The 115,468-nt window shown below is 39.4% G+C and overlaps 4 protein-coding genes and 2 pseudogenes across 4 annotated transcripts; 1 reads left to right on the forward strand and 5 right to left on the reverse strand.

Annotated features, from left to right (window-relative positions):
- The window catches only part of LOC119486536, an 11,501-nt pseudogene extending 10,010 nt beyond the window's left edge, over positions 1-1,491 (reverse strand).
- Positions 1,492-4,236: 2,745 nt separating this feature from the next.
- Positions 4,237-17,055, reverse strand: LOC119486537 (annotated as a pseudogene).
- A 5,292-nt stretch (positions 17,056-22,347) lies between these two features.
- Positions 22,348-33,520, reverse strand: LOC119486460 (myosin heavy chain, fast skeletal muscle-like). The gene is made up of 39 exons (XM_037766595.1): positions 33,299-33,520; positions 33,080-33,223; positions 32,827-32,983; positions 32,708-32,735; positions 32,520-32,619; positions 32,322-32,414; positions 32,168-32,231; positions 31,988-32,086; positions 31,792-31,895; positions 31,543-31,681; positions 31,312-31,430; positions 30,875-31,024; positions 30,605-30,775; positions 30,216-30,516; positions 30,018-30,082; positions 29,830-29,917; positions 29,600-29,717; positions 29,393-29,516; positions 28,073-28,209; positions 27,734-27,989; positions 27,407-27,649; positions 27,145-27,321; positions 26,918-27,063; positions 26,737-26,827; positions 26,248-26,637; positions 26,010-26,136; positions 25,802-25,920; positions 25,520-25,716; positions 25,036-25,219; positions 24,763-24,928; positions 24,524-24,648; positions 24,110-24,418; positions 23,813-24,016; positions 23,582-23,707; positions 23,323-23,493; positions 23,123-23,227; positions 22,919-23,014; positions 22,667-22,798; positions 22,348-22,449 (listed from the first exon to the last, which is right to left on the reverse strand). The coding sequence occupies exons 1-39, from the start codon at positions 33,503-33,505 to the stop codon at positions 22,429-22,431; spliced, it is 5,793 nt and encodes a 1,930-aa protein (XP_037622523.1). The 5' UTR covers positions 33,506-33,520; the 3' UTR covers positions 22,348-22,428.
- A 4,055-nt stretch (positions 33,521-37,575) lies between these two features.
- On the reverse strand, positions 37,576-47,828 carry LOC119486461 (myosin heavy chain, fast skeletal muscle-like). Its single transcript, XM_037766597.1, has 39 exons — positions 47,622-47,828; positions 47,391-47,534; positions 47,138-47,294; positions 47,019-47,046; positions 46,831-46,930; positions 46,634-46,726; positions 46,480-46,543; positions 46,300-46,398; positions 46,103-46,206; positions 45,842-45,980; positions 45,612-45,730; positions 45,175-45,324; positions 44,905-45,075; positions 44,516-44,816; positions 44,318-44,382; positions 44,150-44,237; positions 43,920-44,037; positions 43,712-43,835; positions 43,293-43,429; positions 42,954-43,209; positions 42,627-42,869; positions 42,366-42,542; positions 42,139-42,284; positions 41,960-42,050; positions 41,471-41,860; positions 41,253-41,379; positions 41,045-41,163; positions 40,762-40,958; positions 40,278-40,461; positions 40,005-40,170; positions 39,757-39,881; positions 39,338-39,646; positions 39,041-39,244; positions 38,810-38,935; positions 38,551-38,721; positions 38,354-38,458; positions 38,148-38,243; positions 37,895-38,026; positions 37,576-37,677 (listed from the first exon to the last, which is right to left on the reverse strand). Exons 1-39 carry the CDS (start codon positions 47,826-47,828, stop codon positions 37,657-37,659), a joined length of 5,793 nt encoding a protein of 1,930 aa, XP_037622525.1. The 3' UTR covers positions 37,576-37,656.
- A 4,281-nt stretch (positions 47,829-52,109) lies between these two features.
- LOC119486462 (myosin heavy chain, fast skeletal muscle-like) lies at positions 52,110-62,691 on the reverse strand. Its single transcript, XM_037766598.1, has 39 exons — positions 62,485-62,691; positions 62,254-62,397; positions 61,999-62,155; positions 61,880-61,907; positions 61,692-61,791; positions 61,495-61,587; positions 61,341-61,404; positions 61,161-61,259; positions 60,965-61,068; positions 60,716-60,854; positions 60,484-60,602; positions 60,047-60,196; positions 59,777-59,947; positions 59,388-59,688; positions 59,190-59,254; positions 59,002-59,089; positions 58,772-58,889; positions 58,564-58,687; positions 57,809-57,945; positions 57,463-57,718; positions 57,136-57,378; positions 56,875-57,051; positions 56,648-56,793; positions 56,467-56,557; positions 55,978-56,367; positions 55,760-55,886; positions 55,552-55,670; positions 55,270-55,466; positions 54,787-54,970; positions 54,515-54,680; positions 54,269-54,393; positions 53,850-54,158; positions 53,553-53,756; positions 53,322-53,447; positions 53,063-53,233; positions 52,871-52,975; positions 52,677-52,772; positions 52,425-52,556; positions 52,110-52,212 (listed from the first exon to the last, which is right to left on the reverse strand). Exons 1-39 carry the CDS (start codon positions 62,689-62,691, stop codon positions 52,192-52,194), a joined length of 5,793 nt encoding a protein of 1,930 aa, XP_037622526.1. The 3' UTR covers positions 52,110-52,191.
- A 5,033-nt stretch (positions 62,692-67,724) lies between these two features.
- Positions 67,725-112,788, forward strand: nlrc5 (NLR family, CARD domain containing 5). Its single transcript, XM_037766594.1, is given in 56 exon segments — positions 67,725-67,896; positions 69,152-69,507; positions 71,523-71,609; positions 74,444-74,629; positions 74,910-75,064; positions 77,116-77,247; positions 79,702-79,824; positions 79,826-80,018; positions 81,815-82,286; positions 82,792-82,954; positions 85,013-85,143; positions 86,566-86,797; positions 86,897-87,138; positions 88,797-88,880; positions 89,087-89,170; positions 89,290-89,373; positions 89,849-89,938; positions 90,189-90,239; positions 90,352-90,381; positions 90,661-90,744; positions 91,161-91,244; positions 91,505-91,594; positions 91,891-91,962; positions 92,896-92,979; positions 93,938-94,021; positions 94,407-94,496; positions 94,759-94,806; positions 94,906-94,935; positions 95,046-95,129; positions 95,220-95,303; positions 95,560-95,649; positions 95,804-95,863; positions 96,593-96,676; positions 96,796-96,879; positions 97,160-97,249; positions 97,410-97,475; positions 98,439-98,522; positions 98,965-99,048; positions 99,354-99,443; positions 100,226-100,285; positions 100,590-100,637; positions 101,100-101,183; positions 101,279-101,362; positions 101,450-101,533; positions 101,707-101,781; positions 103,127-103,210; positions 103,375-103,458; positions 104,148-104,243; positions 104,337-104,420; positions 107,104-107,187; positions 107,498-107,581; positions 107,680-107,763; positions 107,885-107,962; positions 109,565-109,648; positions 109,983-110,066; positions 110,876-112,788. Coding segments are annotated over 55 exon segments (5,808 nt in total). The 5' UTR covers positions 67,725-67,896; positions 69,152-69,167; the 3' UTR covers positions 110,958-112,788.
- Positions 112,789-115,468: the final 2,680 nt, after the last annotated feature.

Genomic DNA, 115,468 nt, shown 5'->3' on the forward strand with positions numbered 1-115,468 from the left:
ATCTGTTGAATCCAAAACAAAGGAATTAACTATGTTTTCACTGCAACAGAAACCTCATAGTGACTAAATTCTACATTGTTATAGTCATGACTTACCAGTCGCCATGAACTGATAAGCGTTGTCAGAGACAGAGAAGATGTGGGGTGGAGCCTCCATACGCTTCTTGCCTCTATAGGCAGCTACACATTCAGAGTCGTACACTGGGAGCCACTTGTAGGGGTTACAGTGGCACAGAACAACCCAGAGTAGGTCTGAAAGTGATCATAGATATTCACCTAGTTAACTTATGTTTCCTACCAGTATAGACCATTTTCAATAGCTGTCTTTTCTCATAAAGCAGATTGTCTTACGTAGATCATCCATGCTGCATAACGCTCTTTGAGGTTATACAGCACAGAGGCTTCATTGAGATGGGTCATCATGGCCATGTCCTCAATCTTGTCATACTTTGGAGGGTTCATTGGAGAGACGTCAGCTTCTTTGAACTACCTTTTCCTGTAACACAACATTTGTCACAATGAGAACTGATCATATTGAATACCCAATTGACTCTGACTTTACTGATACCAACCTCCTGAAGTGTCATGGACTTTGACGGTGACTTTGTCACCATCTTTCTTGAGGATCGTTCCCTTCAAGTACAGCTCCTTGACATCAGCCACGTAGCAGGCACTCTTGGCATCAAATGGCAGAGTTTGAGCCTCAAGCCTCTCCTTCTCTGGTTTACGAAGGAAAATGGCAGCCTTGCCATATTGGGCCATCTCCGCGTCCGTACTCATGGTGCCGGCTGATGTCTGTAAGATAATTGTCCTTACCTGACCACCTCTCTGTCAACTGTATTCACTGATTCTGTTCAAAACAGGTTTTGTTGTTTGTTTGTAATTTAAAAAGGAACTGCCAACATTATACCAATGTTTTAAGGGCATGTTATTAAACAGCATTCTCTAAATTCTGCTGAATAGTAAACATATCCATACTGAATCCATGTCTGTGTATCGTTACTGTACAGGTGGGCTTCAACTTTACTCAAAGTCCTTTTCAGACTTAGATTTTACTGAGAATAAATACTAACATATTGTTGTGTTTTGTCAAAATGTTTGGATGAATAACTCTAGACATGCAATGAATGAGACAAATTTACATAAGTAGTAAACGCTTCTAAAGAAAAGTTAAACATTTGAAAGTTGTCCTTACCTGACCACCTCTATGTCAACAGTATTCACCAATCCTGTTCAAAACAGGTTTTATTGTTATTGAGTAGGTGTAAAACAAGTTTTACTCAACAAATGATTCTATTAACATAACTTATTTCTTTAATGAAGAACAAATTAAAATGGTCTCAAGATTAAAAGCATAAAGTCTTACCACAAGCAGGAACTCAGGTCTTCAGTGGCACACACGGTTGTGTTCTCAAGTAGCCTTTATATTGAATCAGGTTTTGATGACACAGTAGAAGTTAAATGTGGTATACACACCAAATGAGGTAGGGTAGCCTGGCAGGAATAAAACATTTTGGAATTGTATCAACTGATGTTTCAGGTTTCAGTTATTATGGCCAGGTCTTGATTTTTGCTTAATCATTACTTCAATTTAAGTTTATTTAAGGCTCTTGAACAACATTTATATAAGGTATACTAATTTAAAAATACATCAGTGTTCTATTTTCCTAAACTGTTTAAATTATAATACATATTTATTTTTTAAAAAGTAATTGTTTTTAAAAGTACAACTGTATAGTCATTTTTAATTTACAGAACCTTATTGTGATCATACAATTTAAACAAAATAATAAAGTATGTCATGAATGACTAAAGTAAGTATTTTTTATTTTACTACTAAGCGTGATTGAGTCTTTCAGTTTTGAATTCAGCATGAGCATAGTATTGTGACCAGTGACCATAGCACTAAACAATCCACAGCAAGAATAAGTAATGTAAAGAAACTATTACGAAAAAAAATAAACAATTAAAATAACAAAGATCCTTGAAATAGTATCAGTTAATCCCCTATCTAGGCTACTCCTCTTTATCTGATAGAAGAACAGTGATCTCAATGTGGAGGTTGAATATTCTCTGAACAGTTGATATATGCTTTCCTATTGAACACATAAAACTCCCTTTCTGACACTTTTGGTCACTTTTGGACTTTTCTAGCTGGATGCATTTTGATTAATGGCCAAAAGTAAACCCTCAAGCTGTGCTGGGATGCCAGAATTCATTTAACTGTCTCATTCAAAAGTGTTAGCCTCCGAAAGAAAGATTCTAAGCAAGAACTTATCTTGAATTAAGCCACCTATGCATTTATGCCCATGCAGCATTTCAATTTTGGAATTACAATGACAATAGTGAAACCCATTTTTCCCTTCTCCTCAAACAGTTTCTCCAACCTCATGAAGTATCTAAGTGCTCTCAGACATTCTTGATATTGAAGTCTCTGGAATGTCTTGGCTGTTATCTCAATTGCCTGTGCTTGGGACCTATTTATATTTGCACATTGGGGGCATGGTTACTAGTTTTCCAGACCTCAAATGTTACAGATGGTTACATCAGGTATATATTGTTGGTCATTGTTGTCTTTAAAACAGCCCAAACCTGTACCTCAAAAAAAGTATGCAGCATTCTTCATGTTATAGCCAGCCATTCCAATAAAGACTAGAAAATTTCGCAAGAAATTTTGACCAGTGTGCCTGGTGCTGGGGGGATGGGTGGGGGCTAGGGGTGGTGTGTGTGTGGAGGGGGGGGGGGGCAGAATTCAGACTGTCTGTCCATAGTGAGGTCATCACTGTAGGCCCTTTCGCTGCGTGCGTCTGTCAGTGGTTGCCATGGTGATTGGGGGCCGTGAGGAGTGTTTAGTTTCCTGTTAACATACAGTAAGAGTTGAGGGTTTTTATTTTGAAAAGTAGGTGAATACCTAGTTCCTGTTATCATACAATGAGAGTTGGTGGGGCTTTTAATCACAGGTGTAATTGATCACATTAATTATGGCCCTGATCCATTGAAGCCCTGGTTTAGAGCATGCTGGCTCACTGAAATGGCGTGATACAGTAAATAGTGTGTGTGTGTGTGTGTGGGTGTGTTAGTCAGCCTGCTCTGATTGGCTAATGTGAATCAGCTGTCTAGCAGCAATCTGAAGTTGCCGTGGTGATTGGCCACTGCTGCAGTGGAGCAGTTTATAATAGGAGTTAACCAGAGACGTACATGTCATAAAAGTACTTCTACGACAGAAACCGTGACTCCTATCGCTTAGATTGTTCATGAGACCAGTTAGGAGTCTCTGATGAACAAATGGTGCGATATTTGGGTCTGTAGTTTCAAAAATGTGACCTCGACGGCAGTTTCGAAAAGTAGTAACTTTTTTCTCTGATCCAAAAAATTCTGTGAAATTTAATATGGGGCCCTATAGGGAGCGAAGCCTGCAGTTTGCTCTCACGTTCAGGCATGTGTCGCCAAATGTGTAAGTCCGACTGATTCCATAGCTACATGTTTGCGACCGGCACAAAAATACCTACGTTTTGATGTATTAATTATGTATGAGGAGTGGACGTTGTGGGCTACAGAGCAATTTGTTCGGAAAATTTTCAAAAGATTTCAAAGCTTTCCCGCACTCTAGCGATGATGTCACACACTCTAGCCCTTAACGACCCACGCAATACACACCCATTATAAAATCTGAAACGGTCTGAAAATTTCACAAAACGTAAACTGCGATTTCGTGAAAACTGTGCCAGCTATCAAAAAATTTCCATTTGGCCAAATAAAGTCCCAAGTCTCGTGACCCGTTTAAACTTTTAATCATGTTTCTACATTAAAGTATGGCAACTCTGTATGGCCCCAAAGAGGAGTATTTTTGAGCACTCTTCACGTCGATTTTCAATGCATTCCTATGGAGAAATAATCGCGCTATCGTGCGTTTTTCTCGGAAACCGCTGCGCGAATCTCTTAGTCAGGTCATAGCACTCGATTCCCGCTCATTCCGCACGTTTTGATGTATTTTTTGTACAGGTGCTGGCAACGCTGCGGGAGGAGTAGCGTGCTAAAAAACACACACGGAAGAAGTCAGAATAAGAAATAAACGCGTCGAATAATAGACCAGTGTGCTTTGCACAAGGCTTTGCCTTGTGCTTCTAGGCACACTGGAATTATAGAATTTTGTTTAGCTGTGTCACAAATGATCCAAATCTGAAATTTGCTCTCTTTCAGAGGACACGACTGGATCAAAATAACACAGACAATGCAATTTAGGATCAAAAATTAGTTTTATTGTGGTATATTTCACATCATATTGTATGATTAGAAACAGCCCATCAGATGAAGTGCTTTACTCAGCTGCCTCTTTTCCCTGTAAAAACATAAAACAATTAATACATACAGTGCATACAATATGTGCCTGCATACACATCATACTCTCTAAAAGCTTTTGTCTATCGTTAAGTTTATGAAGCTTAAGGGCCTGTTTGTAAGAATGAGAATGCTTGTTACAGCGACACCTGTGCCGCTAATTCAACGAAGTCAGAGTCGGGGCTCTCGCTTGCTCGCTCTAAATAGACATGAACGAGCATCGGTCAAAACAGTGAGGCGACACACGTCAGCTAAAAACCACAATATCACTCTATATTTCACCTGCTTTGCAGTAATGTTAGCTAACCAGACGAAGGTCTCTCCATGAATCATTGCTGATCCTAGTGTTGGCTTTTTCTGCTTCAGCCTCCCGACCGCGGTGGGAGGGAGACCTGGCACCCGGTCGGAGACGATAACGTTTGTCGCTGCGGAGCCCGTCATTTCCACAAGACACGGAAAAACCTCTGTTGGTCTGGAGGAGCTTCAGCATTTATTTCTGCACAAAACGTCCACTGTACATTCACTAGATATTCTCAGGCTACGAAGTCTTCTGCAGTGTGTAGTATGCGCGCATGAATGTGAGGTGGAGCGAGCTGAGTGAAGGCAAGCAGGCAGGCAGAGGAGCAGAGGAGCAAGAGTACAGCAGAGACTCCGGCCCTGGAGACCAAAAGCTACAGTCTCCCCTGCGTACTACGACCGCGGCCAACATTGTTTTGCAAGACGGGCTTCATTAGATATAACATTGCGGTTTTGTGCTTCTGTGTAGTTTGTGTTGGAGTCTTGCCTTAACAGCGTAGTCACAGCGCGAGCGCGCATATGCGAGAGTGCGCATATGCGAGCAATATGCGAGCAATATGCGAGCGCGCATGGGACACTAACTCGGTTGATTTATACGTGTAAGAAGTTACAAAGTCCTGCAAGTAGAGTCCTTTTAAAGGCTATAATGGTCATTTTTTTCAGCCATAACTAAAGCATTGTGTGACATAAGTTAGAGTAGAGGAATTTTGTTTGATTTAATTTTCATGAAGCGAAATTGTGTATATATTTACCTTGCCAGAGTCACGGCTCTTGGCTCTCAGCTTGTTGACCTGTGACTCTGCAATGTCAGCACGCTCCTCGGCCTCCTCCAGCTCATGCTGGACCTTCCTGCACTTGGACAGATGAGTGTTGGCCTGCTCCTCCTGAAAAAACACAGAGATTGACATTTGTTAATGTCCTAAAAGACAAAATGTCTGCTTTGTGTGAAATAAATCTGCCACATTATCAAGTTTTCAGTGATGAAAAGAAATAAGTTTTCCTTACCCGCCTCCTCAGACTGCCTCTTGTAGCCTTCACTTTGAGCTGCAACTTGTCAACCAGATCCTGCAGCCTGGTAACGTTTTCTTGTCCTCTTCAGTCTGTGGAAGTTTATTTTAAAGTAAATATAAAGTACATCTTGACATCTTTTTAGTAATAAGTTAAATCAACATAAGTTGATTTGTATGTTAACTTTAAAAGTGACTGTACCTGATAGGTGAGCTCCTTCACCCTCCTCTCATATTTGCGGACACCCTTGACAGCATCAGCTCCACGTCTCTGCTCAGCTTCAACCTCTGCCTCCAGCTCACGCACCTTTGAAAAAAAACAGAATATTCATAGAATATTTAGAATCCATATATTTTCCTACATTTGTTTGACTGCACAAATCTTAACATAGACCAATCTTACCCTAGACTCAGTTTTTGGAGCTGCTGTCTTGCCACCCTTCATGGCCAGGTTCTCAGCCTCATCCAGGCGGTGCTGTAGGTCCTTAACAGCGACCTCCAGGTTCTTCTTCATCCTCTCCAGGTGAGCGCTAGTATCCTGCTCCTTCTTCAGCTCCTCAGCCATCATAGCAGCCTAAAGGAGACAGCATAAAATACTAATGAGAAATATCTTGAAAAAACACATTGGAGTAGAAGTAAGACCAAATTGAATTTAAACCTACATCAGTGATGGCCTTCTTGGCCTTCTCCTCTGCATTTCTTGCTTCCTGAACAATGTCATCCACTTCACCCTGGACCTGGACCAGGTCAGACTCAAGCTTCTTCTTGGTGTTCAGAAGGCTTGTGTTCTAAAAGTTGAAAAAGATTTAGTCATTTAAATTTATCATGTGCCTCACATTATTTAGAATCTAATTCGATTTTTAATTATTGAAGAAATGATTGGGTTTGTTCACCTGAGAGTGCAGAAGTCCCAACACGCTCACTGGCGTCCACAAGCTCCTGCTCAGCGATCTTGCGGCTTCTCTCTGTCTGTTCCAGAGCAGCTCTAAGTTCCTCAATTTCAGCCAACATGAGACCGTTCCTGCGATCCACCATAGCAGCTTGTTCCTTGAAGTCTTCCTGGGCTCTGACAGCATCATCAAGATGCAGTTGTGCATCCTAGTGAAAACATTCCAGGAAAATATTCACATGAATGCCAAAATGTACCTGCACTGACCATAGTCTGTGCAACAACTGTGTGTCTTACAATACCTTCAGCTGTGCTTGAACATTCCTCAGCTGCTTCTGGGACTCAGCTGCCTGGCGATTGGCGTGGCTCAGCTGAATCTCCATCTCATTCAGGTCTCCCTCCATCTTCTTCTTGATTCTCAGGGCATCGTTCCTGCTCCTGACCCTCAGAATCCAGATTGCTCTGCATGGAGTCAATCACCCTCTGGCTGTTCCTCTTGAATCTGCTCCATCTCCTCATCTTTCTCTGCCAGCTTCCTGTCGCCCTCACCCTTAATCTGGTTGAGCTCCAGTTGGACACGCAGGATCTTAGACTCTTCGTGTTCCAGAGTTCCCTGATGATGTCAAAGAATGAAATATTCATATATGCCTTCAAACCTTTTATTGTACATTTGTCCATGATTTTTTTTTTTCATAAGATCTCCCTAGAATTTTTTTACCTCAGCCTCCTCAAGAGCTGTCTGGATCTCAGACTTCTCCGTCTCCACTGCTTCTTGGTCTTCTCCAGCTCATGGATGCTCTTGCCAGTCTCACCAATTTGTTCAGTCAGATCAGAGATCTCCTCTGCAGAGAGATACATGTGTTTGATATGATTAAGCCTTAAATGTAAAATGGAAGGGCGCCTGGCTTAGCTCAGTTGGTAGATCGGGCGCCCATGTGTGGCCAAGGCTCCGTCCTGACAGCGGTGGACCCGGGTTCGAATCCGGCCTGTGGAACCTTTCCGCATGTCATCTCTCTCTCTCCCCCTTTCCAAGACTCTATCCACTGTCCTATCAATAAAACAGCTTAAAAAATGCCCCAAAATAATAATTTAAAAAAAAAAGAAAAAGTAAAATAGAACACTTAATTCTACACACATGCGTCTAATACAATATTCGGTTACATAATATAAAACTCACGTTGCAGGTTCTTGTTTTCACGCTTCATGGTCTCCAGGTGATCCAGAGTTTCCTCATAAGAGTTCTTCATCTTGAACAGCTCAGTGCTGAGAGAACGAGCCTCCTTCTGTGCTCCTCAAGCTCTGCCTGACCCTCCTCGTACTTCTGTTCCACTCTGCCAACACCTTAATGTCACAATTAATAGAGTTCAGTTGGTTAGCAACATCAAGACAAATAAATATATCTCTGTCATTGTTTGTATGGCCTGGCCACACAAAGTAACAATGCTACCTTGTCAAAGTTTCTCTGCTTCTTGTCCAGGTTGGCAGCCAGAACTATTGGCCCTCTCCACATCAATCATGAGGTCCTCCACCTCACTCTGTAGCCTCTGTTTGGTTTTCTCAGAGAAAGCACACTTGGAATTCACTGCCTCAATCTGTTCCTCAGCCTCCTGAAGGCGCTGGGCCAGCTTTTTCCTGTTTGGAAAAGGTAAGATTTGTCTCTCAGTCAATTGTTAAAGTTACAAATACTTATTCCAGATATTGTTGCATATATTAAATACAAATAATTACATCTTTTTTAGAACCTAAATGAACATATGAAAGATGCTATATTCTAAATGTATGCCCCAAAATAATACACTGAACACATTTAAAATGATTGGATACCATTGTTTAAATGCAAGTATTGGACAAAAACAATGCAGTTGTCAGTTGAGTTATGCTAAAATGCTTCACTTCTGAATTGGCCATTTAATTGTTTGAATGTTACTCACTTGGATTCCTCAAGCTCCTCAGTGCGCTGGATAGCATCAGTTTCATACTTAGATCTCCACTGAGCCACCTCGCTGTTGGCCTTGGACATTCCACGCTGCAGTTCAGCTTTGGCCTCCTGCTCTTCCTCAAACTGCTCCCTCAGCAGATCACAGTCATGGCGAGCTGATTGCAGTCCATGGGCAAGAGCATTCCTTGGCCTGGTGTAAGGAAATATTATTGAATTCACAAAATGTCCTCATCCCAAACAAATAATACAAATACACACTTAGTTGTGGTTTCTTACCTTAACCTCCTCTTCAGTCGTTCTCTTCAGCTCCTCAATCTGCTGTGTGTAGGCCTGTTTGCCTCTGGTCAGCTGGGAGACGAGAGCTTCTTTCTCTTCAATTGACGGCCGAACTCACCTAGTGTGGAAGATGTCTCAATACATTAGTTATGTTTTGTCCTCTCAATAACCTACAAAACATTTCATTCATGGATAACTTGTAGATACCATTTTCTGTCAGGAGACGTGCTTTCTGTGCATTTGAGTCATTGAATTTGACGGACATTTTCATTCATTCTTGGTCTTCAGTTCGCTAAATTGGTCCTCAAGAGTACGGCACACTCTTTCAAGATTTCCCTAATGAGGAAAAAGACAAATGAGAACCGTGATCAGATTTTATTTATAATGTTATTACCTTATTTACAATTCTAATTTGTGTAGTAAAATAGCATGTAATGCATTGTGTACCTTTGCTTTAGCAACGTTCTCCATGTTGCTGGAGAGGGTCATCAATCTCCATCTTGTATTCACTCTTTTCCTTCTCAAGCTTCTGCTTGACACGCTGGAGGTTGTCAATCTGCTCTCCAGCTCAGCAACGCTGTCAGCCTGCTTCTTGCGAAGAGCAGCAGCAGTGGCTTCATGCTGCAGAGTGGATTCCTCAAGGTCACGACGGAGCTTCTGGACTCGCCTCCCGCTTCTTGTTCATCTCAATCTGAGCAGCAGTGGCACCACCGGCCTCCTCCAGCCTCTCACTGATCTCCTCAAGTTCCCTGGAGAGGTCAGCTCTCTGCTTCTCAACCTTGGCACGAGCAGCGCGCTCAGCCTCAATCTCCTCCTCCAGTTCCGCAATACGGGCCTGTTGAATGTAGATGTAGTGTCTTTCAGTAAACTTTCACTTTTAATACACAAAATAGGAAATGTATACAGTAATGTTTTGTGTAACACAATATGTCACCTGAAGCTCCTTGATCTTCTTCTGAAGCTGAGCACCCATTGACTGCTCATCTTCAATCTTGCTAAGGAGCTGACTGATTTCAAAGTCCTTCCTGTAGAGTGATAGTTAAAGTATAGAGTTCATGCAGTTGACCACAATTTTAAGAAAAATGATTGTTGTACAAATTAAAAAACTATATTACTTTTAAGTTTCTCATCAGACTGCTGCTTGTCATTTTCAAGATCCATGACGGATTCCTGGGCCAGTTTCAGATCACCCTCAAGCTTCCTCTTGGCTCTCTCAAGGTCCATACGCAGCTTCTTTTCTTGCTCCAGAGAACCTTCAAGCTGTACAAAATAATATGAGTTTTTAATTATCACATTCAAGAAGAAACTTGCTTTTCCAATTCAAATGTCCTTTCTAAAACTTACATCATCCACTTGCTGCTCAAGCTTGGTCCTTGGCCTTGGTCAGAGTATTGACTTGTCCTTCCTCAGCCTGCAGGTCATCAAGAGTCTGCTGATGAAGCCTCCTGAAGGGCTTTCTTTCTTTGTCAGCTTAGCAATGCTCTCATCCTGAGAGGCCATCTCCTCGGTCAGGTTCTTCACCTAAGTGTACCAAGAAAGTACGTGTCAATAAATGGTAATCACTATAATTGTACTTGATCTGATGGACTGATTATTAATTGCGAACCTTGTTCTCAGTGCATGTTTCTCCTTCTCCAGCTTTGGCCAAGGTAAGGCTCCAGGTCATCAATATCCTTCTTGAGCTCAGAGCATTCATCCTCCAGCTTTCTCTTCTTGGCAGTGAGCTCAGCATTGATTTCCTCTTCATCCTCCAGTCTCTCAGTTGTCTCTTTGAGTTTGGCCTCCATCTGGATCTTACTCTTGATAAGTCCCTCACATCTCTCCTCTAGCGTCTGACAGATTCTCTCCTTCCTAGTCCATTTTATGAAAATAGATGTTAGCACATTACATTGAAAAACGTGAAAAAAGCATAACTGCCTGTTGATGTGTATTTACAGATGCGACTTGCAGCTGCAGATCATTCTTCTCCTGCAGAATGGACACCATCTTCTCCTCCAGTTCCTTCTTCTTTGCCAGGGCAGTAGCCAAGTCAGTTTTCATCTTATCATAGTTCTCCTTCATATTTGCCAGCTCCTTCTCAGTTTCAGCACTCTTCAGCAGAGGCTTGATCTTGTAGTACACCTTCATCCATGGCCAGTGTTTCACATTCATGAATGAGCGGACATTGTACTGGATGGTATATATGGCTTCCCTGCAGAGAAGAGTAGCTGTTATGGACAATGTTGCTTGTCATCTTTCATATCATCATTCAGATTGAGCTGTTTTAAAACATGCCTCCTCTCTGTCATCTTCACATATTCCTTTCTCATGACGTAACCACGGCACAAAGCCTGAGTCATGGTGACCAGAGATGACAGTTTTTCATCCCTCATTTCTTCAAGGGTACCCAGCAGACCGGCCTTGAAGAACACCTGAACAAGACAAAAATTAAAAAATGAATGTAGGATGAACTCTGATAGCGAATACTTCACACCCTGTAAAAACAAACAAACAAACAAACAAACAAGGATCATTTTTCGTTTAGTACGCAAGCATATCGGAAGCCTTTTTCACTCATATGTAGATACACTATCATTGTTGCAGCTGTCTGCACCGGCTGTCTGCAGCTAAACTGCAGTTCACTGTGTAATGCTTCCTCTGAACAGAAAATTTCAGTCCTGCTGTGTGTTTAGTTTCCGTAAGCTCTGTTAGCTCTATTAGCCCTGTGAGCTGTTAGCTCTGCCAAACACACGGCAGGACTCTGCTGCCCACCAGCTTTACAGACATGCTAACTTTATGACAATCCTATGCAATTTTGGGCAAAAACCATGCAGTTTGTTGAATGTAGTATAAATCTGTTATTTTCGGTTATTCTAAAAATGATGTGTTTGAATATTTCTGCATACTGGGGTCCCTAAAACAGTCTTGGAATTGCATAAAGTTGGGTATCAATGTAAAGCTGAGACTCTTGTGGATCCAATGAGCCCAATTGTATTCATGTTTGATGATGTTAGTCCCATAGTAGCCATTTCATACAGTGAGACCATTTTCTTTAGTAATTTGACCTTACTGTTTAAAATGACTTGTGGTGACCTCTAGGATAATCACAGCCTCATGAAACTTTAAAACCAGACACGAGAGACCATAGGGCAGGTCAGTGTCTTAATGGTTTTCCTCGGTATATTGACAAGAAGGGGGTTTCTGAGCAGTTTCCAGAACAGAAGTGCTCGCCATCAAATCGCCAAAAAATGCAATTCTTGCAGACATCACCTAACGCCAAAGTTCTAAGATTTCTAAGATAAAATTTCACATTTATTTCATGTTTATTTCTGATTCATGATTGGAACAACTAGACACACAGTGCTGAGCTGCATCTGCAATTTATATTCAGGTTCCCAGCTTTCAGATGATTTACCACTATGTGACATATACTGCTGACCTGCTATCTTCCCCTAAAGACCCACTGTCCCCCGCACCCCCCCCAAAAAAAGACAAAGAAATGGTCTATTGTGGGTCTCAAAGGGTTAACCGAAAAACAATCAAACACACTGGACTGAATAACTTAACCTCCTTGGTAATTATTCTTCAGTAAAATAAGGAAATCAAGTGCTTACCTTGGTGTGTCCGAATTTGTACTCATCATGAGGAAGCATCAATTGACCCAAGCAGCTTCTCTGAAGCCTTCTTGTTGTCAATGAACTGTCCGTCAGGGATGACACTGGCATTCAGTACCTTGTAACCTTTTATGAGATAATTAATGGTCAGTGTGAGCATTTTATTTCAATAATCTGCATCAAAATGTTATTAAAATGTCCATTGATACCTCTGTTTGAAGTCAGCATAGATGATTCTGCTGGGGAAAACCTTTTCTGCAGATTCTGATACCCTCCAGCACACCGTTACACCTGAGCTGGTGGATAACCAGGAAGTTCTCCATGAGACCTGTAAAAAAGACATTTCATAACAACTTCTTTGAATAAATAGTCCTCAGTTGAAGCGGCCCCATTTTAAGTAAACCATACCAACAAAGTGTCGAGATTATGATCTCTATGTACCTGGAGTCTTGACTCATTGGGAATCAGGCAGCGCACAAAGTGAGGATGGGTGGCCCTCAAGTTAGTCATCAGCTTGCCCAAGTTCTCCTGTAGATGTAAAATGGTGACTTTTGTCATAAAATGCCACAATTGTGAACTTGACTGTAAACTGAGATATATAGGATAAATTTGCAAAGTTAAACCTTACCCTAAAACTGTGAAGACACAGTCTGCATAGAACCACCCTTCTTCTTGCCTCCCTTCTTGGAAGCCTCTGTTGATAATTTTAAGTAGACATGCTTTTTTAGAACAACACATCAAATTTATATGAACACATGCTACTGTTGAAACATTCAGTATCTATAACCTTAAAATATGTTTTAGTTTACTGTGGAAACTTTCATACCTCAACAACAGGAGGATACAGAACAGGCAGCAGTTTCACTGATGACTTCTGGTACAGCTGAATGACAGACTCATTCAGTGGATCCTTGTTCTTGTCCAGCCAGCCAGAGATATTGTAGTCCACGGTACCAGCATAGTGCACCAGGGAGAAGTGGCCCTCAACCTTGCCTTTGGCGGGCTTTGGCTTCTTCAAATGCTTTGTTTTTGCAAGATGCTGGTCATACAGCTTGTTCTTGAAGGATGTGTCTGTGGCCTTGGGGAACATGCACTCCTCTTCAAGGATGGAGAAGATACACATGGGCTTGAAAAAAGTTGGAACAAGTGTCATTAAGTGATACATTACATCAAATTAAGAACAATTACATATAATCACAAAAAGAAGTGATTACCTTTTCAATCAGCTCGATGCAGGCAGCCAAGTCCATGCCAAAGTCAATGAACTCCCAGATAATACCCTCCTTCTTGTACTCCTCTTGCTCCAGGACAAACATGGTGTGGTTGAAAAACTGTTGCAGTTTCTCATTGGTGAAGTTGATGCACAGCTGCTCCAGTGGTGTTGAACTGCGAGGAGACAATACTCAGTATAATCTCTTGTAGGCAATAAGAATGATTCTGTCATTGAAAGTATTGGCTGGTCAATTGTTGGAAATGAAGCTTACATCAAAGATTTCAAAGCCAGCGATATCCAGGGACACCGATGTAGAACTGCCTCGCCTGTTTAGTGTCCAACATCTGGTTGATACGGATGACCATCCACAAGAACATCTTCTCATAGATAGACTTGGCGAGGGCAGTCACTGAGTTATTCACCTAAATAAAAACAAGGATGTTATTTGATTGTCAGTCAATCATTTTGTAAAATAATGGATTACTAGTATTTTTAATTTGTGAGATAAATGAAACAAAAAATCCATCTAAGATGGTCCTTGACTTATTCTGCATTATGCATTTAGCGTTCAATGTGTAAAACTTATCGAAAATAGTAATAAATTGAACACTGACATTGCATTTCTTTGTTTCTAATAAATCCTACACTACCTTATTTTAGTAGAACTAACTAAATAGTAGGATATTGGATATTGATAATTTATGTTTACCTGAGGTACAGTTTGTCCCTTGGTGACATACTCATTTCCGACTTTCACTCTGGGATAGCACAGAGCCTTCAGCATGTCAGCCGAGTTCAGACCCAGCAAGTAAGCAACCTTGTCAGCCTCTGAAAATAATTCAGTGATTTCCATCATGATATGAACAGAAACAAGTATGATTAAACTTTTTTTACTGTTGTTCCCAAGCTATTCACTTTGAGCTGACATTAAATACTCACCCTCTGTGCCGTCTGGCTCAGCCTGCTCCTCACGCTGCTTCTGCTTGAACTTCATGCTACCATGGTGGAGGACAGCACCAGTATTCTTGTAGATGCTCGTCTTCTCTTCATTAGTGAAGCCCAGGATATCAATAGCATTCTGAGTACAAAAGATGTGTCCACACAAAACATAATCATTGTAGAAAATGCACTTTTGATGTTGTATTTAATGCAGAATATATTTAAATATTTTGAAGTGATGATCACTCACATCAGTGGCTTCCAGCTCAACTTTGTCATCAATGCTGGCCACAGTGATCTGACCCATGCTGCACATTGGGAAGTCGTAGGGGTTGGTTGTGATGAGTGCCAAATCTGGAAATCAAAAAAGGGTGAAAATGTTCATAACATTTTTTTCATATGAAAACTATAAGTATGTTAAACGTGCAAATTCTCAATCTGTTTACCAATCAGCTCCGGTATGTGGGCGGTCATCATCTGATAGAAGATGTGGTAGCCCCTCTCATCAGGAAGCTGGAATGACACTCTAGACTTCTCCAGCAGATCTAAAAATATTGTTCGTAAGTCACAGCTCGGTCAATTGTCAATTCCAGTCATTTGTATGTACTTTGAGGATTGTTACTTACATGTCTCAATATCAGCACTAGCCAGTTTGCCAGTTGCGCCGAAATGGATTCTGATGAATTTACCCTGTTTGGAACAAAGGGATGTTTAATGTCCCTCCACATAGGCAATCTTTAACAAGACCTCTCTCATTTGTAGAAATCATTTCATACTTACAAAACGAGAAGAGTTGTCATTCCTCACAGTTTTGGCGTTACCATAGGCCTCCAGCAGGGGATTGGCTGCAATAATCTGATCCTCCAGTGACCCCTATAATCCAGGTTTAGAATTTATTTTTGGTTAATGACTTTATTTTTCTCTGGAAAAAATATTCCTTAGGTAAAGATCCTTGAATTGTAATCATCAGTAACATACCTTTGAAGTGTCCCTCTTCTTGGCCCCCTCAACTGAGATTGTTGCAAAGTACTGGATGACACGCTTGGTGTTCACAGTCTTTCCAGCACCAGACTCTCCACTAGGTATGGACACAGATATATAAGTATTTGATCAAGATATTTGACTATGTTAAACACAGTCAACAAATGTAAATGTAACAAACTTACGTGATCAAGACAGACTGGTTCTCCCTATCTGTTGAATCCAAAACAAAGGAATTAACTATGTTTTACTGCAACAGAAACCTCATAGTGACAAATTCTACATTGTTATAGTCATGACTTACCAGTCGCCATGAACTGATAAGCGTTGTCAGAGACAGAGAAGATGTGGGGTGGAGCCTCCATACGCTTCTTGCCTCTATAGGCAGCTACACATTCAGCATCGTACACTGGGAGCCACTTGTAGGGGTTCACAGTGGCACAGAACAACCCAGAGTAGGTCTGAAAGTGATCATAGATATTCACCCGTTAACTATGTTTCCTACTAGTATAGCCATTTTCAATAGTTGTCTTTTCTCATAAAGCAGATTGTCTTACGTAGATCATCCATGCTGCATAACGCTCTTTGAGGTTATACAGCACAGAGGCTTCATTGAGATGGGTCATCATGGCCATGTCCTCAATCTTGTCATACTTTGGAGGGTTCATTGGAGAGACGTCAGCTTCTTTAACTGTCTTTTCCTGTAACACAATATTTGTCACAATGAGAACTGATCATATTGAAAACCCAGTTGACTCCGACTTTATGATACCAACCTCCTGAGTGGTAATGACTTTGACGGTGACTTTGTCACCATCTTTCTTGATGATCGTTCCCTTCAAGTACAGCTCCTTGGCATCGGCCACGTAGCAGGCACTTTTGGCATCAAATGGTGCAGTTTGAGCCTCAATCCTCTCCCTCTCTGGTTTACGAAGGTAAATGGCAGCCTTGCCATATTGGGCCATCTCCGCGTCCGTACTCATGGTGCCGGCTGATGTCTGTTAAATAATTTTAAAGGAACTGCCAACATTATACCAATGTTTTAAGGGCATGTAATTAAACAGCATTCTCTAAATTCTGCTCAATAGTAAACATATCCATACTGAATCCATGTCTGTGTATCGTTACTGTACAGGTGGGCTTCAACTTTACTCAAAGTCCTTTTCAGACTTAGATTTTACTGAGAATAAATACTAACATATTGTTGTGTTTTGTCAAAATGTTTGGATGAATAACTCTAGACATGCAATGAATGAGACAATTTTACATAAGTAGTAAACGCTTGTAAAGAAAAGTTAAACATTTGAAAGTTGTCCTTACCTGACCACCTCTATGTCAACAGTATTCACCAATCCTGTTCAAAACAGGTTTTATTGTTATTAAGTAGGTGTAAAAACAAGTTTTACTCAACAAATGATTCTATTAACATAACTTATTTCTTTAATGAAGAACAAATTAAAATGGTCTCAAGATTAAGAGCATAAAGTCTTACCACAAGGAGGAACTCAGGTCTTCAGTGGCACACACGGTTGTGTTCTCAAGTAGCCTTTATATTGAATCAGGTTTTGATGACACAGTAGAAGTTAATTATGGTATACATACCAAATGTGGTGGGGCTGGCAGGCAGGAAGAAAACGTAAGTTGAAATTGTATCAGCTGATGTTTCAGGTTTCAGTTATTATGGCCAAGTCTGTATTTTTGCTTAGTCATTACTTCAATTTAAAGTTTATTTAAGGCTCTTGAACAACATTTATATAAGGTATACTAATTTAAAAATACATCAGTGTTCTATTTTCCTAAACTGTTTAAATTATAATACATATTTATTTTTAAAAGTAATTGTTTTTAAAGTATAAGTTGTGTAATAATTTTTAATTTACAGAATCTTATTGTGATCGTACAATTTAAACAAAATAATATAAGTATGTCATGAATGACTAAAGTAATAATTTTTTTTTTACTAGTAAGCATGATAAAGTCTTTCAGTTTTGAATCAGCATGAGCATAGTATTGTGACCAGTGACCATAGCACTAAACAACCACAGCAAGAATCAGTAATGTAAAGAAACTATTATGAAAAAAATAAACAATTAATAATAATAATAATAATAAATTCAACTTATATAGCGCTTTTAAAGAACTCAAAGATGCTTTACATTATCGGGGGAAACGGTGTGAGACAAAGAGGAGACAGACGACACACACAGGCGCACTCTCATACATACACACGGACAAATGGGTACGGGGAGGGGGGGGGGCTAGCAGTAGGCAGAGGAGAAAAGATGGGTCTTGAGGCAGGACTGGAATAGGGTGAGGGAATCAGACTGTCTAATGCCTTGTGGGAGGGAGTTCCAAAGTTTGGGAGCTGCCCTTGAGAATGCTCTGTCCCCAAAGCTGCGAAGGTTGGACTTGGGGGTGGAACGTAGACCAGCTGAGGTGGATCTGAGGGACCGTTGGGGTTGGTAGGGGGAGAGGAGGTCAGAGAGGTCGGGGGGAGCAAGTTGGTGGAGGGCTTTGTAGGTGAGGGTCAGGATTTTGTAAGAGATCCGGTGGGAGACAGGGAGCCAGTGGAGGTCTTTGAGTACTGGGGTAATGTGATGCCAGGATTTGGTGTGGGTGAGGAGTCGGGCAGCTGCATTCTGGACCAGCTGGGGTTTATTGATGGAGGTGGTGCTGATGCCGTAGAGGAGAGAGTTGCAGTAATCAAGGCGGGAGGAGATGAAGGCGTGGATGAGCTTCTCGGCAGCGGGGGGTGTGAGTGAGGGTCGGATCTTTGCAATGTTGCGTAGGTGGTAGAAGGATATTTTGACAAGTTGGCGGATGTGGGGCTCAAGGGAGAGGGTGGGGTCAATTAAAATAACAAAGATCCTTGAAATAGTATCAGTTAATCCCCTATCTAGGCTACTCCTCTTTATCTGATAGAAGAACAGTGATCTCAGTGTGGAGGTTGAATATTCTCTGAGCAGTTGATATATGCTTTCCTATTGAACACATAAAACTCCCTTCTCTGACACTTTTGGTCACTTTTGGACTTTTCTAGCTGGATGCATTTGATTAATGCCAAAAGTAAACCCTCAAGCTGTGCTGGGATGCCAGTATTCATTGAACTGTCTTAATCAAAAGCGTTAGCCTCCAAAGAAAGATTTTAAGCAAGAACTTATCTTGAATTAAGCCACCTATGCATTTAATCCCATGCAACATTTCAATGTTGGAATTACAATGACAATACCCAAACCCATTTTTCCCTTCTCCTCAAACAGTTTCTCCAACCTCCTGAAGTATCTAAGTGCTCTCAGACATTCTTGATATTGAAGTCTCTGGAATGTTTTGGCTGTTATCTCAATTGCCTTTGCTTGGGACCTATTTATATTTGCACATTGGGGGCACGGTTACTAGTTTTCCAGACCTCAAATGTTACAGATGGTTACATCCGGTATATATTGTTGGTCATTGTTGTCTTTAAAACAGCCCAAACCTGTACCTCAAAAAAAAGTATGCAGCATTCTTCATGTTATAGCCAGCCATTCCAATAAAGATTATAGAATTTTGTTTAGCTGTGTCACAAATGATCCAAATCTGAAATTTGCTCTCTCTCGGAGGACACGACCAGATCAAAATAACACAAACACATTTGAAAAGAAAGATATTGATGGACGATTTGTTCTGGTCCGGGGGTATCTGCAAGGTGTTTTAGTCACTTTTCTGAATGTCTATGCTCCCCCAGGATCTGAATGGAAATTCTATAAATAAATCTTTGAATTGATAAGCTCTGAGGCCCAGGGCATCCTAATTTGCGGGGGGGAGGGAGGGAGGGGACTTTAATGTCAGACTTCACATGACCCTGGATACTTCGAAATCTTATTATTCAGAAGAAAAGAAAACTACCAAAAATATAAAATGAATGATGGGAGAGCTAGGACTCTCAGACATATGGAGGGATTTGAACCCGACAAAGAGGGACTATACCTTTTATTCTCATCCGTACTCTGTCTATTCCAGGCTTGACTATTTTCTTACATTTCAAAGAGATTTATTTTGGGTGATAAATTGCAATATTGGGACCATGGATTTCTCAGACCACGCCCCAATCTCTATGGATTTATTATTAGGTTCTGAAAAGAAGAGAACTATCTGGAGGTTAAACACAGTGATTCTAAATCAAATGATGCAGCAAATAAGGAAATATATTAAAGACTATTTTGAGGAAAATGACAACGGGGAAGTTTCCCCACCGATTCTTTGGGATGCTTGCAAGGCCGTTCTTAGGGGGAAAATTATAGGCTATTGCTCTAAATTGAAAAAGCAGAGAAAAGAAAAATTGGATCGGTTACAAAAAGAATTAAAAGAATTAGAGACTCTACATAAAAAGACACTGAATCAAAGAACAAAAATGGAAATACATAGGAAAAAGAACGAAATAAATGAAAACTTGTCAGACGATATTAAAAGAAAGCTGATTTTTTTAAAACAAAGATATTATGAAGCAGGAGGAAAATTGGCTAAATTACTCGCTTATAAATTAAAAAAGCAACAAGCAGAAAATGCAATTTATAAAATAAAGGATCCTACAACAAATTCCATACGCTGCAAAGTAGAGGATATACAACGATCATTTGAAACTTTTTATAAAAATGTATATACACAGCCCAAAATAGATGAAACGAAGATGGAAGCCTTTTTTTGACCTGATTAAACTACCAAAGGTGACAGATGAACAAAATGAGTGTCTCATTAGTGAAATTAAGGATCAAGAAATTAAAGAGGCAATATCAAATTTAAAACCTAATAAAGCACCAGGACCAGATGGTTTTCCTTCTGAGTGGTACAAGGAAATGAGAGATCTGCTGACCCCCAAAATGAAGAACACGTTTAACCATGTACTTAGGACTGGCATGACTCCTCCTTCTTGGAGAGAAGCTGTGATTTTTTGATACCAAAAGAGCGTAAAGATAAACTTGAATGTGGAAGTTATCGGCCGATAAGTGTACTGAATCAAGATTATAAGATCTTTACCTACAATTTCGCAAAGAGGTTAGGAAAAATCCTCCCCCAAATAATAAGTTTAGATCAGAGTTTTATTCAGCAAAGGCAGACTCACTCAGGATTAAAATATTACAGATATAAAATTGTTGGACCAAGATCATAAAATTTCTTTATTTGTGGATGACGTTTTAATTAACTTGTCGAACCCAGAGAGCTCAATTTTGAAATTAATGTCATTTTTGGAGGTTTTTAGTTCCATTTCAGGTTATAAATTGAATATTTTAAAGACCCAAATTTTAAGTTTCAAATACAAGCCTAGTCAGACCATAAATTCTAATTTCCAATTAAACTTGGATTTGGATCACATTAGATATCTAGGAGTAAACATCCCAAAAGACCTAACAAAATTGTATGCCTTAAATTTTAATCTGTTAAATCAGAAAATAAAAGAAGACATAAATAGATGGAATCTAATTCCAATATTAAGTTTTGAGTCAAGAATTGAGTCAGTAAAAATGAATATCTTGCCTAGGATATTATATTTGTTTCAGACTCTTCCAATTGAAATAACTGATAAACAATTCAACGAATGGGATAAATTGATTTCACGTTATATTTGGCAAGGGAAAAAACCAAGGATAAGATTTTACACTCTTCAATTGGCGAAGAATAAGGGAGGACTTGCACTCCCCTGCCTAAAAAATTATTATATATCCCAATATATAGCCCAATTGAGGACTTTGTATTGTTGGTGTAATCCTGATTACCAAGCGAGATGGAAAGAAATTGAAAGGAATATATCTGGGACAGTCCCAATTCAGGCACAGTTAGGGGACAAAAGTCTTATTAAAAATTTGATGGAAACAGGTAATAGATGGATTAATTTATCTTTGAAATTATGGTTAAATATCATCACTAAGAGTGGCTCACTTGAAGAGATAAAGATTCTGGTGCTCCCATGACCTTGATTTCACCCCAAATAAATTGGATGCAAGCTATAAGGGTTGGGCTACTCGAGGCCTCTCCTCATACTGTACCTTTTTCAACAAGGGGACATTGACTGATTTTCAGACATTGAAAAGACTATATGGGTTAAATAATAGTGACTTTTTTAGATTTCTTCAGGTACGCCATCACATAAATAGTTCTATGTTAGAGAGTCACAAGGCATCGAAAACAACCTATTGAACGTTTTTAGAAGTGCCTATAAAACAGATTCGAGGCTTAAAGTAATTTCAAGAATATATAGAGGACTTCAGGAGGCTGAAATAGCAAGCACACATGAAACAAAAATGGGAACGCGAAACTAATAGCTGCATTCTAGAAGAAGTTTGGTTACAATATTGTGAATTTCAATGGAAGATATTGAGCTCAACCTTAAGGAGAGCGTTTGGCTGGAAGACTGTTAGTAGATTTTTTATTACACCTGCTCAAAAGTCTCATCATTCAGGCTCTTCCAGCTGCTGGAGGAACTGTGGCTCCCAGGTAGCTAACCACTATCACCTGTTTTGGGCCAGTCCAAAAGTAAATTCTTTTTGGCGTAAGATTTACACAGAATTAGTTACCATATTTGGTACAAACATAGTCTTTAAGTGGGACGAACTCCTGTTTGGTCTTCTACTTTCAACATCTACAAATATAAAAAAAAAAATACTTATTTGGAATATTGAGTGTAGCTGCTAGAAAAGCAATAACTAAGAAATGGCTTAAACCAGATACCCCATAATTAGAGAACTGGTATGATGATATTTCAATTCATTGTAAAAAGTGGAAAAGTTGGTTCTCATCATATATGTTTATAATTAAGTATGTTTATGTAAATGTCAGAGTAAAACCAAATAAAGGAAAAGGAAAATGAAGAAAAACAAAAACAAAATAACACAGACAATGCAATTTAAGATCAAAAAATAGTTTTATTGTGGTACATTTCACATCATATTGTATGATTAGAAAGAACCCATCAAATGAAGTTCTTTACTCAGCTGCCTCTTTTCCCTGTAAAAACATAAAACAATAAATACATACAGTACATACAATATGTGCCTGCATACACATACTCTCTAAAGCTTTTGTTTATCGTTAATTTTATGAAGCTTAACGCTATAATGGTAATTTTTTTCAGTCATAACTAAAGTATTGTGTGATATAAATTAAAGTAAGAGGAATTTCGTTTGATTTAATTTTAATTAAGCTAAATTGTGTATATATTTACCTTGCCAGAGTCACGGCTCTTGGCTCTCAGCTTGTTGACCTGTGACTCTGCAATGTCAGCACGCTCCTCGGCCTCCTCCAGCTCATGCTGGACCTTCCTGCACTTGGACAGATGAGTGTTGGCCTGCTCCTCCTGAAAAAACACAGAGATTGACATTTTTAATGCCCTAAAAAACAAAAGGTCTGCTTTGTGTGAAATAAATCAGCCACATTATCAAGTTTTCAGTGATGAAAAGGAATAAGTTTTCCTTACCGCCTCCTCAGACTGCCTCTTGTAGGCCTTCACTTTGAGCTGCAACTTGTCAACCAGATCCTGCAGCCTGGTAACGTTTTTCTTGTCCTCTTCAGTCTGGAAGTTAATTTAAAAGTAAAATATAAAGTACATCTTGACATCTTTTTAGTAATAAGTTAAATCAACATAAGTTGATTTGTATGTTAACTTTAAAAGTGACTGTACCTGATAGGTGAGCTCCTTCACCCTCCTCTCATATTTGCGGACACCCTTGACAGCATCAGCTCCACGTCTCTGCTCAGCTTCAACCTCTGCCTCCAGCTCACGCACCTTTGAAAAAACAGAATATTCATAGAATATTTAGAATCCATATATTTTCCTACATTTGTTTGACTGCGCAAATCTTAACATAGACTCAATCTTACCCTAGACTCAAGTTTTTGGAGCTGCTTCTTGCCACCCTTCATGGCCAGGTTCTCAGCCTCATCCAGGCGGTGCTGTAGGTCCTTAACAGCGACCTCCAGGTTCTTCTTCATCCTCTCCAGGTGAGCGCTAGTATCCTGCTCCTTCTTCAGCTCCTCAGCCATCATAGCAGCCTAAAGGAGACAGCATAAAATACTAATGAGAAATATCTTGAAAAAACACATTGGAGTAGAAGTAAGACCAAATTGAATTTGAACCTACATCAGTGATGGCCTTCTTGGCCTTCTCCTCTGCATTTCTTGCTTCCTGAACAGTGTCATCCACTTCACCCTGGACCTGGACCAGGTCAGACTCAAGCTTCTTCTTGGTGTTCAGAAGGCTTGTGTTCTAAAAGTTGAAAAAGATTTAGTCATTTAATTTACCATGTGCCTCACATTATTTAGAATCTAATTCGATTTTTTAATTATTGAAGAAATGATTGGGATTGTTCACCTGAGAGTGCAGAAGTCCAACACGCTCACTGGCGTCCACAAGCTCCTGCTCAGCGATCTTGCGGCTTCTCTCTGTCTGTTCCAGAGCAGCTCTAAGTTCCTCAATTTCAGCCAACATGAGACCGTTCCTGCGATCCACCATAGCAGCTTGTTCCTTGAAGTCTTCCTGGGCTCTGACAGCATCATCAAGATGCAGTTGTGCATCCTAGTGAAAACATTCCAGGAAAATATTCACATGAATGCCAAAATGTACCTGCACTGACCATAGTCTGTGCAACAACTGTGTGTCTTACAATACCTTCAGCTGTGCTTGAACATTCCTCAGCTGCTTCTGGGACTCAGCTGCCTGGCGACTGGCGTGGCTCAGCTGAATCTCCATCTCATTCAGGTCTCCCTCCATCTTCTTCTTGATTCTCAGGGCATCGTTCCTGCTCCTGACCTCAGAATCCAGATTGCTCTGCATGGCGTCAATCACCCTCTGGCTGTTCCTCTTGATCTGCTCCATCTCCTCATCTTTCTCTGCCAGCTTCCTGTCCACCTCACCCTTAATCTGGTTGAGCTCCAGTTGGACACGCAGGATCTTAGACTCTTCGTGTTCCAGAGTTCCCTGATGATATCAAAGAATGAAATATTCATATATGCCTTCAAACCTTTTATTATACATTTGTCCATGATTTTTTTTTTCATAAGATCTCCCTAGAATTTTTTTTACCTCAGCCTCTTCAAGAGCTGTCTGGATCTCAGACTTCTCTGTCTCCACCTGCTTCTTGGACTTCTCCAGCTCATGGATGCTCTTGCCAGTCTCGCCAATTTGTTCAGTCAGATCTGAGATCTCCTCTGCAGAGAGATACATGTGTTTGATATCGTTAAGCCTTAAAATGTAAAATAGAAACACTTAATTCTACACACATGCGTCTAATACAATATTCGGTTACATAATATAAAACTCACGTTGCAGGTTCTTGTTTTCACGCTTCATGGTCTCCAGCTGATCCAGAGTTTCCTCATAAGAGTTCTTCATCTTGAACAGCTCAGTGCTGAGAGAACGAGCCTCCTTCTGTGCTCCCTCAAGCTCTGCCTGACCCTCCTCGTACTTCTGTTTCCACTCTGCCAACACCTTAATGTCACAATTAATAGAGTTCAGTTGGTTAGCAACATCAAGACAAATAAATATATCTCTGTCATTGTTTGTATGGCCTGGCCACACAAAGTAAACAATGCTACCTTGTCAAAGTTTCTCTGCTTCTTGTCCAGGTTGGCAGCCAGACCATTGGCCCTCTCCACATCAATCATGAGGTCCTCCACCTCACTCTGGAGCCTCTGTTTGGTTTTCTCAAGAGAAGCACACTTGGAATTCACTGCCTCAATCTGTTCCTCAGCCTCCTGAAGGCGCTGGGCCAGCTTTTTCCTGTTTGGAAAAGGTAAGATTTGTCTCTCAGTCAAATTGTTAAAGTTACAAATACTTATTCCAGATATGTTTGCATATATTAAATACAAATAATTACATCTTTTTTTGAACCTAAATGAACATATGAAAGATGCTATATTCTAAAATGTATGCCCCAAAATAATACACTGAACACATTTAAAATGATTGGATACCATTGTTTAAATGCAAATATTGACAAAAACAATGCAGTTGTCAGTTGAGTTATGCTAAAATGCTTCACTTCTGAACTGGCCATTTAATTGTTTGAATGTTACTCACTTGGATTCCTCAAGCTCCTCAGTGCGCTGGATAGCATCAGTTTCATACTTAGATCTCCACTGAGCCACCTCGCTGTTGGCCTTAGACATTCCACGCTGCAGTTCAGCTTTGGCCTCCTGCTCTTCCTCAAACTGCTCCCTCAGCAGATCACAGTCATGGCGAGCTGATTGCAGTCCATGGGCAAGAGCATTCTTGGCCTGGTGTAAGAAATATTATTGAATTCACAAAATGTCCTCATCCCAAACAAATAATACAAATACACACTTAGTTGTGGTTTCTTACCTTAACCTCCTCTTCAGTCGTTCTCTTCAGCTCCTCAATCTGCTGTGTGTAGGCCTGTTTGCCTCTGGTCAGCTGGGAGACGAGAGCTTCTTTCTCTTCAATTTGACGGCCGAACTCACCTAGTGTGGAAGATGTCTCAATACATTAGTTTATGTTTTGTCTCTCAATAACCTACAAAACATTTCATTCATGGATAACTTGTAGATACCATTTTCTGTCAGGAGACGTGCTTTCTGTGCATTTGAGTCATTGATTTGACGGACATTTTCATCATTCTTGGTCTTCAGTTCGCTAAATTGGTCCTCAAGAGTACGGCACATCTTTTCAAGATTTCCCTAATGAGGAAAAGACAAATGAGAACCGTGATCAGATTTTATTTATAATGTTAATTACCTTATTTACAATTCTAATTTGTGTATTAAAATAGCATGTAATGCATTGTGTACCTTTGCTTTAGCAACGTTCTCCATGTTGCTGGAGAGGTCATCAATCTCCATCTTGTATTCACTCTTTTCCTTCTCAAGCTTCTGCTTAACACGCTGGAGGTTGTCAATCTGCTCTCCCAGCTCAGCAACGCTGTCAGCCTGCTTCTTGCGAAGAGCAGCAGCAGTGGCTTCATGCTGCAGAGTGGATTCCTCAAGGTCACGACGGAGCTTCTGGAACTCAGCCTCACGCTTCTTGTTCATCTCAATCTGAGCAGCAGTGGCACCACCGGCCTCCTCCAGCCTCTCACTGATCTCCTCAAGTTCCCTGGAGAGGTCAGCTCTCTGCTTCTCAACCTTGGCACGAGCAGCGCGCTCAGCCTCAATCTCCTCCTCCAGTTCCTCAATACGAGCCTGTTGAATGTAGATGTGATGTCTTTCAGTAAACTTTCACTTTTAATACACAAAATAGGAAATGTATACAGTAATGTTTTGTGTAACACAATATGTCACCTGAAGCTCCTTGATCTTCTTCTGAAGCTGAGCACCCATTGACTGCTCATCTTCAATCTTGCTAAGGAGCTGACTGATTTCAAAGTCCTTCCTGTGAGAGTGATAGTTAAAGTATAGAGTTCATGCAGTTGACCACAATTTTAAAAGAATGATTGTTGTACAAATTAAAAAACTATATTACTTTTTAAGTTTCTCATCAGACTGCTGCTTGTCATTTTCAAGATCCATGACGGATTCCTGGGCCAGTTTCAGATCACCCTCAAGCTTCCTCTTGGCTCTCTCAAGGTCCATACGCAGCTTCTTTTCTTGCTCCAGAGAACCTTCAAGCTGTACAAATAATATGAGTTTTTAATTATCACATTCAAGAAGAAACTTGCTTTTCCAATTCAAATGTCTTTCTAAACGTACATCATCCACTTGCTGCTCAAGCTTGGTCTTGGCCTTGGTCAGAGTATTGACTTTGTCTTCCTCAGCCTGCAGGTCATCAAGAGTCTGCTGATGAGCCTCCTGAAGGGCTTTCTTTTCCTTTGTCAGCTTAGCAATGCTCTCATCCTGAGAGGCCATCTCCTCGGTCAGGTTCTTCACCTAAGTGTACCAAGAAAGTACGTGTCAATAAATGGTAATCACTATAATTGTACTTGATCTGATGGACTGATTATTAATTGCGAACCTTGTTCTCAGTGGCATGTTTCTCCTTCTCCACTTTGGCCAAGGTAAGCTCTAGGTCATCAATATCCTTCTTGAGCTCAGAGCATTCATCCTCCAGCTTTCTCTTCTTGGCAGTGAGCTCAGCATTGATTTCCTCTTCATCCTCCAGTCTCTCAGTTGTCTCTTTGAGTTTGGCCTCCATCTGGATCTTACTCTTTATAAGTCCCTCACATCTCTCCTCAGCGTCTGACAGATTCTCTCCTTCCTAATCCATTTTATGAAAATAGATGTTAGCACATTAACATTGAAAAACGTGAAAAAGCATAACTGCCTGTTGATGTGTACTTACAGATGCGACTTGCAGCTGCAGATCATTCTTCTCCTGCAGAATGGACACCATCTTCTCCTCCAGTTCCTTCTTCTTTGCCAGGGCAGCAGCCAAGTCAGTTTTCATCTTATCATAGTTCTCCTTCATATTTGCCAGCTCCTTCTCAGTTTCAGCACTCTTCAGCAGAGGCTTGATCTTGTAGTACACCTTCATCCATGGCCAGTGTTTCACATTCATGAATGAGCGGACATTGTACTGGATGGTATATATGGCTTCCCTGCAGAGAAGAAGTAGCTGTTATGGACAATGTTGCTTGTCATCTTTCATATCATCATTCAGATTGAGCTGTTTTAAACATGCCTCCTCTCTGTCATCTTCACATATTCCTTTCTCATGAGGTAACCACGGCACAAAGCCTGAGTCATGGTGACCAGAGATGACAGTTTTTCATCCCTCATTTCTTCAAGGGTACCCAGCAGACCGGCCTTGAAGAACACCTGAACAAACAAAAATTAAAAAATGAATGTAGGATGAACTCTGATAGCGAATACTTCACACCCTGTAAAACAAACAAACAAACAAACAAACAAACAAGGATCATTTTTCGTTTAGTACGCAAGCATATCGGAAGCCTTTTTCACTCATATGTAGATACACTATCATTTTGCAGCTGTCTGCACCGGCTGTCTGCAGCTAAACTGCAGTTCACTGTGTAATGCTTCCTCCGAACAGAAAATTTCAGTCCTGCTGTGTGTTTAGTTCCGTAAGCTCTGTTAGCTCTATTAGCCCTGTGAGCTGTTAGCTCTGCCAAACACACGGCAGGACTCTGCTGCCCACCAGCTTTACAGACATGCTAACTTTATGAAAATCCTATGCAATTTTGGGCAAAAACCATGCAGTTTGTTGAATGTAGTATAAATCTGTTATTTTCGGTTATTCTAAAAATGATGTGTTTGAATATTTCTGCATACTGGGGTCCCTAAACAGTCTTGGAATTGCATAAAGTTGGGTATCAATGTAAAGCTGAGACTCTTGTGGATCCAATGAGCCCAATTGTATTCATGTTTGATGATGTTAGTCCCCATAGTAGCCATTTCATACAGTGAGACCATTTTTTTTTAGTAATTTGACCTTACTGTTTAAAATGACTTGTGGTGACCTCTAGGATAATCACAGCCTCATGAAACTTTAAAACCAGACACTAGAGACCATAGGGCAGTCAGTGTCTTAATGGTTTTCCTAGGTATATTGACAATAAGGGGGTTTCTGAGCAGTTTCCAGAACAGAAGTGCTCGCCATCAAATCGCCAAAAAATGCAATTCTTGCAGACATCACCTAACGCCAAAGTTCTAAGATTTCTAAGATAAAATTTCACAATTTATTTTCATGTTTATTTCTGATTCATGATTGGAACAACTAGACACACAGTGCTGAGCTGCATCTGCAATTTATATTCAGGTTCCCAGCTTTCAGATGATTTACCACTATGTGACATATACTGCTGACCTGCTATCTTCCCCTAAAGACCCACTGTCCCCCGCACCCCCCCCAAAAAAAGACAAAAAATGGTCTATTGTGGGTCTCAAAGGGTTAACCGAAAAACAATCAAACACACTGGACTGAATAACTTAACCTCCTTGGTAATTATTCTTCAGTAAAATAAGGAAATCAAGTGCTTACCTTGGTGTGTCCGAATTTGTACTCATCATGAGGAACATCAATTGACCCAAGCAGCTTCTCTGAAGCCTTCTTGTTGTCAATGAACTGTCCGTCAGGGATGACACTGGCATTCAGTACCTTGTACCTTTTATGAGATAATTAATGGTCAGTGTGAGCATTTTATTTCAATAATCTGCATCAAAATGTTATTAAAATGTCCATTGATACCTCTGTTTGAAGTCAGCATAGATGATTCTGCTGGGGAAACCTTTTCTGCAGATTCTGATACCCTCCAGCACACCGTTACACCTGAGCTGGTGGATAACCAGGAAGTTCTCCATGAGACCTGTAAAAAAGACATTTCATAACAACTTCTTTGAATAAATAGTCTCAGTTGAAGCGGCCCCATTTTAAGTAAACCATACCAACAAAGTGTCGAGATTATGATCTCTATGTACCTGGAGTCTTTGACTCATTGGGAATCAGGCAGCGCACAAAGTGAGGATGGGTGGCCCTCAAGTTAGTCATCAGCTTGCCCAAGTTCTCCTGTAGATGTAAAATGGTGACTTTTGTCATAAAATGCCACAATTGTGAACTTGACTGTAAACTGAGATATATAGGATAAATTTGCAAAGTTAAACCTTACCCTAAACTGTGAAGACACAGTCTGCATAGAACCACCCTTCTTCTTGCCTCCCTTCTTGGAAGCCTCTGTTGATAATTTTAAGTAGACATGCTTTTTTAGAACAACACATCAAATTTATATGAACACATGCTACTGTTGAAAACATTCAGTATCTATAACCTTAAAATATGTTTTAGTTTACTGTGGAAACTTTCATACCCTCAACAACAGGAGGATACAGAACAGGCAGCAGTTTCACTGATGACTTCTGGTACAGCTGAATGACAGACTCATTCAGTGGATCCTTGTTCTTGTCCAGCCAGCCAGAGATATTGTAGTCCACGGTACCAGCATAGTGCACCAGGGAGAAGTGGCCCTCAACCTTGCCTTTGGCGGGCTTTGGCTTCTCAAATGCTTTGTTTTTGCCAAGATGCTGGTCATACAGCTTGTTCTTGAAGGATGTGTCTGTGGCCTTGGGGAACATGCACTCCTCTTCAAGGATGGAGAAGATACCCATGGGCTTGAAAAAAGTGGGAACAAGTGTCATTAAGTGATACATTACATCAAATTAAGAACAATTACATATAATCACAAAAAGAAGTGATTACCTTTTCAATCAGCTCGATGCAGGCAGCCAAGTCCATGCCAAAGTCAATGAACTCCCAGATAATACCCTCCTTCTTGTACTCCTCTTGCTCCAGGACAAACATGGTGTGGTTGAAAAACTGTTGCAGTTTCTCATTGGTGAAGTTGATGCACAGCTGCTCCAGTGTGTTGAACTGCGAGGAGACAAATACTCAGTATAATCTCTTGTAGGCAATAAGAATGATTCTGTCATTGAAAGTATTGGCTGGTCAATTGTTGGAAATGAAGCTTACATCAAAGATTTCAAAGCCAGCGATATCCAGGACACCGATGTAGAACTGCCTCGCCTGTTTAGTGTCCAACATCTGGTTGATACGGATGACCATCCACAAGAACATCTTCTCATAGATAGACTTGGCGAGGGCAGTCACTGAGTTATTCACCTAAATAAAAACAAGGATGTTATTTGATTGTCAGTCAATCATTTTGTAAAATAATGGATTACTAGTATTTTTAATTTGTGAGATAAATGAAACAAAAAATCCATCTAAGATGGTCCTTGACTTATTCTGCATTATGCATTTAGCGTTCAATGTGTAAAACTTATCGAAAATAGTAATAAATTGAACACTGACATTGCATTTCTTTGTTTCTAATAAATCCTACACTACCTTATTTTAGTAGAACTAACTAAATAGTAGGATATTGGATATTGATAATTTATGTTTACCTGAGGTACAGTCTGTCCCTTGGTGACATACTCATTTCCGACTTTCACTCTGGGATAGCACAGAGCCTTCAGCATGTCAGCCGAGTTCAGACCCAGCAAGTAAGCAACCTTGTCAGCCTCTGAAAATAGTTCAGTGATTTCCATCATGATATGAACAGAAACAAGTATGATTAAACTTTTTTTTACTGTTGTTCCCAAGCTATTCACTTTGAGCTGACATTAAATACTCACCCTCTGTGCCGTCTGGCTCAGCCTGCTCCTCACGCTGCTTCTGCTTGAACTTCATGCTACCATGGTGGAGGACAGCACCAGTATTCTTGTAGATGCTCGTCTTCTCTTCATTAGTGAAGCCCAGGATATCAATAGCATTCTGAATACAAAAGATGTGTCCACACAAAACATAATCATTGTAAAAATGCACTTTTAATGTTGCATTTAATGCAGAATATATTTAAATATTTTGAAGTGAAGATCACTCACATCAGTGGCTTCCAGCTCAACTTTGTCATCAATGCTGGCCACAGTGATCTGACCCATGCTGCACATTGGGAAGTCGTAGGGGTTGGTTGTGATGAGTGCCAAATCTGGAAATCAAAAAAGGGTGAAAATGTTCATAACATTTTTTTCATATGAAAACTATAAGTATGTTAAACGTGCAAATTCTCAACCTGTTTACCAATCAGCTCCGGTATGTGGGCGGTCATCATCTGATAGAAGATGTGGTAGCCCCTCTCATCAGGAAGCTGGAATGTCACTCTAGACTTCTCCAGCAGATCTAAAAATATTGTTCGTAAGTCACAGCTCGGTCAATTGTCAATTCCAGTCATTTGTATGTACTTTGAGGATTGTTACTTACATGTCTCAATATCAGCACTAGCCAGTTTGCCAGTTGCGCCGAAATGGATTCTGATGAATTTACCCTGTTTGGAACAAAGGGATGTTTAATGTCCCTCCACATAGGCAATCTTTAACAAGACCTCTCTCATTTGTAGAAATCATTTCATACTTACAAAACGAGAAGAGTTGTCATTCCTCACAGTTTTGGCGTTACCATAGGCCTCCAGCAGGGGATTGGCTGCAATAATCTGATCTTCCAGTGACCCCTATAATCCAGGTTTAGAATTTATTTTTGGTTAATGACTTTATTTTTCTCTGGAAAAAATATTCCTTAGGTAAAGATCCTTGAATTGTAATCATCAGTAACATACCTTTGAAGTGTCCCTCTTCTTGGCCCCCTCAACTGAGATTGTTGCAAAGTACTGGATGACACGCTTGGTGTTCACAGTCTTTCCAGCACCAGACTCTCCACTAGGTATGGACACAGATATATAAGTATTTGATCAAGATATTTGACTATGTTAAACACATTAAACAAATGTAAATGTAACAAACTTACGTGATCAAGACAGACTGGTTCTCCCTATCTGTTGAATCCAAAACAAAGGAATTAACTATGTTTTACTGCAACAGAAACCTCATAGTGACAAATTCTACATTGTTATAGTCATGACTTACCAGTCGCCATGAACTGATAAGCGTTGTCAGAGACAGAGAAGATGTGGGGTGGAGCCTCCATACGCTTCTTGCCTCTATAGGCAGCTACACATTCAGCATCGTACACTGGGAGCCACTTGTAGGGGTTCACAGTGGCACAGAACAACCCAGAGTAGGTCTGAAAGTGATCATAGATATTCACCCGTTAACTATGTTTCCTACTAGTATAGCCATTTTCAATAGTTGTCTTTTCTCATAAAGCAGATTGTCTTACGTAGATCATCCATGCTGCATAACGCTCTTTGAGGTTATACAGTACAGAGGCTTCATTGAGATGGGTCATCATGGCCATGTCCTCAATCTTGTCATACTTTGGAGGGTTCATTGGAGAGACGTCAGCTTCTTTAACTGTCTTTTCCTGTAACACAACATTTGTCACAATGAGAACTGATCATATTGAAAACCCAGTTGACTCCGACTTTATGATACCAACCTCCTGAGTGGTAATGACTTTGACGGTGACTTTGTCACCATCTTTCTTGATGATCGTTCCCTTCAAGTACAGCTCCTTGGCATCGGCCACGTAGCAGGCACTTTTGGCATCAAATGGTGCAGTTTGAGCCTCAATCCTCTCCTTCTCTGGTTTACGAAGGTAAATGGCAGCCTTGCCATATTGGGCCATCTCCGCATCCGTACTCATGGTGCCGGCTGATGTCTGTTAAATAATTTTAAAGGAACTGCCAACATTATACCAATGTTTTAAGGGCATGTAATTAAACAGCATTCTCTAAATTCTGCTGAATAGTAAACATATCCATACTGAATCCATGTCTGTGTATCGTTACTGTACAGGTGGGCTTCAACTTTACTCAAAGTCCTTTTCAGACTTAGATTTTACTGAGAATAAATACTAACATATTGTTGTGTTTTGTCAAAATGTTTGGATGAATAACTCTAGACATGCAATGAATGAGACAAATTTTACATAAGTAGTAAACGCTTGTAAAGAAAAGTTAAACATTTGAAAGTTGTCCTTACCTGACCACCTCTATGTCAACAGTATTCACCAATCCTGTTCAAAACAGGTTTTATTGTTATTAAGTAGGTGTAAAAACAAGTTTTACTCAACAAATGATTCTATTAACATAACTTATTTCTTTAATGAAGAACAAATTAAAATGGTCTCAAGATTAAGAGCATAAAGTCTTACCACAAGCAGGAACTCAGGTCTTCAGTGGCACACACGGTTGTGTTCTCAAGTAGCCTTTATATTGAATCAGGTTTTGATGACACAGTAGAAGTTAATTATGGTATACATACCATGTGTGGTGGGGCTGGCAGGCAGGAAGAAAATGTAAGTTGAAATTGTATCAGCTGATGTTTCAGGTTTCAGTTATTATGGCCAGGTCTGAATTTTTGCTTAGTCATTACTTCAATTTAAAGTTTTTTTAAGGCTCTTGAACAACATTTATATAAGGTATACTAATTTAAAAATACATCAGTGTTCTATTTTCCTAAACTTTTTAAATTATAATACATATTTATTTTTTAAAAGTAATTGTTTTTAAAGTATAAGTTGTGTAATAATTTTTAATTTACAGAACCTTATTGTGATCGTACAATTTAAACAAAATAATATAAGTATGTCATGAATGACTAAAGTAATAATTTTTTTTTTACTAGTAAGCATGATAAAGTCTTTCAGTTTTGATTCAGCATGAGCATAGTATTGTGACCAGTGACCATAGCACTAAACAACCACAGCAAGAATCAGTAATGTAAAGAAACTATTATGAAAAAAATAAACAATTAATAATAATAATAATAATAAATTCAACTTATATAGCGCTTTTAAAGAACTCAAAGATGCTTTACATTATCAGGGGAAACGGTGTGAGACAAAGAGGAGACAGACGACACACACAGGCGCACAACATAAATTGCAATATTGGGACCATGGATTTCTCAGACCACGCCCCAATCTCTATGGATTTATTATTAGGTTCTGAAAAGAAGAGAACTATCTGGAGGTTAAACACAGTGATTCTAAATCAAATGATGCAGCAAATAAGGAAATATATTAAAGACTATTTTGAGGAAAATGACAACGGGGAAGTTTCCCCACCGATTCTTTGGGATGCTTGCAAGGCCGTTCTTAGGGGGAAAATTATAGGCTATTGCTCTAAATTGAAAAAGCAGAGAAAAGAAAAATTGGATCGGTTACAAAAAGAATTAAAAGAATTAGAGAATCTACATAAAAAGACACTGAATCAAAGAACAAAAATGGAAATACATAGGAAAAAGAACGAAATAAATGAAAACTTGTCAGACGATATTAAAAGAAAGCTGATTTTTTTAAAACAAAGATATTATGAAGCAGGAGGAAAATTGGCTAAATTACTCGCTTATAAATTAAAAAAGCAACAAGCAGAAAATGCAATTTATAAAATAAAGGATCCTACAACAAATTCCATACGCTGCAAAGTAGAGGATATACAACGATCATTTGAAACTTTTTATAAAAATGTATATACACAGCCCAAAATAGATGAAACGAAGATGGAAGCCTTTTTTTGACCTGATTAAACTACCAAAGGTGACAGATGAACAAAATGAGTGTCTCATTAGTGAAATTAAGGATCAAGAAATTAAAGAGGCAATATCAAATTTAAAACCTAATAAAGCACCAGGACCAGATGGTTTTCCTTCTGAGTGGTACAAGGAAATGAGAGATCTGCTGACCCCCAAAATGAAGAACACGTTTAACCATGTACTTAGGACTGGCATGACTCCTCCTTCTTGGAGAGAAGCTGTGATTTTTTTGATACCAAAAGAGCGTAAAGATAAACTTGAATGTGGAAGTTATCGGCCGATAAGTGTACTGAATCAAGATTATAAGATCTTTACCTACAATTTCGCAAAGAGGTTAGGAAAAATCCTCCCCCAAATAATAAGTTTAGATCAGAGTTTTATTCAGCAAAGGCAGACTCACTCAGGATTAAAATATTACAGATATAAAATTGTTGGACCAAGATCATAAAATTTCTTTATTTGTGGATGACGTTTTAATTAACTTGTCGAACCCAGAGAGCTCAATTTTGAAATTAATGTCATTTTTGGAGGTTTTTAGTTCCATTTCAGGTTATAAATTGAATATTTTAAAGACCCAAATTTTAAGTTTCAAATACAAGCCTAGTCAGACCATAAATTCTAATTTCCAATTAAACTTGGATTTGGATCACATTAGATATCTAGGAGTAAACATCCCAAAAGACCTAACAAAATTGTATGCCTTAAATTTTAATCTGTTAAATCAGAAAATAAAAGAAGACATAAATAGATGGAATCTAATTCCAATATTAAGTTTTGAGTCAAGAATTGAGTCAGTAAAAATGAATATCTTGCCTAGGATATTATATTTGTTTCAGACTCTTCCAATTGAAATAACTGATAAACAATTCAACGAATGGGATAAATTGATTTCACGTTATATTTGGCAAGGGAAAAAACCAAGGATAAGATTTTACACTCTTCAATTGGCGAAGAATAAGGGAGGACTTGCACTCCCCTGCCTAAAAAATTATTATATATCCCAATATATAGCCCAATTGAGGACTTTGTATTGTTGGTGTAATCCTGATTACCAAGCGAGATGGAAAGAAATTGAAAGGAATATATCTGGGACAGTCCCAATTCAGGCACAGTTAGGGGACAAAAGTCTTATTAAAAATTTGATGGAAACAGGTAATAGATGGATTAATTTATCTTTGAAATTATGGTTAAATATCATCACTAAGAGTGGCTCACTTGAAGAGATAAAGATTCTGGTGCTCCCATGACCTTGATTTCACCCCAAATAAATTGGATGCAAGCTATAAGGGTTGGGCTACTCGAGGCCTCTCCTCATACTGTACCTTTTTCAACAAGGGGACATTGACTGATTTTCAGACATTGAAAAGACTATATGGGTTAAATAATAGTGACTTTTTTAGATTTCTTCAGGTACGCCATCACATAAATAGTTCTATGTTAGAGAGTCACAAGGCATCGAAAACAACCTATTGAACGTTTTTAGAAGTGCCTATAAAACAGATTCGAGGCTTAAAGTAATTTCAAGAATATATAGAGGACTTCAGGAGGCTGAAATAGCAAGCACACATGAAACAAAAATGGGAACGCGAAACTAATAGCTGCATTCTAGAAGAAGTTTGGTTACAATATTGTGAATTTCAATGGAAGATATTGAGCTCAACCTTAAGGAGAGCGTTTGGCTGGAAGACTGTTAGTAGATTTTTTATTACACCTGCTCAAAAGTCTCATCATTCAGGCTCTTCCAGCTGCTGGAGGAACTGTGGCTCCCAGGTAGCTAACCACTATCACCTGTTTTGGGCCAGTCCAAAAGTAAATTCTTTTTGGCGTAAGATTTACACAGAATTAGTTACCATATTTGGTACAAACATAGTCTTTAAGTGGGACGAACTCCTGTTTGGTCTTCTACTTTCAACATCTACAAATATAAAAAAAAAAATACTTATTTGGAATATTGAGTGTAGCTGCTAGAAAAGCAATAACTAAGAAATGGCTTAAACCAGATACCCCATAATTAGAGAACTGGTATGATGATATTTCAATTCATTGTAAAAAGTGGAAAAGTTGGTTCTCATCATATATGTTTATAATTAAGTATGTTTATGTAAATGTCAGAGTAAAACCAAATAAAGGAAAAGGAAAATGAAGAAAAACAAAAACAAAATAACACAGACAATGCAATTTAAGATCAAAAAATAGTTTTATTGTGGTACATTTCACATCATATTGTATGATTAGAAAGAACCCATCAAATGAAGTTCTTTACTCAGCTGCCTCTTTTCCCTGTAAAAACATAAAACAATAAATACATACAGTACATACAATATGTGCCTGCATACACATACTCTCTAAAGCTTTTGTTTATCGTTAATTTTATGAAGCTTAACGCTATAATGGTAATTTTTTTCAGTCATAACTAAAGTATTGTGTGATATAAATTAAAGTAAGAGGAATTTCGTTTGATTTAATTTTAATTAAGCTAAATTGTGTATATATTTACCTTGCCAGAGTCACGGCTCTTGGCTCTCAGCTTGTTGACCTGTGACTCTGCAATGTCAGCACGCTCCTCGGCCTCCTCCAGCTCATGCTGGACCTTCCTGCACTTGGACAGATGAGTGTTGGCCTGCTCCTCCTGAAAAAACACAGAGATTGACATTTGTTAATGTCCTAAAAGACAAAAGGTCTGCTTTGTGTGAAATAAATCTGCCACATTATCAAGTTTTCAGTGATGAAAAGAAATAAGTTTTCCTTACCGCCTCCTCAGACTGCCTCTTGTAGGCCTTCACTTTGAGCTGCAACTTGTCAACCAGATCCTGCAGCCTGGTAACGTTTTTCTTGTCCTCTTCAGTCTGTGGAAGTTTATTTTAAAGTAAAATATAAAGTACATCTTGACATCTTTTTAGTAATAAGTTAAATCAACATAAGTTGATTTGTATGTTAACTTTAAAAGTGACTGTACCTGATAGGTGAGCTCCTTCACCCTCCTCTCATATTTGCGGACACCCTTGACAGCATCAGCTCCACGTCTCTGCTCAGCTTCAACCTCTGACTCCAGCTCACGCACCTTTGAAAAAACAGAATATTCATAGAATATTTAGAATCCATATATTTTCCTACATTTGTTTGACTGCGCAAATCTTAACATAACTTTCTTACCCTAGACTCAAGTTTTTGGAGCTGCTTCTTGCCACCCTTCATGGCCAGGTTCTCAGCCTCATCCAGGCGGTGCTGTAGGTCCTTAACAGCGACCTCCAGGTTCTTCTTCATCCTCTCCAGGTGAGCGCTAGTATCCTGCTCCTTCTTCAGCTCCTCAGCCATCATAGCAGCCTAAAGGAGACAGCATAAAATACTAATGAGAAATATCTTGAAAAAACACATTGGAGTAGAAGTAAGACCAAATTTAATTTAAACCTACATCAGTGATGGCCTTCTTGGCCTTCTCCTCTGCATTTCTTGCTTCCTGAACAGTGTCATCCACTTCACCCTGGACCTGGACCAGGTCAGACTCAAGCTTCTTCTTGGTGTTCAGAAGGCTTGTGTTCTAAAAGTTGAAAAAGATTTAGTCATTTAATTTATCATGTGCCTCACGTTATTTAGAATCTCATTTGATTTTTTAATTATTGAAGAAATGATTGGGTTTGTTCACCTGAGAGTGCAGAAGTCCAACACGCTCACTGGCGTCCACAAGCTCCTGCTCAGCGATCTTGCGGCTTCTCTCTGTCTGTTCCAGAGCAGCTCTAAGTTCCTCAATTTCAGCCAACATGAGACCGTTCCTGCGATCCACCATAGCAGCTTGTTCCTTGAAGTCTTCCTGGGCTCTGACAGCATCATCAAGATGCAGTTGTGCATCCTAGTGAAAACATTCCAGGAAAATATTCACATGAATGCCAAAATGTACCTGCACTGACCATAGTCTGTGCAACAACTGTGTGTCTTACAGTACCTTCAGCTGTGCTTGCACATTCCTCAGCTGCTTCTGGGACTCAGCTGCCTGGCGATTGGCGTGGCTCAGCTGAATCTCCATCTCATTCAGGTCTCCCTCCATCTTCTTCTTGACTCTCAGGGCATCGTTCCTGCTCCTGACCTCAGAATCCAGATTGCTCTGCATGGAGTCAGTCACCCTCTGGCTGTTCCTCTTGATCTGCTCCATCTCCTCATCTTTCTCTGCCAGCTTCCTGTCCACCTCACCCTTAATCTGGTTGAGCTCCAGCTGTACACGCAGGATCTTAGACTCTTCGTGTTCCAGAGTTCCCTGATGATATCAAAGAATGAAATATTCATATCTGCCTTCAAACCTTTTATTGTACATTTGTCCATTATTTACTTTTTTTTTTCATAAGATCTCTCCAGAAAAAAATGTACCTCAGCCTCTTCAAGAGCTGTCTGGATCTCAGACTTCTCCGTCTCCACCTGCTTCTTGGACTTCTCCAGCTCATGGATGCTCTTGCCAGTCTCGCCAATCTGTTCAGTCAGATCTGAGATCTCCTCTGCAGAGAGATACATGTGTTTTATATTGTTAAGATGTTTAAATGTAAAATAGAAGTATTTAATTCTAACACATACACACATGTAATGAATACAATGTAACGGTTACATAATGTAAAACTCACGTTGCAGGTTCTTGTTTTCACGCTTCATGGTCTCCAGCTGATCCAGAGCTTCCTCATAAGAGTTCTTCATCTTGAACAGCTCAGTGCTGAGAGAACGAGACTCTTTCTGTGCTCCCTCAAGCTCCGCCTGACCCTCCTCGTACTTCTGTTTCCACTCTGCCAACACCTTAATGTCATAATTAATACAGTTCAGTTGGTTAGCAACATCAAGACAAATAAATATATCTATGTCATTGTTTGTATGGCCTGGCCACACAAAGTTAACAATGCTACCTTGTCAAAGTTCCTCTGCTTCTTGTCCAAGTTGGCAGCCAGACCATTGGCCCTCTCCACATCAATCATGAGGTCCTCCACCTCACTCTGGAGCCTCTGTTTGGTTTTCTCAAGAGAAGCACACTTGGAATTCACTGCCTCAATCTGTTCCTCAGCCTCCTGAAGGCGCTGGGCCAGCTTTTTCCTGTTTGGAAAAGGTAAGATTTGTCTCTCAGTCAAATTGTTAAAGTTACAAATACTTATTCCAGATATGTTTGCATATATTAAATACAAATAATTACATCTTTTTTTGAACCTAAATGAACATATGAAAGATGCTATATTCTAAAATGTATGCCCCAAAATAATACACTGAACACATTTAAAATGTTTGGATACCATTGTTTAAATGCAAGTATTGACAAAAACAATGCAGTTGTCAGTTGAGCTATGCTAAAATGCTTCACTTCTGAACTGGCCATTTAATTGTTTGAATGTTACTCACTTGGCTTCCTCAAGCTCCTCAGTGCGCTGGATGGCATCAGTTTCATACTTAGATCTCCACTGAGCCACCTCGCTGTTGGCCTTGGACATTCCACGCTGCAGTTCAGCCTTGGCCTCCTGCTCTTCCTCAAACTGCTCCCTCAGCAGATCACAGTCATGGCGAGCTGATTGCAGTCCATGGGCAAGAGCATTCTTGGCCTGGTGTAAGAAATATTATTGAATTCACAAAATGTCCTCATATCAAATAAATAATACCAATACACACTTACTAAATGGTTTCTTACCTTAACCTCCTCTTCAGTCGTTCTCTTCAGCTCCTCAATCTGCTGTGTGTAAGCCTGTTTGCCTCTGGTCAGCTGGGAGACGAGAGCTTCTTTCTCTTCAATTTGACGGCCGAACTCACCTAGTGTGGAAGATGTCTCAATACATTAGTTTATGTTACGTCTATCAATAACCTACAAAACATTTCATTCATGGATAACTTGTAGATACCATTTTCTGTCAGGAGACGTGCTTTCTGTGCACTCGTGTCATTGATTTGACGGACATTTTCATCATTCTTGGTCTTCAGTTCACTAAGTTGGTCCTCAAGAGTACGGCACATCTTTTCAAGATTTCCCTAATGAGGAAAAAAAAAAGAGATGAGATCAGAGATTACCTTATTTATTATTGTAATTTGTGTATAAAATAGCATGTAATGCATTGTGTACCTTTGCTTTAGCAACAGCCTCCATGTTGCTGGAGAGGTCATCAATCTCCATCTTGTATTCACTCTTTTCCTTCTCAAGCTTCTGCTTAACACGCTGGAGGTTGTCAATCTGCTCTCCCAGCTCAGCAACGCTGTCAGCCTGCTTCTTGCGAAGAGCAGCAGCAGTGGCTTCATGCTGCAGAGTGGATTCCTCAAGGTCACGACGGAGCTTCTGGAACTCAGCCTCCCGCTTCTTGTTCATCTCAATCTGAGCAGCAGTGGCACCACCGGCCTCCTCCAGCCTCTCACTGATCTCCTCAAGTTCCCTGGAGAGGTCAGCTCTCTGCTTCTCAACCTTGGCACGAGCAGCGCGCTCAGCCTCAATCTCCTCCTCCAGTTCCTCAATACGAGCCTGTTGAATGTAGATGTAACGTCTTTCAGTAAACTTTCACTTTTAATACACAAAATAGGAAATGTATACAGTAATGTTTTGTGTAACACAATATGTCACCTGAAGCTCCTTGATCTTCTTCTGAAGCTGAGCACCCATTGACTGCTCATCTTCAATCTTGCTAAGGAGCTGACTGACTTCAAAGTCCTTCCTGTGAGTGATAGATAAAGTATAAAGTTCATGCAGTTGACCACAATTTTAAAAGAATGGTTATTGTACAAATTAAAAAACTATATTACTTTTTAAGTTTCTCATCAGACTGCTGCTTGTCATTTTCAAGATCCATGACGGATTCCTGGGCCAGTTTCAGATCACCCTCAAGCTTCCTCTTGGCTCTCTCAAGGTCCATACGCAGCTTCTTCTCTTGCTCCAGAGAACCTTCAAGCTGTATAAATAATATGAGTTTTTAATTATCACATTCAAGAAGAAACTTGCTTTGCCAATCCAAGTGTCTTTGTAAACTTACATCATCCACTTGCTGCTCAAGCTTGGTCTTGGCCTTGGTCAGAGTGTTGACTTTGTCTTCCTCAGCCTGCAGGTCATCAAGAGTCTGTTGATGAGCCTCCTGAAGGGCTTTCTTTTCCTTGGTCAGCTTAGCAATGCTCTCATCCTGAGAGGCCATCTCCTCGGTCAGGTTCTTCACCTAAGTGTGCAAGAAAGTACTTGTCAATAAATGGTAATCATTATAATCGTACTTGATCTGATGGACTGATTATTAATTGCGAACCTTGTTCTCAGTGGCATGTTTCTCCTTCTCCACTTTGGCCAAGGTAAGCTCCAGGTCATCAATATCCTTCTTGAGCTCAGAGCATTCATCCTCCAGCTTTCTCTTCTTGGCAGTGAGCTCAGCATTGATTTCCTCTTCATCTTCCAGTCTCTCAGTTGTCTCTTTGAGTTTGGCCTCCAGCTGAATCTTACTCTTTATAAGTCCCTCACATCTCTCCTCAGCATCTGACAGATTCTCTCCTTCCTAGTCCATTTTATGAAAATAGATGTTACTACATCAACATTGAAAAACGTGAAAAAGCATAACTGCCTGTTGATGTGTACTTACAGATGCGACTTGCAGCTGCAGATCATTCTTCTCCTGCAGAAGGGACACCATCTTCTCCTCCAGTTCCTTCTTCTTGGCCAGGGCAGCAGCCAAGTCAACTTTCATCTTATCATAGTTCTCCTTCATATTTGCCAGCTCCTTCTCAGTTTCAGCAGTCTTCAGCAGAGGCTTGATCTTGTAGTACACCTTCATCCACGGCCAGTGTTTCACATTCATGAACGAGCGGACATTGTACTGGATGGTATATATGGCTTCCCTGCAAAGAAGAAGTAGCTGTTATGGACAATGTTGCTAGTCATTTTTCATATCATCATTCAGTTTGAGCTGTTTTAAACATGCCTCCTCTCTGTCATCTTCACATATTCCTTTCTCATGAGGTAACCGCGGACCAAAGCCTGAGTCATGGTGACCAGAGATGCCAGTTTTTCATCTCTCATCTCCTCAAGAGTACCCAGCAGACCGGCCTTGAAGAACACCTGAACAAAAAATAAATAAATAAATGTTGGATGAACTCAGATAGTGAATATTTTACACCCTATTAAACAATTTTCGCCAAGGTTCTATGCCAGATGCTAACTGATCTGCATCTATATCACTATATAACTAATCAATTGTTCCTTGGCACTTGGTGAGTTTTAGATATTGTGCCTTATTATAAACAGATATAATACATATATAACAGAAATACAATCTGTACTGAACAACTTAACCCCCTTGGTAATTATTCTTCAGCAAAATACGGAAAGCAAGGTGCTTACCTTGGTGTGTCCGAATTTGTACTCATCATGACAAACATCAATTGATCCAAGCAGCTTCTCTGAAGCCTTCTTGTTGTCAATGAACTGTCCCTCAGGGATGACACTGGCATTCAGTACCTTGTACCTTTTAATGAGAGAGTTAATGGTCAGTGTGAGGATTTTATTTCAATAATCTGCATCAAAATGTTATTAAAATGTCCATTGATACCTCTGTTTGAAGTCAGCATAGAGGATTCTGCTGGGGAAACCTTTTCTGCAGATTCTGATACCCTCCAGCACACCGTTACACCTGAGCTGGTGGATAACCAGGAAGTTCTCCATGAGACCTGTAAAAAAGACATTTCATAACAACTTCTTTGGATAAATAGTCTCAGTTGAAGCGGCCCCATTTTAAGTAAACCATACCAACAAAGTGTCGAGATTATGATCTCTATGTACCTGGAGTCTTTGACTCATTGGGAATCAGGCAGCGCACAAAGTGAGGATGGGTGGCCCTCAAGTTAGTCATCAGCTTGCCCAAGTTCTCCTGTAGATGTAAAAAGTCTTATCATGACATGTAACAATTTTGAGTTTGTGTATAAACTTGTTTGCCATGTTGAAGCTTACCCTAAACTGTGAAGACACAGTCTGCATAGAACCACCCTTCTTCTTGCCTCCCTTCTTGCCAGTCTCTGTTGATAATTTTAAGTAGACATGCTTTTTTAGAACAACACATCAAATTTATATGAACACATGCTACTGATGAAAACATTCAGTATCTATAACCTTAAAATGTGTTTTAGTTTACTGTGGAAACTTTCATACCCTCAACGACAGGAGGATACAGAATAGGCAGCAGTTTCACTGAGGACTTCTGGTACAGCTGAATGACAGACTCATTCAGTGGATCCTTGTTCTTGTCCAGCCAGCCAGTGATATTGTAGTCCACGGTACCAGCATAGTGCACCAGGGAGAAATGGCCCTCAACCTTGCCTTTGGCGGGCTTTGGCTTCTCAAATGCTTTGTTTTTGCCAAGATGCTGGTCATATAGCTTGTTCTTGAAGGATGTGTCTGTGGCCTTGGGGAACATGCACTCCTCTTCAAGGATGGAGAAGATACCCATGGGCTTGAAAAAAGTGGGAACAAGTGTCATTAAGTGATACATTACGTCAAATTAAGAACAATTACATATAATCACAAAAAGAAGTGATTACCTTTTCAATCAGCTCGATGCAGGCAGCCAAGTCCATGCCAAAGTCAATGAACTCCCAGATAATACCCTCCTTCTTGTACTCCTCTTGCTCCAGGACAAACATGGTGTGGTTGAAAAACTGTTGCAGTTTCTCATTGGTGAAGTTGATGCACAGCTGCTCCAGTGTGTTGAACTGCGAGGAGACAAATACTCAGTATAATCTCTTGTAGGCAATAAGAATGATTCTGTCATTGAAAGTATTGGCTGGTCAATTGTTGGAAATAAAGCTTACATCAAAGATTTCAAAGCCAGCGATATCCAGGACACCGATGTAGAACTGCCTCGCCTGTTTAGTGTCCAACATCTGGTTGATACGGATGACCATCCACAAGAACATCTTCTCATAGATAGACTTGGCGAGGGCAGGCACTGAGTTCATCACCTAAATAAAAACAAGGATGTTATTTGATTGTCAGTCAATCATTTTGTAAAATAATGGATTACTAGTATTTTTAATTTGTGAGATAAATGAAACAAAAAATCCATCTAAGATGGTCCTTGACTTATTCTGCATTATGCATTTAGCGTTCAATGTGTAAAACTCATTGAAAATAGTAATAAATTGAACACTGACATTGCATTTCTTTGTTTCTAATAAATCCTACACTACCTTATTTTAGTAGAACTAACTAAATAGTAGGATATTGGATATTGATAATTTATATTTACCTGAGGTACAGTCTGTCCCTTGGTGACATACTCATTTCCGACTTTCACTCTGGGATAGCACAGAGCCTTCAGCATGTCAGCCGAGTTCAGACCCAGCAAGTAAGCAACCTTGTCAGCCTCTGAAATAGTTCAGTGATTTCCATCATGATATGAACAGATACCAGTGGGATTAAGAATTCTATTATTGTCGTTCCCAAGCTATTCACTTTGAGCTGACATTAAATACTCACCCTCTGTGCCGTCTGGCTCAGCCTGCTCCTCACGCTGCTTCTGCTTGAACTTCATGCTACCATGGTGGAGGACAGCACCGGTCATCTTGTAGATGCTCGTCTTCTCTTCATTAGTGAAGCCCAGGATATCAATAGCATTCTGAGTACAAAAGATGTGTTCACAGAACATACTCACTTAGAAAAATACACTTAAAGGGGCAGTTTTGATGTTGCATTATTGCACAATATATATTTAAATATTTTGAAGTGAAGATCACTCACATCAGTGGCTTCCAGCTCAACCTTGTCATCAATGCTGGCCACAGTGATCTGACCCATGCTGCACATTGGGAAGTCGTAGGGGTTGGTTGTGATGAGTGCCAAATCTGGAGATCAATAAAGGGTGAAAATGTTCATAACATTTTTTTTCATATGAAAACTATAAGTATGTTAAACGTGCAAATTCTCAATCTGTTTACCAATCAGCTCCGGTATGTGGGCGGTCATCATCTGGTAGAAGATGTGGTAGCCCCTCTCAGCAGGAAGCTGGAATGTCACTCTAGACTTCTCCAGCAGATCTAAAAATATTGTTCGTAAGTCACAGCCCGGTCAATTGTCAATTCCAGTCATTTGTATGTACTTTGAGGATTGTTACTTACATGTCTCAATATCAGCACTAGACAGTTTGCCAGTTGTGCCGAAATGGATTCTGATGAATTTACCCTGTTTGGAACAAAGGGATGTTTAATGTCCCTCCACATGGACAATCTTTAACAAGACCTCTCTCATTTGTAGAAATCATTTCATACTTACAAAACGAGAAGAGTTGTCATTCCTCACAGTTTTGGCGTTACCATAGGCCTCCAGCAGGGGATTGGCTGCAATAATCTGATCCTCCAGTGACCCCTATAATCCAGGTTTAGAATTTATTTTTGGTTAATGACTTTATTTTTCTCTGGAAAAATATTCCTTAGGTAAAGATCCTTGAATTGTAATTATCAGTAACATACCTTTGAAGTGTCCCTCTTCTTGTCTCCACCAACTGAGATTGTTGCAAAGTACTGGATGACACGCTTGGTGTTCACAGTCTTTCCAGCACCAGACTCTCCACTAGGTATAGACACAGATATATAAGTATTTGGTCAAGATATTTGACTATGTTAAACACAGTCAACAAATGTAAATGTAACAAACTTACGTGATCAAGACAGACTGGTTCTCCCTATCTGTTAAATGAAAAACAAAGGAATTAACTGTGTTTTACTGCAACAGAAACCTCATAGTGATAAATTCTGCATTGTTATAGTCATGACTTACCAGTAAGCATGAACTGATAAGCGTTGTCAGAGACAGAGAAGATGTGGGGTGGAGCCTCCATACGCTTCTTGCCTCTATAGGCAGCTACACATTCAGCATCGTACACTGGGAGCCACTTGTAGGGGTTCACAGTGGCACAGAACAACCCAGAGTAGGTCTGAAAGTGATCATAGATATTCACCCGTTAACTATGTTTCCTACTAGTATAGCCATTTTCAATAGTTGTCTTTTCTCATAAAGCAGATTGTCTTACGTAGATCATCCATGCTGCATAACGCTCTTTGAGGTTATACAGCACAGAGGCTTCATTGAGATGGGTCATCATGGCCATGTCCTCAATCTTGTCATACTTTGGAGGGTTCATTGGAGAGACGTCATCTTCTTTAACTGTCTTTTCCTGTAACACAACATTTGTCACAGTGCGAACTGAAAACCCAGAAACTCATATTAAAAACCTAGATGACTCTGAGTTTATGATACCAACCTCCTCAGTGACATGGACTTTGACGGTGACTTTGCCACCATCTTTCTTGAGGATTGTTCCCTTCAAGTACAGCTCCTTGACATCGGCCACATAGCAGGCACTCTTGGCATCAAATGGTGCAGTTTGAGCCTCAAGTCTCTCCTTCTCTGGCTTGCGAAGGTAAATGGCAGCTTTGCCATAAATGGCCATCTCCGCGTCCGTACTCATGGTGGCAGTTTACTTCTGTGAGGTAATTATAAACAAGAGTAATCTTATTTATCTTTTTTTCAAACCAATGTCTTCAAGCAATTTGACAGAACACCATAGAATTACCAATTAACATATCCCTATCAAATTGAGTTCACATTAGCTCTTTAAAATGTATTTTCCAGCCTGAGTTGATAGTGATAACATTAACACTAACCTGAGATTTGACAAAATTTGATGAAACTTTGCAATTGAATGAAATGTTTCACATATACTATATACAAATTAAAGATAGTTGAAATATGTTCATACCTGACCCACTGTCTTTCAAAAGTCTGATATATTCCACAATCCTGTTGAGGACATATCATATATTTTCAATTATTGGTGAAGGTGTGAAAATAAAGATTTGTTCAAGAAGTATGTTAATGAATTCATATTTTAATCTATTTCCTCACATGATAAATACATTGAAAATCTCTAAAGAAAGTAGAAGATAAGCTTACCACAAGCTGAAATCCAGGCGTCTTCTACCACACACTGCTCTGTCCTGTTTGACTCCTTTTATTGAACCTGGCTTGCTTACGCTTCAAAGTTTAAATATGGACACATGCCAAATGTGGTGTGAACAAAAGGCATGCACTGTAACAGGTGGTAGGACATATATGTTATTTTGGATTTCAGACCAAAAGGTCAGTCTTCACACCCACAAAGTGGAGGGATGCACATAAAGTCGTTTCTTGCCCCTGACCATGTCCTAGTGATTAAAATTTAGTTTAGTCATGAAGATGGAACAGATATGCTTTCAATTTTAATCAATACAGATTTACAAAACTTTGGATTGATTTGCTCTTGAGAGGTGATAGCTTGAATTGTATGGTAGATAATAGATGAAGATTCCAAACTTACTTCGTTATAAAGATGAAGACGATGTGTAATTCTTTCAGCCAGAATGTAGGCGACCTAAATTAGATAGCAAATTTTATATGTGCAAACCTGAGCAACACATTCATTTATTTTTTTATATTGTAGCTCTACTCCACAGAAGCTGAAGGAGGGTCATCCATTATATGAAATCATTTTTGATTTTTCTTAAATGATAGTGGACCAACCAGGGCCAAATTGTTGTACTAAAATAGTTGTACTCTAAATAGAAAATGAAAGCAAAGAGTAACAATTGGTGTGAAAAAATGACAATACTATAACATGTACTAATCGAAAATAATCCACACATGTAGCAGTGGAATTTGCTGCAAGAATGCTTTGAGACATTGAGAACTGTGAGCGTTTATATATTTAGACATGTTTTTTTCTGGTTCTCAGGGTCGCCATTGGAATCCATTGCAGCTGCCATGTATCCAAATTGACTACAGCTGTCATTGTCCTAAGCAAATGAGTGAGATTTAAATGATTCAACGTCAACATTTAAGCCTACAGGTGGTGGGTATAGGGTGAGAGAGTCCAGTGATACTAGGCTGTGATTCCAGGACACCCAAAAATGTTTGGATATAGGGAGCATGTTAACTAGTTTCTTTCAGCACTAGTATTTTAAATGTTAGTGATGTTACTGTAGATCAGGATTTTTAGTTATTGTTTGTCTCTAAACTGTGTAAGGAATAAAAGTCACTTTTGCCACTTGATGGGAGGTTTAAAACAGCTCATTTTATGTGTGCTTTGCAAAAACGGTATTCATACTTGATGTTATAGCCACCTATTCTTTTGAGGAGTGTAGATTTTTGTATGTAAAGTTTATTTTTTTGTTTGTCATATTGCTCTGACATAAATTCAAATTTGTTTCTATGGGGAAACAATCTGGTGGAAATTACATAAAACAGTCATCTACTATAAGACCATCAAGTTATTAAAAACAGTCCTGGAGCCAGAACGGGCTTTTCAGTTGCCTTCTTTCTGTGTTCATTCATTTCAAGAATTTGGTACCTGTCGGTGAGGATTTCTCCAACTTTTCATGCCACTAAATTTTTTAGGTCTCATAATTGTCCTATACTCAGCGGTTCCAGATATGTCAAGTTTGTGAGTATAGTACAGTATTTTTCTATTCAATTTAATTCTCAAGAGCATGAAAGGGAGCTCTTACTGCTCCCTCATCATGCTCTTATAGGCCTTCACCTTGAGCTAACTACCAGATCCTGAGTCCGGTAAATTTTTTCTTCAGTTCGTGGTATGGCGTTTTAAATTAACATGTTTTAATGTTTTCAGTGATAACTAGGTTTGATATATTGATATATTTGATATATACTGCTCAAAAACTGCACAACCTCTCTCTGTCTATTTCAGAGGATCACTTAGATCTATGCCACCTGTTGACTGACTCTACTCATAGTGAGGGTTGTACTTGTGTGATGTGTGTTAATTCCATAATTCCACTAGTATCCTTAGTTAATGCAATTTAGTTGTAACAGGAAACAGATTTACAAAATAATGTATATGGAACACCATAGTTTGATTTCAAAGCAATAGTAATGCTATTGAAATGTAATGACTTAAAATAATCCACATGTACTTAATAAGAACTCAATTCAATATTTACTTAACGTGAAACTATTTCATCATGTAAGGAATTAGTGAAAATTTGTTATGCATACTTAACTTTAGTTATTGTAGAAAACATATTGCTCTAATACACATCATATTGTATAACAGTACTATAATTGCACTACATTGGTCCGAAGCATCTTAGTAGATGATTTCACCACAAACATGAGCTTCATAGGTCTTTTACCACACTCACAGACTTGGATTGGAGTCCTTGTGTTGAATGTGTTTTGCTTACAAAGCAGAAGTTAAATATGGGACACATGCCAAATATGGTTAGGTTGACAGCTGTTGCTAACATGAGTGACACTTGTTGCTAGTACATACATCTTATGTTTCAGGTTTCCGTTGGCAAAGGCACATCCTTGATTTGTGATAATCCCTATTTAAAATAGGTAACTTTAATCCATCTCACAGATTGTTTAATTTGTTAGATTAAAAAATACTAAATTGAGAAAAATGCTTCAAAATGAAATCAGTTGAGCAATACTGTTTACATTATGCCAATAGTTTCATAAGAAATAAATAATGAAAAAATATATAACTACTACTTGAGTTTAGGTGTAAGAGATATGCCGGTGCTATTCACACTCATATGTCAAGCTATTAACACTTCAACTAGCTGCAGACATAGCTTCAAGTCCAGTTTTGGCATGCAGTGCACTTTGAATGTCAACCTCATTCCAGTTGTTGAGCAATACAATTTTTAAATGTCACAGGCAATAGTGTTGAACTTGCAGTGTGAAATACACTGAAAATTTCCAATTTAAATTGTCACAGAATAAAGTCACAGGATTTTGTAATTTGCAATCTGAAAAAAAGGCTGTTAAGAATGATTTACATTCAGAAATTTTTAATTTACTTTGAAAATTAAGTCTACCTTATAATCAATCACATCACACTTTCAACCGTTCGATAATTATATTTGAATATATGTTTAAATGTGTGTGTGCACACTGTGTTTGAGGAGAGTCAGGACACCTCAAAACAGTTATAGAGCAGCTGACACAATGTCATATTTGATTTGCTCCTTAACCGTGTGATAAAGACATCAAGTCAGATCATTCAGTGCATGGCTTTGTGGCGTGCCTGATTTATATAAATGTTATTGTCATTGTATATGATATAACTAGTTTTCCTTCTGCCTATTTTATTCAATATTTATATAGTTGGATTTAATATGTAGTGACAACTTGTGTTGATTTTGTGAACAAATGTGGCTCACTGCTTTCTGGTCAGAGCCAATTATGAGTATACAAGTTGTGGTTCTAGGATACCAGAGTTTATTGTGCTGTCTCAGTCTTGCTTGAGGCCTCCAAAGATAGCTCACAAGTGAGAGCTCGTCTTGGATTAGGTAATTATTTGTATCTATTTTTGTGCCTGCTTTCCAGGTTAGGATTAAAGTGATTTAATTGACGCATTTTTTTTTTTCCCCTTGTTTCCTTGTTAGCTGCTCATACCACCTTCACCTCAGATGTTAAGGATATTTGTAGCCACTGGTTGGCTGAAAACGTTGTAATGTGTTACAGTGATCCCACCTCAAGCGGCTTTAACATTGTGTTATAAAACAGCCTATTTTATGTTTTACAAACAAAATTAGTCTGTAATAATTAACAACTGTAAAAATGTTAGTTATCGTTATAGCTTTTTTTTTTGACATGATTTTCAAGTCCAAAGAGAAAAGTGTTATTCAAATCTCACATCAACTACCTTTCACGAGAAACAAAGATGAAAGTATTACAGACATAATTTCAGATCAACAGCTTAACCTTTATTGTTTCAACATTATATCATATTATATGATTGAACACGGTGAAACTGTCAGTGGGCTTTACTCAGCTGCTTCTTTTCCCTGTGAAAAACATAAATGGTTTGTGTGAGTTTAAATAAACTTTAGGTGACAATAATTTTAATCAGTTAATTTTATAGAATTTAAACTTAACGCTTTGTAAGGTGAATATGATACTGCAAAGAATCTGCTCTAACATATTGACATATGCTGTATATATCATAGAATGATGATTGCTATTTTTGTTATTTTTCACTAAATTGACATATATTTACCTTGCCAGAGTCGCGACTTTTTGCTCTCAGCTTGTTGACCTGTGACTCTGCAATGTCAGCGCGCTCCTCGGCCTCTTCCAGCTCATGCTGGACCTTCCTGCACTTGGACAGATGAACGTTGGCCTGCTCCTCCTGGGATACAAGACAGAAAAATGTTTAAATGTTAAAAAAGATCCATTGGTCTACTGTGCATGAAATAACCATGACTTAGTATCAAGTCATCAGTGTTGAAAAGGAATATGTTTTCCTTACCGCCTCCTCAGACTGCCTCTTGTAGGCCTTCACTTTGAGCTGCAACTTGTCAACCAGATCCTGCAGCCTGGTAACATTTTTCTTGTCCTCCTCAGTCTGTAAAAGAGAATATAGATTTGCATGTTTAAATATTTGTAATGGTAAGTATATTAGATCATTTGTACTGTACATGTTAACTATCAAAGTGACTGTACCTGATAGGTGAGCTCTTTCACCCTCCTCTCATATTTGCGGACACCCTTAATTGCATCTGCTCCACGTCTCTGCTCAGCCTCAACCTCTGTCTCCAGCTCACGCACCTTTGAAAAACAATAAGACAATTAATAAGTATCCATATTTTTAGATGTGATTCTTCAGATGTGCAAATCTTAACATAACTTTCTTACCCTAGACTCAAGTTTCTGGAGCTGCTTCTTGCCACCCTTCATGGCCAGGTTCTCAGCCTCATCCAGGCGGTGCTGCAGGTCCTTAACAGCGACCTCTAGGTTCTTCTTCATCCTCTCCAGGTGAGCGCTAGTATCCTGCTCCTTCTTCAGCTCCTCAGCCATCATAGCAGCCTAAAGGAGACAGCATAAAATACTAATGAGAAATATCTTGAAAAAACACATTGGAGTAGAAGTAAGACCAAATTTAATTTAAACCTACATCAGTGATGGCCTTCTTGGCCTTCTCCTCTGCATTTCTTGCTTCCTGAACAGTGTCATCCACTTCACCCTGGACCTGGACCAGGTCAGACTCAAGCTTCTTCTTGGTGTTCAGAAGGCTTGTGTTCTAAAAGTTGAAAAAGATTTAGTCATTTAATTTATCATGTGCCTCACGTTATTTAGAATCTAATTCGATTTTTTAATTATTGAAGAAATGATTAGGTTTGTTCACCTGAGAGTGCAGAAGTCCAACACGCTCACTGGCGTCCACAAGCTCCTGCTCAGCGATCTTGCGGCTTCTCTCTGTCTGTTCCAGAGCAGCTCTAAGTTCCTCAATTTCAGCCACCATGAGACCGTTCCTGCGATCCACCATAGCAGCTTGTTCCTTGAAGTCTTCCTGGGCTCTGACAGCATCATCAAGATGCAGTTGTGCATCCTAGTGAAAACATTCCAGGAAAATATTCACATGAATGCCAAAATGTACCTGCACTGACCATAGTCTGTGCAACAACTGTATGTCTTACAATACCTTCAGCTGTGCTTGCACATTCCTCAGCTGCTTCTGGGACTCAGCTGCCTGGCGATTGGCGTGGCTCAGCTGAATCTCCATCTCATTCAGGTCTCCCTCCATCTTCTTCTTGACTCTCAGGGCATCGTTCCTGCTCCTGACCTCAGAATCCAGATTGCTCTGCATGGAGTCAGTCACCCTCTGGCTGTTCCTCTTGATCTGCTCCATCTCCTCATCTTTCTCTGCCAGCTTCCTGTCCACCTCACCCTTAATCTGGTTGAGCTCCAGTTGGACACGCAGGATCTTAGACTCTTCGTGTTCCAGAGTTCCCTGATGATATCAAAGAATAAAATATTCATATATGCCTTCAAACCTTTTATTGTACATTTGTCCATGATTTACTTTTTTTTTTCATAAGATCTCTCCAGAAAAAAATGTACCTCAGCCTCTTCAAGAGCTGTCTGGATCTCAGACTTCTCCGTCTCCACCTGCTTCTTGGACTTCTCCAGCTCATGGATGCTCTTGCCAGTCTCGCCAATCTGTTCAGTCAGATCTGAGATCTCCTCTGCAGAGAGATACATGTGTTTGATATTGTTAAGATGTTAAAATGTAAAATAGAAGTATTTAATTCTAACATATCCACACGTGTTGAATACAATGTAACTGTTACATAATGTAAAACTCACGTTGCAAGTTCTTGTTTTCACGCTTCATGGTCTCCAGCTGGTCCAGAGCTTCCTCATAAGAGTTCTTCATCTTGAACAGCTCAGTGCTAAGAGAACGAGCCTCCTTCTGTGCTCCCTCAAGCTCTGCCTGACCCTCCTCGTACTTCTGTTTCCACTCTGCCAACACCTTAATGTCATAATTAATACAGTTCAGTTGGTTAGCAACATCAAGACAAATAAATATATCTATATCATGTTTGTATGGCCTGGCCACACAAAGTAAACAATGCTACCTTGTCAAAGTTCCTCTGCTTCTTGTCCAAGTTGGCAGCCATACCATTGGCCCTCTCCACATCAATCATGAGGTCCTCCACTTCACTCTGGAGCCTCTGTTTGGTTTTCTCAAGAGAAGCACACTTGGAATTCACTGCCTCAATCTGTTCCTCAGCCTCCTGAAGGCGCTGGGCCAGCTTTTTCCTGTTTGGAAAAGGTAAGATTTGTCTCTCAGTCAAATTGTTAAAGTTACAAATACTTATTCCAGATATGTTTGCATATATTAAATACAAATAATTACATCTTTTTTAGAACCTAAATGAACATATGAAAGATGCTATATTCTAAAATGTATGCCCCAAAATAATACACTGAACACATTTAAATGTTTGGATACCATTGTTTAAATGCAAGTATTGACAAAAACAATGCAGTTGTCAGTTGAGCTATGCTAAAATGCTTCACTTCTGAACTGGCCATTTAATTGTTTGAATGTTACTCACTTGGATTCCTCAAGCTCCTCAGTGCGCTGGATAGCATCAGTTTCATACTTAGTTCTCCACTGAGCCACCTCGCTGTTGGCCTTGGACATTCCACGCTGCAGTTCAGCCTTGGCCTCCTGCTCTTCCTCAAACTGCTCCCTCAGCAGATCACAGTCATGGCGAGCTGATTGCAGTCCATGGGCAAGAGCATTCTTGGCCTGGTGTAAGAAATATTATTGAATTCACAAAATGTCCTCATCCCAAACAAATAATACAAATACACACTTAGTTGTGGTTTCTTACCTTAACCTCCTCTTCAGTCTGTCTCTTCAGCTCCTCAATCTGCTGTGTGTAGGCCTGTTTGCCTCTGGTCAGCTGGGAGACGAGAGCTTCTTTCTCTTCAATTTGACGGCCGAACTCACCTAGTGTGGAAGATGTCACAATACATTAGTTTGTGTTACGTCTCTCAATAACCTACAAAACATTTCATTCATTGATAACATGTAGATACCATTTTCTGTTAGGAGACGTGCTTTCTGTGCACTCGTGTCATTGATTTGACGGACATTTTCATCATTCTTGGTCTTCAGTTCACTAAGTTGGTCCTCAAGAGTACGGCACATCTTTTCAAGATTTCCCTAATGAGGAAAAAGAAAAGAGATGAGATAAGTGATTACCTTATTTATTATTGTAATTTGTGTATAAAATAGCATGTAATGCATTGTGTACCTTTGCTTTAGCAACAGCCTCCATGTTGCTGGAGAGGTCATCAATCTCCATCTTGTATTCACTCTTTTCCTTCTCAAGCTTCTGCTTAACACGCTGGAGGTTGTCAATCTGCTCTCCCAGCTCAGCAACGCTGTCAGCCTGCTTCTTGCGAAGAGCAGCAGCAGTGGCTTCATGCTGCAGAGTGGATTCCTCAAGGTCACGACGGAGCTTCTGGAACTCAGCCTCCCGCTTCTTGTTCATCTCAATCTGAGCAGCAGTGGCACCACCGGCCTCCTCCAGCCTCTCACTGATCTCCTCAAGTTCCCTGGAGAGGTCAGCTCTCTGCTTCTCAACCTTGGCACGAGCAGCGCGCTCAGCCTCAATCTCCTCCTCCAGTTCCTCAATACGAGCCTGTTGAATGTAGATGTAACGTCTTTCAGTAAACTTTCACTTTTAATACACAAAATAGGAAATGTATACAGTAATGTTTTGTGTAACACAATATGTCACCTGAAGCTCCTTGATCTTCTTCTGAAGCTGAGCACCCATTGACTGCTCATCTTCAATCTTGCTGAGGAACTGACTGATTTCAAAGTCCTTCCTGTGAGAGTGATAGATAAAGTATAGAGTTCATGCTGTTGACCACAACTTTAAAAGAATGATTGTTGTACAAATTAAAAAACTATATTACTTTTTAAGTTTCTCATCAGACTGCTGCTTGTCATTTTCAAGATCCATGACGGATTCCTGGGACAGTTTCAGATCACCCTCAAGCTTCCTCTTGGCTCTCTCAAGGTCCATACGCAGCTTCTTCTCTTGCTCCAGAGAACCTTCAAGCTGTACAAATAATATGAGTTTTTAATTATCACATTCAAGAAGAAACTTGCTTTTCCAATCCAAGTGTCTTTGTAAACTTACATCATCCACTTGCTGCTCAAGCTTGGTCTTGGCCTTGGTCAGAGTATTGACTTTGTCTTCCTCAGCCTGCAGGTCATCAAGAGTCTGCTGATGAGCCTCCTGAAGGGCTTTCTTTTCCTTGGTCAGCTTAGCAATGCTCTCATCCTGAGAGGCCATTTCCTCGGTCAGGTTCTTCACCTAAGTGTGCAAGAAAGTACTTGTCAATAAATGGTAATCACTATAATCGTACTTGATCTGATGGACTGATTATTATTTACGAACCTTGTTCTCAGTGGCATGTTTCTCCTTCTCCACTTTGGCCAAGGTAAGCTCCAGGTCATCAATATCCTTCTTGAGCTCAGAGCATTCATCCTCCAGCTTTCTCTTCTTGGCAGTGAGCTCAGCATTGATTTCCTCTTCATCCTCCAGTCTCTCAGTTGTCTCTTTGAGTTTGGCCTCCATCTGGATCTTACTCTTGATAAGTCCCTCACATCTCTCCTCAGCGTCTGACAGATTCTCTCCTTCCTAGTCCATTTAATGAAAATATATGTTACCACATCAACATTGAAAAACGCTGAAAAGCACAACTGCCTGTTGATGTGTACTTACAGATGCGACTTGCAGCTGCAGATCATTCTTCTCCTGCAGAAGGGACACCATCTTCTCCTCCAGTTCCTTCTTCTTTGCCAGGGCAGTAGCCAAGTCAGTTTTCATCTTATCATAGTTCTCCTTCATATTTGCCAGCTCCTTCTCAGTTTCAGCAGTCTTCAGCAGAGGCTTGATCTTGTAGTACACCTTCATCCATGGCCAGTGTTTCACATTCATGAACGAGCGGACATTGTACTGGATAGTATATACGGCATCCCTGTGTAAAAGAAGTTGCTGTTAGGGGCAAAGTAATATTCATTATTCATCCCATGACTGTGCAAGTCAAAATGTACTGTTTTCAACATGCCTGGTCGCCGTCATTTTCACAAACTCCTTTCTCATGAGGTAAGCACGGCACAAAGCCTGAGTCATGGTGACCAGAGACGCCAGTTTTTCATCTCTCATCTCCTCAAGAGTACCCAGCAGACCAGCCTTGAAGAACACCTGAACAAAGAGAAAATATAAATTTAATGTGTGTCTGCACTATACACTGTACTAAACATTAAATTAGAAAGGATTTAGGGAACAATTACTCCGCACAATCATCTAAATGTCTTATATTATTAAGAACATTTTTTTTATTGCATCAGGATCAGGATATGTGTCAAAATACTGTAGACAGTGAAAGACACTGATAAATGGCTGATGACATCTGTGCTTTTTGAAGGAAACTTCAGTCCTGCGTTTGCACTTTTAGTAATGCTAATTTTGTCAAATTTTAAGTGAGTCAGACTCATGATAACCAAGTTATAGTCATTTAAATGGCCATTCAGTTTAATTATAATTCTGAAGCATCACCTTAGACAGGATGCCGTCAAGTTTTAAAGGATCACTTGGTGTACAAGGCAAAATGTAAACTGCCCCAACAATGTCCACATGGTGGCGCAATTTCTCTATTTTTATCCCTTTACTCCTTCCTTGGCCCATGACCAAATTTCCCATCACAATCATTTAAATTGGGTAAAAACTTCTTGAGATACTCTTCCATCTAACAGTCTTAAAAATGGACTGACTATCCTTAGTAAGTACTCTTAAGTATATGAATGCAATCAAGGTGCTTACCTTGGTGTGTCCGAATTTGTACTCGTCATGAGGAACATCAATTGACCCAAGCAGCTTCTCTGAAGCCTTCTTGTTGTCAATGAACTGTCCGTCAGGGATGACACTGGCATTCAGTACCTTGTACCTTTTTATGAGATAATTAATGGTCAGTGTGAGCATTTTATTTCAATAATCTGCATCAAATTGTTATTAAAATGTTCATTGATACCTCTGTTTGAAGTCAGCATAGATGATTCTGCTGGGGAAACCTTTTCTGCAGATTCTGATACCCTCCAGCACACCGTTACACCTGAGCTGGTGGATAACCAGGAAGTTCTCCATGAGACCTGTAAAAAAGACATTTCATAACAACTTCTTTGAATAAATAGTCTCAGTTGAAGCGGCCCCATTTTAAGTAAACCATACCAACAAAGTGTCGAGATTATGATCTCTATGTACCTGGAGTCTTTGACTCATTGGGAATCAGGCAGCGCACAAAGTGAGGATGGGTGGCCCTCAAGTTAGTCATCAGCTTGCCCAAGTTCTCCTGTAGATGTAAAATGGTGACTTTTGTCATAAAATGCCACAATTGTGAACTTGACTGTAAACTGAGATATATAGGATAGATTTGCAAAGTTAAACCTTACCCTAAACTGTGACGACACAGTCTGCATAGAACCACCCTTCTTCTTGCCTCCCTTCTTGGAAGCCTCTGTTGATAATTTTAAGTAGACAAGCTTTTTTAGAACAACACATCAAATTTATATGAACACATGCTACTGTTGAAAACATTCAGTATCTATAACCTTAAAATGTGTTTTAGTTTACTGTGGAAACTTTCATACCCTCAACAACAGGAGGATACAGAACAGGCAGCAGTTTCACTGAGGACTTCTGGTACAGCTGAATGACAGACTCATTCAGTGGATCCTTGTTCTTGTCCAGCCAGCCAGTGATATTGTAGTCCACGGTACCAGCATAGTGCACCATGGAGAAGTGGCCCTCAACCTTGCCTTTGGAGGGCTTTGGCTTCTCAAATGCTTTGTTTTTGCCAAGATGCTGGTCATACAGCTTGTTCTTGAAGGATGAGTCTGTGGCCTTGGGGAACATGCACTCCTCTTCAAGGATGGAGAAGATACCCATGGGCTTGAAAAAAGTGGGAACAAGTGTCATTGAGTGATACATTACGTCAAATTAAGAACAATTACATATAATCACAAAAAGAAGTGATTACCTTTTCAATCAGCTCGATGCAGGCAGCCAAGTCCATGCCAAAGTCAATGAACTCCCAGATAATACCCTCCTTCTTGTACTCCTCTTGCTCCAGGACAAACATGGTGTGGTTGAAAAACTGTTGCAGTTTCTCATTGGTGAAGTTGATGCACAGCTGCTCCAGTGTGTTGAACTGCGAGGGGACAAATAATCAGTATAATCTCTTGAAGGCAATAAGAATGGTTCTGTCATGGAAAGTATTGGCTGGTCAATTGTTGGAAATGAAGCTTACATCAAAGATTTCAAAGCCAGCGATATCCAGGACACCGATGTAGAACTGCCTCGCCTGTTTAGTGTCCAACATCTGGTTGATACGGATGACCATCCACAAGAACATCCTCTCATAGATAGACTTGGCGAGGGCAGGCACTGAGTTCATCACCTAAATAAAAACAAGGATGTTATTTGATTGTCAGTCAATCATTTTGTAAAATAATGGATTACTAGTATTTTTAATTTGTGAGATAAATGAAACAAAAAATCCATCTAAGATGGTCCTTGACTTATTCTGCATTATGCATTTAGCGTTCAATGTGTAAAACTTATCGAAAATAGTAATAAATTGAACACTGACATTGCATTTCTTTGTTTCTAATAAATCCTACACTACCTTATTTTAGTAGAACTAACTAAATAGTAGGATATTGGATATTGATAATTTATGTTTACCTGAGGTACAGTTTGTCCCTTGGTGACATACTCATTTCCGACTTTCACTCTGGGATAGCACAGAGCCTTCAGCATGTCAGCCGAGTTCAGACCCAGCAAGTAAGCAACCTTGTCAGCCTCTGAAAATAGTTCAGTGATTTCCATCATGATATGAACAGAAACAAGTATGATTAAACTTTTTTTTTACTGTTGTTCCCAAGCTATTCACTTTGAGCTGACATTAAATACTCACCCTCTGTGCCGTCTGGCTCAGCCTGCTCCTCACGCTGCTTCTGCTTGAACTTCATGCTACCATGGTGGAGGACAGCACCAGTATTCTTGTAGATGCTCAGCTTCTCTTCATTAGTGAAGCCCAGGATATCAATAGCATTCTGAATACAAAAGATGTGTCACCACAAAACATAATCATTGTAAAAATGCACTTTTAATGTTGCATTTAATGCAGAATATATTTAAATATTTTGAAGTGAAGATCACTCACATCAGTGGCTTCCAGCTCAACTTTGTCATCAATGCTGGCCACAGTGATCTGACCCATGCTGCACATTGGGAAGTCGTAGGGGTTGGTTGTGATGAGTGCCAAATCTGGAAATCAAAAAAGGGTGAAAATGTTCATAACATTTTTTTCATATGATAACTATAAGTATGTTAAACGTGCAAATTCTCAATCTGTTTACCAATCAGCTCCGGTATGTGGGCAGTCATCATCTGATAGAAGATGTGGTAGCCCCTCTCATCAGGAAGCTGGAATGTCACTCTAGACTTCTCCAGCAGATCTAAAAATGTTATTCGTAAGTCACAGCCCAGTCAATTGTCAATTCCAGTCATTTGTATGTACTTTGAGGATTGTTACTTACATGTCTCAATATCAGCACTAGCCAGTTTGCCAGTTGCGCCGAAATGGATTCTGATGAATTTACCCTGTTTGGAACAAAGGGATGTTTAATGTCCCTCCACATAGGCAATCTTTAACAAGACCTCTCTCATTTGTAGAAATCATTTCATACTTACAAAACGAGAAGAGTTGTCATTCCTCACAGTTTTGGCGTTACCATAGGCCTCCAGCAGGGGATTGGCTGCAATAATCTGATCCTCCAGTGACCCCTATAATCCAGGTTTAGAATTTATTTTTGGTTAATGACTTTATTTTTCTCTGGAAAAATATTCCTTAGGTAAAGATCCTTGAATTGTAATCATCAGTAACATACCTTTGAAGTGTCCCTCTTCTTGCCCCCCTCAACTGAGATTGTTGCAAAGTACTGGATGACACGCTTGGTGTTCACAGTCTTTCCAGCACCAGACTCTCCACTAGGTATGGACACAGATATATAAGTATTTGATCAAGATATTTGACTATGTTAAACACAGTCAACAAATGTAAATGTAACAAACTTACGTGATCAAGACAGACTGGTTCTCCCTATCTGTTGAATCCAAAACAAAGGAATTAACTATGTTTTACTGCAACAGAAACCTCATAGTGACAAATTCTACATTGTTATAGTCATGACTTACCAGTCGCCATGAACTGATAAGCGTTGTCAGAGACAGAGAAGATGTGGGGTGGAGCCTCCATACGCTTCTTGCCTCTATAGGCAGATACACATTCAGCATCGTACACTGGGAGCCACTTGTAGGGGTTCACAGTGGCACAGAACAACCCAGAGTAGGTCTGAAAGTGATCATAGATATTCAATAGTTACTTCTATGTTTCCTACCAGTATAACCATTTTCAATAGTTGTCTTTTCTCATAAAGCAGATTGTCTTACGTAGATCATCCATGCTGCATAACGCTCTTTGAGGTTATACAGCACAGAGGCTTCATTGAGATGGGTCATCATGGCCATGTCCTCAATCTTGTCATACTTTGGAGGGTTCATTGGAGAGACGTCATCTTCTTTAACTGTCCTTTCCTGTAACACAACATTTGTCACAATGCGAACTGAAAACCCAGAAACTCATATTAAAAACCTAGATGACTCTGAGTTTATGATACCAACCTCCTCAGTGGTAAGGACTTTGACGGTGACTTTGCCACCATCTTTCTTGATGATTGTTGCCTTCACGTACAGCTCCTTGACATCGGCCACGTAGCAGGCACTCTTGGCATCAAATGGGGCATTTTGAGCCTCAATTCTCTCCTTCTCTGGTTTACGAAGGTAAATGGCAGCTTTGCCGTATTGGGCCATCTCGGCGTCCGTACTCATGGTGCCGGCTTATGTCTGTGTAGCAAGTCAAACAATAGCAATCTTAGAATGACCTTTTCTGTCCATTTCATTGAACAGTATCTAAGTACCTGGTATTGTACTAAATAATTAAAGTGGCAGTAGGCAGTATGTTTTTGGCATCACTGGGCAAAAATTCCATAATAACCTTTCAGCATATTGTAATTCAAGTGTTCTGAGAGAAAACTAGACTTCTGCACCTCATCACTGCTCTGTTTTGAGGCTTTAGAAAATCTAGCCCGTGAAGGGAGACTTTGGCCAATCACAGGTCATTTCAGAGAGAGAGCGTTCCTATTGGCTGTGCTCCGGTCATGCGACCGGAACTTGGCGTTCCTTCACCAGATTTCACAATTGCGGCACAAACTTTCTCATTTTACAGCTAAACCGTTCACTACAAGATGATTCTGAAAAACATTTGAGGCGAGAAATAGGCATTAACGTAACATTATATTGATTCATATTTGATCAGCGCTGCCTAGTTTGAGCGTTTGGTCGGAGTTTGCGAGTGACTGACAGCCGGCTCTCATAGACATTAGTTGGACAGCAGATCTCAGATCAGCTCTTACTGGTGGTTTTCCTCCGGTCTGTGAAATCTTGCAGATGCCGTTAGGAGCACCGGAGGACACAGAGGCACATGATTTTTTTCAGGTTACCTGTTTCATGTACTACTGTCACGATATAGCGACCGTTTCATAAAAATAACTTTTAAATCTTTAAACTTTTTTAATCTCGCATACTTCAGCTTTAATATATCCACACCAAAATAATGTTTTTGTATCATTACAAGTGGCCTTAAGCTTAGTTAAAGCCTTTCAGACCGACAGACTGTTTGTCTATACTGCAATTTCATTATGTCTCTCTATTCTGTACACACAACATGTATTGCATGTCTGTTCGTTTAGGGAGTGAGATCTATCCTCAGTCGCTCTTCCTGAATTTTCTTCCATTTTTTCCATGTTAAAGGGGTCCGAATCGAGGGTCTAAGGAATCCGTCCTATGTCGTATGCTGTACAGATTGTAAAGCCTCTTGAGTCAAATTTGTGATTTGTGATATTGGGTTATAAAAATAAAATTGACATGACTAATTGTTCTTACAATTAACAGCAGTCATTATTTGAGTTTTGTCCAAATTGGATGCACCTGAGGTCACTGACTATACACACAAATACTTATACACATGCTAAAAAACATAATCAATGATAAAAGTTGTACATACCTTACTCCTCCCCTTTGTGAAAAGAATGTTGTATTCCACAAACCTATTGAAAACATTACAGTATGTGTTAGTCAGTGCAGGAAACAACCAAAAATAAATTGTAAAAATATAACTTGCGCCTACACATACTATATTGTAAAGTTACGTGAAAAATATAAATTTCAATTTGTGTCAGAGGAAAGCACAGAGTGAATTGAATATTAATAGATACATTTACTCTTACATGACACTATATTTTGTAAATTATTTTAAAAAATAAGGAATACATCTAAATGGCACAATGCATAACAGCAGACACCACCTCACCACAAGTAGGCACTCCACTGGTCTTCCACCACACTGTCTGAGGCTGTCCTTGGACCCCTTATATTTGGTCTGGTTTGCTTACAAAGCAAAGGTTCAAGTAGACTAATGTGCCAAATATGGTGAGGATGACAGTTGAGTCTTGAAGCATTTGAAATATTTTGGTGGTACTAAATTTGGAAGAATCCCTACTTGAGTAAGCGATTTTTGAGTTCTTCTTTTGAAACATATACAGTTGTATGTACATATACTATAAGCAGTAGATGGAACAATGGTTTCAAATAAAAATGATTACACCCAACAGAAAGCTGTGGTGTTCTCATTCACATCTTAAGGTATAAACACCTTTCAGATGTTTGATGATTGATAATTGGTGATGACAGAATATTCTTTAATTTGAGATTATGTTATGAAATTTATATGAAATTTATATTATGAATCTGAAATTTGAAAGCTGACGGTGATGTTACTCTTAATTAACCAAGCTAATGGCAAAAATAACTCTAACATTGCTCATACACAACCCATACACAAACGTTTAGTATAGCAGGCATCCCAAGGAAGCATACTGGGCTCCAACTTTTCTTTTATTCGGAATAATCAGAATCATGCTTTTGATGTGATAAAAAAATATTATTCTGATTATTCAGAAGATTAGATTATTATGGTGATATTTATTGTGCACATGTAAACTTACAGAGATATGACTCATCTTTTTAATCACTAAGTATGCAAAAAAGAATAATTGGATGTAATTATCTGTTTAAATTACACATTTAATATTGTCTTCTAAACTATCACGATTTCATAAGAATGTAACTGTCTCCTCAAATGTAAATTCCAAGCTCTGTGATGTGTTCTTAGAGGAGATTCAGTCTATAGAGTGAGTTTGATTCAGTGGTCCAAGTGAGCCAGTTGTCAGACAACTTGGGATGTAATGAGGAACACATGCTATGTCTCTGTGAGCCACATTTGTTAGGGGCCCTCTGTCATACTCCATCATGTAAGTTGAGTAGTTTAAAAGTTGCTGTGTTGAGGTGAAAGAAGTGGGCATGTCATCAAAGAGTGGGAGGGTGCAAAGCTCGCCCTGGATTGGTTGACTGTATATTGATTAAGCAAGAGAATGTTTTGACTAAAACGGAACACTGGTCTAAATATTAGGAGACATAAGTATTAAAAGAAAAAAATGTTGCCATGACGTTGCTTTGAGATTTGCTGTGGATGTCACAAAATGTCTTTTATTGGTGTATTGATATCTACCCGAGCTATGTCAGGCGAGAGAAAAACAAATAATTAAGTGAAATAGTTATGTCACATCAAGTGTGAGTGAAAAAACATCACGCCTCTAAATGTTTTGCCAGCCAGAGATGCTGCATTGAGAAAATCAACACATTAACTTATTGTCTATGTGTGAATATAAATGAGTATTTCATGTTCAGGTAACGGTTTGCATGCAGTCGCAGTGAGCATGCAGCTGATTGATGGCTCACAGCAAAGCCCTCCCACTCCGGGGTTTACCTCACTTGGTCAGATGCTAGAGCCATGCTATTTAGGCTACTTTGAAATAAGTTCAAAGCTACTTTTTTGTTTTCCTATTCATTTATGCTCACCAAAGATGATAATTACTTGATTGAATTCTGAATTGCTTGACTGAGATCATGACTGCATTCAAACTAGAAGTGAATTTTTGATAAAACCCAGTCTCATCTGACAAAATTAGCTAATTAATTCATTAAAAATCTGTGGTGACTCCTAGTGGTGTCCAATTAAGGGAGGGTGTGGCAAAATAGATTGTCATTATCTGCTCATTTTGTACGACAGTCTACCTGCATTGAGAGCATATTCATAAATCATTTTTTTTCATAAATGTCTGTGTTGATGTTCTTTTTAAAACATGTTTTATATAGGCTGACATGCCAGCTCAATGTAATTAGATAGGTGTTATGTTGGAGCACTGAGAAGGATGCAAGGTGATAGGTCGTGTGGCGTGGGTGGGGGTGGGATTTTTGAGGCACCAGAAGGTTGTTGAAGCTTCTGTAAAAAACAAGTCTGCTCACTAGTTACCAAAGTGAGATGCTGTAGCATAGTGTAGAAACACTTTGACCTCTCATGGTATAATCTATTTGTGTCTAAAAAAAAGAGGATAAAAGGGACTGCAGCTCACCAAGGGTAGAGAGGTAATGATGAGCAGATAGATGGGGCATCTTGTTTGACCTAGACTTGAATTGTGGTGATCCATTTCTGCGGTGGAACAAATCAGATCATAGGATGTGTTAATAAGGGTGGATGAAACGCAAACTGCATATAGCACACATAGATTAAGTGTGTCCTTTACTTCCTGCAATGGATCCTGATTGGAATGGTGCTCTTAACAACGCAAGGGCACATGGCAGACTGCCAGCATTGGCTTTTTGCACCTAGCCGCTATGAATTAATGTAATCGGCTACTTGTAGTACTGTATATTAAACCTTTCAGATACAGGACGTATCTCACACACATCCCTCAGTCACTCACTGGCCCATCTGCCCCCTAACCATCATTATACGGTAAGAATCATACTGTATCACATCTGAGCCTTTGTGCCTTCTGTGAAACTTTGGTGTACCGTGACTTTTTCTTGCGTACCGGCACTTCTCACAAGCTGCCATACTCTTTTCTGCCCTCTCCATATCAGCTTTTCTGAGAGATTCATAATCATATGACACAGCACCAGCGTTTTTTTGCGCTGCCCCTCATAAGCCGTATGAATATAAACAATGTGTAAACAATGTGGAGAGAAACTGTAATTAATCGATACAATACGTCCTTCGCATCCCTTTTGTAAAATAACGAATAAACTTTGTCATAACTTTTTTTTTAGTTGTGAACAACTATAATATATTAATGGAACATTATTTAAAAGTTTTATGAATCTGCTCTTTTGATTTACAGAGTATAATTTTACAGGGCTAACATTTCCGGAAGAATGTGCATACGAAGTGATATGTGTAAATAATAAAATAATTATTCAACTATGGCAAGTTTTGTCTTAGAGCTTTTTTTTTAGTTATCTATAGTAACAATAGTGGTCCAAAATTATGTAAAATTGCATAATTAAAAAAAATAAAAAATCTCCTAGTATCTTTTATTCACTGTAGATATTCAGAATGTGTCTCTCTATCCTGCTGCATAACATGTAGGAGCATCCTGACTGAGACATGGCCCCTAAAACCTGAATGAATAGCTCACACACCTCAGCTCTGCATGCATACCTGCTCGTGTGGCTGGCTGGTGTTGATTCCATGCTGTAGCCGTCCTATAATATATCATAGCAATACTATAGGCAACAATAACACGGAAGCACTTTAAGTATTAACACTATGAGTAAGCAAACACACCACCTCAACCCTATAATGTTTCAGTTGGAATATTACAGTCTTAGAAAATGCATAACCCAAGTATAATAATAATAATAATAAATAAATAAAATACTTTTATCTCCCACTTCAAGCACTGGTTTCGTAATTGAAGTCTCCTTTAATTCATCCTGTAATTATTTGAATCGCAGGCTGCAGCGTGAAAACGAAACCAAATCTATGTTGGTTACACAGCTGCCTTCGGTTTCGTTTTATAATAACAGATACCCACCCTAGCTGCAGAGAGATGCAGTCTACGACAACAGTTCATGGTGAGTGCTTATTTTATTTATCACGAGTATATTAGCTAATAACTTTTAAACTAATAGGAAATCCACTGCTTAGTGCCCATTTGCTGTATGTCCGCAGGGCTGCAGATAAAAGACTTTATCTACACACACTGCTCGTTACCTCAGATGACCTCGGCTAATTCAGGACAGGAAAGCGGATATCAGGAGTAAAAAAGAAACAAAACTTTCCGATTCATTTAGATTAAGTTACACTGAAGTCATCAACCCCCTTTAATGGCCGTCCAAAGCAAAAGTAGTGAAGTATATTACCCGTAATAATGGAAAGTTAACGAGATACATGTAAAACCAACCAGAGCACGTGTGTGTGAAACGTTTCAGACTGTTATAAATGAAATAAAAGCATGTCCATTAACTCATTGGAAAAAGGCAAAATATAGGCTATTAATGAGGTTCCATCAATAAATTAGCAACTATGAAGTAATGGAAGAGAGGTGCATGCATATGATATGGTCTAGTTTACTCCCATGCATCCACTTTGCAAACTATGGCTTTGTGAGTGTGATGATAATGATGTTGGTTGTCATTATAGGTTCATAGTCATCTGAGGTGTAAGTGCACTGTAAACAATTGCTGTTAATTTACAGCAGGATTTCAACAGCATTAACCTGTTATTGTTAAAAACAGTGCTTTATTGTTAATAAGAAAAGAAAATCTGTTAAATTACGCTCATAGGCTGTTTTTTAACTGAACTATAATGCATTCTTAAAAAACAAGTCTATTCATCTAGGCAAAAAAATAATGTTTATTAAAATTAAAATACAACCTAAATAGTGCATTAAAACAAATCAGTAAGATCATGTAAAAGAAAGGTGAAAAACAGCTATATAATGTATCTTTAAACAGTAAATTAACTGTAAAATACTGTGAAATTAATAAAAAAAACAACAGTATTTTTCATTAACAGTACAAAGCTGTAAATTTCAGCGACAGTATAATAATGTTAATTTTACAGTAACATAAAGGCAACCCTGCTGCAAGTTCTTTACTGTTATTTTACTGGGAAATTCTTAACAGTGTGTGTGAAGTATTTATGTTTACATTTCCCTGACTAATTGGAACAATAAGAAAATATAGGTGGCTATACCCATTAGTTTAAATAGGTGATATTTAGTTTTGTTGCATGTTTTTCCTCAGTCAGAGCCGTCTTTGAGGTGTAAGATTGTGAATGCATTTATATATGTGTGCTTGTGTTCATGTTTGCTTGTTTGTTTTTCAGCTGATGGAGTCTGACCATGGATGAGGAGGTTGACCCTGACGACGAAAATGTGAACTCCGTCTTGGCTCAGGAATCCTCAGAACTGCTCCACATCCTTAGCGGTCAGTCACCCGCAGTCATAATGAAGTTGTGCCAAATGATGCCCAGTGATGCCGGGTGGAACGCCAACATGGCCCCCGGTAGCTCCTCTGCAGCAGCAGCAGCAGAAACAGAACACATCGAAGCCATGTTGGAGTACTTCAGGGTGGCCAACGCTGCAGAGTGCCGCAACTTCCTGGAGAGCATGTGTCTTTTGTGTGAGAACATCCCCATGCGCCTGGAGTCGAGGCTCATGTCAGTGGCTGGATATGCAAGTAGTGAGTATAAAATGATGCTATGAATGTTAACAAGCGAGGCTAGTCCTGGGCTAGAAGGTTCATGCTGATGCTTCGGTGGTCAAGAGGCCTACAGTATGCGCAGTCGTTTTAACAAGTCATTAAAGTTAATGTTAAGACACAAGATGGGAATTATATAAAATAAAATTGAATCTGTAGAAAGAGTAATTTAACAAAAATGACACAGGACATGAACTGCGACTGCACTTCTCTCTGTGGGTTGAAAAGGAAGTGTGTCATGGAAAGCACCATGCAACCCTGCAGTATTTCACCAGTGCTGCATTTTGACTCCTTTACCCACAACAAAGAAAATAAGAGCCTAATCAGTATAAAATGTATGTGTAACCAGTTTCAATGGAACAAATTGGCCTATTCGGTTTACTTTTGAAATATTTACACTCTATCTGTGGATGGTCGCTCATTTGAGTTGAATCAGGTGATCCGATATTTGGTATATTTTTTTAAACATTGTGGTTACCACAGCTTGCCAACCACCTACTGTTTCATAACTGTAGAGCTCTGATTAAACTGTGACTTCAGCACGGTACTGAAGCACAAACGGTTGATTGCTGAATCGGGCACACAGTATATGCAGGGCTTAACTGTCAAGAGTCCATTTTCTCACTGTGGAGCATAGCAATATGATGTGGCGTGATCACGTACATACTTTTGTTGGTTCGTCAGTGAAATTGATTTTATTTGATTATTATTTGGAAAGGAAAACTTGTGGCTTGTGTGTTTGTTATCAGTGTTGAATCACCCCTTGATTCCATCCATTCAATATTTTTGATGATCGAAACGTTTTAGTTTTTGCATTACATAGTAGATTAAATTATTATATTATAATTGTTTTCAGTTTCTTGCACTGAAAATCATATAGAGTACCTGCAACCTTTGCAGGTGGGGGTTTTCCTCTTATTTTCGGTCCCTATTTACATGTCATTTGCCATAAAGCCATAGATGCTCTGCATTTTGTTCTGTTTACCGCTTGGAGTGGAATAATGAATAATTTGTGATGGTCTTTCATGGTCTTTGTGCTGGCCTGGGTAACAGTATGACTTTCTGTTTGACTGCTCAGTTGATGCCATAAAGTCTCCAGCCACAGTGTCTCTAAGAGATACAGCTAGTTAACGCTTGTTAATGTCTGTCTGTGGGAGTGGGAGACAATATACATGCATGATTTTGTGTGTGTGTGCATGTATGTATGTGTGCAGATAGGATTACACATTTTGTTTGTGTCTGGCTGCACTGGCTTGCATAGGTACATATACAGTCTGCAGGTGTCTTCCATAGATTTGGTGTTTTTTATACTATCCAATGTACGCTAACTTCTTTTGCAACAACAAATTGGTCAAAACTTAAACAGGAATTAAAATTCCAGTATATAATGTATATGCTATATAAACATAGAAATTACTTTAATAGATTGGCTCCGTTGTCACCGGTATCCGATCCAGCTATTCAAATCAGTATCAACCTGATATCCGATCCGGTGGCTGTATTGGTGCATCCCTACTGTTGTGTATTTGCATATTGAGCAAATCCAAAGCAGCTCTCAAAATAAAACGTGGCTTACCTGGAAGATAACACATATTAAATAAAATGTAAGGGAATTGTTCTAATGGTCTGTTGTTAGGTGAAAGGTATTTCTTTACTGCTGTTTTGTTATCTTTATTTTGTTTATAGTAAAGTGCCCCACAGCAGATATAGCCTTATTGACAAATGTAAGAGGAAAAGTGAAAGTAAGAGGCAACTGTGGTGCAACAATCAGCATATCTTCAGTAAATCTTATGACTTCTGTTTCGCTTTGGGAATCCCCGGCCTTTCCTTTGTTTCTTTTTTTTTTTTTCATATCTAGATAATTAAGACACTAAAAGTGAGTAATGCAAAATTGTTGCAGTGCACTTGATAGCATTAGTCTTTCTGGATATTTTCTAGTATTCCCCGGTATTTTTTTAATCTACTGTATGGTTTGTATTTGTTTTTCTGCACTGTAGATGTTTGTGAACATTCAGGTCCCAGTGTTACGGATGGGAAGTCGTCATCGCCGCCTTCAGAGCAGCTCATCAAACGGCCACGGATTGGTAGAACATACATACAGTACACACAGCGCTTCCATCTTGTTGCATTGCAGCTACAAACTATCCTGACAAATGACCATTCACTGGTTAAAATCCATGTATTTATTAAGAGAACTGGATACAGAGTGCTGCTATGTCCAACTGGCAATTGCAGTACTGTAATAATAAGAAAATCTCTGTGCGAAAAAGCATTTTCCTCAACCAAAGTGTGTCCTTTAAAGGAACATTGTGTAACATTTCGAGGGATCTATTAGCAGAAATGGAATATAATATTCATAACGATGTTTTCATTAGTGTGTCACCTGAAACTAAGAATTGTTGTGTTTTTGTTAGCTTAGAATGAGCCCTTCATATCTACATAGGGAGCAGGTCCTCTTCACGGATTCGCCATGTTTCTTTGCCATGTTTCTACAGTAGCCCAGAACGGACAAACCAAACACTGTCTCTAGAGAGAGCCTTTCAAGTTTTTACATTACCTGAAGGCCACCGTAGTTCCGTGGTACCGCCAGCGCCGTCTGACTTTGTTAAAAAGTAAAATAAAATTGGTGTATGTATGCGCTGGGTGAGCAACTCTCATCAGAACGACTGGGCTCCATCTTAAAAAAACATTGTATCCACTTCTCATAATACATCTGACCTAAAACATACAGACATAAAGCACTTGCTGTTCTTTGACAGAGTTATTAGTTAGTTTTGCTTGCTACCAACATCAAGACATAATCGTAAATGTCGTAGTAAAAAAGCGAAAGGAATGAGATGTTTCCATTCCACAGTAGTGTGTTAATTGAGGGAGTAAACTAGGCATCTTAACTATGTCACTTTTACTGAGTATCATATTACCAGGCTCCACCAGTTCTCATGTTCCAATGTGCCAAACCAAAAAAAGCTTACTTGAATTACCAAGAGCCACCTCCCTCTGCAAGAGCTGCAAAAGCCAAGCAGCTGATTTAGTTTTTTGTAGTTTGTGAGTATTTTGGATTCCACGAGTCATTTCATTCAGCAGACACACACAGGCCTTTTCAAACCAAATAATCTGCTTTCTTGTACTGTGACTTTTTTAAATATTGTATTTTGAATGTTGAGTGTTCTACAATAACTTTGTGTGTTGACATATGAACAGGAAGTTTTCTGTTGAAACTTTAATTAAATATAAAGTAGTAAGGAACCATCTGGCCCTGTGGGTTGCGGCATATTAATAATAGGGCTGCTGTTCATTTGTGTGTTGCAACTTTGCACCTCCTCAAGAAGAATGGGCCTCATTCACCAACCGTTCTTAAGAGGAAATTACTTCTTAAAACCCACTTACACAATTTTCAAGAATATTCTGACGTTCACTGATGCTTTCTTATTTGGGATTTGTTCTTAGGTAAGAACAGAATCTATGCTCAAGAGCACACCTAAGCACATTTGAGTACTGACATGTTTGTGCAAAATAATTAGTTGTTGCATTTTCTTCAATTAGTTGTGTAATATTATAGGATTTAGATTACTATATTTTTTTATTATTTATGATATTTTTTAGTATTTATTTTTATTATTTTAAAAAGCATTATGGTATTTTAAAATAAATAAACACTAAAGTAACACTTCAATTCACATCAATTATGTTAATTGCAAACCATCCAATAATTAGTGATTGATCATGCTATTTATAGGCCCAAAGTACTGTGATCTATTTCCGCAATGGCATATTTACTGCTGCTGCAAGATGTTGAAGATTGTGTCCTGAGGAGAGAACACATCCTACTGCAGAAGTACCTCCACTTATGAACTAGATATTTTTTTAGGGCTGTCAATCGATTAAAATAGTTAATTACGGTTAATCACAAATTAATCACAAATATTTTATCTGTTCAAAATGTAAGAAGGGAGATGACTATATATTTATTATTGGAAATCATTTACCAACATAAAACAATGGCAGATATTGTTCAGAAACCCTCACAGGTACTGCATTTAGCATAAAAAATATGCTCAAATCATAACATGGCAAACTGCAGCCCAACAGGCAACAACAGCTGTCAGTGTGTCAGTGTGCTGACTTGACTATGACTTGCCCCAAACTGCATGTGATTATCATAAAGTGGCCATGTCTGTAAAGGGGAGAGTCGTGCGTGCCCATAGAACCCATTTTCATTCACATATCTTGAGGTCAAAGGTCAAGGGACCCCTTTGAAATTGGCCATGCAAGTTTTTCCTCGCCAAAATTTAGCATAAGTTTGCAGCAATGTTTTACCTCCTTAGCGACAAGCTAGTATGCCATACTTACACACCAATGGATTCCTTAGGTTTTCTAGTTTCATGTGATGCCAGTATCTTCACTCAATCTAAAAATCGCAAGTTGCGTTATTGAGTTAAAGAAATTAGTGGCTTTAAAACCAATTTGCGTTAACACGTTATTATTGCGTTTACTTTGACAACCCTAATTTTATTTTGCGTTTGGAGTCCGGTGCTCCACCCTCTTTAAACTTCTTTTCGGGCATTCTTGATTTAATTCTCTCAACTTTTCTTTTCAATTTCTGTGTGTGCACACGGCTCTGCAGTCTCACTCACTTTTACATGGATTGACGGGGCATTTACCTATGCTAATTAGGATCAACTGGTATGCGCTTTCAATTTATGAGGCCTTTTGGATTCATCATTATAAGAACATAGGTGCGAACAATTCTGCGATTTAAGAACATGTAATGAATCTGACGTAGACTTTTCTTAGGACCTTTCTCAAAAACAAATTTAAGGAAGACCTAAGGAAAATATTGGTGAATGAGACCCTCATTGTTTCTCCGCAGAGAAACTGCCCTCTACAAATAATGTGTTATAATGTTTTCTACTCACAGATCACTGGGAGCAGTACATTGCTGCAGTGATGCATTTATTGCAGAGGAGGTGGGAGCGACTCAGTGAGCGCCTGGTGAGGGAGGTCCAGCTGGAGAATGTGTGGGTCAGCCCAAGAACGGCAAACAGAGGCAAGGACAGACCTGATCAAACCCCCGGATCAGCAGAGAAAGGGGGCAAAACACCAGGTTAGCATGACTTCCTCTTCCTCCTATCAAGAATCTGCTGAATTTACTTGGAAATCTAATCTTCATTCAAGTTGAAATATTTCAAAATATACTTCAATGTGGTACATTCAGGTGCAAAAAAACTGACATTGCAAAGGTGAAAAAAAGAAAACACTCAACCTAGAAAGAAATGCGTCTCTTATGATGCGGCTTGGTTACGCAGACACAACACAATCCTACTCATGCATACAGTAGTTAAAGTCTGCTCTACAATAACTAAACATTTTGTCACCAAACTCAGATCCTGATGGGGATTATGGGTCTCTGGAGTCCAGAGTGACATTGGAGAACTTCCTCCAGGGATGTGCAGGGAAGGTGACAGTTCTCGTTGGCCAGGCTGGATCAGGAAAAACCCTGCTGATGTCTTGTTTAGGACAGCAGTGGGCACATGGACTAGTAAGTTTACATTTTTCTCATCATTCAATAGTTTTTTAAAATACATATTTTCATGATTATCTGGGATATTCTGTGTCATTCTGTTGGATTGGTGTCAGGGTTGATTAAATTAAGAAAAGGCGAAGAATCAGCTACTCAGAAACAATAGAGGGGTTTTCTACAAATTTTCTAAAATGTTCTAAAAAGTTTCATACGTCTCTAATCTATAAGGATCTGCATGTTTTTATTGGTGCAATCCAACAGTCAGGTAACACATCTGGCCAGCACAAACAAATACTTAGCAGCTACCAGTTCTGCAGCAAGGGGAACTCCACCAATTAGCACATCAGTGTCTGTTTACAGGTCTTGGGGAGTATGTGTGAAAAACGTTGTATAAATCCTTTTGTGGCTCCAGAGGGAGTGAAGGGGTGTGAAGACCAATACATTGCCTGTCAAGTGATGTCAATGGCATCTAAAGGCTGTTTAAATCCCGTCCAAACCTTTTCATCAAAGAAAAAACACATCTAAAGGTTCCCTGTGGAGATAGGTTTTGATCAAACTTAACCGAATTTATGCATTTAAATGTAAGCTCACGTCAGGCTAAGGCTAAAGCTCTATTAATTTGAGATCAGAGATATTCAATATTTGTTGTCTTGGATCAGGGTCAGGATAAAAAAAACGGATGTTATGATATTAATACCCACATCGCAACGTGACCCCCGAACACTTCAGCAGAGCCAGATCTACGTACCGGCATTCCAGGCAGATGCCTATGGCCTCCTTGTCACTAGGGGGCCCAGAGAGAGCGATATTGAACATCAACTGCCTACATAATGAAAATATTTTAAAATATACATTATTATAAATTATTAAATGTAGGCTACATTAAAAATGTTTGCGGAATAAAAATATAACATATGCAGGCTATATGAAGGCAACGGACGGACTTATATGTAATCGGTAGATGCCACAATTTATCTAAATCTATTTGTTCCTCAAACGTTTCATAATGCAAGCTACTGCTACTCTCCAGTGTCTCCACTTTGCAGCATGTAACAACAACATAAACTATCGTATACAAATCAAAGAATATATTTAGCCCATTAATCAGGGCGCTGTCATAAGAATGTAGCACTATCAGAGCGCCAAGTATTTTGTAAATTTATGAACGATTATATGTCCAAATCAGCAGGGGGAGGCGTGTAGAAACAGCTGTTACAGTATGTTGTGAGCTACTGCTGGCAGGCAGCTGCGAGCAGGAGTTGTTCTTGTTTACACTGTAACATAGGATGGCTCTGCATTACATATTCAACTGTAGGCAGTCGTTTTTACTCACAGCTACAGTATTTTTCAGCTATGATTTTGATTGTCATTGCTTGTTTGTGCTTGTTGGCATAAAGGTATTTTATGCATCTAATTTGTTCATTCTAAATTCACAGAATGAATTGTGGTTGCGTTGTTATATAACGCTAAACATTTAGTAACATGCATTTTAATTATATGGCATACAGTATTAGCCCGGGATCATTGAATCTCATTTTCTGTCGTAGTATTGTTTATTTGTTGCGTCAAAATTCATTAGCACCTGCTATAAACAATCCAGCCCCTCTGTAGCTCCATCAATCACAATTTTCGGTGCCGCTGATAATGTGGCAGTTTAAAGGTAATTTTTTTTTTTTTTACCAAAAATCAAAATGTGCATGTAGGGTAATCTACCCATTTAATCCAGCTCTGATTGGGCAGCTCGCCTCATGCAGAGATGAGGAGCGGGCTGCAGAGGTCTGGTAAATTCACTCCTTTCTAACTCCACACCCCCAGATTTTTTTAATTTTCAAACATGTAGATGTCAGCCCCAATCAGTTTTGCGCAGCCCCTTCTGGAGCCACAAAAGGCTTTATACAACTTTTTTTTAACATACCCATTAGTACTCCACAAGATAAACTGTAAACAGAGTTTGATGTGTAAAATTGGTGGAGTTTCCCTTAAATTGTTCCTTCTCTGCTTGGTTCATTCTCTCATTTTGTATTTATTTTATCCTCTCTTTCCATCCCCTTCTCTCTCGTATGATCAAGGGCCCTATCCCTTCATCTTACCTGTTTGTCCTGCTAGAGTTTCGTCAGCTCAATGAACTGTCCCGCCCTCTCTCCCTGTCTGAGCTGCTATTTGGACACTACCTCCCTCTGAAGGGGGGCGACGAAGAAAAGGTATGCAAGTAACAGTGCTAGAACAGTGCCTTCATAAATCAGGACTTTTCTGATGTTAAATTTGTAGCATAACAGCTACAGCAGTCCTGTACTGACTGCTCTCAGGTTCATTGGCAGGTCACAAGGCGCTGCATTCATAAAGCTGAGTAGTGCCAAGAGTTGGTCCTGTTTGTAAAATTCATGAATTTCTAAAAATGTCCACTTGAAATCAAAATGAAACTAGAAGGGTACTTGGAGAGTTTCCCTAAGTGAAAAAATAATGTGTGTACCCGCCCCGTGATTCAGATCCACTCCAAAATTTAATTTATTAATGAATGAATGTAATTTTTTGTCCATGGCCCATGCTACACCCTTTCATCAAGTTTCATGAAAATCAGGCAAGCATTTTTTCTGTAAACCTGCTGACAAACAGACAAACAAACAAACCGAACCGAAAACATAACCTCCTTGGCAAAAGGAATAAAACTTCTTATGAAGGAAAGAACTGTATTGTTCCGTAAGCAGAGGAGAAAATGGCCCAATCCCAATGTCCACACTCACAAACTCAAAGACGTGCGGAGGTGCGTTCCTGCAAAGTCACTGAGGGTTTAGGGCTGTCCCACTGTCAAATCATCAAGTCCTTGAGGGCTTTCTCGCAGACATTTTGAGCCCTTCATTAACACTCTCCATAAGTCCGCATTTCTGCAGACTTTGCCAGAGGGAATTACCCACAATTCATGGCGTTGTGACATTAAACACAGGGTTACCACGGTTACCAGGGGAAGCCCGGAGGTGTAAAAAAAAAAAGGATAATTAAGGAGGACGGCACATGGGTGTTCAGCCAGGCATATTTAAATTTACACAGAAATATTAAAGGGACTGTTTGTAAGAATCAGAAATTGGTTGCAACAGCGACACCTGTGGCCGCTAAGTCAATGAAAGTCAGTGTCCGGTTGCTTGCGCTCGCCCGTCTGCACGCACTGCCTGAATGTGAGCGAGCATCTGTCAAAACAGTGAGGCGACACACGTCAGCTAAAACCACAATATCACTCTATATTTCACCTGCTTGGCAGTAATGTTAGCTGACCAGACGAAGGTCTCTCCATGAATCAGTGCTGATCCTAGTGTTGGCCTTTCCTGCTTCAGCCTCCAGACCGCGGCCGGAGGAAACAGCGGAGACACCGGCACCCGGTCGGAGACGATAACGTAACTTGTTGCGTAGCCCCGTCACTTCACAAGACACGGGAAACCTCTGTTGGTCTGGAGGAGCTGCAGCACTTGTTTATGCACAAACGTCCACTGTATATTCACGAGATATTCTCAGAGCTAAACTAACTCTTCTGCAGTGTGGAGTGTTCGCGCATGCACATGAGGTGGAGCGAGCTGAGTGAAGGCAGACAGGCAAAGGAGCAGAGTACAGCAGAGACTCCGGCTCTGGAAACCAAATCTATGGTTTCCCCACATCCTCCGACCGCGGCCAACACTGTTTTGCAAGACGGGCTTCACTAGATATAACTTTGCGGTTTTGGTGCTTCCGTGTAGTTTGTGTTGGAGTCTGAGTCTGAACAGCGTAGCCACACGCGAGCGCGAATGTGACACCGACCCAGATTGATTTATACGTGTAAGAAGTTACAAACAGTCCCTTTAACATTAAGGATTTAAGATGGTAGATAAAAAACACATGAAATCAGAGTAATATTACACACCTGGTTTATTCATCAATCATTTCTTTTCATTTTGCGTAATGAGGTTTGACAAAACCAAGTAAATCGATTTTTTGACAGTTACCTCTAGTCTAGTTGTCACAATTGGCATCGTCAAGGGAACATGATATGTCGCCGCAGAGTGCTGTCCCATTCATATTTATGCCATTTCAAGCCCTTGCAGCCTCTCACACTCAACCATTTATCAGTTGACGTCAGTCTAGTCCCTGAGAGTTCAGGGCTTAAAGCCTCAGGGGGGACATTGGGATTGGGCCCATAACAAGTGAGAGCAGGAGAAAAGTTATTCACACTGAATAACGGGAGTTATGTAGTAGAACGCTACAGACAAGGGCATATTTGGTTTCAGAAGTGGAGGGAGAGGGACACAATGAAGTTGCTGGGTCTTCAACCCAAACCTGCTATTTTCTGTATTGTATATACACTTATATCAATCTAGCAAATAATACATGTGATTGGTTATGGGGCCTTCAATAATATTTATATCAATAATATTGGTTGCCCATTAGTAATACAGTCAGAAGCCTTGTGTAGAGAGACTTTACAGACTAGAGGGTTGATTATAAATACTCAACATGTCCACCATTCAGAGGCTGTATTTTAAACCATTTTTCAAGTTTCTAGGAACTTAAAAAGCTAGTGAACAACACACATTGTAACAAACAAATAATAGCTACTAATGTACTGTATGTCTTGAACTAATACTTTTCTGTTGTTTTTCTTACATTCCTCACATATTCTGTTCTCTGAGCAGAGAACCATTGTGGATTACCTCCTTTCCAATCCAGAACAAAGCTGTTGGGTGCTGGATGGCTATGACGAGTTTCACAGCAAACTCACCAAACAAGAGGTGCAGGGAGACCTATTGGACCCAGAAAAAGCCTCTGCCTGTTACAGACCTCATCTCAGGGCTGTTAAATCGTCAGCTTCTTCCAGGATGTACTGTGGTGGTCACCTGTCGTGTACGCGATGTCATCGATTTGGAAGGAATGGCAGATAAAGTGGGGCAGCTGCTGCAGTGGGACCGCCAGGAGATCGAGGAGTATGTGGACAACTTCTTTGGAGTAAAAGGTGAAAACGTGTGCCTTTTATACTTACATTGTGATATTTGTTTTTCTGCATAGAGATAATCTACATTGATCCATATCTATGCTTAATTTATAGATGTAGATCAATGTAGATTTAATATACACTGCAATATCTTTGAGTGCAGGTTAGTGGCTAGTTTTACATCCATCCATCACATCATCCATTAACTATAGCAGTCATTCCCAAACTGTGGTGCACGTACCACTGGTGGTACGCAAGCTCTGGTTTGGTGGTACGCAAGAGCCTTGCTAAAGGATCTAACTATTGCACTCTAATGGGCCAAGTCCTTACCTTAAAACCAAAAAATTGGCATTTAATGTAACTTTATTACAGACAACAGTTATTTGTTTCACATCACATTACAATGATGTAAACATTTGTTGTTAATCATTTAAATATTCTAGAAATAAAATTTGTTTGGATGTGACGTCTGACAAAGCATGAGTAATGTAAGCGTTAGCTAAATGCAGTCGGATTCGGACTCAGTCGTTGATTAAAGCAGAATGAGTGGAATTTTGAAATGGTTACAAGGTCCAAAAGACAGTCGAGAGGCAGGTGACAACTCTGGCCCTGACAGTTCAGAGTCAAACAGACCTCTCAATGCTGAAGAGGAGTTAAAGTTGGAGTCGGCACCTGAGCCACCGAGCGGGGCCACATCTTGCGCCACTTCTACCAAATGAAAAGATGTTACCAGGCTAGCTACGTTAATCTGGGATTTACTGTCAGAGGGCCAGAGGAACTGCAAAGGATATAGGTGAGGTGACTTTCATTGTACATTGTACCTGCAGTGGGAAGTGGTACTTGTGAAATTTGGTTAGGTACATAGTGGTACATGGTCTGAAAAGTTTGGGAACCTTGGATCTATAGCCACTTATCCATAGAGGGTCTGACATTGGACGAGAAGCGGATAACACCCTGGACAGGTCACTAGTCAATCACAGGGCTGACACATAAGCCGTTTTCTCATATGAACTCCGCACAATGCCTGGAGAATCAGGTCCGGAGTTGCCCTTTCACTAATGTATCACACACAACAGGAGGCGTGCAGGAGGCAGGACATGACGCAAAAACACAGCAGTCATGTAGCCGATTTGTAATTTGTAGTCTGCGTCTCTTGCCATTCCTTGAATATGTCTGACGATTTTCGGCGGCGGCCCGTACCAACAGAAATTCCTGAATCATGTTGTCTCTCCAGTTAGATATTTTCATTGGCGTCTTTGTGTAAATGACCCCTCTTCTTCACCCTCAGATGTTTGTATTCTTCCGGTTTTGTGCCAGTCACATGGAAACATCATCAACGCACCCACTCGCTCGCTGTGAATCTCTGGTCAATGAGTGACTTTATTCACTCATGGGCTCAATCGGGCATTACATGGACTTTGTACTTGGGAAATGGCTAGTAAGACTTTTGTTTAATGACCGGTCCGAATGATCGGACATTTGCATTCTCCGCTCCCCCGGGTAATGTCTAGTTAAGTTCAAGGTTGCAGTGCATTATGTGAAAGGACTATAGAAAATAGCCCCTGATGATGTCATCAGGGAGACTTCAAATTATTGAGTTGCACATCTGCCGAGCTTGAAGTCAGCCTGAGCTGCAGTATGCGGGATAATACATAAGACCAATAAACTTCACGTTATAAGAATCATAACAGGTGCAATAAAACTAAGTCATAGAAGAGGTCTGATGAGGCAAAATAAGTGAAAACATATGTGGGTATCCCTTTAATGTCTCTAGCCATAAACTGATTTATGTCTCAACTGCAAATGTCATTCAGCAGACAGAGCTCTCGGGGTGCAGGCAGCAGATCTCCTTCTTTCCAGTCGACACCTACTTGCCATGTCATCCCTCCCTGCCCTCTGCAACATCTGCTGCATCTGTCTGGAGCATTTACTACTGAAAGGGAGAGACTCAGGAAGGACACAGATACCGGTAGAAAGAGGAAGTGAAACAAGGAGAAAAGTGAAGAAAAAAGAAGAAAAAGGAGTAGAGATTCCAGGAGGAGGAAGAGGAGAAGAGGGCAGTATAGGAGGGAGTTATGTGCAAAGGGGAGATCAAGGAGGAGGAAGAAGAGGGAGTGAAGACATAACGATAGATAGAACAAATGGTAGAGCCCAGCTACCTCCCACACAAGCCCAGATACCCTCCACCCTCACCCAGGTCTACCTCACTGTTCTTGGTGCGTTTCTGAGCCGTGACCCTGATACAAGAGGAAGCAATGACGACCCAAAGACCACGAGACTTCCACAGAGGTGAAGGCTGAGTAGATCACTAAACATATTAACATCATATCACACCACTGACACACCATACATAACATAGCATTTCAATACATTTGATTGACAAGGTGAATTCACAGCTTGATCCCTCTCTATTAAATACATGTTTGTGTTTTTTTTTATATTTTCTTTTTAGTAAAAAGTCAATAGGTACAAAGCATCTTACATTGTACACTTACAAATACACATTTTAGTCTTTTACACAAAGGGAGAAGTGATCCAGGAAACACGCTAGGAAGATTTATAAGTCTTTTGAAAATGACAAAAAGATTGCACAAAGGAGTACAGATATGTTGTGCTCAACGTAAACATGTTTCCAGAGAATGTTCTTAAGAAACCCACAAGTGCAATGTCTTCATTTTAATGATAGGCTTAGTTAATTTCCCTCAGTTTTCACTTTCACATGATCTTTGATAATGTACCAATGCAGCTAATGTTTGTTGTTATATCGTTATTTGTTTTCTGTCTCTTTGTGCAGTGTTGTGTGCACGTTGACCACTCTGAGTCAGTATCGATCTGAGCTGTGTGAGCTGAGTCAGCTGGCCTGGAGAGGGTTAGAGGACAGCAAGATCCTCTTCATGGAAGAAGACATTTCTCAGGATGTTTTGGAGTTTTCAATCAGGACAGGGCTCTTGTCACAGGTCAGACTTGGCTGTACAGTATGTGTGAATGTTCTCGACATATCTGTGGGTATGCAGGGCTTCTTCTGAAACTACAAGGCAATGTTAGTTGTGGAAGGAGGTAGGATGTGTGTGTGGGAGGAGGGGGGGCACATGTGGTCTACATGTCTACAGTATGTGCCTGTGTTTTTTTTTGGGGGAGGCCATAATTAGGCTTGCTTAGTGCGCAAAACTAAAGGATTTGGAACACTTACTAGGGACATTTTTGGCCTCTTCATTCAAAATGTTCAATCATTTTGTCTGTATGTTAATGCATATGGCATACATTTTGGCAAGGGTGTGAGTTTTTTGTTTTTTTTTCAAATATTGGAAGTTCAACCTCAACTCCTATAATAGGTCTATAATGTACTGTGTAGCCAGAATACAGACACTTAAACCCTGTAGGACAATAATGTCCCCATTGGCCCCAGTTTTTGATCCCACAGCCATTACTAAATGGAATCATGCATTCTATTATATCGCGGCTTCTCAAAGTCCGGACCACGGTCGGCATCCGGACCGAACAGCAAGTCAATCCGGACCCAGCCCATACCTTGAGGGCACCAGAGTTAAAAGAAGAGTGGAAAGTGATATTTCAATCTGCTCTGTCTGCAATCTCTCATCCACCGCTGCTGCTTTACACAAGCACATCGCGCCAGCTTGGCTAATAGCCTGTTATTACTGTTTAACTGTTAGCCACGTATCTTAAAAGTTGGCAAATTCTTGTAAACTTAGCTGCTGGCTGAGACAAAACCGCCCCTCCTCCCTCTACCAGCGGTACCTGCAGACAGTGAACCACACCAGCAGAGGGAGGAGGAATAACTGATACTTCATTCTTCATTCTTTATAAACTTAATTTGGGAATATTATTCATTTTATTGACATTTTAGATTGTTTCCAGTGAGATATTATTATGCGTTTGTATAGTGACATTGCTGTTATAAACATTACTGTTGCTGCTCTTCAAACAACATTTAGTTATATTTAAAATATAAATACATTCTAATCCTGTTCTGAATTTATTATTTTTAAAACAATATATTAAAAACGATTATTTAGTGATGAAAAAGTACCAATTAGAGTATCAATGAAGAACCAAACCGAGAAGTATTGATAAGAGTAGTAGGGCTAGTATTGATAAAATCCTAACGATTCCCATCTCTACTCGTGCTATATTATTTTGTTATCGCCAATCGACCTCTGCCCTTGAATAAAAATCAAATGCGGACCTATGAGTAAGTTTGAGAACCCCTATATTATATCATGCTTTCAATCTAGAGCCCTGGCTTAAAAAAAAAGTAGTTTTTAGTATTTGCCACCCTGTTGAGACATTTTCTCATGTTTGCCCAGCAGGGCAAATACACTATTTTCCCTGCACCGCAGTGTTTGATACAATGCATCACAATCAATGTTGTTGCTAATCATTGACACATCCCAGACTGTGAAAAATTTTAATTTCCCTAGCATTTAGCAAAATTAACAGAATTTGTTTGTGTTGTTTTCAGGACAACAGTGCCATTATGTAAATAAACTGGCATTTAAAGGGTTAAAATTCTGAAAATGAATGAAAATTTGGAAATTATGATCAGGACTGAAGTTGGTTAAAATATTGAACTCAGTGAAAGTGGAAAATAATATTAATATATCATTTGTGGCAGTTTTTAACATGGACATTTTTGTCCTCTCATTACATAAGAATAGCTTTTATTAAGAGATGCACAAAAGTTAAAAATGTATTAACTAAATACTCTTCTGTCTAAAGTCCCCATTGTTGGAATATCTGCACTTTTCTGTAGCACGAGCAACTATAGTCAGCGCCTCTGTGGGCATGGTGCAAGTGATTTTCCATACAACAGGATCAGCGCAATTAAAGTTGTGACTAAAACTGTCAAACTATAAAAACATGTTAGAGGTTTGAGTTCTGTTGTCACGTTGCCACTTTAATAACCACCATACGATATTTTTAAATCTTGTAGCTGAAGACTGTTAATCTTGTTAGTGACATAATAAATAATGTGTTTGTCCATATCTTCCCGTTAGGTGGAGCTGAGACGTGAGGATGGGATGCTTGTCAACTCCTACTGCTTCATTCATCTGATATTACAGGAGTTTTTGGCTGCACTCAGAGTCATGACCAGTGCTGATGTTAGTGACACGCAGCTCAAGAAGAGGTAGGTAATTGAATTCAGATAAGCCAAATGGAACCGGAAAGGAACATAGTGACATTTTTCAAGGCGATTGGAGTTGTCGATCAGTTGGCCTTTCTAAAGGCAAAACCGTGGGCTCATGTACTGTGTGACCCTATTTTCAAAATGTTCTGAATACCAACACCGAGCTTTGCGCTTCTTCATTTGATAAAAACACATGTCCACCCATGGTCAGGTAAATGCCAACTTGTTGCAGTGTGTGCTCTGCCACTTAACTAGAACCCTGTAACCTAAACTTGAAAAATAATTTTATGTATAAAGAATTCGAACAATAATTATATTCAAGCATTAACCAATCTTGATGCTTATATCTAATCTAAATATCCCAGATCTCACCTCAATTAAGAGTACACCAGAGGTATTTTGGGATTATCTTAATAAGGACACAAGGTGCAGAGTAGTATAGAATTTCAGCTTGCTGTATAATGTAACACTCTACCAGGAACATACCAGGAATAACCCAGGGAACAGGATTAACAGTGTAAGTTGAGCACACCATGATGTATGACCTCTCCATAAAAGGAGGCCAGGAATTCACTGATGCAGGCAGAAGGCAGATGGTCCAATCAGAGGACTGGAGGCTCAGGGGGCGAGCAGAGAGGAACTGACACAGCAGGCATCACAGCCGGGGGCGACCCCTGCTAAAGCGCTAATAAAAGCCCTCTTGTTTATGGCAATATTATAAATATATTGACAGTCTGTTTTTCTTTCTGCCTAATATTTTCTGGTAAAGAGAGTGTGTTGCTACTACTTCACCAGACAACTGAAAGACAAGTCGGCAAGACTAACTGACATACTTGAAGTCTGCACTTAATTTAATCAATACTTTCAGCACAGGACCTTAATCAGGGTTTTTTGTAAATACACATGTTGAGTGAATCATGCATATAATCAGTTATTTCTTTTGAAAGCTCTTTGTTATGCCAGAGAACATAAATATACACATGAGAAGCATTAAAGTCACTGTTATTTGATTTCCTCACATTGGTCTTTACGATGTGCTAACAATGCAGGATCACCATCGTCAAAACGGTTTAATCAATGAGCTTCCTGTCAGTCTGTATATCTTCATGTTTACTCCTCTTGGTTTGTTTGTCAAAAGCCAGTGTGAACAGGAACCAGACCAGAACTAAAACCAAATGAACCAAACTGCCGGTGTGAAAATGCCCATAAACTTTTACAACATCCTACAAACAGCAAAACCCTTCTGTTTTGAGTTAATTTACTCACTGATTGACTTCTGTAAAGTAATAAAGCACTTAAATAAATAGAAATAAATATGTCTCTCAAAATATCATTGTCATGTGATGATGTAGATGTGTACCTTAATCTTAAACCAAATAAAATATTGACTTTGCTCTATCTTCTTCCCCATTGCTCTCTCAGATTCATTCTGAGAACTCGCTGGACGACCAAGTCAGACCAGAGGACAGTCTTTACTGACTCCCTGCACCTGTTTGTATGTGGTCTGGCTTCCCCACACTGCACTGCAGCCTTAGTTCAATTAGCCAGGACCTCTGGTGGAACAGGAGGACAAAGTTGGGTCCAAAAACGACAAACCCTCGTTCTGAAACTGCTACAAAACTTTTGTCACAGCAACACCCTTACTGGACCAAAGGTAGAATATGAACTGAAGTGAATTCTGATAAATGGAGGTATGATTTAAGTTGTACTTCTGCTCTTTTCTTATTGATCATTCTTTCTTACATCTTCCCAGATTTTGGATCTTTGCCACTGTGTCCAGGAGAGCCAGGACCACCAACTAGCTAAGCAGGTTGTAGAGACGAGGCCCACTCTGGAGCTGCGCAACATCCGGCTATTACCTAATGATATTGATGCTCTGGCTTTTGTAGTTAACTCAGTAGGTGATAATGGCATTGGATTAGACTTTGGAGCATGCGCAATGGAGTTGGAGTGTTTAGATGTTCTGTCCAGGTGTCAGTACATTCACTACCTCAGGTAAGTCCACAAATACTCACAACATACATGGCATCATGGCATCATCACACACACACACACACACACACACACACACCATGGGAGATTTTCTCCTCCATCGGAGACCATCAGTTCTATATCATATCTCTAAGAGCTCGTGAAGATTTCTTCCGCGCCCTTGTGCCTTGCACAAAATAACATCATGCTGCTGTCCTCCGCTGTCTCCGCCATGGACACTAAGCCCGGGGCTCTTTCTCCGGAGCTAGCCACGAACATCGGGAAGGCTATGACGGCTGTCCTGACCCTCACAATGGCGTGGCAGACAATGATGCAGCCTAACACGTGAGCTGCTAGATGGTCCCATAACCCCCCGATGGGCTATTTGGCCCACTCTTCCAGAGCGCCACGGCTTGTCTGCACAAAGCAGCCGCGGAGAGGGTGAGGAAACACACCTCCTGGAGGGATACGGGGAACGCGTGTCTCATTCCAGCTGAATGACAGAAACCTGTCGTGCATTCTCTAGCACCATAGTGCTGCGCGCTCTGGGAGGATCCTCCTTTTGAGCCGATAGCCCAAATCTCTCTCAAGATGCTATATCTTACAACAGCGCTTCTACTAGCCCTGACATCGGCTAAGACAGTGAGTGACCTATCGGTCTCGCCATCCTGTCTTTCTATTGGTACAGAAGCGCAGCGACTTTACAGTTAAATTCCTCATTTTCACCTCAAGTCTTAACAAACTTCTTTCGGTCGAGAATAAATTCTCTTGAGGGGTTCTTTTCTCCGCCTCATCAGAATGAATGAGCTGTTTGTTCATTACAGAGGGCACTCGCAAGGCGCTGTGTGACGCCATCGCACAAGCCTACAGTGCAGTGGGAGTGGAGCCTCAGTGTGTTCACACCTGTAATTAGAGCTGTCCACTTGTGATCCGATCACTCAGGACGCATGTTAATCCCAGGTTTTAACAGGGCCTAAGTACATCTGTCCACACCTGGTATTAGACACATGCCACTTGTGATCCGATCACTCAGGACGTATGTTAATGCCAGGTCTGAACAGGGCCTAAGAGAGTTGGACAGCGGCAGTGAAAGTGGCTCAAGAGAGAGCTGCTGCTTTGACCTCAACATTCCTCAGCTGATTGTCCACCTGTCCCACATACTGTGAATCCGACTGGAGCTCTTTGTTTCCTGCTGTGTTCCCGTGGTTGACTGAGTCTCCCTGTAATGGGTAGACATACAGTAGCCGCCTTGACTCAAGAGGAACTGACACCTTTAAAGGATATTTTATCCGACCAATTCAAAAAGTGAATGAACTCCCACACAAACACACAAACTCAAACAATAAACAGTCAGCCAGAAAGAGTTTCAAGAGATATTATATGACCCAGGCGCGGGACAAGTATACTGTCAAACTGTGGGTGGAGCTCTCTTTAGGGGTCACTCTTAACCAATAACTGTACAACAAATAGAATTGGTGACATACACTCAGCAACATCAGTAATTATTGTATGAATTAAATAGGAGTGCATAACCAAAATCTTCTTGTTCATTTTCTGGGACATTTTCTTTTGTGTCCTTAAAAGATTTGACATATTGTTGGGGAGTCTTTGCATATCAGCCTCCTATCCAATGTGAAGGTTTGTTTCACTAATGTTTCATTTCATTATTTGTGTGCCTTCAGTTTTCGCGGCCGCAAGTACGACGACAAGTTTGCCGAGAAGTTGTCCACCATTTTGCCAAAATTCACAACCCTGAGAAAACTAGAGTAAGATTCCATCTTCTACCTACTCTATTTTCTTTCCAAACAGTCTTATCAAGAGTGGTGTAGTTTAAATGTTGTTTACCTTCTCCAGACTATACTCGCAGATAAACATAAATGCCTTTGAAATGACTTAAGGAATGTAGCAGCAGCAATCAGCCCTTAACACCTCTACAACAGTGCTTGGCTGATTTTGTCTTTGTCTTCTCAAGGTTTTGTGTTGCCAGTCTGACTGCCACAGGAGCGGCTAGTTTGGCCTCTGCTCTACAGGACTGTCCAGACATCACTGAAATCAAGTATACTTGCTACCTCTGACTATATGATAGGGTTGCTGACTCCTGATACCTAATATGATGGTGAAGTATTTTGGATGCAGGTCTAAACTTAACACCAAGTTTTTGTTTTTGCGTTGCAGTTTTAGTGACAACAATCTGAAAGACGGAGGAATCAAACACATAGCTGCCATATTTACCAAACAACCAAGACTGGTCTCGGTAATGTAAGTACTTAATGCCAATGAGATGCTATTTTCAGTCACCCCAATATCTCAAGATTGTTGCTGATTTTTTTTTTAGCAGATTCCATGTATAAGCCTGCATTCACACCAGATCCGGCGGTGCAGCGAAAACGCAAGTTCATTTTGAATGGGGTAGTGCATTTGGGCTGCGGCTGTGACTGCAGCGGCAGCAGGGGTTGGCGAAAAAAAAAACCCGCAGCAGCCTGTGACGGAAAAATTTAAACAGAATCAGCTTTTGGAGAAACGCAACCCGACGTCACGTTGCGGTAGCCAATCACGTACCCGGCAATCCAGAGCTGTACAACCCAGCCATGAGGGAACAAATTACGTTAATTATTGTGATAGTCAATGGGTTTAGTGACTCTCCCACACCGCTGCGCAACCCTGTGCGAATTGCCGCAACGCCTGATCTGGCGTGTATGTATATTTATGGTGTGTGTATCTGTGCACCTTGCAGGCTGGGTCGAAACAACAGCTCTCTGGAAGCAGTGGACTATCTCATCAGGAAAATGTCTTCATGTTTGAACATCCAGCACATTCATGCAGAGTACGACCACACCCATGCACACATACACTGTGCTAACTAGTTGCTATTTTTGCATGCACACACAAACTCTCTATTAGGAGATCTATGTGAGTGTTGGGTCATTTTCCACTCACTATCACGCTCTCAACATTTGACTACAATTTATTAACTGCACACCTCATGCTCTGTTTGGTAGTATCAGCATTTCTGCAGTAAGTAAGCAAGTAATCATTGTTATCCAACTGCTAAACAGTATGTTTTGTTTTTGCAGTGGGAAAAAGGAATTGACAGTAACTTTCTCCAAAAACTCTGACTTGAAAAGGTGAGTTTAATGAGGAAATATAAGCCAGTAATTGACCATACATAGTGTGTCTATGAATAACATCCTCATCAAATGCTGAAATTCTGTCTTATGTATGCATTCCCCTCTGCAGCCATAAAACAACATCTGAACCAACAATCAGGTAACACTCTTATCAAATGTTGACAACTTTCCAGATCTTTACTAACATAGCCAGTTTCCTTTAAGAACTTTGCTCCTTCTACCTTTGAGTTGCTTGTACCTTGACTTGTTTTGTTTTAACAATCTTGACCAGAAATGGCTTCTGAATCTCTGCTGGACACCAGCTGATTGAATCATTTTAGTTCATGTGCCGATCGATTTGAATTTTGTTCAAATTATGGTTTTCAGTTGAGATGTTTGTTGATATGTTTTAACCTTGCGCTACAATCTGTTCCTCCAGCTTGTTGAACCAGAAATGGAGCAAGCCTGATATGCAAAAACTTGCAAAGTCATTGGCACGCTGCCCCGCCCTGTCTGTCCTGGAGTAAGAAACCCTAAACACACCTCTTCAAATCAACCAATGATACAACACACCAAAACAGACTAATGCAGTACTGAGTATAATAACAACAGCCAGTTATTGACGTATTGTTTTATCCTCTGTCCTGGCTTATCTAAACACATCATCTTAAACTAAAAAAGTAATTCCATGGCAGTAGTTGGTATAAGTTTATTTTGTATGTAAGCCATCACTTGCCTATTTGCCATCAGGGCAGGGTTCACCACAACTGACATTTTGCATGTTATCATCAGACAGTTAGCACTTTAATTTGGCACTGCTAGTCAGAGGGGGAATTCTGTCATTTATAATAGCACTACACAGTATTCCACTGATAATACATATAGTATATTTATTCAAATCAAATACTAATGAAGTTCTTTTGTGTGTGTACATCCTAGTATGTCTGGAGGCCTTTTGGATGTTGGAACTCTGAGGACGCTGACTCAGTCTTTGCCAAAGTTCAACGTCACCAAAAAGATCATGTAGGACTTCATACCTAACTACCGATCACAAAGCACAAAAGTGACATAAAGTTATATGTATTCTGAATATGACTGATTTTGACTACTAAAATGCCATATTGCTATACTCTATTTTACCTTGCTATCCAAAAAGTGATTAAGTTAATGTGCTATTTAATTTGTAGTGGTTAAGGATAAAAAAAAAAAAAAAAAAAGTGTTCAGCATCCATAAGAGTTGAACCGCAGCAGTTTGTTGATGTTCAGATGTCTCTTCTTCTCAGTGCGAATGACATCTGCTCCTCAGTGGAGGGTTTGGTGATTCTGACTGCTCTGCTGTCCAATTGTCCTTCTGTGGTGGAGCTTCATATCAGGTACAGACACACTTGTAATGTGCATTAGATACTATAAATGCACACATCTTTAAACATACTGTACTAACAAATGCATAAATATCGTTACTCACATCAGACAGGACCGTCATGCCATTCTTCTGCAAGACACGTCACCATGTAGAACAATCAGCATTTAAATTGTATTAGTTGGCCTCAATTTTCATTATTTTCATTCTGCTTTGTTTTAAAACATTGAGAGCAGTCACAAATACTTATTACTTAATTTAATTCTTTAATAGTGCTGTCACCACTATGTTTTTTTAAAACTGTTTCAGACTACAGAGTCCTGTCCAGATGTCCATAGTGTTTTCTGGAGGGAGAGAAAAACCTCAGAAAAAGATTCTCTGGTATGTATTACATTATTGTCACTGTGTAACTGTTCAGTATTTTCAGAGTTGGACCCAAAAGCAAAACTCAGGCAGGTTAAGTTAAAAGTTCAGTTTTATTCATGGTCAGAAACAGATAAAAGTCAATACCAGACAGGCAAGGAGGGTAAGGCAAATCTAACAAGTTAGGGGGATCAAACAAAGGGACAAAGGGGCAGAAGTCTAAACAGCAGATAGGGATTCATAACGGCAGGAATGAGGCAGGAAGAGATGACAGCTGCTATGCAGGAAGTTAAATGAGACTATATATATATATATATAAGATCAGAAGATGGGAAATGGCTGGAATGCAGGGGGAACTGCCAGGCAGGAAGGAGTGGCAGGATCTGAAATGACTGGACAGTTAGAAGCACATAGCAGATAGAAAATGTGGAACTAGAATCAGGTTGTAACACATCCTGTTGCAACGGGATTATTCAGATTGTTTGTAATTCAACTATAGTTAAGAGAAATGGCAGTGATATAGATAGTTTAATGTTTAAAGAATATAACAATACTCTGTTTGGAATAATAATTTGTCTCTCATATTGTTTTCCATTGAAAGTTTAGTTGAAAGTTGAACTATTAAACACAAGATGCCATCTATTTCACCGAATAGTCCATTCTCAGTGTATGTGCACTGGAGGTTTCAAATACTGGACCACGATTGGCTCCAAAACTAGTTGTGGTGTCACAAATTCCTGCTCATACATAAAGGTGTTACGCTCAGATTTAAGCTGAGCACAGAGAAAGCTTTCCCACTTCAGTATATTAATGTGTTTTAGTGTCAAACTCTGCGCATACATCAATCTTCAGAGTGAAGCTCGAACATAATATTATATTACTGAATATTAGTATTACTGCTGATGATGATGATGATGATGATGATGATGATGAAACTGTTGCCTCTGTCAGTCTCAGCTGCTGTGGTCTGCTATCTACTCATCTGGATGGAGTGTGGAGGAGCTTGGGAACCTCCTCTGATCTCACTCTGCTGGAGTAAGATAATCAAAAACCACTTGTCTTGCATGCTAAAAGAGGATCACTGATAACATTTAGTAGTTGTAATGATATAGTGATCATCTATATGCACACTATGCTGAAATCAGTTTATACAGTATGGTTATAATGACTTGTTTAACCTAGCCAATGTACCTCATTAGCAATCATCATGTGTCTGCATAGTAAATTCAGATGTGGCTACACATCCAATGTTATTTTTATATCTTTTGCACTGTCTCTATTTTCTGCACTCGTAGTTTACTTTAAGGGATATTTTAGATTTTTTGTAGTGGGTTTGTATGTAAGTGTCCATAGTCAGTGTTTTACCTACAGTAGATGGCAGTTGACACGCCCCCAGGTTGGAAAAACAGGCAGGAGTACCAGCATGCAAGCTAAGCAATGTACTGCTGTGAACGGGGGCAGAAGCAAAACATATTTTAGCCACCTAGAAAAAGGGCCCACATAAAATCAATATCAGTTTAAGTGTATGCTATATTTAGAATATTTTCACTGCTTTACTTTGAATTAATTGTTTTTGTCAATGGAGTCTGGGGGCTTTGGAGAGCATAGACAACGGCTTCAGTTCCCCATCGAAAAGGGCTGTCTGACGGCAAGATGAAGCGGTGAAAATATTCTACATATAGCATATACTTTATTGATTTTTTAAGCTGGGCCTTTCTTTTAGGTTGCCAAAATACGTTTTGCTGCTGCCCCCGTCCACAGCAGTACATTGCTTTACTCCTTTGCCGGTAGTCCTGTCTGTTTCTCCAAACTGGGGGCGTGCCGACCACCATCTTCTGTAGTAATACACTGACTATGGATAAATATCTTATACAACTCCACTTCATAAAAATCCGAACTATCCCTTTAAGTGTTTCTTTTATTTTGGCAGCTATTAATATTGTACTCTTTCTTGTCTCTGACATTATTTTAATCCCACTTTCTTGTCTATCAGTCTGTCCAGTAACTGTTTAGGCAAGAAAGGTCTGATTAAACTGTTGGACGTCCTGCCTCGCCTCAGAAACCTGCAGGAAGTAAAGTAAGACGCACACACAAATTGATAACAAAAGATACATACAAAACAATTAAAACAATATCAGAAACCTATACTGGTGTTCTTTATAGCAAACCCCCAACATAAGGTTGCGTGATATGCATTTGATAAGAATGAGTGACTTTTATTGAGATAGGAGGATGTGTTTTAAATGAAAGATGAGACTCTGTTGTGTTACCCAGAACTGATCTAATCTTGGTTATTTGGCAAAAGCAGGACTGTTATGTTGTCACCAAACAGGTTCCAAACATAATGTGTCAGCGCTGGCAGCTACAGAGTTTACCATAGGGCATTATTTGATATGAATGGCTTATTTAGAGCTAAATTATGTCGTTCCCCCTGGCTCATTGTTTTTGTGTGTGTTTTTCAGTGCCAGTAACAATGGGATTGGCATGGAAGGAGTGGTGATGCTGGCTGGTGCTTTGTGCTCCCTTGACAACTTAACACAAATTCACATCAGGTAGTCTTTGTTGTACATTTTAGGCATTTAATGATTTTATTAGAGCAACAACAGAGTGAGCACCTGTTTCACTAATGTGGCGAGCTGCCAGCTGGACAAATGCTGCTTCACGGCTCATTTTTGTCTGTTTACAAAATACAAGTTTATATGCCGTAGAAATTTGCATAGAAATGAATTATTATGAGAGACGTGGTCTTTAATTGTAAACTGGTGTTAAAATGTGCAGATGGTTAATGTGATGTTGTCCTGTTTGGTTTTACAGTGATGGAGACAGAGAGCAGGTGATCCTGAAGTTCTGCCCTGATAAAAGGTTGAAAAGCTGCATCTGTGAAATCCTCCACACATCTGGATACCACTGTCTCCTTTTTCCTGTTTCAGCTACTAAACTAATTCTTTGCTTTTTTTTTAGGGATGACAAACAGCAGCTAAAGATGTTCAGGTACAGTAAGCTGATAAAACACATAACACACATTTGACTTTCTTAAAATACAACATAAAGTCATTACTTAAAAAGAAGAAATTAAAAGAGGATCCTCTTTAATGTTGTAGGTTAAACATCAGCAGCCTCCTGCCAGCCGATGTAACCACACTCTGTAGACGATTGGTCCAGTGTAGCTCCCATTTGGAGTTAGAGTAAGTCTGATTATTGTATATCCACACATTATCATTTCATGATTATGACTGAACACTGGTAGACATTAATATACTTTAATGTTGCATCAGTTTGTCTCACAGCTCATTGACAGACAAGGCTATCGAGAATCTGCTGAAGGTCCTGCCGAAGATGACATCACTGCAGAGACTCAAGTAAGATGTACACACATGCATGAATTAAGTATTGTGGATGGGTCTGTGTGTGAGTAAAGATTTCTGTAGTTGTATCCAGTTTTTGTTTTATCATGTGAAACTTAAATAATTGCTGTTGGGGATATTAATTGTCAGTAGCACAACACTTAACAGTGGAGCAGTAGCTGGCAATGAAATTCTTGTTCTTAGGCTTCCTCAATCATCAATTACCATCTTCTCATTTAACTTAAATCAGCCCTTTACTCTTCTTCTTTAGTGTCAGCCACAGCATCACATCCACAACTGGAGCACTGATGTTGGTCAGATGTTTGACTGCCAGTCAGCGAGTCACATCAGTGGAGCTCAGGTACGTTTTGTCAGTCTGTTCTGTCGTGGCTACAATTAATGGGAGTAATTAAATATTAAATATGTCACTACAATAATTCTATTTTTTTCTGTCATTTATTGATATCTGTCACTGCTAATGTTTTTGTTAAGTACTGCTTCAAACTCTTTTTCAGGCCTCAGACTGAATCCTTCATCCATTTTGACAGTGTGAAAGCAGAACAAGCCAGCTGCAGGTCTGTGATCAACAACTGACATTTTTTTGAGTGCATTGTTTGCTGATATAACTACAAACACGTGGTGGATGTTTGCTTTTCAGTTGTCCAAACATTCATTGTACATACGGTATATACAATCTAGCTTCTTCTAGTTTCTCTTTCAGTCTGACTGCCAGTGTATGTGGTTCAGTATAAAATGATCATAAAACTCTGCCAGCACTGGTAGAAAGTGCTGTCTACCACAACTGAAGATGGAACTCTGCAGCAATAGGAGAGAACATTCTCCCTATTTTTTTTAAATAATATATATATATGTATATATATATATGTATATATATATATTTTGGTGTGAGTGTCACCAAAAAGAAGAAATTATCAGAAGAAAAACTGGACGTAATTGATTATGATGCACGTGAATTATATAGAGGAAAATAACTCTGGATTCAGCTATTAGTGAATTTTACAACTTTTAGGACATAATGATTTAAATGAGGGCTATTTAAGTGTTCGTACGGGGAAGTTGATTTACCTCGGGAAAAAAAAAATCCTCAGATTTACAGATGTCTCTTTATGCCACAGATTCATTGGCGTTTTCAGTCCAAAAGCAACAGTGCTGTTGTCAAAAAAGCACCGGAGTTTTGTCTCTTTGCTTCTGTACTCTTTGCCATAACTGTCTGTGACTTCCTGTCTTAATGCCATGATGTAGCGTCTTTCTGTCTCTCTGTCTGACTGACTGCATGCACACAGGTTAACTCATTGTAGCCTGAACGGTGACAACTTGGAGAGACTGCTCGAGATCCTACAGCAGGGTCCTCAACTGTCTCACCTGGAGTATGTGCCATACACAAACCCAGTCTTACTCATACATTAGCAAGCAACCATGTACTGAGCATACATACCGGTACCAGTGCTTGCAATGGATGCTGAGTTATTCTTTTTTTTGACTGCAGTTTATCAAGGAACCAACTGGAAGATGAAGGAGTGAAGCGTTTTGTGGATTCTCTACAAAAGCTTAAAATCACCAGCTGTGTAAAGTAAGATACATTTTGTGAAATATTGATTATTACCATTTTCAGTTCTATATTCATTTTTACCTGCTGTATAAAAAACAAAACTACGGAGCCCCCCTAGACTCCTAGGAGAAAATGTTATTAATTCGTTCACTCACAAATTACTTCATAGTGCTCTTCCTCCAATCATTCCTACAACACATGTCATCCACAGAATGTAGTTAGAGTATGACGGTAATATAACAGATATTGGGTTAAATATCAAATAACACTTTTCTGGTCTTTAATGTGTCTTCATCCACAGTTTGAGCAACAATGGTCTGACCCAGCTGGGGCTGTTGGATGTGGCCAGCACACTGTGTACCTGTAACAACGTCTCTGCTGTAGAAGTCAGGTAAGTCTGTGCATTGTGGACATGAGTGAACTAAGGGCCAAGAAAACAGAAAGCAATTAAATAAATTGTTGTAAGCATGAAAAACTGTAAGAATTAACAAAGTATTCATCCCTGTCTGTCTCTTTGCCCATGAACTCAACTTTCTGATGTCTGCTGGTAGTTTGGGAGCAGAGGAGAGGTGTCTCATCTGGTTTACACAATATGAAGGTTGTGTAAAAACGCTGAGGTAGGACAAGAATCCATAATTACAATAGTACAAGTAACTACCATTCAGTCATTATGCAGAGGCTTTCCGTTTGATTCTTAAATTAAAGGGATAATTCAGATTTTTTTGAAGTGGGGTTGTATGAGGTACTTATCCATAGTCCGTGTATTACCTACAGTAGATGGCGGTCGACACGTCCCCAGTTTGGAGTACCAGCATGGAAGCAAAGCAATGTACTGCTGTGGAAGGCGGCAGCCGCAAAACGTAGTTTAGCCACCTAAAAAAAATCCAAATCAATTTAAGTGTATGCTATATTTAGATAATTTTACCTTGCCGTCAGACAGCCCTTTCCAACTGAAGCTGTTATCTATGCTCTCTTCGAAGCCACCAGACTCCATTGACAAAAATAGTAATTTTACTTTGATAGTGGCTTCAGTTCCCCGTCAGAAAATATTCCTAATACAGCACACTACAGTACACTTCAACTGATACTGACTTTTTTTAGGTGGGCCTTTCTTTTAGGTGCCTAAAATGCATTTTGCTGCTGCCCCTCTCTCCTTCTCAAAACTGGGGTGTGTGCTGACCACCATCTACTGTAGGTAATGCACTGACTATGGATAAGTACCTCATACAACCCCACTTCAAAAAATCCGAACTATCCCTTTAACCTTAACCAAACGTGCCCCTTTAATGTGTGGAGCACAATGTATGAGGTGTTCCTTATCTAATACCCCATTTAACAGAACTCATCACTATAGCTTAGAATAACTGCAGATTTTTCTGTGAAATTTCTAGACAGTTTGAACCTGATATTTCAGCACGAGATACATCAGAGGTATCAGGTTTCTTTCTTTCTTTGTTGTCTGACAAGGTAGTTTAAAGGTTTCACTGCACATTGCATTCATCAGTTTGGCAATATTTTAAAAGAGTTGAGTTATTCTTTGTTTGTTCTCTCCCCTCCTATCTTTTCTGCCTCTGTGCCAGTGTCAGAGAGAGTAGTTTGGAACTTGAACATCTGGTCAGATTAGCGGACATTGTGTCTGACTGTCCCAGTCTGACCAAACTGGAGTAAGTACCCCTCCATCTTCAGACCTTTTTATACTGTAACTCTCATCATCATATGAAAAGCTTCTCTATGGCTTCAACTTTTGAGGAATTTCCCCGCTGTGGGACTAATAAAGGATTATCTTATTTTATCTTATTTAGGAAAACAGACGTTGTGTTTTTTTAAATAGAAATGTAAGTGCTTAAATGAAAAAAATCTTTGTCTTTTGAAACCCATTTCAAAAACCCTATCCTTAACTCCTGAAGAATTAACATTTCAAACAAGGTATAAACAGGTTTATTTTTGATTCAACAGACTGAGGAAATGTTTTTTTTATCATTATTGATGTTTTTTTTTGACAAATTTAATGTGAGTATATGAATATAAATTATCTGAAGGACATCTACTAATTAAAGTGTCTAAAGTTGTTCAGTGTTTATTTTCTACTCTGTGGTTGGTCCACAGGTTCAGGAACAACTTGCTGCAGTCAGATTGGATTGAAGACTTTGTGAAGCAGTTAAACAGCATTCAGAGAGGATTCAGTGTCAGGTAAGAAGGAATACAGTAGATGTAGCCTGTGTAGCCTATTGACATAGCTTGATTCTTCCACTTCAACACTAGTGATTTATTAACCAGAGAGCAAGTTGTGTCAGTATTCCCTCTGTAATTTTGAAGCAGTGATGGGGGGAGAAGTTTTAGCTTTGCTTTTTGTCAGCATGCAATCCATATTGTATTTTAATCTTGGCTAAACACATCTCCGTGTTTCTGTCCAAACAGTTAAACGAACTGGTGTTGAACTACTGAATTCTATTGTTGAAATACTGAGCTGTATCAGAGTCTCTCTTTCTTGCCAGTATTGAGGAAGATTGGATCAGATCTGAGGAAGCTGTTAGTTTGTTGTGTCGCTGTCTCTGTGATCTCAGCAGCAACATACACACTATCAGGTCAGATACGCAACTGCATGAGAGTAAACACATGTTGGCAGACTGTACACTCTTTGTAATGAATCCAGACTGTATATATAGATGGACGACGCGTCTCTACTTCGTCCCAATGTACAAAAGTGAAGCCAAAATATCCTTGATACGGGAGCTGCAATCTTGAGATTTTCACGCCATTTGGAGCCAGAGTCTAGGCAGTAGTGATCGGGGGGCTGGAGCCGCGGTAGCTAAACTAAACATAACATCTCTATATCTACATTTATGATCAAATTGACACATGTTCTATTACATAGACTTGTAACTGTTATGGAAAGTTAAAGTTACATCTCTTCTCTCGTACAATTCCCGAGCCTCCGGCTGCACAACTACTTCACTCAGAGTAGCTATCAATCACGATGTCCCATCCCCTTTTCATAGCATCAAATAACTAATTAAAAAACAAACTAATCAGAAAAATTAACATCAAAAATTCATCAGCGTGTAAAATATACCTTAAATGACATAAGCCATCTTTGCGAAAAATGTATGTACTCTGTACTATTAGTTTGGCCCATGTCCCATTCGCTAACACGGAGGGGGCAGGATTTATGTCCTATACTGCAGCCAGCCACCAGGGGGCGATCAAGATGTTTTGGCTTCACTTTTGGGGAGCTGTCACGTCGTCCATTTTATATACAGTCTATGGGTATAACACATATTTAAACATATTCAAACTTGCTGTAGAATGTCCCACATCACCATAGGTCTGTTGTGATGTGTAAGTAACGTTTGCATTTACTTTGCAGGGTTCACCACACCACGCTACACCTGTCTTTGATGAAGTCCGCTGAACTGACCTCAGTCAGGTAATATATTTGTGTTGCATGTTTAAATTAAAGTCCTCCTCCACTCAGATATTTGTTTAGCTTTTTGTTCCTTCACTTGAATGTTGAATGAATGGTGTATGTGCCGAGTTTGACACTATAACACCATCTTTTGAAGTGGGAATGTTTGAATGAAATCACAACTAGTTATGAAGCCAGTCATATGATGTGGAAACTTGAAGTCTCCAGTGCACAAACACGGAGAATTCAGTGAAGTAGGAGACATCTTGCAAAGTTCTGGATATATTATATAGCATTTTTGGCTCATGTGTTCTTGTGTTTTCAGTGATGACTCTGCAGATCTGACCCCATCAATGGCCACAGAAAAAATAGGGTACTTTTGTCCTTTAAATGCACTACACTAAACATTGGATAGCAAAGTTAATACCGTGAAGTGATGCACAACTTCATCACAGTCCCACTGTTCTACTGGCATAATATCAACTCAATCAATTGCCTTCCGAAAAAATATGAATAAAGTTGGCCATTATCGAGCCAGTGTTCATAGTTTTGTAAATTGTGTCTTATGAAACAAAATGCTTGCAAATGTTGCACTTTAAGAATTATCATTCATATTGACAGAAAACAAGATATGTATTGTTTCAAAGGCTTGTGAATTCACTGGAGACCAAAATGTTTTTGGGAATAGAAAAGAGCTTAACTGTATCGTTAATAATCTCTCCTCTCCTCTCCTCTCCTCTCCTCTCCTCTCCTCTCCTCTCCTCTCCTCTCCTCCCCTCTCCTCTCCTCTCCTCCCCTCCCCTCCCCTCCTGTCCTCTCCTCTTCTCTCCTCAAGCCTCTTGGACTGTGCAGTCGAGGGGTATCAGCTTGCATCTATGAAGAGCATCATCCCGAGGTGTCCTTTACTGACAGAGCTTGAGTTAGTACTCTCTATATATCTATAATACGCACATGGCAGTATGCAAGAGAAGAAACAAAGACAAAATAGATCCTAATTGTTCTCATTATTCACAGTTTTTCCCACAACAGCCTGGATATAGAGGGAGCTGAGTTTCTCTGTTCTGTTCTGCCCTCGCTGCCAAATCTCACTTCTCTCAGGTGAGAGCTTTTATTCACATTTGACACTTTCACTAATGTCTGTATTAAAGTTCCAGCATGACAAGCAGCTGCTTTTGTCTTCTGCAGTATTGGTTCCAAAGAGGCTTGTGTGACTGTGGTTGAGAAGCTCTCAGAGGCCTTGTTGCAGGCTAGAGCCATTCAGCGCCTAAAGTGAGCATCACATACACAAGCACATTTTATGACTTGTCTGGAGCATTTTCATTTTGAAAAAAAACAACAACAAAAAACTTGAGCACTGTATGACATGGTTGAAGTGGATAATCAGCACAATTTTTTTTTATGTTTATGAATTTAAATGAAATCTTCATTTTTCCCTCTCCCAGTCTGTCAGGTCATGTGATTGGTGACACAGCAGCCCGCATTATGACCAAAATGATGCCCCGCCTAAGATCACTCAAGTGAGCATTTAACATTCATCACAATAATATTTCTGTAGAAGTGTGCGTTATATTCATTGATCAATCGTTACCATGTAAAAGAAATAACGCGTTTATAATGTGGAACTTACTCATGGGATTGTGTTAATTTTTTTCAACAATCTCATACAGTATATGAACATTAGATAATGGGTGCGTTCCAACACTCATACTACTGTACCATACTATTTAGTATGCCAGAAAAAACTTGAGAATGTCCCATTCAAGGTTTATGTTAGCATCAAGTGTAGTTGTCCGGCAGATTAAATGATCAACGGCCAAAATGTCTGTTGGGAAATATGCCAAATAAATAAACATATTAATTAATAGCATATTAAATAGCCTAATGTTGTACAATATGTTGCCAAGACAACTGAAATATAAACTTGTATTGTACAAAAATGCCTTTGCTTCGCTGTGCTTCTAATTCAAGACACTTTTTGTCAAATTCAGTGAGTATCTCCTCCCGGTCCACTGGCTGTCTGCTCTGTGTGTGCACTAAAAAAAGCGTTTCCCCACACACAGCCAGCTGACTGTGTAAATGCGAAACAAACAAAGTGGCTCGGACCGATCCACTATAATAATGATATAAATAATGATTACATCTATGTTTTTTTACAATACATTTTTTCTCACAATGTTTCGGTAAAGTATTAATAATTATTTGTATGTCAACGTTATGAATGAAGCTTCATCCCTGTGAGCCACACAACTCTTATTTTGAATTTGACAAACGCGGAATTCGGACCGACCAGCCTATTATTTTATTTTTTTAGACTGCATCTTCATTTAACTTATTTTGACGTTATGTCAAATGTAGGTTATTATATGGTTATTTAAGACATATGTCCGGTAGTTGTTCTATATGGCCGTCATTCTGGAATATTAACAGCCGTATTGGCCGTCAAAAAAAAAAAGTACCGTAAACCCTGGTCCCAATACATATAGTATGTCAAATCCGGTAGGCCATAAACACCAGACCGCCTACTGCACCTGGTCGCATTTTTGCAGTATGTAAGCCAGCATGCTTTTGCAATACACGCGATCCTCTGTGCAGCAGAACATATGTCACATCGACTGAGCCGCTGAGAGAGCACAGCCTGATGACAGCTCATTGACATACAACACATTAAAAAGTTATCGTATATATGAGCAAAAGGTCAAACTTCAAAGCGCAATGTTATGGCGAAGTAGTCCCAGTTGTATGCATACTGCATGCAACAGTACAAACTTTGTAAGGGCAGCTGCAGTACACCCCTAAAAGTAAAAAGACAAACTATACGATTTGGAATGCAGCCTGTGTCACCGTTGGATTTGTCTTCTCTAGTCTGTCTCATTGTGAGTGGTCAGCGGCTGGAGGTCTGCGGCTCGTCGAAGCGCTAGGAGAGTGTGTCAGTCTGGAAGGCCTTTGGTAAGACACGCACATGCATATGAATAAATATGTGTACAAACATGTCTGAGTACAGATAGAGTGGCTTCTATAAGGTCTTGAAGTTCAAAGTAGGTCTCTTTCTGTGTATGCATCTCTGTGTTTAATGTGTATATTTATGTGTGTTTCTGTGCACTCCCCCCAAGTCTGGACTCCTTGAAGCTGAATGAGGAGAGCATGGTGTGCCTGGCACAGGCACTAAGGAATATCAACTCTATACGCAGCCTCAAGTAAGAAACACCATCTGCCTGCTCTCTACTGTAGCAGTCTCATTAGAACTGACCTTTACAAGTAATTTTAATGGCTAATCTAATATAAATCTGCCTCTTTATAGCTTGTCATTATGTAGTTGTAAGTATTTTCATTTATTAAGTGGAGCTAAGCCAGGCATGCTATTTAAGGTAGACATCTTTATATCTAGTGCGACGGTCATATGGATACACTTAACTCACGCATATCCAGTGCCACTCCAGTAATCTGGTCTATTTATGATTTGCTCACACGGTAACTGCCAAAGCTGCTGCTTACTCTAACTGCTCACATTGCAGCCACCGTTGCTGCAGCTCGTCATACCAGCTTGTCGTCGGCTCCACATGAACGCACATAAGTGTGATCCCACAATCCCCCCCCTTCCTCTGGGGGAAATTTACCATTCCCAGTTCTGTCATAGTGCTAAGTTGTAAACTGTAGCTCACTGATGAGCTGCAAGGTCAGAACTTAGACTGCAGATGGCGATGCTGTTTATACAGCGTTTGAATACATGTCATACTTACATGGATATAAATCCTCCTCACATGAGAGATATGCACGAGTTTCCGATTGCATATCAACAATCAACAATTACCCTGAGGATTTGATGATTGCTTGGTTGAACAGTAAATTTGACCCTTTGTGCACTGTGTGTGTGTGTGTGTGCCAGGCTGAATAAGATTGCAGCAATGGGACCATCAGAAGAAAACAGTGTGCTAGAGCTCCTAGCTGCTATGGAGGGACTCACACAAACAGAGGAGATAGAGTGAGCACACATTCATTCACCTCATTTAAGTCTGTCATAAAAGAAAGGTTGTCATCAGTGATGTTGGATGTGTCCTTTCTCTTGTTGTGTCAGGTTGGAGGGCTGGAGGATGGCTGATAGAGGAATAGAACAGCTGATCAGACTCCTTCCTATCTGGACGGAGCTCAGGAAGATCAGGTAGGCAGGAAGGTCATATTGTCAAAGAGAGGGTAGATTAACCCCATGATAGGGACTTACAGTACTGTGGCCTTTTATCAACAGTGTCACGTTTCAAAAACCTTTGAATGCCCGTCTTGTCTGTATGACACTGTGTATGTTCAGATTATTCTAATTAAATATATATATATATATATATATATATATACATACAGACAGACGTGGACAAAATTGTTGGTACCCTTCCGTTAAAGAAAGAAAAACCCACAATGGTCACTGAAATAACTTGAAACTGACAAAAGTAATAATAAATACAAATTTACTGAAAATTAACTAATGAAAATCAGATATTGTTTTTGAATTGTGGTTCAACAGAATCATTTTAGAAAACAAACTAATGAAACTGGCCTGGACAAAAATGATGGTACCCTTAACTTAATAATTTGTTGCACAACCTTTTGAGGCAATCACTTCAATCAAGCGATTTCTGTAACTCTCAATGAGACTTCTGCACCTGTCGACAGGTATGTTGGCCCACTCCTCGTGAGCAAACTGCTCTAGCTGTCTCAGGTTTGAAGGGTGTCTTCTCCAGACTGCATGTTTCAGCTCCTTCCACAGATGTTCAATAGGATTTAGATCCGGGCTCATAGAAGGCCACTTCAGAATAGTCCAATGTTTTGTTCTTAGCCATTCTTGGGTGTTTTTAGCTGTGTGTTTTGGGTCATTATCCTGTTTGAGGACCCATGACCTGCAACTGAGACCGAGCTTTCTGACACTGGGCAGCACATTTCGCTCCAGAATGCCTTGATAGTCTTGAGATTTAATTGTACCCTGCACAGATTCAAGACACCCTGTGCCAGATGCAGCAAAGCAGCCCCATAACATAACCGAGCCTCCTCCATGTTTCACTGTAGGTACAGTGTTCTTTTCTTTGTATGCTTCATTTTTGCGTCTGTGAACATAGAGCTGATGTGACTTGCCAAAAAGCCCCAGTTTTGTCTCATCTGTCCAAAGGACATTCTCTCAGAAGCTCTGTGGCTTGTCAATATGCATTTTGGCAAATTCCAGTCTCGTTTTTTTATGATTTGGTGTCCTCCTCGGTTGTCTTCCATTAAGTCCACTTTGGCTCAAACAGTGACGGATGGTGCGATCTGACACTGATGTACCTTGACCTTGGAGTTCACCTCTAATCTCTTTGGAAGTTGTTCTGGGCTCTTTGGTTACCATTCGTATTATCCGTCTCTTCAATTTGTCATCAATTTTCCCCTTGCAGCCACGTCCAGGGAGGTAGGCTACAGTCCCGTGGACCTTAAACTTCTGAATAATATGTGCAACTGTAGTCACAGGAACATCAAGCTGCTTGGAGATGGTCTTATAGCCTTTACCTTTAACATGAAGGTCTATAATTGTCTTTCTGATCTCCTGAGACAACTCTCTCCTTAGCTTTCTGTGGTCCATGTTCAGTGTGGTACACACCATGATGCCAAACAGCACAGTGACTACTTTTCACCCTTTAAATAGGCAGACTGACTGATTACAAGTTTGAAGATACCTGTGATGCTATTTACAGGACACACCTTAGTTTAATATGTCCCTATGGTCAAATTATTTTACATCTTTTCTAGGGCTACCATCATTTTTGTCTAGGCCAGTTTCATCAGTTTGTTTTTTAAAATGATTCTGTTGAACCACAATTCAAAAGCAACAGCTGATTTTCATTAGTTAATTTTCAGTAAATTTTTATTTATTATTACTTTTGTCAGTTTCAAGTTATTTCAGTGACCATTGTGGGTTTTTCTCTCTTTAACGGAAGGGTACCAACAATTTTTTCCACGTGTGTACATCATTTGTTATATTATAATCCTGCAGATAATTATTATATGGCTCTTGATGACTGCAGAGCCGTTGTTAAGTTGTTGAAAAAGTTTCTTGGATCACGTGAGCACACTTTGCTCGGTGTCTTGTGTAAACTATTCACGCAGCGGTTATACTAGAGACAAGTAGGGCTGCACGATTTTGAGAAAATATCTAATTTTGATTATTTTGACTGATATTTCAATTGTGATATGATTTGCAATATTAGTTATTAATAATATTATTATTAATATGTTTTTTTTTTGTTTTGTTTTTTTTTAATTTTTACATCATTATTCTTATTTTCATTGAAAAACATATCGAAATGATTATTGTTGTGTGATTTTTGCGGGGATCTGTACCAAACATATGTTTTCTTAAGCCTGTAGAATATGATTTTGTAAGCCAAGACATCTCTGCAGCACCACAATATTTAATTTAAAATGGTATTTTGACACACACTTTGCCTTTAACAAATACTGCGACTTGAACATTTTAGTAGGCCATGTTACAATTTATATTCAATTTTGATTAATTGTGCAGGCCGAGAGATACGACATGATATCCCTCCTAACATACCGGCCATTTTATTAACTGTCATGACCTACTTTATGGGGACCAGCTGCTTCCACTGAAATCTACTATATAAATAAACTTGCCCTGCCTTTACAATGTGTTATGGTTACAAATTGCTTCATGGCTCCTGATAAACATTGAGGAACATCGAGCGCCGCCCAGTGGTAGTATCAGAGAAGACACTGTGGCAGCTGCCTGTGCATTCTGCCTCCTGCCTATTTATAGAGACACTACTTGTTTTACATTTAATGTTTTGTATGTGTCCGTCTTCCAGCCTATCAAAGAACCTTATCAGCGACCAATCAGGAGACATGCTATTGGAGGCTTTGAACAGCTGTAGTCACCTGGAAGAGCTCAAGTAAGGACATGCTTTTTTATATAAATGCTTTTTTGGAAAACCAATGAAACACCCTGTCAGAGGTGAAAGTTCTGTCATACATTCATCCACATTTGCTCTGCTTGTACGCAATCAGTGTGCCCCAGGCTCCTTTTTTCCACTTGGAGGTTTGCTATCCTGGAAATAATCCATATAAACTGTTTAGCTGTATTACTTATTATTGTATTATTTGCATCATGTATATTTTAGTTAAAGAGAATAATAGAAATTAAATACTTTTGCATATTTATTTCCGTACAGAATGACAACATGTGGTTGTGTTTTCTTCCAGTCTGTCTAGCAACAGTCTCGGTGATCTCACTGCTGCCAGGATGGCCCTCGTTCTACCGTCACTGACACATATCACTTTGTTGGAGTAAGTCACACACATTACATTTTTTTATGGACATTTATTGCGCTTGTCAGACTTGTCCTGAGGTTTATGTCCTTTATGCACGTGTGTGTCTTTTCTAGTATGTCAGATAACAGGATTGGACATGAAGGGGCGGTGAGCCTGTCCAAAGCAATAATGTTCATGAAGAACCTCACCAAGATCCAGTAAGACTCATAAGCTTCTCCTACGTTTTTGGAAATCACAACCCTGATGGATGACTAGATTTGTTGATTATTAGCTTCACAGTTGTGATAATATGTTTCTTGTTCTTGTATGGTCTGGCAGTCTGACCTCTGTTGGGACTTCAGAGCTGTGTGCTGTAGCTGCCAGTCTGTCCAACTGTCCCCTCATACAGGATGTGGGGTAAGACTAAAAATGATCATATAATACATTGTAAGTAATACTGTATAATGATGAAGACAAATATCACAGGCACCGCTTCAGTATCTCTTTAAAGGTTCGCAAAACATGCATGAGCGTGTTATGTGCAGTTTACCGGCATCCAATAACATGGGATCCTGTGTTGAAGTTAAAATGTTCAAACACATTCCACTTGCATTTATGTAATCTACAGAGGCAGCAAAGTAAATCAACAGGATTTCAGCAAGTGTTTACCTTGAGTTCAACTGGTGCGCGTTGACATACACATTTGCACTATTGACCCCTATTGAATTGAGTTGACAGTGATGGCCTCGTAGGGGGCGGTTACACTGCACAGTGCAAAAGAAAAAAGGCTATTGTTTTAGCAACAACAGTTTCACACATTAGCTGTGTCTTTTAAACCATTTTTTTTTTTTAGGTCCAGAGTGGTAGCTAGTATTTACATAGCATTACTTAGCATTATTTCTTAGCATTACATTACCTAGAATCACAACAATGTGTGACAGCATTTCACTCCGCCACTCTCTGGTGTGACGGAACTCAAAACCAGCTATAAACTACTTACATGTCATATACAGTGCCAAGAAACAATAAGGCCCTGTTCACACCTGGCATTAGAATGCGTCTCCACATGCGTATAGATTGACCACTTGTGATCCGATCTCACTTCCCCGCTCTCTATGTGAATAAACACGTATTAAACACATGGCTAATACGCTGACGTTGTGGCTTAATATTACATGAATGTCAGTAATATCTTACATGTTCGTGTAAGAATTTGGGTACATTTTATTATGTCACATAATCTAAAGGGATTTGAAGCCAGGAATGACCATTCTGAAACCTTACTTTTCTTATGTCTAAGTCATTTTTCACTGTGTTTAGGGGCATTTTCGTGTTACATCTCCTAAGTTCTATTTAGCATCAGATGACTGACAGCAGTTTTTCTCAGTGAGTAATAGTTGTTCAGGCCCAGGGGCAGCAAAATGATAACAAATCATGGAGATCGCTACTCCATTCTTCACTTTAAGGATGATGTTATGATAGGCTATTCGTTTGTTTTGCTTTATTAACAAGTGTCAGGTGTTTCTGCAACAAAATATAGTCTTTAGTTTCAAGTTTTCACAGTGACATAATAGAACATTCAGGTTGCCAATTTGATATGTACAATGTTATCAATTTATTTAAAGGGAGAGTCATGCTTTCCTCCATGGTGCCCCTCCATGAGCACCATTGTCGCCCTATATCTTCCTTATTGCTGAGACATAAATCACCTCAGTGACTTTGACATATTTAAACAGGTCTTGAACTGTAACCCAAGGGTTCTCTTCCACCTTTTTAAATCTTATTTTGCCATCTTGCCTCATCTGAAGTACTCTGAAAGCACATCAGACCACATTGTATGGATGAATTATGCATAAATGTAGGTAATTCCAAAGCCTTCACTTTCTTGGCACTGTATATGGGACATAAACAAGATCAATTCTGATTTCAAATGTGAGTTTTGTCAGCCCTGATCTAAATGTTGAGAGGAATTGATTGTTTTTCTAAATACTATACTGCTGTGTTGTTCTCTGTTTCTAGTCTGGGATGGAACACTTGTGGTGATAAAGTGGCAGAGGAGCTGGCCAGAGTTATGCCTCTCTGTCAGAAGCTGACCAGAATAGAGTGAGTTTGTGAACACACACAATTTACTGTTTTATTTCAGTAAGATTTCAGGTGTTGTTTTTAGTTTTAGTTTTCAGTTTAAGATTTAGTTTTGCTGCAATCCTCTTATAGCCGTACCATTTCTTTATTCATTTAGGTTGGTTTGGGTATCGAAGTAAATTTCTTCTACTTTGTTTATTTTTTGTCTTCACTGCAATCAATAAAATGTGCTCCTGTGGGTTTAGATTTAGTTTAAATTTAGTTCCTCCTTTAGTTGACTTGCTTGTCCCCCACCCACTCACACTTGAAGGGAATAAAATGGAATGTATGTTCAGTATGTTTTTATTTCTCCCAGTCTGGAGTCAAACACTGTGAGTGTCTCTGGAGCAGAGGCCCTGTTTAGAGCCCTGCAGTCGTGTCCTGCTCTGCAGCTCATCAGGTAAACTTGCTGTCATGGTGTCTCTCAGGCAAGGTTTGGCTCACACAGGCACCTGTAGATTTTGTTTATCACCTTCACTATCTGCTGATAGCACACTGAATACCTCTTCTGTTACTTTGCTTTTTTTCACTACAATTTATGTCTTGTTAATGCCTGTTATATGTTTCAAATCAGCTATATTTGTTTTATATATAAACCCAAACCCAAAACTGCATGGGATTATCATAAAGTGGGCATGTTTGTAAAAGGGAGACTCGTGGGTACCCATAGAACCCATTTTCATTCACATATATTGAGGTCAGAGGTCAAGGGACCCCTTTGAAAATGGCCATGCCAGTTTTTCCTCGCCAAAATTTAGCATAAGTTTAGAGTGTTATTTAGCCTCCTTCCTGACAAGCTAGTATGACATGGTTGGTACCAATGGATTCCTTAGAAGTTTTCTGTTTCATAGCGCACTACAACCTTAAAATTGCAAGTTGCGTTAATGCTGAGTGGTGTTAAAACAAATTTAATGCGTTATTATCGCGTCAACTTTGACAGCCCTAATGTATATTATAGGAGTGTATCCGCCAAGGACTTGCTCTCTACATTTTAAGATCAGGAAGTGGCTATCCAAGCAAGATGAGCAATCATTGCAGTCCACAAGGGACACCTCATTAAAATGTTGTGTATATAAATATATACATAGGGACACATATACATATACTGTATACACACACACACACACACACACACACACACATAAACATTTACAGTATATATTTAAATACTGAGAATATAAAATGTTCCACCACCACTGTGCTTTTCAGGCTGTGGAGGAACAACATCACCTCCAGTGAGGCCCAAACGCTCAGTCTGAGGGACAGGAGGCTGAATTTTTCATCCACCTAATGTGATCTGCATTGTTGGGCGGTGGCAGTGGCGGTGGAGAAGTAACATTCCAGTTCATGAGAATCTGCAGAGGTGAATCACTGCTACAGTGTTCAAATGTGTTTACCATCAGAAAAGCATGAGGGGTAATCTTACAGCAAATGATTAAGATCCCCATGTAACTTTTGTGTTTAAAAACCCTTAATCAGTTGTGTATGTGATGACTGCAGCAGCTGGTGTCTCTAATAGTATGAAGGGTTAAAAGACCACTATGTGGTCTACTATAGGGGAGAACTTTCATCCCTTTTAGCATTTCCCTAAAATGCCTATAATGTTTAGAGTTTGTATAGAGAAGTACAAAGTAGTGATTAAGTACAGAAAAGGAAAAAAAAACAAACATCAATTTTTGAGACAATTTGAATGTATGACTATGAACTTATTGGCCTCTAGTTTCACGACGGTAAACTGGCGCAATCAGCTGACAGCGTGGCGGTCACACAATGTCCCTTTTGTCAGGTGTGTTATGAATATAAGACCTGAGTCTTTAACCAGTGCATCACCACGTGTGACAGACAACTGGCAGAAAAATGCCATAAACTCACCGTTCAGTAACTGCAACAGAAAGTGTTGCTACATCATTATGTTAAAGGACCAGTATGAATATAATGGGGACCACAGAGAAATACAGAAAGCTACGTCGGGAATATTAAAAATGATTAAAATAAGCATCAAGAATGTCCTTACAGCAACTAAATTAATCAGTAAAATAAAATTGTGAGTCAGTAAACCTAAAGGTCCCAATAGGGATATTATAGGAATATTATACAGGGATGAAAATGATAGAAATAAGTGAACTAGAGCTCTGGAAATTCACTTTTTTTGATAATTTAATAGATATAGCCATTTTAATAGTTTTTCCCAGCACTACTTGTTTCTAATCAAACTCACAAAAACTCCAAACCCATGCTCTGTAAAACTGCGATGAGGTTAACAATATCCCTATCTGAGATAGCCGGCGGAGGGACAACCCACAAAGCTTATTATTTTGGATCAGCCCCGTCCATTCAGTGTGGTTAATGCCGGCTTTGCGCACACTGTCCCTGCTCTTTCTGCTATCCCACACCGCCATGAACCTAGAGGTCATGATGTAAAGGATTGCTCGGCTTCCAGTAAGTTTCAAGCTAATAACTTAAATGTACTATGAATGCACACTCTGATATGCTGAGAAACTTTGCACTGTAAAGTGTTTACAATAATAGAGGCCACATAAGTGAAAACACAATAAATCATAAACTCACAGTAAAGGAGGAGTTGAAAGGGAGGATCCCCTCTCTGTTATCTGCTCTTACGGTTATTTTAAGGTTGTGGTCTCTATCCAATCTGCGTATTTATTTCTGCTGTTAAGGAAAGTTATTTAGTTAGATGTAATTCAAACAGTTTCAGTTTTTTACACATGTGAATAATAGATGATAATAATTAGATTGAACAAGAAGTGTGAAACACTGTGAGAATAACAGATTGCATTCTCACCACTGTCGTCTCTCGAGTTTCTTGTTGTGTTGATAATGTTGTAATGATGCTTTCGTTCTGAGACAAATGCACCTTATTTCCTTCCCCATTCCTTTATGTGTTGTTGTCTAGCTTTTCCAGATCATTCAGTTTTATTATGATTTCTACAAGGACACTGGATTTTAAGTTGCACAGACCAAAATGTTATGTGGTACTGTAGTTGATATTTAAAAAGTGGTTTTGGCTTTTTAAGGTTTGTGATCAGGTTGACAAAATACCTCTATCCTTGACATTTTGACTTGCACTGAGATGGCTATTTTGATTAAAAAAAGACTACATTGAGTGTTCTTTCTTAACAACTCGCCAGTAAACTTGGTTTTAATCATTTTTTTTCTGTTATCTCAAAGACAATATGTTAACATAGTACAAGCACAACCCAATTTCCAAATGCTCTCATAATCATGTTTACATAACTAAGAGTTGATTATTAATTCTTAAATATTTTGCTGTTGTTTTTTTTTTTAGTTAAGTTGACGTGTCAATATAACCTAGTTTCAGTACGTAAGTATTTTTCGTCCTATGCCTTGCACCAAGTGTGTTTTATGACCCACTCTTATTTAATCCTGACTAATGTCAACAGGAGCAGTTGATATGACAGCTGTGCCTGTCACTGAGGAAATTTGGCCAGACACAGTCACAGGACTCTCGTTCGTTTATGTTGATCTGGCACTCCCTTGTGGTTTAAGACCGGTGGTGCAAATGTGGTGCACTTTCTGCTCCTCTCCTGTGTTAAAACTGAAGTAGGCGAGATTGGAGCAAATATGATTAATAAAAGTTATTTTTTATAAATGGTCGCTATATCCTGACAGTAGTACATAAAACAGTTAACCTGAAAAAAATCATGTGCCTCCTAAGGGCATCTGCAAGATTTCACAGACCGGAGGTAAACAAGCAATAGAGCTGATCTGAGGTCTGCTGTCCAGCTGCCTTCTATGAGAGCCGACTGTCAATCACTCGCGAACTTCGACCAAACGGTCAAACTAGGCAGCGCTGATCAAATATAAATCAATATTATGTTACGTTAATGCCTATTTCTCGCCTCAAATGTTTTCAGAATAATACTGTAGTGCACGGTTTAGCTGTAAAATGAGAAAGTTTGTGACGCCATTGTGAAATTTGGTGAAGGAACACCATGTTGCGGTCACATGACCAGAGCACAGCCAATAGGAACGCTCTCTCTCTGAAATTATTTTTTAAAGCCTGAAAACAGAGCCATGAGGAGGAGCAGAAGTCTAGTTATCTTTCAGAACACTTGAATTACAATATGCTGAAAGGTTATTATGGAATTAATTAATAACACCCAGAGTAACCCTTAGGTTTCATAACAATACATTAATACTGTTGTCCTCATCATTGTCTTTAGACAATAGTGCATTAACACTGTACACATGTTTTCCTTATGTCCATATGAATAATCTGTGTTTGTTGTGTGTAACGTGCAGTGGTGGAATGTAACTAAGTACATCTACTCAAGTACTGTACAATGTTAGGTACTTGTGCTCCATTACATTTCAGAGTGAAATATTGTACTTTTTATTCCACTACATTTATTTGACAGCTATAGTTGCTAGTTACTTTTAGGTTAAGGTTTTAAATACAACATATGTGATCAATTTATAATCCATTGTTATGGATAAAACTACTCAACTGTAGGCTAAATAAAGTAGCTTCATCTCCGCCTGCATCAAACATGAACAGTGATCCATCAATAATAATAATGTAATATGTAATAATATAGCCTAACACTAAGAGGCGCCATTCTGCATCATAACGAGTATTTGCATTTGTTTGTGTACACTTTGATGTTAATTCTAAATATCTTAATACTTTTTCCACCACTGATAAAGTATGGAGGACGGAACCTCCGTGACAGCCCCCTTATTTGCATAATGAGGCAGAAATGTATAAAGAAAAGAATACATAAATAAATATGTAAATAAATAAGGGGTGAAATTCAAAGGGAACATTTTGCATAAATACATTTAAAAATGAACATAAAATAATGAAGAAATAAATGTAAAAATAAATAACTAAATAAAATAAATATATTTAAAATGTAATGATATTAATACTAATTAAGACATAAATAAATAAAAAGGGAAAATCAAATAAAAGTAAATAAAAAAAGGATATATACAAAGATAAATAAATAAAGAAACAAATTAAAACAGAAAATAGAAATTTATGTCACATTTTATCAATGAATTAATGGCTAGATTTATTTTTTATATTATTTTTGCTACATTAAAATTACCTATTTATTCATTTATCGGGTCATTTATTTATTGATTCATTTATTTTGGATTTTGGCAGATTCCGTCCTCCATACACCAGCTCCAGCATCCAACATGAACAGTAATCCATCCGTAATAATAATCCAATATGTAAAAATATAACACTAAGAGGCACCATTCTGCTGCATAACGAGTATTTGCATTTGTTTGTGTACATTTTGATGTTAATACTAAATATCTTAATACTAAGGAAGACTAAAGAAAAGAATACAGAAATAAATATGTAAATAAATAAGGGGTGAAATGCAAGGGGGAACATTTTGCATAAGTACATTTAAAAAATAAACATAAAATAATTAAGAAATAAATGCAAAAATAAATAACTAAATAAAAAATAAATGCAAAAATAAATAAATATATTTAAAATTGAATCATATTAATATTAATTAATAAATAAATAAATAGTAAATAAAAAAGGGATATTATACAAAGATAAATAAATAAATAATTGCATTTGTTTGTGTACAATTAAATGTTAATACTACACTACTTTTACTTAAGTAAAATATCTTAATACTTCTACCACTGCAATGTGTTGAACCTGTATCAACCACAAGAGGTTGCCAGGGGAACAATAGATTTTCCATATTTATTTTGAGTCTGCTGATCATTAAAAAAAACACACAATTAGTTACGAAAGGGAAAATTTTGCATAAATACAATTAAAAA

The sequence above is a fragment of the Sebastes umbrosus genome, chromosome 4, assembly GCF_015220745.1.
Source record: "Sebastes umbrosus isolate fSebUmb1 chromosome 4, fSebUmb1.pri, whole genome shotgun sequence".
In the NCBI taxonomy this organism is placed as follows: Eukaryota; Metazoa; Chordata; class Actinopteri; order Perciformes; family Sebastidae; genus Sebastes; species Sebastes umbrosus.

Bases quoted from the DNA above. Each gene is read 5' to 3' on its own strand.
- LOC119486460 (XM_037766595.1), bottom strand. From the start codon at position 33,505: ATGAGTACGGATGCGGAGATGGCCCAATATGGCAAGGCTGCCATTTAC. The intron at 30,517-30,604 runs GTAATCACTTCT...ACTTTTTTCAAG, and splicing joins GCATCGAGCTGATTGAAAAG to CCCATGGGTATCTTCTCCAT. The intron at 24,929-25,035 runs GTAGCATTGTTT...TGTGACATTAAG, and splicing joins AGCAGAGAAACTTTGACAAG to GTGTTGGCAGAGTGGAAACA.
- LOC119486461 (XM_037766597.1), bottom strand. From the start codon at position 47,828: ATGAGTACGGACGCGGAGATGGCCATTTATGGCAAAGCTGCCATTTAC. The intron at 44,383-44,515 runs GTATGAAAGTTT...AATTATCAACAG, and splicing joins GTATCCTCCTGTCGTTGAGG to AGACTGGCAAGAAGGGAGGC. The intron at 41,380-41,470 runs GTACACAATGCA...TTTCCTCATTAG, and splicing joins AGGCTGTTGCTAAAGCAAAG to GGAAATCTTGAAAAGATGTG.
- LOC119486462 (XM_037766598.1), bottom strand. From the start codon at position 62,691: ATGAGTACGGACGCCGAGATGGCCCAATACGGCAAAGCTGCCATTTAC. The intron at 61,588-61,691 runs GTATGTTACTGA...CCTGGATTATAG, and splicing joins AGAAGAGGGACACTTCAAAG to GGGTCACTGGAGGATCAGAT. The intron at 61,405-61,494 runs GTAAGTATGAAA...TGTTCCAAACAG, and splicing joins ATGACAACTCTTCTCGTTTT to GGTAAATTCATCAGAATCCA.